This window comes from Chiloscyllium plagiosum, unplaced genomic scaffold, assembly GCF_037043375.1.
Source record: "Chiloscyllium plagiosum isolate Xiang-an unplaced genomic scaffold, Cpla_swu_hap1 HiC_scaffold_1, whole genome shotgun sequence".
NCBI lineage: Eukaryota > Metazoa > Chordata > Chondrichthyes > Orectolobiformes > Hemiscylliidae > Chiloscyllium > Chiloscyllium plagiosum.
This window is the reverse complement of record NW_028270139.1, coordinates 54617394-54761572: the sequence shown is the minus strand read 5'-3', so window position 1 is coordinate 54761572 and position 144179 is coordinate 54617394. Positions and strand designations below refer to the sequence as shown.

Genomic DNA, 144179 nt, shown 5'->3' with positions numbered 1-144179 from the left:
GGGAGGAAACCAGAGCACTCGGAGGAAACCTACGCAGATACAGGGAGAATGTGTAAACTCCACACAGACAGACGCCCGACGCAGGAATTGAACCCAGGTCCCTGGCACTATGAGGCAGCAGTGCTAACCACTGAGCCACAGGGGTTAGTATTACTTTTCCAGGTGTACATTAATGATCCAGATCTTGGTGTGCAGGGAACAATGTCCAAGTTTGCAGATGACAATAAACTGGAAGAATTGTAAATTGTGAAGATAATAATGTAGAATCCAAAAAGATGCTGACAAGTTGGAGGAGTTGGCAGATAGGTGGCAGATGAGATTCAATGCAGAGAAGTGTGAGGTGCTGAACTTTGGTCAGCAGAACACTGAGAGTCAATATAAAAAGGGGATACAATTCTAAAGGGAGTACAGGAGCAGGGAAACTATTTGTATATGTACACAGATCATTAAAGGTGGCAGGGCACTTGGAGAGAGCAGCAAATAAAGAATACAGTGTTCTTGACTTTATTAATAGGGGTTTAGAATACACGAGCAAGGAGGTGATGTTGGACTTGTATAAGACACTTGTTAGACCTCAGCTGGAATAATGTGTACAGATGAGGAGGCACAACATTATAGAAAAGATACAAATGCATTGGAGAGAGTGTAGAAACAGTTGACCAGAATGCTTTCGGGAATGAGAAACATTAGTTGTAAAGATAGATTGAAGAAGTTTGGACTGTTCCATCTGGAGAGAAAGTTGAGAGAAGGTTTGATTGAGATGTTCAAAATCATAGTGGGCTGGACAGAGTAGATATAGGTGAAGTTTTTTCTGCTTGTAAAAAATACAAGAATGAGAAGGCACAGATTTAAAATGATGTGCAAATGAAGCAGGGGCAATATGAGCAAAAACTGTCAGTAAATAATCATTTCTAAGTTATTTACAAATTATTTAGCTACTCTTCCCTACCCTAAAGAAGGATTATTCTGGAACTCTACCAAACCTCGCAATCAGTAGTCAGCCAGCTGGCTTGAAAACAAGTAAAATCAAGAGATCAAGATTGAAAGGAACAATAGATGACTCATCATTAGACCATTAAACTTCCAGTAAATTAATATGCCACATTAAATAAAAGCAAGTTCAAGTGCTTTTATAATTTGTACCTTATGTGTGAAGCTCTGCATAGTTACATCATCTGGAAATATTCACTGTCTTGGTTCATTTGAAGGATAGCAAGTTGGGTGAGTTTCTGAAAAGAAATGGCAAGAATGTAGTGGGGAAAAAAAACTACTTAAACAATAGCTGTGTTGAAGCTGAGTCATTCAAGAGACTAACAATTGATGTTTTTAATGCTCATGAATCATGTGGAAGCTAAATATATTTTATGTTGGCTTAAATTTCTTCAAAGAATTTACACTAGAATCACAGAATCATGACAATACAGTAAAAAGACCATTATACCCATCAAATCCATTCCAGCTCTTTGCATGACCAATTTATCACATCCCACTCTGCAGTCATTTCCTGTATCCCTTAACTCTTCATTATGCTGATTCTTATCCAATTCCCTTTTGAAAGTCTTGAGTAAATCTCCCTGCACTGTTTTCTCACTGCATTCAGATCCTATCTACTTACTAGCTGAAAAACACTTCCATTGTGTCATTTTCTTTCATTTGTCAATCACCTTAAATTTATGTTCTTTGATTCTCAACTGCTCAACATTCTTTTTCTCTCTACCTATTCTGTCCACACCTATCATAATTTTTAACCCTTCCATCATATCTCCCGAATACACTTTAGAAATATTGGAACATATGGCTTAGAAACAGAAATAGGCATAAGAACTTGCTCCCACCATTTAATAAGGTTATGGTTAAGCTAATTGTGGTCTCAATTCCACCCTTCTGAAGAAATGCTACTTCTTTTTTGCTCTAGGGCCCATTTTCCACATTGTTGCCAGAGAGAAGGGCGAGCATATGACTCAGACTCCACTGATCATTGCAACCCACATTTTAGCAAACCCCAGTTTTACTATTTCATACTTGACATTAAAATAAGTTGTCCATTATGATTTTCTCTATAGTCTGTCACCTCTCTAATAAATAAAATGCAACGAATCATATGCCTCATAAATGAGGACAGCACTGAATGAATACAAGCCATCTAAAAATGATAGAATGTCAGAATTCAGTCCTTTCAGAGTGACATTATTGGAAGGTTTGAACTTGGGAGTCTTGTGGTAGCTACAGTACCACACGAGATAGATATATCCAATTAGATATCTACTGGAATTTTTAAAGTGGTTTGTTGAGATAGTGCAAATTAAAAGACATTGTTAATTATTGCCACTTTATCTTCTAATCACAACTGGAGTGATATAGGGGTGGAAGTCAGTGGGCATGAAGACATTGACTGAGAATACAAGGAAACAATTATCCACGGTGCGTAGAAACTTAGAGACAGGTTCAGGACAAGTTTGTCCAACTGTTCCATAGATTATGGTTGATCTATTGTTAAACTCCATTTATCCATCTTTGTTTGACATTACTTGATTCTATCAATTTTACGTCTTAAAACATTTAAAAGGTTCCAGATCCAATTTATCTTCCCTGTGTCCCTCTCACGTTCAGGTTAAATTATGAAACTATTGTTCTTGAAACACAGGAGACAGAGTAGAGATTTGATAGAGGAGTACATGATGATGACAAGTTTACATAAAGGACACAAAGAAAAGCTGGTCTTCTTCAAAAGTACAAGGAATTGAGGATGCAAATTTAAGGGATGTGAGGATGCTTCTTTTACTGTTAGAGAAGGGTAATGACATGGAACTAACTGACTTCAAGAGTGGTTGAAGAAGAAATGATAATTTTAAAATAAAATTGGATGAACACTTATGGAAAATAAACTTCCAGAGCGATGGGGATAGGATGGGAATATGGGACTGACTGAAGTTAGTCAGCATTGACTAGACAGATCCAATTACCTCCTTCTGTGCCATTATAACTATGTGACTCAATGACTCTAGATTATGTTTTGTCTCCCTGGTACCCATGATTATACTGACAGTATGTCATTCAGCAGATCTGGTTGTGGATACCTTCTTGCTTGTCCAACTCATGGTAGTGTAGTTGTGAGTTATTCTGATGAATAGTTAGCAGTAGCCTAACAGAAAGTATTGCATTTAAATCGGAAATGGAGATCATACAAGCTCAGCAACGTTTGTTGCAATTATCGACTGATTTGTGAGGTGATAATCATTTCTTCTGCCAACTCCCATACATGGCCATTACAGAAGCTGCTCCTGGACTAATCCAAACATACCACTAGAAGAGGACATTCCTCTCATGATAATTGTTGATTTTTGGGAGCATAAAAATTTGGTGTCCATTTATCAATTTATAAATCTCACTTTGGTTAATTGAAGAAAACTAAATTGAGCTGAAGTCAGCAATAATGAGAGTCTGGGGTTCAAACTTTTCATACTAATATGGAGGAAATCATGAGAGGTGCTTCTGTCTTGTTTAAGACTTAAATACAAATGGCTTGATTGCAGATGGCACTGATTGTGCAATGTAGTCACTAGAAAACTTCATTGTAAACGCTTGTTGGTCAAATCAAATTATAGCATCTTCTTATAGAACAGACTGCTCAATATAGTCTCTATGTTGAAGACCTGTATTTTCAAACAATCTGTTGGAGGGGTGAGCATGTTTATGACTTCCGATCAGCTGCTCTTTCATTACAATAGTTTATAGTCCATTTTGTTGAAAGCGGTTTGACGAGTATTGATGTAATGTAATTTACTGTAAGGCCAGGATTGTCTTTTCTTGTCCTGAGGCCCAAATGGAGGGGATGCTTACTAGACTGGAATTAGAAGAACAGCGAGAGTGAATTGTCCTGAATAGCTTTAGGAGGACACAGAGATAGAACGGTTCAAAGCTGTGCAGGGATGATGTTGAAATTAGGCATGTTTAAAAATGGGGAATGATTGGAGGTTAATGAGGACAGGGTTGGCAGCAATATTTAGAAATATCCAGGCACAGATTTGACATCGTATAAATGTATTCGGGTAGAATCTGGGAAACTGACAAGAAGAGCTAAAGAAGCTTTTTTGCTTTGAGAGTCTGGATGAATAATTACTTGATCTGGGCGTATATGATACTAAATGTTTATTTCTATATTTAAACGTGAGTATAACTTTAGGCTAGAATTACATTTGGAAAATATTAATGAGACCATAATTATATACTCTGGGTTGTATACCTGCATATATGAATGTCTGATGAAACGGAAATAGGTTAGTTTTTTTAGTCATTCATTGAATTAGGGTTTTGCCCATCACTAATTGCTCGGAGGGCAGTTCAGTGTCAACCATGTTTCTGGAATCACATGTAGGCCAGTCCAGGTAAGGATTCCAGTTTCCTTTGCTAAAGGACATGAATGAACCAGATGGGTTTTTCTGACAAGCAGCATTGGATCTATGGTCATCATTAGACTCTTATTCCATAATTTTTCCAGATTTCCATATTGATAAATACAATTTCTGGAATATTTATTTCAAGATAAATACAGGTGTTATTGATTCCTTCTGTGATCCAAATTGGCTGAATAGCCTCCTTCAACAATTCTATGATTTTGTAATTTAATCCACTTTATGTCAGAGAATAGAAATTTGCAAACTGCTGTGATGTTAATAGACAGACATTTATACTGTAGAATTTACAATAGGTAGAGTAAATGTGTAAGATCATTAGCTTTGTTTTCAATTTAGAGGAATATAGGATGAGACAGAATTGTTGTAAAATGTAGTTCAGATGTTTTTTCAATTCAGTTCAGAAGACACCAGTGTTTAATTTTTGAAGCAGCTCAGAGAAGAAGCTACCTCACTAGAAAGGTTTAGCCTGTAAAACTTGCAAGCTAGCAATGATTGGTAGAAATCTATCAGTAATTAGAACTAAGAAAACGTACACTCTCATGTTTGTGGAAAAGTTCATGTCAGTAGATTTGTCTCCACAATCCAGGCCAGGAAATGTCACTGTCGGTTAAATAGAGTCCTACAGGAGCTGAGATATAAGGGGTGTTTCTCTGGGCTTGAGTCTCTGTAATGGATAGTATTGCCATATAGATTGAAACATTGTTTTTTGGTGTATTTCAGATCATCTTTTTACTGTTGTTTAGGTTTAGATAGTTATTTTCATCTCTCTTGCATAATCAAATTCTGTTTGTTGTTAAAGAAAATCTACAGCCACATATGTCTATGATCAACCACCATGTTGATTAAGTAAACTAAAAATAACTACCAATCTAGATCTCATTCTGGGATCTAACTTGATTACTTCCAAAAAACTTAACGATGCTGGAATTTTATTTTCAAAGAGGTTTACTAATGTTCATATCATTCTGCTTTAGAGTCATGTTGCAATTGGACCAGTGCTGGGCTTTTGTGATGCAAAGATAGTATCCATACCACTAAGCCAGGAGGCCTGGGTTCAAGTCCCACCTGATTCAGAGATGTGTCATAACATTTCTGAACTGCTTGATTAAAATATATCTATGATTGTGCCAGTTTGAGCACAATACATGGGATTTGCACTTTAGGATTATTTCATGCTGGGGACTAGATAACATCAAAAAACTGGATCTCTAAAATTTTTGAGCAGCCTTTCCCACTCACCTGTCCTATAAACCATATGACTATAAAAAAAAGGAACAAATGTAGGCCATTCAGTCTCTCGATACTACTCCAATATTCAATAGGATCATAGCTGCTCCAACATTCTTCAAGTCCACTTTCTGCGTATTCCCCATAACACTTGATTCCTCTACTGATCAAGAATATCCTATCTTATCCATAAAAATACTCAAGGACTGTGCCACAATACAACCCTCAGAGAAATTCCTTCTCATCTTGGTCTTAAATTAGTGCCCTTTTATTCTGAGACTATGCTTTCTGGTCCTAGACTCTCCCACGAGGAGAACCTTCTCTGAACTGCCTCCAATGAAATGAGATTTTTTCCCTTAAATAAGGGACCAAAACTGCTCAGTGCTGCAGATGCAGTCTCACCAGCACCTTGTACAGTTGCAGTAAGACTTTCCTACTTTTATACTCTAACTTCATTGAAACAAGGGATAACACATTTTTTTTTGTTTTATTTCTTCATTTCTCTTTTGAATTAAAGTTCACCTTTTCTTTGTCTGTAGTGGGGGAAGGCAGTTGCAGCAGGGCAGCGAGGTCAGTCTGGGTGTCCATTTCTTGTGGCCATTGTGGCTGAAGCTTTATTGCAAGCTTTATTGTTGGTGGTTCTGGTCTGTTCCTCCTGGTGGTGGTACGGCAATTTCAGTGATTGCCTTCGTGATGGCGACATGGTGGTTCCGTTTCATTCCTTGTGCCTTATGGCAGTAAAGTCACAGCTTCAGGTGATGACTGAAATGGCGACAATTTGAGCTATGGCTTCACTGTCAGCAACTCAATGGGTCTGGTCTGACCCTCCTGGCTATGGTGGCGATGCAATGGCTTCAGTGTTGGCTTCAGTGGTGCCAGCGGTGGTGGGTCTGGACCAGAAATCCTTGCTTTGGTGACTTCAGGGGCAGCTTCAGTGGCGGCATCCTGTAGCCATTTTAGAAACCCAGGTGTCCTGGAGGAACTTTGTCCTAACTTTGCTTCAATTACTTCTCAGTATAATTTCTGTAAATACAATGGTGCCGAATTGTTGCAAGTTACATACATGTGACAGTTAATTGCTATTCTATTCTATTCCAGCATTCCAGAAGCCTTCCTGATTACCTGCTGCCCCTGCAAACTAACTCTCTTCATTTCACGAACAAGTACCCCAAGTTCCTCTGTTGTAACTTTCTGCAGTTTTTCTCCATTTAAATAATATCACTGTTTGTTTTCCTTTCCAAACTGCACAACTTCATGTTTCACACATTATACTTAATTTGCCCATTTACTTAGTAAATCAATATCTCTGTATGTATCCCGCTCACAGTCCCATTCAACCTGCTGCCACCAATTGCATCCCCTCCCTCTCAGTGCTGCTCTCACTTGTTTTCTCTCCTATTTGCTGCCCTTCTTGTCCTTTTTCCTCACTTGCTGATTCTCTCACTTACTGCTTCCTTCTCCAACTCTCTCATTCACAGTCCATCACTCACTTTGGCCATCTCACCACTCCTCGCGGGGGCCCAAGGAAGTGGCAAGGCAGAGAAAGTAGCAAAAGAAAGTGACAAGCATGGGAGGCAGCAATGAGCAGGAATAACGTGGATTGGAAAAGGCAGTAAAAGGGAATTTGAGTGAGTGGGCTGGTTGATGACTGAAGGGATTAGACAACAGAAGAGCTGGTGAACAAGACAGTGTGGAAAGAGAGCGCAAGAAAGCAGTAGAGTTGATCAGCAGGACAGCATAAGAGAGCAAGGTTGGCAAGCAATTCTCTACATTAGTATGACCATTAGGAGAAGCACGGCACCTGTCCTGTCCTTGGACTAGGCATATTTGTCCCAGACTTGTAAGTAATTTTGTCAAGTGTATCATAGAATACCTACTGTGTGGAAATGGGCTATTTGGCCCAACAAGTCCATACCAACCCTTGTATCCCACCCAGACCCATCCCCTTATCCTATTACTCCACATTTTCCCAGACTAATGCACCTAGCCTAAACATCCCTGAACACTATGGGCAATGTACCTAACCTGCACATCTTTGGACTGCGGGAGGAAACCGGAGCACCTGGAAGAAACCCATGCAGATACGGGGAGAATGTGCAAACTCCACACAGAGAGTCGCACAAGGCTGGAATCGAACCCAGGTCCCCAGTGCTGTGTATTAGAGTCATACAGTCATTGAGATGTACAGCATGGAAACAGGGTATATGAATAGGAAGGGTTTGGACGGATATGGGCCGGGTGCTGGCAGGTGAGATTAGATTGGGTTGGGATATCTGGTCAGCATGAATGGGTTGGACTGAAGGGTCTGTTTCCACGCTGTACATCTCTATGACTCTAATATACAAACATTAAGGAGATACATATCAAAGTGGAGGACAGATTTCATCATCTGAAACTATTGAACTCAATGCAGAGCCCAGAATACTGGGAAGTGTCTCATTGCACAACTAAAACAGACATAGAACAGAAATGCAATCGTGAGACCAAGAGGAAAGAGAAAAATGGCAAGCAGCTGGAGGGTCAGGTTTATTCTTGTTAACTGCATATGTTCCACAAAGCCATTATTCAATCTACAGTGTAGTCTTCACAGTGTGGAGGAGACCAGGTTGTGAGCAGTAAATTCAATACATTCATTCAAAGAAATAAATCACACTGCTTTTGTTTTATATTCCCAGCAGCCATGTTTTGTTTTTTTCTATTTCCATATTAAAAGTAACTTGCACATACAATTCTGTAACTAATCAACACTCTAAATAAAATCCTATCTCTGCTGATTTTCAAATTATTGGTGGCTGAGGAATGAATTTATAGAGGTTCATAAAATTATGAGGGGCATGGATAATGTAAATAGACAAAATATTTTCCCCCGGATGGGGGATTCCAAAACTAGAGAGCATGGAGAGGAAAGATTTAAAAGGGGTCTAAGGGGCAACTTTTTCATGTGGAGGATGATGCCTGTATGGAATGAGGAAGTGGTGGATGCAGGTGCAACTGCAACATTTAAAAGGCATCTGGATGAGTATAGGAATCGGAAGGATTTAGAGGGATATGGGCTGGGTGCTGGCAAATGGGACTAGTCTTATTTAGGATATCTGGTTGGCTTGGATAAAGCGCCTGTTTCCGTGCTGTATATCTATATTATTCTATGATTTCACGTTATAACAAAACAAAAAATGATTTCTTTTATGCAGCTTACAATATCAAATATCAAACCAAATTCTGGGCTTTAATTCTTAGCTTATGCAGTTTCATGACGTTTTCACGTATTACTTCCGTTTAAAATGCTGGCTATGTGAGTTATTGTGCAGATACTTAAACTTTTTTAAAAAATCTAACTTTTTGTACCTGCTTTTATTTCTTGCGCGCGATGATACCTGTTTATGATACAATGCTTTGAAACGTCATGTAGCAGATAAATTCCGACCCGGAAACCACGGTCAAATTGAAATTTTATAACGTGACCTACAGCTCGAGGCAATTCCACGCTTTATAAATAAGACCCACTTACGCGCCTCATGGATGGTTCTCGATTGAGAGTAGCAAGTTACTTTGAAATCACATGAAGGCAGATTTAGGTTTTTTCACTCAGAATTTACTCCCAAAGCCACAATGATTATTACGAATATAGAAGCCCCGCGACCCGAGGAAGTCAAAACATTGACACCATCTACTCGAGCTTTAAAAATACTTGCAGTGATTTCAGTCTTAATCTTCATTATTTTAGTGGCTGTGCTGATTGCCGTTGTACTGAGTGAGTATGTTTTTATTTCTCTGGGTGTGGGCTTATGTTTAATCATGTAATAGATTAACATTTAAAAAGGATTTTTAAGACTTGAGTTTTTATAACCGTACGTTTTACCTAGTCTGGAAAAGTAAATTGCGAATGTTTAAAATTCCCCTTTAAAATAGCGATATCATTAGGCTCCAGTATTTTTTTTAAAGCCGGTTTATAGCGTAGGAACTACAAAATGTTGGAAAGTGGAGATTTAGCCTACATTGTAAAGTGGGAGAGATCTATTACCCTCCATCAGAATAGTTCTGGGGAAGAATATAAACATGAAACTTGAGTTCACTTGTCCCTCCGAGTCGTCTTGACTTCTGTAATTCTACAATTTACTAAGAAGCACTACTACTGTTTACAAACTGCTTAATTCCAATTTTTAGTTATGCTGGAAGGGAGATTTTTGGATTATATTTGCGATTTCAAATTAATGATTTTCTTTTATGTTTTGATGTTCTCAAACTGGATTCGCGGAAGATTGTTTTTAAATGTTAAGTACAACTGAAGTTGTGCTATGTATTAATTATCTCTTTGTTTGGGATATGTGTAAGATTGCATTTTTGCTTATCTCGAATTGCTGTGAGAAAGTGATCAGCCTTTTTCTTTGAAAGTCTATAACTGTTGGGTTGATAATTCCGGGATACCCTACAGAAATTTCTTTCATGGAGAATCTATGTTGAAAAGCCAGGATGTTGTGACTTTGAACTTGTGTTCAGAGCTATTCTTGTAGCTGAAGTCCGTCATCGCTGGAACTACTCTCATTAGCTTTTGCTGTTCTCTCTAAAGTACATCCTTCCTGAAGTGTGGCCCCCAAAATTGGATGCAACGTTACAGTTAAAGTCAAATCATTATTTTATACAGGTTTATCTAACTTGTTTTGCAATTCCTGCTCTACTTAAGGTTTAGGATCCCATGCTGATCTAAACTTTCTTTGCAGATAGACTCCAATGTCTTTTCTGCTCTTACAATTGTAAAGCAAGTACTTTTTTTTATATATTGCCTCTTCTCCTTGTATTTGGTCGCATCACCTGCTTCCTGGTATTAAATTGCATTTGCCACTTATCTGCCCACTCCTCCAGCTTGTCTGAATTCTTTAGGTTTATTATGATCCCCTTTCCCTTCTACAGTTCACAATATTGCCAAGTGCTTTTTTTGAAATTATGCCCTGTATACACAAGTCTTGGTCATTAAGATGTAGAAATGTACTGGTCCTAATAGGGACCCCCTGGAAAACCCCCACTTATTTTTGCTTCTCCAGTTCAGAAAAGCATTGATTTCTTGGTGCTCTGCTAATCTTGTACCATGTTGCTATCATCTATTTTATTCTGTGGGCTCTAACTTTGCTGACAAATGTGCTATGTAGAACTTTATCAAACTGCACAACCTCATCCACCCTGTTACCTTGCCAGAAAATACTATTTGCCCTTAATCGATCCATTCTGGCTGTCATTAGTTAACTTATATTAAGTGACAGTTAATGCTAAATTTTTATTCCATTCTTTTTATACTGGATTCAGGACGTTGATGTCTGGTGCACTTCCAGGTTACAACCCTACTTCATGTCAGGGACATCTGACACCATTTTTGACAGGCAGGTCAATTAGTGATTAGTGCACTCCATCTAATCAAAGATGACAGAATCTTTTGAGGAGGGGTGGGGTTGCAGTTAATTAGAGCCTAAGACCTTTTAAAGCCTTAAGATAAGAGGCTGTAGCTGCCACGTTGTCATGACAGACAGCTCTATTACTGTGAATAGGGTAACCAGTGGCTACAGCTGTGGTTTCTCATGGTCACAGGAGGCATGATGATGGGGTTGCTAGATGAGAGACAAAAAAAATTTTTTGAGAATCTTGAGTTTTGTTTCCTCATTACCCATTAGCTAAAGTGACTCCTCACCAGTGACCCTCCTTCAGAGCAGAAGAAGCGGAAGAATGTTCTGGTTGTACTTTCTTTCCAGATTCTGCCAGACCTTTAGTGTTTCTCTAGCAATTTGTTTTTGAATTTTTTTTTGTACACCTGTCAGAGCTCCTGTCAGTCTACCATTTCTCCTCTAGTTTAAAAAGGATTTAAACTTTGTAGCTTTTGCAGAATTTCAGCTGTTCATCTGAATATTCTAACCTGTACCTTGAGAAAATTTTACAAATGAATCAATGTAATATTCTGGCTACAGTAATACTTTACAAAAAGGAAGGAGAAAATAAAACTAGTTTCTCCCATTGGTGGTTGGATTAGATGAATGCAATTGCAAATGTATAATTTGTGTCCTTTGCCCATTGTCCTGAACTCCACCTATAGATTTTATTGAGTTGTTCTCTAAATGGAATCTCTCAGGAATTAATACAACTTGCTAGAGAGCTTGCAAAGAGAATTGTTTAAAACCAATTGTTCAGTTTCTAAAGCTAAATGTCTTATTTTGTTTTGCAGTCCTTTATTTCCAAGTGAGGTGTGTAGATAATGATGCTTGCAAAACATCTGATTATGCAGCCTGTGGTAAGTGGCAACTATATTTCTGCTTTCATATATTGAAAGGAACACTCTCTTGGAATGGTACAATAGAAATTTAACAAACATATAAACTGTGAGATTATAAATCAAAGTAAGGTCCACTTGAGGATTAAATGAAAGTGGTCAAAGGTGAGGAGTGACTTCAGTTAATTGGTAATGAGAACACAAATTCCTTGTTCTCAGAATTTTTTTCAATAGTTTGTATCTTACTGTTGAGTTTGAGTCAGACCTGAAAATCTACAATAAAATTGTTTCAGTTAGAATTTACACAAGTGAGATGGTCTGCCTCTATGCTGTTTTTTCTGGTCTGAATGCCATAATCTAGAATTCTAGCTCTTGCTTTTTGAATAAGTCATGAATAGAACTATATCCACTGTGTAGCATATTCACAGTTGCTGATTTAATAATTCATTCTAGTAATTCTTTTATGGAAGGTTGTGGACGTCAAAAAACAGTAATGGCCAAGATTATAAATGGAAAAGGTACAGTGGATGGCGAGTGGCCTTTTCAAGTAAGTTTGCAGCTGGGTGGAAATCATATTTGTGGTGCAACCCTTGTAGCCTGTCGATGGATTCTGTCTGCTGCACATTGCTTCGAGAACAGGTAAATGATTGATCCACCAACTAAAAGTTCAGGTCTGCTATAGATATAATTTTGAGTTTTCTATTTGTTCCCACATGTGGCTGAAGATCTTATTAAGAATAGTATTATGACCATCAAAGATCTTTGAACAGTTGCTTTTTAATGTTGCCCAGGTAGCTACATTTTTAATAAGTAAGAATACAAGATAAAGCAGACAGAAGTTGTCCTTTTGGCTTACACAAGCAAGATAAACTTTATTGCAAGTTGTTCCTGATTCATGGGATAAAGAAACGTTATTAACAAAAGATTGGATATCAAAATTGAAATAAATACTAATAAAATTCTAAGAAAGCCCCAGTGAGTCTCTGTGCTATATAGATATTCTTTTTATGTTAAATGAAAGGTTAGCACTTAATCAGATCCAGCAGTTTGGTGGCTTCTGAATTTGCATAATTGATGTTTTCTAAATCTCTCGCCCCCTCTCATTTCATGTCTCAGACGTATCCTTTTTAAGACGTTTGCTTCTGTCTCTTTCATGGATGACGTGTAAAGATTCTCACTGACTTGTTTTGTCCAATCATACTAACGATGATGAAGGCTGATGGTCATTTTTTAATTATCTGGCCAGAAATGTTTTAGACCTCATGCTGTCTGATCCAGTTGCTCCTTAAATGATTCTACTGTTTCCACTTTCCCTAGTACTTTTCTAATGACTACCAAATAATGTCCTTAGATAATTGACCAAAAACATTGGCTTTTAAATTGCATACTAATTTATCGAGATAGAAAATGGAATAAAGTTCTCTGTTTTGATTTGAGTACATGAGAGTTTATGCATTTTGTTTGTATTGGATTAAAAATCTGTGGCTATGTTTACTGCCGCAATAAATGCATAATTAATTCACTTTAAGAGTATATCTTCACTGTTCACTGTGGGAAGAAGAATCTTGTTATTTCATAAATGGAAAGAAAACTGGCAAACATCAAACGTCATGTGCTCATGCCATTATTTTTAAAGACTTCCAATCATCTAATTGATCAGTCCCAATCTGAGATATTGACAATGTTAAATTTTCTGAGAACATTTGACATTTCTCCTATATTTTTAAATTTATAGGAATGATCCAGAAAAATGGACTGCTGTTTTTGGTCTACGTTTCCTAAATCAGTTAAACAAACGTGAATTTCAGTATCGAGCAATTAAGAAAATAATTATTCATCCTCGGAAAACATCATCTTCCTTTAATTACGATGTGGCTCTGTTGGAGTTGGAACATCCCGTTGAATATACCGATTTTGTTCAACCAGCTTGTCTACCTACAGCCACAACATCATTCACTTCTGGCCAAAGATGTATAATTATTGGATGGGGGACAACAGAGGAAAATGGTACGTATTTAAAACCTTTAATTAGTTTAGGCATTGACTTCAAGCTTGAATTGCAGCTGCAAATATTTTCATACCTGCTTCTTTTGAAAAGGTCATTAAGACAAAACATATATGTCTGATTTGTGTAGCCCAAGCACTCAGCATTGATAAGTTTAATAAAGTGGAGAGTGAACTAGAAACCTGATTCATAAGGGTTATTTTTAGAATCTAGATAACAATGTTTACACAAAATGGACTTAAATTTGATTTAGTTTTCTTGTGTTCAATAAACATTTAAACATTCCAATGCAGTTCATTCCCCATTTGATTCAAGGTAAGTTAGGGAAGATCAACCAATTCTGGTATTGTTGATGATGCCCACATCTCTCAAAAGAGAACACTTTTTAAAATGAATCTGTAATATGTATACTCAATAATTAACTGAGTATTGTGATATGAAGATATGGTACTACAATGTAGTCACCAAGAGTGGCAATTAATTAATTGTAAGAAACAACTCTTGTAAGAATGTCACCATCTGTCATGGTGGGACTTAAACTTATGTCACTAGAACATTAACCTGTGCTTCTAGATGACTAACCCAATGACACCACCTCCCTGGTGCTTTAATGCTCTGAAGTTTGAGACTCAGCAGGAAGAAAATAGTATTAATTCTGCTAATTTGTAGTGGGGAAAATCAATGGATTTACTAGTCAAACCTGTTATTCAATTTTAAATAATTACTAACTACTTTGGCTTACAAACTTTTTTTTCCATGCCAGGAATATCAACTAGTAATGAACTTTTGCAGACTGAAGTGATGGTTTTCAACAATAGCCAGTGCCAAAGACTTCTACCACAAATAACTCCACAAATGATTTGTGCAGGGTATTTAGAAGGTGGCAGAGATGCATGCCAGGTACAGAATTGCATTTTCTTCCCTAATTTGTGAATTACACTTACACGTATCACTTTTTGTTGAGCACCCTAAGTGTTAACTGTCACATTACATGTATAACTTTCCCCATAATATAAACTTGAAGGAGCTATATAAATGCACTAAAGGCTGAATCAAAGGGACATTTCATTCCTACTTTCAGAAATGTTGAGGGATGGAATATTTGGGGAATGCTTAAAGTTGAGCCTTCAAGTTACAACCCCAAAAGATCACATCCTCTGAGACTGTCCACTCTTGTATAGGTCTTGGTAAAATTGAGATGTTGGCCAATTATTAGAATGTGGGGCAAGCAGCCACTTTCCTCTAGGATGTATTATGTCTTTGTCCTATCAATCTGCTGAAAAGAGACCTGTTGTTAAATTTTGACATGACAAATGCAAGAATGCTAAATTTCAAACCATCTTAATTTTACCCCCTCAAAAAAAATGTAGTGTTAAGGTAATGTTAGAACTAAGTTCCCCAAGAATGCAGCATAATTATTTCTCAAGGATCAATTAATGGGTGTTTCAGGGTGGCATGGGTCAGAAGAAATGGTCAAACCTTAAACTCATTGTGCACAACATTATGATTGTCACAGTAATATAAGGAACAAATGCTCCCTTTGTTTCTCATTCGGATGGGTTAGTGCTGATGAAGCAGCATTTGTTGCTTCACCATTAGAGTAGAATCAAAGTGGAGCTAGAGATGTATGTAGGTGAGATAGGATGGTTCTTTTGTATTATTTCTATATGTTAAAGCTTTTTTTTTGTAACTGCTTTTTGGTGTCTTTTTCTGCTGGCCTAGAAATTACAGGACATGTAATTCTACTTCATAACTTTTGTGTGGCTTTAGTACTGGGCTGGTAAACCATTCAATATCCTAAATATCTCTAACCTTGTTTACCGCCTTGATTTTAGGGAGATTCTGGAGGACCATTGTTGTGTCAAGTTGAAAATTCTCAGGTATGGCTGGTAGCAGGGATTGTTTCCTTTGGAGTAGGTTGCGGAAGACCAAATCAACCTGGGGTCTATGCAAGGACGACAACATTTCAAAAATGGATCAGAGAAATAATAAATGGATAAAGTGATGCTACCAGTTTGAGTTATGGTGGTGATAGAGATTTCATTTGTTACTCCTGTTAATGATATGCACAGGTCTGATAATTGATAATAGCAGTAAGTGGCTTACTGGTGAATTATTTTAATAGTTCCACCCTGATTTATTGAAGTGTGACAAGACATGAAATATTTTGAAACTTTTCTGATACTAGATTACAATTTATTTAAGACAGATCATTTTAAGTTTTTAATTACATTGCAGCATCAGTAACTGTAACACTGCCAGAGATGCACAGGCAGAATAGAATTCAAAGTTGGTGCCTTCTACTTTATTCTTGCATTTGCAATGTATTCTTTAGACAAAATATATACAGTTTATCTGTTAAATGTACTCTTAGGAGTTTTCAGGATTTTGAAAATGGGCAAATTTAATCAATAATTTGCATTAAATGGCTCTGTGGTGCCAAATGAATCGTCCATCGAGAATGGTGGAATTTTGTATATTACTGAATATTTCAGTTCAAAGACAAATTGCATGCTGTAGTTATTGTAATGGAAATGTTATTTTGCAATAAAATGTTTTTAAAATTCCTATTCTGGTTGAGTTTTTCAATGTAAAGCTCTTTCCCAATTAAAAAAGGCACAATGTTTTTACAGAATATGGCTATAAATTACTGATTGTGTACACTAGGTGAGTAAAAACAGAAACCTTTAAGTTTGAATAGGGAAAACTCAACTTCATAAAGCATGAAAGTTTGAAATTAAGTCATCCAAAAATACATGTTGTGAATGATACTGCACTCCATGTCAGCCTACTATATGTCCAAATTTTGGATTGAATTCTGATCTGTAACTTGCAGACTGACAAGTGCTACCACTGAATGAGACTTCCAAGAAGAGAACAAGCTCAGCATCACTGCAATGCTTCGATGTACTAGAGTATTTGGTCTGTCTCTTTTTTTTTTTTAAAACTCTGAACAAAAGGGTCTCTGTTTATTGGAGATGAATAGCTATTGCCCTATGGGCAGAATCAGATTTTTTTTCCCTCTGTGAAGAGGCTATTTGGCCCATTTATGCCTGTACTAGTTCTATTATCTTGTCCCAATCTGCTGATTTTTAACCAAGTAATCATGTGATGCCCTCTTGAATACCTCCACTAAACCTATCTCCTCATTTCCAGACAACACATTCCATATCCAAATTGCTTGCTGTGTTCGTTTTGTTAAACATCACCCTTGCTTAGTTTGCACATTACTGTTAAATCTTTTTGTTTCCCTTTTTGCAAAGAGGAACAGCTTTGTGTATGCTCTATTCAACCTTTTTCATGATTTTAGCAAACCCCTTTCAAATCTCCTCTTGGCCATTTCTCTCTCAACAATCCCAACTTCAATCTATCCTCAAATCATTCCTGGAACTATTCGTGTAAACCACTTCTACACCCTCTCATGCATTCAGCTTACTGTGACACCCACAGCTGTACTCCAGCTGAGGTCTAACAAGTGTCATGTACAATTTCAACAACATATCCTTCCTCTTGTACTGTCCACTTTAATAAAGCTGAATATCATTCTTTATTTCCTGCACAGTCCACTGTGCTGCCACCTGCACTGATCTGTGCAGATATACCCATGTACTCTCCTGTACCCCTTTTACAATTTTATTCCCAATATTATCTTCCAACTATAAGTGCATCACTCACCCACTCAAATAACTTGCTAATGTCCTTTTACTCCATTTCTTTGTCCAGGTGAAACAATTTACTTGTACACTTTTCAATCTGTAAATAGCACAGCAATTGCTGTCCAAGAATAGTGAGTAAGAACTGTTGAACCCAGGTGGCTTAAAAGTCACTAATAAATGCTGTTTCTCAAGGTTACACTGACCTTAATAGAACAAAGAACTAAAGTATAAATCAAGTGGAAGTTGTCACATTTGCAATTTGATTGTCGCAGACACAGTGGAAAAATGTTTTGTGTACTTGGACGGAGGGGCTCAGCAAAATTGTCCAAACTTGTATTTATTCTCCCCAGTGTGGATACTACACTTCATGCTTAGTATTCTAAAGTTTAACTATGGCTATTGCAGGCTTCATATAAATGACCATTTTATTGTCAAAGCCGGATGTTGGCCTTACCCAAATTTTTTTAAAACTTTTTTTTTCCCTTGCATAGATCAGTTGATAATAGAAACCCTGATTTATTCTCTCAACCTGCTTAACCCATAACTTTGCCACTTTAAGGTCAATCCAACAGACAACACTGCTTAGGTGTGTGCTTAGGGGAGTGGCTACTGAATAGTTTCAAAATGATAAACATGTTATGATTTCCAATGCTCTGGGCCATGGGGAAACTTTCAAAAAATGTACTCAAAATTAGAGATGAATTCACTTATATGGTTTTAAATAAACTAATGCAATATAATTGATTTATCAGATAACAGTTCCAAACTCTACATTCTAATGGACTGTTTTCTGTTTAAATTTAATGTAGCATCTTACTGTCTCATCCTTTTAAATACCTCCATAGACCAAAACAATTCCAGTCTGAAACACACCAAGTCAAATGTATCAAAGATTTAACAAAAGACTTGACCTCAATTTCAATATCTACAGAGTTATCAATGTTCATAATTGTATATCTGAATACCTGTTTTAATCCAGGTGAATGCATTGAGTTTTCAAATTTACATCACCAATTGACTTACAGCAACAAAACACATTGTGCTCAAGTTTCACTTGTGTGGAGGGATGTTGCATGAGCTAAAACTCTGTAGCTCAATAATACTTAATTCATCCAGTTAAAGTCTGTGTAGTTGTCAGTGAGGTACTTGCTATTTAACATACTTATTACTGACAGCAGAATCTAACTACACCAATATCCACTTATCGTAGTCTGAAGCAAATGGTGCAAACAGAAGTAGATGTTTGAATTTCAGTGTTTGATTTAGTTAGTTGTAGAAATTAAAGGAAGCCATACAGTTAACTTTCTCAAAAAGAACAATGAGCTTTGAACTTGTCTCCAGTTAACATACTTTCTACCCTTTGAGAATGTTTCACTTAAATTATATATTAGTGGACAAAGACACCTGTCTAATGCATTAGCCATTATCTGCACAGTTAAAAATAGAAAATGCTGGAACTGATCAGGTGAGGCAGTATCTCTGGACACAAATAGATAATTCATCATAATTGAGAAAATGCTTTGTCATTTATATAAATGATTTGGATGTGAACATAGGAGGTATGGTTAGTACATTTGCAAATGACATCAAAATCAGAGGTGTAGTGAACAGCCAAAAAAGTTACCTCAGTACAACAGGACCTTAATCAGATGGACAAAGGAGTGGCAGAGGGAGTTTAATTTAGATAAATGTGAGGTGCTGAATTTTGAAGAGGATAATCAGGACAGGACTTGTAAGGTCCTGGGAAAGTGTTGCTGAACAAAGAGACCTTAGAACATAGAAGAATACAGCGCAGTACAGGCCCTTTGGCCCTCGATGTTGCGCCGATCCAAGCCCACCTAACCTATACTAACCCACTATCCTCCATATACCTATCCAATGCCCGCTTAAATGCCCATAAAGAGGGAGAGTCCACCACTGCTGCTGGCAGGGCATTCCATGAACTTACGACTCGCTGAGTGAAGAACCTACCCCTAACTTCAGTCCTATATCTACCCCCCCTTAATTTAAAGCTATGCCCCCTTGTAATACCCGACTCCATACGCGGGAAAAGGTTCACACTGTCAACCCGATCTAACCCCCTAATCATCTTGTACACCTCAATCAAGTCACCCCTAAACCTTCTTTTCTCTAATGAAAACAGCCCCAAGTGTCTCAGTCTATCCTCATACGATCTTCCTTCCATACCAGGCAACATCCTGGTAAACCTCCTCTGCACCCATTCCAGTGCCTCCACATCCTTCCTATAGTATGGCGACCAAAACTGCACACAATATTCCAGATGCGGCCGCACCAGAGTTTTATACAACTGCATCATGACCTCAGGACTCCGGAACTCAATTCCTCTACCAATAAAAGCCAGTACGCCATATGCCTTCCTCACCGCACTATTTACCTGGGTGGCAACTTTCAGAGATCTGTGTACATGGACACCAAGATCCCTCTGCTCATCCACACTACCAAGTATCCGACCATTAGCCCAGTACCCCATCTTTTTGTTATTCTTCCCAAAGTGAATCACCTCACATTTAGCTACATTGAATTCCATTTGCCACCTTTCTGCCCAGCTCTGCAGCTTCTCTATATCCTGCTGTAACCTGCCACATCCTTCCTCACTGTCAACAACGCCTCCGACTTTCGTATCATCCGCAAACTTGCTCACCCAACCTTCTAACCCCTCTTCCAGGTCATTTATAAAAATGACAAACAGCAATGGTCCCAAAACAGATCCTTGCGGAACACCGCTAGTGACGGCACTCCATGAAGAAACTTTGCCATCAACTACTACCCTCTGTCTTCTTCCATCCAGCCAATTCCTAATCCAAACCTCCAACTCACCCTCAATGCCATATCTCCGTATTTTCTGCAGTAGCCTACCATGGGGAACCTTATCAAACGCCTTACTAAAATCCATATATACCACATCTACCGCTTTCCCCTCATCAACCTCCTTCGTCACCTTTTCAAAGAATTCAATAAGGTTTGTGAGGCACGACCTGCCCTTCACAAAACCATGCTGACTATCCTTGATCACATTATTCCTATCCAGATGTGCATAAATCCTATCCCTTACAATTCTCTCTAAGACTTTGCCCACAACAGAAGTGAGACTCACCGGCCTATAGTTACTAGGGTTATCCCTACTCCCCTTTTTGAACCAGGGAACCACATTTGCTATCCTCCAGTCTTCTGGCACTACTCCTGTAGACAAAGAGGACATAAAAATCAAGGCCAATGGCTCTGCAATCTCCTCCCTTGCTTCCCAGAGAATCCTAGGATAAATGCCATCAGGCCCAGGGGACTTATCTATTTTCACCTTTTCCAGGATTTCCAACACCTCTTCTCTACATACCTCAAAGCCATCCATTCTACTTATTTGTGACTCAGTATTCACATCGCCGACAATGCCCTGTTCCTGAGTAAATACTGAAGAAAAGTATTCATTCAGTGTCTCCCCAATCTCTTCCGCCTCCACACGCAACTTCCCACTACTATCCTTGACTGGACCTATTCCTACCCTAGTCATTCTTTTATTCCTAACATACCTATAGAAAGCCTTAGGGTTTTCCCTAATCCTACCGACTAAGGACCTTTCATATCCCCTCCTTGCTGCTCTTAGCTCTCTCTTCAGGTCCTTCCTGGCTACCCTATAACTCTCAATCGCCCCAATTGAACCTTCACGTCTCATCTTGAGATAGGCCGCCCTCTTCCATTTAACAAGGGATTCCAATTCCTTATTAAACCACGGCTCCCTCGCACGACCCTTTCCTCCCTGCCTGACAGGTACATAATTATCAAGGACACTCAATAGTTGCTCCTTGAACAAGCTCCACATATCATTTACACTCTTGCCTTGGAGTCTACTTTTCCAAGCCACACATCCTAAGTCATGCCTCACCGCATCATAATTTCCCTGACCCCAGCTATAACTCTTGCCCTGTAGTACACACTTATCCCTCTCCATCACGAGAGTAAAAATCACCGAATTATGGTCACTATCCCCAAAGTGCTCACCTACCTCTAATTCTAACACCTGGCCTGGTTCGTTACCCAGAACCAAATCCAGTATGGCCTCACCTCTTGTTGGCCTGTCTACATATTGTGTCAGGAAACTCTCCTGCACACATTGAACAAACACTGACCCATCTAACGAACTTGAGCTATAGCTTTCCCAATCAATATCAGGAAAGTTAAAGTCCCCCATAACCACCACCCTATTACTGTCACTCATCTCCTGAATCACCTTCCCTATCCTTTCTTCTACGTTTCTAGGACTATTGGGAGGCCTGTAAAAGACTCCTAACAGGGTGACCTCACCTTTCCTATTCCGAACCTCAGCCCAAACTACCTCAGATGGCAAGTCCTCATCCATCGTCCTTTCCACCACTGTAATACTATCTTTGACAAGCAATGCCACACCTCCCCCTCTTTTACCCCCACCTCTGACCCTACTAAAACATTTAAATCCAGGAACCTGCAACAGCCAATCCTGTCCCTGTTCTAGCCATGTCTCCGTAATAGCCACAACATCGAAGTCCCAGGTACCAACCCACGCTGCAAGTTCACCTACCTTATTTCGTATACTTCTTGCATTGAAGTATACACACTTCAAGCCACTTTCCTGTTTACAGACACCCTCCTTGGAAATTGATGCCATGTTCCTAACCTCCCTACACTCCAGGCCCTGCACCCTGAAGCTACAATCTGGGTTCCCATGCCCCTGCAGAGTTAGTTTAAACCCCCCCCAAGAGCACTAGCAAACCTCCCCCCAAGGATACTGGTGCCCCTCAGGTTCAGGTGTAGACCATCCTGTTTATAGAGGTCCCACCGTCCCCAGAAAGAACCCCAGTTATCCAAAAACCGGAATCCCTCCCTCCTGCACCATCCCTGTAGCCACGCATTTAAGTGTTCTCTTTCCCTATTCCTCGAATCTCTATCACGTGGCACGGGTAACAAACCAGAGACAACAACTCTGTTCGTTCTAACTCTGAGCTTCCAACCTAGCTCCCTGAAAGTCTGTCTAACATCCTCGGCACTCCTCCTACCTATGTCGTTGGTGCCAATATGGACCACGACTTCGGGCTGCTCCCCCTCCCCCTCCAGGACCCGGAAAACACGATCAGAGACATCACGTACCCTTGCACCTGGGAGGCAACATACCAATCGTGAGTCTCTCTCGTTCCCACAAAACCGCCTATCTGTGCCCCTAACTATCGAGTCCCCAATTACTACTGCTCTGCTCTTCTTCACCCTTCCCTTCTGAGTAACGGGGACAGGCTCCGTGCCAGAGACCTGAGCCCTGTTACTTACCCCTGGTAAGTCATCCCCCCCACAAGTATCCAAAACGGTATACTTGTTCTTGAGGGGAACGGCCGCAGGGGGTCCCTGCACTGGCTGCTTCCTCCCAGTCCCCCTCACTGTCACCCATCTATCTGCCATCCTTGGAGTTACTACTTCCCTATAACTCTGATCTATGACCCCCTCTGCCTCCCGAATGATCCGAAGTTCATCCAACTCCAGCTCCAGTTCCCTAACACGGTCTTGGAGGAGCTGGAGATGGGTGCACTTCCTGCAAGTGTAATCGGCAGGGACGTCGATGGCATCCCTCACCTCATACATGTTGCAGGAGGAACATTGCACTGCCTTCACTGCCATCCCTCTAAAGCTAACTTTTATTTTAAAAAAAAAGTGCAGGTTCACAGTTCCTTGAAAGTGGAGAGGCAGGTAGATAGGATTGTGAAGGAGAGGTTTGGTACGCTTGCCTTCATTGGTCAGCGCATTGTGTATAGGTAGGTTTCCTGATGAAGGCTTTTGCCCAAAACATTTATTTTTCTGCTCCTCAGATGCTGCCTGACCTGCTGTGCATTTCCAGCACCTGCAGTGCTCACTTTTGCCATTGTGTATAGGAGTTGAGGTGTCATGTAGCTGTACAGGACATTGGTTAGGTCACTTTTGGAATATTATATGCAATTTTGGTCTTCCTGCTATAGAATGGATGTTCTGAAACTTGAAAGGCTTCAGAAAAGATTTACCAGGATGTTGTCAGGGTTGGAAGGTTTGAACCGTACGGACATGCTAAACAGACTGGGACAATTTTCCCTGGAGCATCAGAGGCTGAGGGGTGATGTTATAGGGATTTATAAAATCATGAGGGGCATGGATAGGGTGAATAGACAAGATCTTTTCTTTGGGCATTGAGGGAGGTCCTCCAATATCTACAGTGGTGACATCAAGATAGCTGAGACTCCCCAGAGAGTGAGATAAGTGGAGGACTTGAAGACTATTGAACTTTTAATTCATTTTACTTTCTAAATTAAGACAGACTTTAGTGTTAATTATAACTGTATTTCTTTATTTTTCTACATATTCTATGAAGGTAATGGTTAACTTTTTAACTCTCTTCTCTTACTATAAGTTTTTTTGTACCTAAGATGGCACATGTGATGACATTATACACTTTTTACTGTACTCCTGTAGGAGAAAGTGAGGACTGCAGATGCGAGAGATCAATTGAAGATTGTGATGCTGGAAAAGCACAGCCAGTCAAACAGTATCTGAGGAGCAAGATAGTCTATGTTTCGGGTATAAGCCTTCATCAGGAATGCCCCAGATGTGACTTTCCTGCTCATTGGATGCTGCCACACTCTGATTGTACTTCTGTACTTGAGTACATGTGACAATAAAATCTAAAATCTTCACTGACGCACAGTGGCAGTCTGTAAAAGATGTACTGCAGTAACTCATCAAGCCTTCTTCGACAGCACCTTCCTAACCTGTAACCTCTACCTGCTAGAAAAAAACAAGGTCAGTGGGCAGAGAGATCATGACCACCAGGTTCCCCTCCAAACCATACACAATGTCCTGACTTGGAACTCTCACTATTGCTGAGTCAAAATTCTGAAGCACTCTTCCAAACAGCACTGTAACTGTACCTGCACTAGTGGATCAAGGCAACAGCTCACCATGATGTTCTCATGGGGAATAAACACCAGTCTTACCAATGACACCCATAACATTTGAAAGAGAAAAGAAAATATTTGCCATTTGGTGCACAGTGGACTGCTATTAACTAATTGAGATTTTAAAATGTGCTTCAACATTGTTTTAATGCCTTTCAATGAAAGAAATACAGTGATCAGTGCTGTTTACAAAAACATTTTCTCATTCTCTGTATGAAATTAAAAGTTTTTGGTTTGAACATACAAACAAACATCTTAAGAAATTCCCTTTAGGACAGTATTGCCCAGATATTTAATACATTACTGTTGGAAATTTTTAAATTTTTGTATAAAAATACATTAAGACAGTAGTTTACATGTTCCCTGACAAATTGGTTCAAAATTTTCACATAGCAAAAAATGTAAACATTACTTTCAGCATCTAACATTTGATGAATTACACCAAAGCAACTATTTTTGGCAAATAAGATACAATTTCCAATTCATTTATATGTTTCCACAAAAGGAGACATCCAGTGCAACTTAAGCTGTCCCCTTTGATTTTCATCTTATTGCATATTTACAGTGGTATCAAACAGGTAGTTAGAAACCATTCAAATGGCAAATTGGTTTCCTTATACATTCACTACCAAGATGAAAAGAATGGCTTTCTGCAATGAAATGTCTGGGTGAAGGCATTGCTCAGGTGGACTATCCTGCCTTGACTTCCAGAACTACTTCTTTCCACAACCACACGAGGCATCTGGACAAGCTGAATGGGACTTTTCCCATCTTTAAGTGCCTGAGTAAGGTTCAAAATCTGGGTACAAAACAAGGAAAGGCAGAGTATGCTTTTAAATTCAGTTCCTTTCATCTTATGAAATATGATCTATTCAATGAATAGCTGTAACAATTTTTTTAAGCCATTATAAATAATTATTGCTCTTAAGTAAAATGTCACCACTCAAAAAACTTTATCACAGTTCTGCATGAAAATATGAACTGCACATTAGAACCCAAACTTCTGAAAAGCATGTAAATAAATGAGATAGTGACGTTTCAAAAGCAGTTAATTGAGGAGAGGCAAATCTCAACAGGGTGAGAACAGAAAACTAAGAACAATGGGTTGCTTTCAAAGGTAAGATTATTTGGAATGGGAATGTACACTGCCATAAGGAGGAAAAGATTGGATTTGTTTGTTCAAAGCTTCTTAAATGAAAATAATAGACAATAAAGCAAGAAGAGGTGGATAATAAAATTTGAGACCCAGGTTAGTTACCAGTCTCTTCTCAAGAATTCAAAGTCTATGCCTACAAACAGTAAAAGGGTGGTAAAAATGATTAGGAGTGAATCAATTAGGGATCAAAAAGACATTTGTGTGTAAGACAGGAGACACAACTGAAGTGCTAAAAGTGAGATCTTTGCATTCATCTCAAGAAGATACAAAGTTAGTGAAAGAGAATGAAGCTGAGACAAATGTGCAAAAATGTTGATAGAGGTAATAACTAGATTAGTCATTGAAACAAAAAGTCACAATGATCAAATGAGATGCAGCATTGTTGCTAAAAGAAGAGAAAGAGTGGAAATTGTTTACGTTCTAACCATAAGTTTCCAATCCTCCTCAAGTCCTGTGGTAATGCCAGAGGACTGGAGAATTACAAATATGAAAACCTCTTTGTGAACAAGAGTGTAAGGATGAATATGACAATGTAGACCAGTCAATGGAATCTGAGAGGTTGGCAAGGTTTCAGATACAAAAATTCGTTACAAATTAACTAACATTTGGACAAATTATGAAAGCCACCATGTACTTGTTATGTGTGAATGGTGTTTAACGGCTTTGGCTCGTGAGCAGCACGGTGGCACAGTGGTTAGCACTGCTGCCTCACAGCGTCTGAGATCCAGGTTCAATTCCCGCCTCAGGCGACTGACTGTGTGGAGTTTGCACGTTCTCCCCGTGTCTGCGTGGGTTTCCTCCGGGTGCTCCGGTTTCCTCCCACAGTCCAAAGACGTGCAGGTCAGGTGAATTGGCCATGCTAAATTGCCCATAGTGTTAGGTAAGGGGTAAATGTAGGGGCATGGGTGGGTTGCGCTTCGGTGGGTCGGTGTGGACTTGTTGGGCCGAAGGGCCTGTTTCCACGCTGTAATGTAATCTAAAAAAAATAATTTGATGATATAATAGTTGGGATTGATTAGAATGATGCAATTGGTGCCATCTACACCGACTTCCAAAATACAAGCATTAAAGCACCACATGACATGCTCAAAGTTTAAGCTCAAACATGGATATAAAATTGGTTGTTGAGACACTGTAGTGAAGAGTTGTTTTTCACATTGGAGGAAGGTATATAGTTCCCAAGGGTGAGTATTAGGACCCAAACTATTCCTGATACTTATTAAATGACCTTAACTTTGAGGTACAGACTTCCAAAAAGTGAGGATGACAAAACATGGTAAAACTGGACTGTCAGGAAGATAGTGATAGCTTTCAAGACAACACAGACAGACTAGTGGAACAGGTCAAAATCCTGAAATCTCCCCGCCATGCAAATGGACTATCATGGTTCAAAAAGGCAGCTCACCACCACCACCACCTTCAAGGGTAACTAGAGATAGGCAATAAATGCTGGCCAAGAAAATTCACATCCCATTAAATTATAAAAAATATAGATGGACAAGTGGCAGATGCAATTTAACATGAGATCCACACTATCATAAAAACAAGGAGAGAGGGATATAGGAATCTGTATGCAAAGGGCAGGGTGGTTTGAGAAAACAGTTAAGTATACGTGACCATGGGATTTATGAACAGATGCATACAGTATAAAAATAAGGAAGTTTGATACACCTTATAAAATACTTCTTTGATTTCAATGTCTCTTATTCTGGGCACCAAACTTTAGCAAGAATTTGATGACATGAGAAAGGGTGCAGAGAAAATTCACAAGAACGGCATAAGGGATGAGGAACTTCAGTCACGTAGCTGGGTTAGAGAAGTGAGGTTGTTCTTTTTGAAGTGAGGATTAAAAGGAGATCTGATAGAAGAAGTGTCCGGACGTGGCAGATATCAAGAAACTGTTCCCATTAGCAGAATAGAGAACCAAGCAATACTGCTTTTTATTCAACTTATCAAATAGCGTCATGGAGAAAAGCCAAAAAAACAAATCAGAATTTGGAATGCGTTTCCTCTGAGTTGGAGGAAGCTTCAGAAAGAGAAAGAACTGGATAACTGGAAAGAACTGGGCTTTCAAGTGGTTGGTGGTTCAGTGGTTAGCACTGCTGCCTCACAACGCCAGGGACCCAGGTTCGTTTCAAACTTCGGGCAACTGTATGTGGAGTTTGCTCATTCTCCCCATGTCTGTGTGGGTTTCTTTCGGGTGCTCCGGTTTCCTCCCACAATCCAAAGATGTGCAGGTTAGGTGAATTAGCCATGCTAAATTGTCTATAGCGTTCAGGAATGTGTAGGCAAGGTGCATTAGTCAGAGGTAAATGTAGCGGAGTGGGTTACTCTTCAGAAGGTCGGTGGGGACTTGTTGGGCCAAATGGCCTGTTTCCACACTTAGGGATTCTATATTAAAAAATTACTGGGAGAAAAAGTACATTATAGGTATATGGAAAAGATGGTAGAGTAGGTTAGTATAGTGTGTTGCCTTTGTAAAGAGTTAGCATAAAGACAATGAATTATACAGCCCATTCCTATAACCATTTGATGATTTGATGCATATCATATACACACAATCTTAGTTAAAAAAAAAACTCTAGATTAAAGATCATTTAGATAAATTAAACTTTGTTATAGGATTTGCATAACAGAACTTCAATCAGCAGACATAGAGGGGTTAAAAGATAACCAGTGGCCAAACCATTCCTTGTAAAGTTCTTTGTTCATAGCAATTTCATGAAAATTCAGGGTAAAATTCATAAGTTACCTGTCCTCTCATCACTGACATCTGCAATTCAAAGGTGGGTTTGTCAAATCCTCTGTCAGTCTGAAAAATAAAACCATGTACATGAGTACAAGAAAGGTTTCTGCAAGAACGAGGACACAACCTCAACACTTTAAATTGTAGCTTTTAAAAAAATGTTATACCAGTATCACTGTTTAGACAATTTACATTTACGAAAAAATGCTACATTAATGCAGTTTTCTAACTATAATAAAACTCTGCGTAGAATATTTTTACTTTTGTAAGGCAACTTAGCTTATTAGAAAGTGTACAAATTGAGAATGAACATAGAACATTACAGCGCAGTACAGGCCCTTCAGCTTTTGATGTTGCGCCAACCTGTGGAACCAATCTGAAGCCCATCAATCCTACATTATTCCATTTTCATTCCTGTGTCTATCCAATGACCATTTAAATGTCTGTGAGGTTGGCGAGTCTACTACTTTTGCAGGCAGGGCGTCCCATGCCCCTAGTACTGAGTAAAGAAACTACCTCTGACATCTGACCTATATCTATCACTCCTCAATTTAAAGCTGTGTCCCCTTGTGCTAGCCATCACTATCCAAGGAAAAAGGCTCTCGCTGTCCACCCTATCTAACCCTCTGATTATATGTCTCAATTAAGTCACCTCTCAACCTTCTAACAAAAACAGCCTCAAGTCCCTCAGCCTTTCCTCACAGGTCCTTCCCTCCATACTAGGCAACATCCTAGTGGGCGGCACGGTGGCACAGTGGTTAGCACTGCTGCCTCACAGCGCCAGAGACCCGGGTTCAATTCCCGACTCAGGCGACTGACTGTGTGGAGTTTGCACGTTCTCCCCGTGTCTGCGTGGGTTTCCTCCGGGTGCTCCGGTTTCCTCCCACAGTCCAAAGATGTGCAGGTTAGGTGAATTGGCCATGCTAAATTGCCCTTAGTGTTAGGTAATAAGGGGTAAATGTAGGGGTATGGGTGGGTTGCGCTTCGGCGGGTCGGTGTGGACTTGTTGGGCCGAAGGTCCTGTTTCCACACTGTAAGTAATCTAATCTAATCTAATCTAAATCTCCTCTAAATCCTTTCCAAAGGTTCCACATCCTTCCCATAATGCGGGAACCAAAATGGTGTGCAATACTCCAAGTACAGCCACACCAGAGTTTTGTACAGCTGCAGTATGACCTTATAGCTCCGAAACTCAATGCCTCTACCAATAAAACCTAACACACTATGTTTCTTAACAACCCTATTAACCTGGGTGGCAACTTTCAGGGATCTATGTACATGGACACCGAGGTCTCTTTGCTCATCTACTTTACTAAATCTTACTATTAGCCCAATACACTTTATTCCTGTTGCTTCTTCCAAAGTGAATCACCTCACCTTTTCCGTATTAGACTCCATTTGCCACTTCTCAGCACAGCTCTGCAGCTTATCCATGTCCCTCTGTAACCTGCAACATCCTTTAGCAGTATCCACAATTCCACTGACCTTAGTGTCATCCACAAATTTAATAACCCATCCTTCTATGCCCTCAACTAGGTCATTTATAAAAATGACCAAAACAGCAATGGCCCCACTTGCAGTACACCACAGAATGAAGGAAAAACAAACAACAGAACAAGTAGTCAAAAACTTTAATGCTTTGCGTGTCCAAAGTCAACTTTATAAATCATCCAATTGCTTCTCAGTCAAACAAGAAGCCATAGTGAGAATTCAGTGCAGAGTGAAAGTGTTGCTTTGTTTCACTTCTGCAACAGATTTCTTTTTCTCATGTTCCTAAACCAGTTAGTATTAGTCCATTAAATTAGCAACTGAGCAAGAGGCATAAAAATGCATCGTTAATAGGAACTGATTAATCAAAGTAAATGTAGAATCATTAGAAGCAATGCAAGGTTGACTACAATGGAGAACAAGGAAATGTCAGACAAAGAAGTACGAGAGTATATCTCCATGGCATAGCAACATAACAAAATTGTAAGGAATAATGGGATAGCAAGGATCCAACAGAATTAGAAACTTAAACAGTAAGGAACATTACCAGAAAGATTAATGGAGCCAAATGGAAACAAATCTCTGGATCTGAAAACATACATTCTACAGTTTTTGAAAAAGGCAGCTACAGAGATTGCAATACATTGTTCTCATCTTCCAGAATTGCTTAGAATCTAGAACAAGTCCCTATGATTGGAAGGTAGCAAGTATATCCCAACTCATTGAGAAATGGGAGAGAAAATGGCACTACAGACCACTCAGTCTACCATACATAGGTTAAGTGCCAGAATCTTTCTTTCTGGATGACCAAATAGGGATCTAGCAAATCATAGGAATTTAGGAAAGGGAAATAATGTCTGACAAAACTTAACTTGAGGATGTAGCTACTAAAATATATCCGACAGATGTGTGGATATAACATATTTGGATTTGTGAAAGTCATTTAATATGCGTCATACAAGAGATTATTGAACAAAATTTAAATTCATAGGATTGAGAGAGTAGAATAGATTAAGGAGAAGTTAATAGACTGAAAACAGAAGAAATAATGAGTCATTTTCAGGTTGACAGGCTACAACTACCAGGATATCGCAATGACCACTTTTGACCTTTTTTTATAATTTGTTAGCGATTTAGATTAGGGGACTGAGTGCAATGAATGCAGGTTTGCTGACAATACAATGTTCGTTGGGAAAGCAAGCAGTAAGGCACAAAGAGGCTGTTAAAGATATAGAAAGCCTGCTTGAATGGGAAATAATATGGCTGATAAAATACAATGCATGGAAGTGTAAAACATTATTCACAGACACGTCAGGCAGAATTTATGAAGAGAAATAGTCAACGCTTTAGACAGTTGACCTTTCATCAGCATTTTACTGAGTTTTTTTGGAGGGGAAGAGGTGGCAGCTGTCACAGCTGCCAGATGGCTGTGGGTTAGGATGGATGCAGCAAAAGAAATTGAACAATTTTAAACCAAAGGAAAATTACGCTAACTAGAAGCCAGGAAATCAAAATCATTGATGTAATGAATTTCTTGCAAAATGCTATGGAATCTGTACCTTAAATCTTCTAAATATATCAGACCTTAATGCTGAAAATATAACAGATGCCGTTTGTAATGAATAGTTAAAGTTGCAATAGTCTTACCAGATCATAGGGCAGTTCTTTAATGAGAGAGAAGTGGTTTAACCGGAGGGTCACATCTCAGGTGAGAGAAAAAGGTTGAGAAGAAGAATCTCGCATGGTAACTTACGTCGTGTGGGAATTGGCATCATTCTGCATTAAAATTAGCCATCCAGCCTACTGAGCTGGGCGGACTCTTCCTGCCTGGACTATCGATTGCTCGTTTTAAATCTAAAATTGACATTTTAGACAGTCAAAAGGGTGGTTAACTGCCTAGCTAAAATTTTCTCCACTGTGTGTTGGAGATTCATTAGCTGTGACCTCACCAGTGTCAGGAAGTGAGAAAGTCAGTTATTTTGAAAGACCTACAGTTAAATTGTCAGAAAACAACAGGCATACTGTGGTGTGTCAGAAATGTTTTCCTTGTGTGTTATGACTAAGTTTAATGGAGAATTAAAAATAAATGATATTTATGAATTATGAAGATACTACTGTTACGTAACATTGACTGCAACACCTAACATGAGTTAATACAAAACAAAAACCAAAATACATGAGAGAAAACAAAAGTGCCCAGTAAGGATGGCAATAAGGAGGGCATCAAGCTGCTGTAGACCTGTATACTAATGGTTTTCCAAAACGAGGCAGAAGATGTGACATGGGTATGTAGGAAAAGGAATACTGAAGTAGACGGAGTATAGAGAGATCAGGAGGGTTACAAGTAGGGGGATTGGAAGCTTAAATTGGAGATGCTGAGAGAGGAAATAAAGTGGGCTAACTAGATCTTGAATAAAGGTGATCAGGACTGTGCAGAATAAGATGCTTGCACGTGATTGGAAAATCACACCATCAGGAAAAATAAACTTTGTTTTGCACAGCTAAGTCTATAATTCCCAGGTTGAGTACAGCATGAAATACCACATGGACAACACTTTTAGTTACTCCATGTATCATGGCTCTTATTCTAGACTGGGAGATTGCTAATTGTTTTGAATTTTGTCTTCCAATCTGGTCTCTCATCAGAAATTGGATTCAGTACTCATTACTTAGGAAATTCAAAAACTGATCCATTCTCTGTACTCAGAAGAATTCAAAAGTAGAATCAAAAGCCGTGCCATACACCTACAGATTACATAGCATTACACTGTGCAAACGAAAGCTCTTAACACCTTTCCAAACACATTACAACAATTGCATTTCTGTACATTGGGTAGCTTCAAACTAAATTCAAATATAATCCTTAAAATCAAAATAAAATACCTTTGCACAGTCCAAACAGCTTCATATCCACCTAAAGACAAAACTATGAGCCAAGCAGGGAAAATTCAAATAATGTTTCTACCATCCATGTGTAGCAGGTTTGATGGACCAACTATCTTTTCTTGTCAATTTTGCCTGTTCAAATGAATATACGGCAATTTTTTTGAAATGTTATCATTTTAGCAACATAAAACATAACCACCCATCCTCCAGGACAGTCTCAAATTCAGGCTCAAGAAAATTAATTCAACAAGCAATTTTCTTAAAGATAATCTATAAAACAGTAAATTTATCCATTCAATCCACAGACTGGCTTTAAATTTCAGCTTCCCAAGAAATATGCATATTTAGCTACCTGTAACTAAAATTCTTGTGAAGACATTAGTGCAAATAATGCAAACTTATTTTTTATTCACTTGTGGGACATGGCATCACTGGCTGGCCAGCATTTACTGCCCATCTCTACTTGCTGCTTATGTAGTGGTGGTGGTGAGCTGCCACAGTCCATGTGCTGTCAGTAGAACCACAATGCCCTTGGGGAGGGAACTGCATGATTCTGACCCAACAACAGCGAAGCAATGGCAATATATTTCCAAGTCAGGACAGCGAATGGCATGGAGGGGAACTTGCAGATGTATCTGCTATCCTTATCTTTCTGGATGCAAATGGTCATGCATTTGGAAAATGCTAAAGATGTTTAGTGAATTTATGCAGTCATCTTCTAGAAAGTCCATACTGCTGCTGAGCATCTTGGTGGAGGGAGTGGACGCGGTGCCAATTAAGCAAGCTTCTTGTCCTGGATGGCCTCAAGCTTTGAGTCTTGTTGGAGCTGCACCCATCCATTCAGTCAAGTGGGGAATATTCCATCACAGTCCTTGTGGACAGACTTTGGGAGTCAGGAGGTAAATTACTCGCCACAATAGTTCTAGGTTCTGACCTGCTTTTGTAACCACTGCTTTTATAATGAGAGTCTAGCTGAGTTGTTCGTCAATGGTAGTCTCCAGGATGTCCAACGTTTGGGGAAGGGGGTGTGCCGGGATACAATAACGCTAACATCACAATGTCAAGAGTAGGTGGTGAGATTGTCCCTTATTAGAGATGGCCATTGACTGGAATTTGTGTGGTGCAAAGGACTTCAAACAAACCTTAAAGAGTTCATATAGATCCTCACAGAGGTCCTGAACGAAATTCATATCTGAAATTCGGGCAAGAACAAAGTCTCTTGTCTCTTGCGAAAAAGGAATTTTAGCTTGATGAAGCCAGGCCCAGTGAAACGGATCTATTGGAAGACAAAGGAAAAGAAAAACTACCCATAGATAAAACTGTGCATATGTTTAAAAGTAGTTATTATTCACAATTGCACTGAGAATGCCTCTTTACACAAATTTTTACTTGACCCAGTGAAATATGTACATTTAAAATGAATGATGGGGACCATCAAGGTTTAAAGGACAAACAAGAGGTAATACCTTAAAGCTCCAAGTTAAAAAAAATCAAAACAGCATGAAGCACTCAGTAAGAAAGTTAAATGAAAAGGAACAGTGTTGCTTCGGCTCCATTACCAATTTGTCAGGATTTAGAGGCAGCAGCTTGACATCTATCACCTCAAATGTTTTATCTCAGTAACACAGCATTGGAATACATTGCTGATTGTAGCAAATGCATGATAATGCAGAAGAGGCAAGTGTAATCTTGTGGTCAAAGATTATAATCTGTTAATATTTGTTTTAAATGCACGTTTAATAGTGACCATTTGTTGCTGTTGTCATTAATCAGCATTGATTGATTTATGTTGCTGGTGAAATAGGTGACTGTTGTGAATCACTTCAATGACAGACCTTTACTATTGTTATGATGAGAGGATTTGACGGTGAACAAAGACTGAGTTTTAAACTACATATATTATAATAAAAACACTATTAGTCATATATTATAGAATAAGCTGTTTAACAGGCAGCCAAGAAATCTTTTAAGTATTCAAGTAACTCTCAGCCCACAAAATTACGTTTTAAAAATATATTCTTGACTCTAATGTGCAGACTTCCGAAAATGTTGTGGAAGTACATATCCTATAGATGTCCCACATACTCCCTGAACATTTCATCCAGTCTAAACTATAACAGTCTACATTGATCATGTACAGATTTGGTTCGACTCCTACCAACTATTTGCATAATTAAACTAAACCGCAGATTCATGAAAATTCAACAACTAGCCTCATCCCACTTCAGTGATCTACTCCCCCAACTCACCATTCCCCTAATCCTGCTCTGAATCCCAGCTTCTGCCACTACACTTCCCCTACTGCCCCCCCACCAAACGTCTATTAAAGTTATATTCATATTGAAATCATTTTCACCTTCTTTCACAAGCGCTCAAGTTTCAAAAGAGCTCCACTTTTTAAACCTGCATGCTAAACGCGAAGAAAGAAATGAAGTGTCTGCAACAGGATATAGACAAGGTAGCAGTATGCAGTCAAGGTACAAATTGTGTTTAATACAGCAAAGTGCATAATTGACATTATGGCACAATTCAAGATTCTGTAGGAAGTTGGGAGTGACTACAGAGGAACCTTGACTATCCAAGCGACACAGGCGGGAAGTATTTTTGTTCAGATAATCAAATGCCAGATTAACAGTGTAGCCAAGCATCGGGACTTGTCCGAATAATCCTTAATTCAGATAATCAAATGCCGGATAATTGAGGTTCCTCTGTACATTGAAAGTGGCAGGACAGAGAGACAGTGATCACTAAAACCTATGGGATGTGTTCTGGTTATTACGTTAGCCAAGATTAGATTACATTACAATGTGGAAACAGGCCCTTCGGCCCAACAAGTCCACACCGGCCCACCGAAGCGCAACCCACCCATACCCCTTACCTAACACTACGGGCAATTTAGTATGGCCAATTCACCTAACCTGCACATCCTTTGGACTGTGGGAGGAAACCGGAGCACCGGGAGGAAACCCACGCAGACACGGGGAGAACTGCAAACTCCAGTCAGTCGCCTCAGGCGGGAATTGAACCCGGGTCTCTGGCGTTGTGAGGCAACAGTGCTAACCACTGTGCCACCGTGCCGCCCATGAAAGATGATGAAATCCTTGAAAGAATGCAGATGAGATTTACCAATACACTATTAAAGGCCCTCTTTCCCACATTATCCGGAACCAAACTTAAGTTGGTAAAGTTCTCCTTATAGGAAAGGAAGTTGAGGAAATTTGACAAATAAGGAAGAGGAGAAATACATCCTGTTAAGTGACAGTACTAAGGCCGGGGGCGGGGTGGTGTGCAGAGATTTAAGATTTTGGGCAAATGTGAGGATGAAATTTTTTCAAGAAAAATGATGCAAATGGTAATGACCTAGAGCTTATTGTCCACAAGATTTGTGTAAGCAAAAACAATGATTTCGAAAGGAAACAGAATGGATACTTCAAGGGAAAACAATTGCCAGCTTCAGCAATCAAGTGGTCAAAAGAATTTACTGATTTACTCTGAAGAAAGCTGGTATAGTCTCCTTTAGCGCTGTAAATGATGCTGTGGTTTTACTTAAAAATTGCTTTATTCAATTCATGAAATCAGTGTTCCAGATTACAAAATCCTGGTAGATCAACTAAACCCAGGCATGCTGTCATCAAAAAAATGGAATAGAAATTTTAAGGAAAGTGCTTGAACAGAAAATAGTTTCACACAGTTTGGTTTAATATTGATGTCAAAGATGTAATTTAGCAAATTTTATTTGGACCCTGAATATTTTGAATTGACAGAAGGTTTTCAAAATACTTTGACTGGTTATTTAACTTTTGCGGTGATCTTGCTTACTTTAAAATGTTTATAACTTAATTAATTTACATTTCACATCAAGTAGTTTATCAAAATATCACATATGGGAAACACTTAGATAAAGCAACATTCTCAAGTGTTGATTTAATGCAATGGCAATATCATAAAAATGCATTTCACAAACAAAAGAATATTTTCAAGTTAACAAGGTGCAAAGTTAAAACTTCACATACAAAACTTCAGAAAATATTTTAATCTGAACTAACAATCATGCAAATAAACAAACAAGTGTTAGAGCTAAATGCACTTACAGGCTCTCCACTCATCAGGATGTTTAAATGGAAAAGCCAATCCATTGTCAATAGCCGCAATTTTAATGGCTGGCTCTTTGCTATGTGCCCATTCAGAGTCCTATTAAGTAGAGTAGATTTTGTTTAAATAATCCACGTCATTAGTAATTTTGTTAATTCTATTCAAGGTAACAGCTATTAAATAAAAACAAAGTGCCTAGCTATAATATTAGGACCAAATGCACTGCCATCCCAAAAGTGCTCAGCGAATTCACCAGATCTCAGATCTTTGTCATCCTCATATTTAAAGGGAATAATTGCTAATACATTTACCTATATTAGGGAAGCCCGATAAAGAGGTTTTACATGAATCCATGAACTAATATCAGCAAACCTTCAGTGAATGGAGTAAAAGAAAAACATGGAAAGTGAGTAAATCAATTCAGATTTTTTTTTGTTCTAAATTAGCACAGCACAACTTAAATCAAGTTTCTGTAGGGGCTAGAGAAATAAATTTCAAGAATGAGCTGAATACTCTGAATTGTTAATCACGTGATTTTATATCATTTGAGATTTGCAAATTTTAGCTATTAAGTCAAACAGCATGAAAACATGAATGCAAGCTACTGGAATTAGTCACCTGATTATTTGACACATGCAATTCAAGGCTTAATACTGACTTAAAATATATTTGACATACTTCAATTTCTACCTAAACAAAGATAAGCACATGCACTCTTTTACCTGTCAATTTTTGTTTGATAAAACTGCTTGGTACATTAAATTCAAAGTACTTTATTAATACAAGTTTTTGCAATTGAACTTTATTATTCTGTGACATTGATAGTTTGTTCATATTTGACCCAGCAAGCATGATTATGTGTAACCATTACAAAATCAACTGTAAAGAATCCTACCATATGGATGCTTACAAATTGTAAGTTTTAAAATTATTTATAATTGTAGATTGGGAACAGAAATGGTTTTTTTTCTCAGCAAATTTCTATTGAGGACAACTGATTGATGATGATTAAGAATCAACCTACTATACTTTATGGTGGAATCATTTAGATTAACTGAACGGAATGCTACAAAGATGAAAAATGATTTACTGTGCAGATTAGATACAATGATAGTCATCCCCACTCAGCTCGCTAAGCCTCATCTCTCTTTCATGGAACTCCACTGTTCTACCTCTCATTTACCTGTTCTGGAATTAGAATTTCAGAAACTGCTTGCTGGTCAGTGCTGCTCCTGGCTCTTCTGGGACTAAAACGCTGCAGGTTAATCTGATTGGCCAGTAGCTCTGATGCAGACCTTCACTCAAGAAAAGGCAGAAGTCTTGACTTCAACCAACTAATATTTCATAGAGTATTTAGTGACTGTAAAGCTGCTGTGGCAAAAATGCACATCCACTGACTGTTCAAGTAGTCTGACAGGAAGTACCATGACTTATGGAAACTTCTGTCCCATGGAATAAAAAACATTTCACAAGCTTATTTCCTAATGATTTTAGAAAAGAAAATTTTAGAATTAAAATGTAGATTTTTTCCGTTAAAAATTCTGCATTAAAAATATGCTTGCTTTGTCTTATTGACAAATATTACCATCAAGTTGGATTAGATCTGGTAGAGCAATGATACTTTCTTCTACTTAATTAAAATTTTGTACAAATAAAACGTGTGCACTTAGTGATAATTTCCAACACCCACCTTATCAGAAAGCTCTTTTGTGGTTTCTGGCTTATCATATTTCATCAGCCAGTTATCATTTCCTCTATCTGTGGGACAAGGAAAGGAAAGAGCAGACAAAGAAGTCTGGTACTGAATTCTGAAATTCATTGCATCTCTTAAAATATCATATAACTTCTCCATTTTCCTATGTATTTCCTTCAGAATATTTCAGTGCTCCATCTGACTAAAATACCCTGTAGCAATTTGCTTGAATTTTTTGTTGAATTCCATGGGTGCCACATATAAAATGTTGCCATTTCAACACACATTGCAAAATAAAATTTCACATCGGTAATTTTAGGATACCCAATCCATTTAAAATAACCAGTTGAGTGCAGAATAAAATTTTGAGCATCTGTATAATAATTTCTTAAAAGTCTACTAGGTGTCGATAAACTTGGGCAACTAAAGAACGAAAGGGTTGGTAATTCAGCTCTCAATCCAATGTAGGGTTTGTTACAGTTCTTGCACGGTATTTTGTAAATGACATTAGTTTTGCTTGGTGTCTGTATAGGGTTTTTCAAGTTCATTAGCTGCTATTTTAGTGTGTTGGTGGTTTTGTGAACTACCATGATGCCAAGGGGTCTGAGTAGTCTGGCAGTCATTTCCGAGATGTCTTTGATGCCGGGGAGAGTGGCTCAGGTTTCTGGATGTGTTTTATCTGCTTGCTTGGATTTGTTGTTGAGAAATCAGCGGACTGTGGTCATTGGGTACCCATTCGTTTTGAATACACGGTATAGGTGATTATTTCCTCTGCTCTATGCAGTTCCTCTGTGCTGCAGTGTGGTGGCTTGTTGAAATAATATTCTCATGCACCTTCATTTGTGGGTGTTGGGATGATTGCTTCTGTAGTTCAATATTTGGTCTATATGTGTTGTTTTTCTGGAGACGCTGGTTTGAAGTTCCCTCTATTGTGACATCTAGGAATGGCAGTATGTTGTTGTTTTCCTCCTCTTTAGTGAATTTTGTGCCAGTAAGGGTATTATTGATGGTCTTGAAAGTTTCCTCTAACTTGTTTCGTTTAGTAATGACAAAAGTGTCATCCACGTAGCAGACCCAGAGTTTGGGTTGGCTAGTTAGCAGAGCTGATTGCTCAAGTCTGTGCATGACTGCCTCTGCTAAGAACCCTGATATCGGAGATCCCATGAGTGTTCCATTGGTTTGTCTGTAAGTTTTGTTGTTGAAGGTGAAGTGGGTGGTAAGATATAAGTCCACTAGCTTGGCGATATTCTCCTTGTTGATGAAGTTATTTGTGTTTGGTGTATGTGTCTTTGGGTCTTCTAATAGTGTAGTCAGTGTTTCGTTGGCCAGGTTAATGGCCAAGGTAATGAAACGTCTGGAAATGAACCTTTCAGCTCAGCGAGCAAACCTACAAATCTTCTCAAAACTCGTTGTTATTACTTATTCACATTAGTCCAAGATATCCCATCGATATTCCTTCAAAGTATTTGGCCTCAAGGGAGGACAGCAAGGTAAAAGAACTCTGCATTATCGCTTTTTTACACACAGTTCTCTAAAAGTTTACTTCCTAAACATCTTTGAGGAAGGAAAAATTCACCATGGATAAACAGGGTAAGGCAGTATTTATCATGCTGGGACAGCAACCTAAAGGGCTACATTTTAAATATCAAAATTGTAAGCAAATAAATTAAATTCAATAAGTGCACTAAGTTACAGACCAATACCATTAAAACTCGAACCAGAAAACCCATCTAGCTCACTGCTGGCCTTCAAGGACAAGAATGTGTGTCCCTAACATAATTTCTCTTATTCACTCCAGTCCTGTTAAGGATCGTTAATGTTGATTACAGTCAGAAAGTAATCTGGCAAATTGGTTATCAATGGCAATAAGTGGAGCAATTTGAATTGCTGAAAGATGATAGTGTGGCTAAGATGTCTGACATTAGATGCAATTCCACAATTGGACAATGTTTTCTACATAATTGCAGATGTGTAGAATTATACTGAAAATCTACTTAGGATTGTTATTCGGGCTTGCAGAATAGCATCCTTGAGTAGAATAAAAGCTATATATAACACATCTTGTCCACTGCAGAAAAAATAGGCACTGGATGTGCATTCTAACTCAACAAAATACTCAACAGCCATTCTCTGATTCATTTTTCAAGGCAATGTTTTGACCAAAGTCAATCTGCCTGGTTTAGAATTTAAATAAAGCTTTTTGAGTCCGTCAATCATTAATTGCACATTCACATGGCTGGGCCTCTACCAGAAACCACCTGCTAACCAATCAGCACTTTCTGATCGTACCGTAAAAATGTTGTTTTCCATTTATTTTGGCAATTCTAGCAAATTATCCTGATTAACAAAAATGTGAATCTTTTGCAGCAATTCTTAAGCTTCATTTTGTAAATTGTGTGTTAAGTGTCACAATGCTTTCAATATTCATACTGAAGATTCTAGGTGATGTCACTCAGTCTTCCAACTGCTTTTCCTTGTGTCACTAGATTCATTGATATTATTTTCAACTCACTATGTATATAAAGCAGGCTTAGTACATCTGATGCTTTGAGTCAATAGTTAATTAGCATGTTGAGATTGGTGAAAATTGGGTGGAGAGTTTTAAAAATTCTAATTTTTAAGGTTCATCCCAAACAGAGGACAAAACAAATCAGACATTAAAAATTCAATGGCAAAGATGTTTTTTCCAGAACTAGCAGACTTATTTGAGCAAATTTTACAATTCAACTTTAAAAGGAAATTTCATATTTACCTGTATTCCTAATTATGTAATCTAAAATTACCAATCTCTCAAACTGAGACTGAAGTTGCTTGCGAGTGTTTTCTGGTAATGGATCAGCTTCAAATTTCCGAAGCCAATAGTCTGCTTCCTTGTAGTTTTCTACAAACAGTTGAAAGGAGCCAACCTACCAAAATAGGATAGAGGCTGAGGTCGGAATTTTGTTTTTGTTTGAGCTTAAAATGCCAGTCTAAAGTCAAGAGAAAACGGACCACATTGCATAGGTTGTTCAAAATAGGATAACACGATTATTCAGCAGGGGTCAGTGGTACATTAATGAACTTTGCACAATTATTAATGTATAGAGTCAAAAATTAATTTAAAACTTAAATAGCTACTAAAGTCAAATCTGACTAAACAAAAGTACAATAATAAATGTTTTGATGTAATTTTCTAAAGCAATTTACTGTATTTTAAAATTCTTCATTTAAGGGCAGTTATTGTTAACCAAACTTTGATGGGTTAACGTAGTCTACGTGGAGATCTGCTGGCTCTGTTTGCTCCATAGTCAAGGCAGTTTTGTTTTTAGCTATGCAATAGTGATATCAATTCTTGCGTGGTTTTAATTTTAAAAACTCTGGCACACTGTGCACACATGGAAGTATTCTGCCACCTCAGCCATCAAAAATCAGTCATGGTAGCACAAAACCTAAAGCCTAAAATCAATATAATAGGCCACAAGTATTTTACTCTTTCAAAATTTCAAATTACAGTATTGGTAGTTGGGTACATTGAAAGATAAAATGGGAAGAAACTACCAAGAAATAGTAGTTACTTTCAAAGTTTAAGATTTATACCTTTGGAGGCAGTCCAATCCTATGGAACCTCCGACCAACTTTTGGTACTTTTTCAAGAGCATATTTCTTTCCTCTGGATTTTGCACGATCTATTGCACTATAGTTGAATGTTTCACTTGCAAGCCAGACTACCTATACTTGAGAAAATACATAACATGGGATTACTAGAACACATTTTGAGAATCAACTGTGAACTTTATTCTGTTTTCATTTCTTGGGATGAAGAAGTTACTTTAATAGCAGGATTGTGCACATTCCTACACAGCAATCTAAACACTCCAATCCTGGCAACATCCTTGTAAATTTTTTCTGAACCCTTTCAGGTTTCACAACATTCTTCCGGCAGAAAGGAAATCAGAATTGCATGCAATATTTCAAAAGCGGCCGAACCAATGTCCTGTACACCTGAAACATAACCTCCCAACTCCTATACTCATTCTGACCATAAAAGGAAACTGTACGAAACACCTTTTTCACTATCCTACCTACTTGATATTTAACTTTCAAGGAACTATGAACTGATGACTTTAATATAAAGAATTATATTTTACTGATAAACCATGTGTTCAAACATCAGACCAAATTACTCTCTCACAGCAGTATTTAAGTTACATCAGTTTGAAGTATAATGAATTTCTATTACTCTGTGGTATAGATAGAGGTATGCAGTCAACTTTGATGTTTCCAAAACAAACCTTTTATATGCAAATGCAAAAAACGTTGGTAATTGGGGAAGTCAATGTTCCTTAGAACAACAACTCTAAACGGAAACAACTTTTGCAAAATCCTGGAAGGCCAGTATATTTAAGAATTATAGGAGTGAAATAATTAAAAGATCACATCACCAATGCCAATTTCATGCAGCTATAGAAATCACTTTACCAACATTTACTGTTATTTTTTTTTTAGCAGTGTAACATGAAAGGCAACAGAAAGAGGACACTCAAAAGCATGCAATATAGTCTGATTTCAACATTGATTATCAGGAAAATTTCTAAAGAATGCCCAGCTTCTAGAAGATGTAATAAGTTCCTCATTTCAGCAATATCAATAAAACATACAGTAACATGCCTTTGTTTTTGGTACAACTCCCAGGCCTAGTTTTTCATCTACAAGGTAAGCGCCAGCTTCTGACAAGTAACCTTGATTAGGTATGAGACATCCACGACCAAAACAGCAAGGACAGCAGATCTTGTGGAAAAATTTGGTCCATTTTGGATTTAGCTGCCCATAGGGTTCTTCTGTTTTTGGCTTGAAGACTCCAATTATTTTCTGGGAAAAAAAATGAAAATATTGTCATTTCAAAAGATAACTATATGATAAAAAACTGAAATTTTGCTTCCAACGTATAAATCAAATGCAGGGTTAATTACAAATTGCGTAAAAAATAGAAAAGAATAAAGACAGCATGGGTTCTATAAATTGACAGTGCAGCTTTTTAAATCTCATTTCCTAGAAAGGCTAAGTGAAGCAGCATATTATAACATTAAAAATCACAACACCAGGTTATATTCCAACAGGTTTATTTGGAAGCACTAACTTTCGGATCTCCAACATACTACAAATATGGTGTAAACTATGTTCTTAATGTACTGATGCAATGCAGTTTGCACTAATTGTAGAATTGTAGTGACTAGATCAGTGTTAGGCTCTCAATGAAACCACTCCCAGACTCGCAAAGAAACAAGCTTGGCAGCCAACAAATTGAAATAAAACTGAAATCATATTGCAAAGCAGGTGATAAATGGGAGAGCCTGTCTATCCTGAAAACTTGGTTATAAACACCTAAATATCAACAAAAAAAAAACAGACTCGTCATCCCACAAACAGACAACCCGCAACTAGAGACAGATAAATTACAGCATTTTTCCCATGATAAGATTCTATCTATCTCAATTTTCTTTAAATATGTGACTAAAGATATCCATTATGATGCAAGAGATCACTTGCTATGAAATAGAATATTTACCTGCTGCCAAACAGACAATTTTGCTGTATACTTCAATATCTAGGAAATTATGGTCAAATATAGCAAACATTAGTGATTATGTAATTAATTAGATACCAGATTGTTTGCTGCCTGTACAAGCATTAAATGATGAAATAATTATCTTTCTGTCCAAGCTGCCCTGTTCTTGCACAAACTGCACAACATCTATGGTTTTCTATTGTTTGGCATTAGAGATAGACAGACCGAGAGTGCATTGAAGAGTAAGGGAGGGGCTGAGACACCTCTGACAGAAAGGAGAGGGTTGGTTACATCTGCTAGCAGGGGAAGGAGATCTGTGGCTTGGAAGGAAGATTTGGAAGGAAGGTATGGGAGGGTGCATTGATTAGTCCATAGACTAAGTTTCTGCAGGATATTGCAAGACAACAATCAGGATTCAAAAATCAGCTAGTTAAGCCTTGCAATGTAATGATTTAAAGGATATGTTCGAAGCTCCACGGCAGCTGCTACTGAGAGCTCTTGTGGCGCTCAGAGTAGCAGTCAGAGGCAGGGAAGACCTGAGTAAAGTTGGGAAGAAAGTTTCTGAACAGGTCAGTTTAAAAAAAAAATCTGGCAACCAATGCCAAGGTTTTTGTGGCATTATGGTACTGACCCTACCTCTGTGCCAGAGGACCTGAGCTCAACCCCCATCTATTCCATTGATGCATCATAATACCCTGATGGTCTAAACCATAGCTCTCAAAGTTTTGCATATGGATAACCTAGATGAGGCCAAAGTCCCTAGAGACTAGCTATAAATCCATTCTACACATGTTCACTCAGCTTTGCAAAATCAATTTCAGAATTAATAGGAACTTATAGAAAAATAAATATATCACTACTAGTTTGGTATTAAATATAAATGTATTTTATTAGTTTGCTTGTAATAATTTATGTCAAAAAAGTAGATATTTTCATTTAATATTAATACCACATATTTCAAGCACTAGCATTAAATAGTTTCTTAGATTATTGTAATTTTAGGAAACAAAGCCAACAGTAACATAAATCTTGTTTAATAAGATTACACTGTGGTTGGTCCTATGCCAGGAAGCCAGTCTCGTATGATGTCACTGGAGTGGTAGAGATGATGGTTCTGGCCCGTTATTCAATATGGCCTCTGTCATTACATTGCACATCAGTGACAAACTTTGGTCTGGCTAAGCACCACAATGGATCCCATGAATGAAAGGCTGGACATAAAAGGAACATTTGAGGACTCTGGGTCTATAATCGATGGAGTTTAGAAAGATGAAGGGGTATCTAATTGAAACTTATAGAATACCAAACAGCCTGGACATTAGAAAGGTGTTTCCTTTAGGAGAGGCTAGAACAAGAGGGCACAGCCTTAGAGTAAAGAGAAGATTCTTTAGAACAGAGTGGTCAATCTATGGAATTCATTACCAGAGCCGAGAGCGTAGTGCTGGAAAAGCACACAAGCAGCATCCGAGGAGCAGACGAATCGACATTTCGGGCATAAGCCCTTCATCAGGAAAGGGCTTATACCAGAAACATCAACTCTCCTGCTCCTTGGATGCTGCCTGACCTGCTGTGCTTTTCCAGCACTATACTCTCGACTCTGATCTCTAGCATCTGCAGTCCCCTCAATTTCTCCTAAACCATTACCACAGAAGGCTGTGGAGGCAAGGTCATTGAGCATATTCAAGACCGAGATAGGCAGGTGCTGGAGTATCAGAGGGATCAAAGGATATGGGGAGAAAGCAGGAGAATGGGGTTGAGAAACTGGTCAGCCATAGTTGAATGGCCGAGCAGACTAGATGGATCGAATGAACTAATTTCTACTGCTGTATCTTAAGGACCACCATTTAATGTAATCATGGCTGATCCTCTCTCAATGCCTGCCAACTTTTATTACATGGCTCTTAATGCCTTTCATACCTTAAACATGTTTATTGAATATATACAATGATAAATGTCTTACAGCTTTCATAAGCTTCTGTGGTACAGAATTCCACACAATCACTACCCACTGGGTGAAGAGTTTCCTCTCAATCTGAAATGATGTCCCTCATGTCATGGTGTGACCCTGGGTTCTCGACTCCCAAACCAAGAAAATGTCCGCCCGCAAACCTTTAGAACAAGCTCAGTTCAACAGCTGCAAATCACATCCCCTCCTGATTTTGCTTTACGAAGGTAACTGTTACTTCTAGAAACACTTTTACTGCCACCATCTTCTGACTTGAACCATCATCCCCTTTTTACCATTTTAACTGCCATCCATCCAATCTCAAGTTTCTCCTTTGTGTTGTCTCTCCTGAGCCCCATTTTCTACCCTGAATTTCTGAAAACCAGTTGGAGGAACCTCGATTATCTGAAAATCGGATTATCCGAAGGAGATCTCGTGGTCCCAATAGAAACATTTCATCAAAGACGTGTTTCTAACAGTGATTGAGTCTTTTGTTTACAGTGATTAAATAGGCACCGTCTCCAAATGATTAACCTCCTGCCCTCTCTCTCGCCCCACACTTTCACTGGAGTTTCACAGAGGGGTGTACACTAAACCCCCCTTCTCCAGATAATCTCTCTAACATTGCCAAATACAGGGCAGAGGAGAAGCCTGTCAAAACGTTGCAGCAAAAAGTTGAGTGTGTGGCTGTTTGCGCGCGCGTGCTTTTTGGAGACTTACCCTACAAAGGCAGCTGCTGCAGTAGCACCAGCAGTCTTGTTGTTGGTGTACAGTCCGGCTGCCCTGGAGAGGAGGCAGGGAGTGGATGGGGTCTGCAGGGGGGAGAGGGCAGTGTTGGACGAGCTTGGGGGCGGTGTTGGTGGGTGTGGCAGGGGCAGGTGTTGGATTGGGGGGGGGGGTGGGAAGAGAGAGGAGGCTCACGCGCAGTGTGCTGCTGCATTCTCCTGAACGGGGAGCACATTTTAAAAACTCAGAGCACCAGAGAAAAGGCATTTAATCGATTAACCGAATAAGTGATTATCTGAACGAAATAATGCCTGTCCATCTCGTTCAGATAATAGAGGTTCCCCTGTATATCTGACTTTCTGAGAAGATGGTTCTAAATGGCAGAATTTAAATTCAATACTAATCTTTAAGAAATGACTGCCATGAAACAACCATTGTTGAGTGTTGTAAAAACCGATCAGATTCAGTAATGGTCTTCAGGAAAGCCAAGTGCTGTGTTTAACGTGGTCTAACCTACACACGACTCCAGACTCTCAGCAACGTGGCTAGCTTTTAACTGCCTACCAAAATGGCCAAGCAAGGCAGCACAAAAACCACTGCAAAGCAAGCTTCACATCGTCAGGAAGAAGAGATCACATACATTGAAAGACTGCTGGAGTGAGTACTGCATATATTTCAAGAAATTGGAGATAGCATGGGAATTCAGCACAGGGGGAAGAGGTGTGTTTTATTTGCATTTTTGGCTCAGTTTGCATGATTTCATTTAATGGATAAATTAAAGCCAAGTACTGGGGCCCAGCATAAAAGAGTGATAAATAAGTTCATAGTTGGTGTTAGATACTAATTTGACTACTGTACTATAGGTTATTTTCAGGTTGAAGATAAATAGGGTAAATAGTTACAGTTATAAACTAAATGACCGGTACAAATCAAATCAAATTAAGAATTAATTAAAATAGCAATTCTGGGCCATGCAATGTGATGAAACTGCATAGTGTGGGAGCTGATTGAACTTATTATTCAAAGTGACCATATCTATAAAAGTGTTGGGTTTTTTTTGGGGAACTCTGCCTCAGTTTTGAAGAGTTGGAATCTGAACTTCAAACCAGCATCACATCAGGGTGAGGGGGTGGGCTATCTCAACATTGTTGCAGAAGGCAGTCACACCACTTAGATTAACTACCTTAGGGCAGCACGGTGGTACAGTGGTTAGCACTGCTGCCTCACAGCACCAGGATCCCAGGTTCGATTCCAGCCTCGGGTGACGGTCTGTGTGGAGTTTGCACATTCTCCCTGGGTCTGCGTGGGTTTCCTCCGGGTGCTCCGGTTTCCTCCCACAGTCCAAAAGATGTGCAGGTTAGGTGAATTGGTCATGCTAAACTGCCCATAGTCAGGGGTGAATATGGGGAATGGGTCTGGGTGGGTTACTCTTCGGAGGGTCGGTGTGGATTTGTTGGCCCGAAGGGCCTGTTTCCATACTATAGGGAATCTAATCTAATCTAAAACCTCCAATTTGGTCAGTAGTCAGGCACAGGAAAATGCAACTACAAGCAAGAAACATAGAAAGATCCAGGAGGTAGTGCTGAAAGAGCCTCAGTCCTTTAGTTTGGCTAAAAGGTGAAATTCTTGCACTGTGTGTTGATTGGAGTTGAGGCTTTAGGGAGGATGAGAAAACTAATCTTAGCACTGGGGAGCAGTTCTGGGGGGGCGGTGTACTTGCAATTGGGGATAGTATATTCAGGGGAATATAAACTGTTCTCTGTGGGCAGAATCAAAAATCCCAAAGGCAGCATTGCCTACACAGTGCCCAGATTCAGAATATCGTATCTGGACTGCAGAGGAACTTGGAGTGGGATGGGAAGATCCAGTTGTCATGGCCCACATACATACCAAAAATATAGGTAGAAAGTGGAAAGATGTTCTGCTGAGGGAGCATGAGCAGCGAGGGCTAAATTAAAAGGCAGAACCAGAAGGGCAATAATCTCTGAATTACTACTTCACCGACAAGTAGTAATTGGCACAGAGTCAACAAGATTAAAGAGATAAACATGTGACTCAAAAATTGGTGTGGGAGAAATGAGTTTGAATTCATGGAAAATTGCTACTGTAATGGGGGATGAGTTCCACATGAATCATTGGACCAGAGTCATGGGTCCAAAGCCCTGCATAACCAGGGCTGTGGACGAGGTTTTAAAGTAAATAGTGGATAAGGTGATTTTACGTCTGTGTGTTTGAGGGTGGGTGGGTGGGTTGGGTGTTTAGTTGCATGGAAATTATGAAAAACTTTGAAGGTATGGCAGGGGTCCTCAGTAGGAGTAATTAAAATGTTTCCAGAAGTAGTAATAGGATAGAATATAGAAAGGTTCAGGAATATAGCTTCAGGCACAGCACATAATGGAACTAAGAGTGGGGGTCAGTCAACGCAGGACTGAGGGTGTTGTATTTAAATGCGCGCAATATACATAAATGCATGCAAAACAAAGTTAATGAGCTTGTAACTTGGACTAAAATTGTCAGGTAGAATGGTGTGGGGATCAGAGACATCGCTGCAAGAGGATCAGGGCTAAGAACAAAAATATCTAAGGATATACATCCTATCGAAAATACAAGCAGACAGGCAGAGGGGGTAGGGTTACCTTCCCAGTAAGAAAAAAAACTAAATTGATAGCAAGAAGTGATATTCAATCAGAAGACATAGAATCAGCATGGGTAGAGTTGAGGAACCACGAAGGAAAAAAGATCCTGATGGAAGTTGTGTTCAGGCCTCCCTGCAATAGTCAGGATATGAGGAAGAAAATAAATCAGGAAATTGAAAAGGCAAGTAAGAAAGGCATTATTAGAATAACTATGGGGAACTTCAATACACAGGTAGACTGGGAAAAATCAGATTGGCAGATCTCAAAAGAAGTTTGTGGAAAGCCTAAGAGATTTCTTTTGGAGCAGTTTGCAGTATAGCCCTTCTGGGAACAAGCAATTCTGGATTCGGTGGTATATAAAGAAGCAGGCTTTATTAGGGAGTTTAACGCGAAGGAAGCCCCAGGGGCAGTGACCATATTATAGAATTCACCCTGCAGTTTGAGGGGGAAGAAACTGGAATTAGATGTCACAGAATTACAACTGAGTAAAAGATAACTACGTAGACATGAGGGAGGAGCTGGCCAGAGTTGACTGGAAGGGGAGCCTAACAGGGAAGATGCTAGAGCAGTAATAGCAAATGTTTCTGGGGTAACAGCAGAAATTTACCCCAAGGAAGAAACATACAAATGTGGCTGGGGAGGCCACAACCAACAGAGAAGTCAGGGGACAGCATATGAGCAAAGGAAATATGCATACGATGTAGTAAAGATTAGTAGTGAGCCAGATGATTGAAAAACCTCGAAAAGCCAGCAGTAGATAATTAAAAAAGCAATAAGGGGGGAGAAATTGAAATGTGAGAGTAATCTAGTTAGTAAACAAGATTGCAAGAGACCTTTCAGATATTTAAAAGATAAGAGAAAAGCAAGAGCAGACACTGGATCTGCCAGAAAATAAGGCTGGAGCAGTAATAGCAGAGGAACTGAATTAGTTTTCACCGTGGAAGACACTAGTAGCACAGCAGAACTTAAAAAGACTCAAGGGCAGAGTATAGTGGCCATCATGAAGGAGAAGATACAGGAGAAACCGAAAAGTTTGAAGTTGGATAAATCACCTGCACCAGCTGGATTACACCATAGAGAGTCTTGAAGGAGATAGCTGAAGAGATTGTAGAAGCATGGGTGGTAATCTTACAGGAATCACTGGGGTCAGGGAGGGTTCCAAGTGATTGGAAGGTAATTCATGTAATACCTCTGTTTAAGACAAAAGCACAAGACAGGAAATTTGAAGCTGGTTAGATTATTCGGTTCCTGATACAATTTTAGTGTCCAGTATTAACGATGAGATTATGGAGTACTTGGAAGTGCATAGTAAAATAAGGCAGAGTCAGCACAGCTTCATCAAGGGGAGGTCAGGCCTGACAAAATCTGTTAGAATTACTTGGAGAGGCAATGAGCAAATTAGACAAAGGAAAGCCAATGACCGTGATCTATTTGGATTTCCAGAAAGCCTTCGATGTGGTGGCAGCTAAATAGGATAACAGCCCATGGGGTTACTGACAAGATACTAGCATGGACAGGGGTTCGACTGACTGGTAGAAGACAGAGTTGGGATGATAGGGCCTTTTTCACGATGGCAGCCGGTGACTAGCTGAGCTTGCAGGGGACCACTACTATTCTCATTATACATTAATGATCTGGTCAAATGAGCTGGGGCATTGTTGCTACGTTTGCAGATGACAGTTGGAGGGTAGATGCTGTTGAGGAAATGCAGTAGATTTGGACATGTCAGGTGAGTGGGCAGATCGAATGTGATGAAGGGAACTCTTGAGGTAATCCATTTTGGTAGGAAGACATGTAGACTATTTTCTGAATGGGAAAGGCTTCAGAAAACTGAAGCTCAAAGGGACCTGGGAGTCCTCCTTCAGGATTCCCTTAAAGTTAACATGCAGGTTCAGTTGGTAGTTAGGAAGGCAAATGCAGTGTTAGCATTCATTGCAAGAGGGCTAGAATACAAGAACAGATGAACTGGTGAAGCCGTTTAAGGCTCTGGTCAGACTGTAGTTAAAATATTTTGTAGGAGATTTAGGCCCCGCACCTAAGGAAAGGGATGTTAGCACTGGAGAAGGCTGAGAAACGTTACAAGAATGATCCCTGGGATGAAGGGCTCGTCATATGTGGAGCAATCGGGACTCTGGGTCTATGCTTGGAGTTTAGATGGATGAGCTGGTATCCGGTTGCAACTTACAGAAAACTGACAGGCCTGGATAGAGTGGACATAGAGAAGATTTTTCCACAAGTCTGAAAGACTAAGACCAGAGGGCACAGCCTCAGGACGAAGGGACAACCCTTCAGAACTGAGATAAGGAGGAATTTCTTCAGCCACAGGGTGGTCAATATGTGGAACTCAATGACGCAAAGGGGATCAAGGTTTACATAGAGAATGGGATTTAGAGACGTAAGCAATGACGGGCTTAATTCTGCTTTTTAAAATGTATTCATTTTTGTAAGATGTGGGAGTCGCTGAATGGCCCACATTTATTGCCCATCCCTAGTTGTTCTTGAGGTGAAGGTGATGAGCTGCCTTTTTGAACCGCAGCAGTCCACGTGCTGTGGGTTAATCCACAATACTATTAGTGATGGAATTCCACAATTTTGACCCAGTGACAATGAAGGAACAGCAATATATTTCCAACTCAGGACGGCAAGTTGCTTAGAGGGGAACCTGAAGGTAGTATTCCCATATATCTGGTGTCCTTATCCTTCTAGATGGAAATGATCGTGGGTTTGGAATGTGCTGTCTGTGGATCTTTGGTGAATTTCTGCAGTGCATCCTGTATCTAGTACACACTGCTGCTACTGAGCGGATGTAGTGCCAATCAAGCTGGCTGCTTTGTCCTGGATGGTGTCAAGCTTGAGTGTTGTTGGGGCAGACAAGTGCCATCACACTTATGCCTTGTGATCGTGGACAGGCTTTGAAGAGTCAGGAAGTGAGTTACTTGCTGCAGTATTCCTAGCCTCTGACCTGCTCTTGTAGCCACTGTGTTTATGTGGTGAATCCAGTTGAGTTTCTCGTCAACGATAACCCCAAGGATGTTGAGTGTGGGGACTTCAGTGATGTTAACACCATTCAATGTCAAGGGACAGTGATTAGACTATCCTAGCCTGGCATGTGTGTGGCATGAATGTCACTTGCCACATGAGCCAAAGCCTGGATATGATCCATATCTTGTTGCATTTGAACATGGACCACTTCAGTATCTGAGGAGTCGTTAACAGTACCGAATATTATGCAATTTTCAGGGAATATCTCCACTTCTGACCTTACAATGGAGGGAAGGTCACAGATGAGGCAGCTAAAGATAATTTGAAAAATTCCTGCAGAGGGGTATGGAGCTGAAGTGACTGACTGCCAACAATCATGACCATCTTCTGATGTGTCAGTATGTCTTATGGTCTCAAATGAAATCAGATGGACACCTGGCATCAACTAAGGCAGTGAAGTGACAAACACCCAATTGAAGCCCTGTTGAGCCTGCAAAGTACTCCTTAAAAACATTTGGGGATTAGTACCAAAATGAGGAGAGCTGTCAGGCAACACCTTGACATAGTATTACTCATTGAATCTTACCTTAAACACCTCTCAGATACCAGCATTCCTATCATTCTCCTGGTCATGTTCCAATCCTACTGGCAGGGCAAACAGTACAGTGATATACAGTCAAGAGAATCTTGCTTTGTAAATCCTCAATGTTGATTCCTGACACGGTGAGGTCTTATGGCGGAGGCAAACATAGGCAAGGAAATCTTGTCCTGATTAAGACATGCCAGCTCTCCTTGATTGATGAATTAGCATTTTCTCCATATTGGATACCACTTGGAGGAAGTACAGAGGGTGGTAAGGGTGCAGAATTTAGTCTGGGTGAGGGACTTTAATGTCTATCAAAAGTGGCTCTGCAGCACCAATGCCCAAGGAGCTGGTGAATTCCTAAAAGAAAGTGGTAAGTAAACCAAGAGGGAAAAACTTATGGACTGTACTCCATTCTCTCAGTTCCTCTGTCTCCATCGTATCTGTTCCACTGATGTCAACTTCAATAAGGGGACGTCTGAAACATCTACCTTCTTCCTCAACCAAGGAATGGTTGACTGGGCCCCCAGCCATGTCCAATCCATCTCTCACACTTTCACCCTCATCCCTCCCTTCCCTCCCACAATTGTGATAGGGACCCTTTCATCCTCACCTACCATCCCACCACCATCCACATTTTCGCCATTTCCAGCAAGACAGAGTTTTAGAGATATACAACACAGAAACAGACCCTTTGGTTCAACTCATCCATGCCGACCAGATTTCCTAAATTAATCCAGTCCCATTTGCCAGTATTTGGCCCATAGCCTTCTAAACCCTTCCTATTCACATACCTACATGATGCCTTTTAAATGTTTAATTATACCAGCCTCCACCACTTACTCTGGCAGCTCATTCCAAACACGCATGACCCTCTGCATGAAAAAATTGCCCTTTAGGTCCCTTTTAAATCTTTTCCCTCTCTCCTTAAATCTATGCCCTCTAGTTTTGGACTCCCCTACCTTTGGGGCAAGACCTTGGCTATTCACCCTATCCATGCCCTTCATGATTTTATAAGCCTAAGGTCAGCCCTCCATGTCCGACACCTATTCAGCCTTTCGCTATAGCTCAAAGTCTCCAGCCCTTGCAATATCCTTGCAAATCTTTTCTGAATGCTTTGAAGTTTCACAACATCCTTCCTATAACAGGGAGACCAGAATTAAATGCAGTATTCGAAAAGTGGCCTAATCAATGTCCTGTACAGCCACATGAACTCCCAACTCCTATACTCAATGCACTGACCAATAAAAGCAAGTATTCCAAAATTTTCTTCACTATCCTACTAACCTGTGATTCCACTTTCAAAGAACTATGAACCTGCACTCCAAGATCTCTTTGTTTAGCAATATCCCCCAGGGTCTTACCATTAAGTGTAAACATTTGCGAAAATTTGCTTCTGCTCTTTCTTTCTTAGTTTGGAAACTTTCAATCTCAGTACTGTTTTTACTAAGATACTTTCTCTATAGCCAATTTAGATGAATCATTCAATCTTATTTTATGTCTTCTAATTCTTTCAATTCAAGTCCAACCTTACATTCCACCTGGCCAACCACAGCATCTTGCTGCTTATAACTGTTCTCCTCCTCACATCCTGGTAGACTAACCATAATTGCGAGTTTACAGGATATCTTAAGCTCTTCTGTCAAAACCCATCTCCATGGCAAATGAATCACATGGGGCTGGTATCCAGGTGGAAATGCTATCTTAAATTTATCATTCCTCTTAAGTAAAGATCAATCTAAAACAACTGTTTACAACCTGATTCTCACCTGCCTGTCTGCATACTAGCTGTTGCTATTGTCTTCCACTTTGACAACTCTCACATTCTTCCCATCAAAACAACCTTGCTGTCAAGCAACTTCAGAACAAGTTACATATCCCCTTGTATTATCTTAAAGACACTGTCCCAAAATATGAGTTTTAAAACTCAGTTGTACAGTATTATATTGACTCACTTAGCTTTAAACATCTTGCAGAATGTCCAGATTAAAGAGGAGGAAGTGCTGGGTGTCTTGAAATGGTTAAAAGTGGATAAATCCCCAGGACCTGATCAGGTGTACCCGAGAACTCTGTGGGAAGCGAGAGAAGTGACTGCTGGGCCTCTTGCTGAGCTATTTGTATCATCGATAGTCACAGGTGAGGTGCCGGAAGACTGGAGGTTGGCAGACGTGGTGCCACTGTTTAAGAAGGGCGGTAAAGCCAAGCCAGGGTGAGCCTGACCTCAGTGGCGGGCAAGTTGTTGGAGGGAATCCTGAGGGACAGGATATACATGTATTTGGAAGGGCAAGGACTGATTAGGGATAGTCAACATGGCTTTGTGTCTGGGAAATTACGTCTCACAAACTTGATTGAATTTTTTGAAGTATTAACAAAGAAGATTGATGAGGGCAGAGTAGTAGATGTGATCTATATGGACTTCAGTAAGGCGTTCGACAAGGTTCCCCATGGGAGACTGATTAGCAAGGTTAGATCTCATGGAATACAGGGAGAACTAGCCATTTGGATACAGGACTGGCTCAAAGGTAGAAGACAGAAGGTGGTGGTGGAGGGTTGTTTTTCAGACTGGAGGCCTGTGACCAGTGGAGTGCCACAAGGATCGGTGCTGGGCCCTCTACTTTTTGTCACTTACATAAATGATTTGGATGCGAGCATAAGAGGTACAGCTAGTAAGTTTGCAGATGACACTAAAATTGGAGGTGTAGTGGACAGCGAAGAGTGTTACCTCAGATTACAACAGGATCTGGACCAGATGGGACAATGGGCTGAGAAGTGGCAGATGGAGTTTAATTCAGATAAATGCGAGGTGCTGCATTTTGCGAAACTTTAGCAGGACTTATACACTTAATGGTAAGGTCCTAGGGAGTGTTGCTGAACAAAGATCTTGGAGTGCAGGTTCATAGCTCCTTGAAAGTGGAGTTGCAGATAGATAGGATAGTGAAGAAGTCGTTTGGTATGCTTTCCTTTATTGGTCAGAGCATTGAGTACAGGAGTTGGGAGGTCATGTTGTGGCTGTACAGGACATTGGTTATGCCACTGTTGGAATATTGCGTGCAATTCTCGTCTCCTTCCTATTGTAAAGATGTTGTGAAACTTGAAAGGGTTCAGAAAAGATCTAAGCTACAGGGAGAGGCTGAACAGGCTGGGGTTGTTTTCCCTGGAGCGTCGGAGGCTGAGGGGTGACCTTATAAAGGTTTACAAAATTATGAGGGGTATGGATAGGATAAATAGACAAAGTCTTTTCCCTGGGGTCGGGGAGTCTGGAACTAGAGGGCATAGATTTATGGTGAAAGGGAAAAGTTAAAAAAGATTCCTAAGGGGCAACGTTTTCACACAGAGTGTGGTACGTGTATGGAATGAGCTGCCAGAGGATGTGGTGGAGGCTGGTACAATTGCAACATTTAAGAGGTATTTGGATGGGTATATGATTAGGAAGGCTTTGGAGGGATATGGGCCGGGTGATGGCAGGTGGGACTAGATTGGGTAGGGATATCTGGTTGGCATGGACGGGTTGGACCGAAGGGTCTGTTTCCATGCTGTACATCTCTATGAAAAGGTAGTGTCACTACATCCATTTAACATTAGCTATCATGCGACTTTTCACAAACTTCCTATTTAGCGGTGGTGTACAATCTGCACATGACATTCTCTCCAGTCCTTCCACTCTTCAGTCTTAAAAAGACTCCTTTCAGCCCCATCCCCAACCACCTGGCTCCCATTTCCACTCATTCACTGTACTTAGTCTGGTTTGCTCATCAGCTACTTTGCTCCTGGCTGTTCTGAACTCAAATTGCAGTCGAGCCCCATCTAGTGGCAGAAATCGGTTGCTGCCGGTAGCCCTAGGTCTTGATGCTGCCGGTAGCCCTGGGACTTGACGCTACCCAACACTAAAAAAGTGTCTACTGCATATGGAGATTGATCAATCTAAAAACATACTTAAGGTGAGCAATTAAGCATTTTACAGTGTACTGCACTGCATTTTTTTATATTTAGTGATATTTTATTTTGCAAGTTAATTTGGCTGAGAGTACAGAACTGTATTTGCACATTAAAAGACAATATTTCAGCTTGTATATTTGTTCCTCTGGGGTGAAAAATGTTGGAAAGAACCTAACTCTGGCTTTAATAGTGATTTTTATGGGAACCTTGAGGTACTGAAATCTGCTATAAATCTGATTTTCAGAAACCGTCACAACATTAAGTGAGGTCTTGCTATGTTAATATGCACTTCATAAAAATGTGAAAGATATTTGACAATTTCTATGTTGTAAGGGGAAAACTCAAACTGGCAGATGATTTGGCAGATTCAAAATAGAATACCTTTCAATTTCATCCTTTCTATACTGAAATCCCATTTTCCCTTGGTTTCATGTGTGCATCTTCTTTCATTTATACAAAGTTTGATTTAAAAAAATTCTGTAATTTGTGGATGCAAAAAATGGGCTTAAGAAATCTTTTCAAATTAGAATGTGTATAATTTTTCAAAGTAATCCCTTTCTATTAGAGTAAAAGAGTTGTGTAATGTTTGAATTTTAAAGAAAAACACATACTTGGGTAGCGCAAACCATGTTCTAATATGCCATATTGAATTTACTTGAAATACCTTTTAGTTAGGTAGAAAACTGTATAGGTATTTCTTGCCCACATAAAGCAAACATATCCCATAAACATTTTTAAAAGATGCAAGTGTCAGTTACCAGCCCAATTAGTCATGCCATGAAAGGAATACCACATGTTAGGGAACAGAGTTCAGTACTTCCAAATGAAATGTGTCAGAACCTTTTCTGGATCTCCAAATGCTCATTTAGTAATTGAACTTAAAGGTTTAGTCATAATTAGTTCCATCCCCAAAAGAATAACTAATCAAAGATATTTGATTTCCTACTGCTCAAACTGGGCAATGTCGGTGAAAGGACAGGATAAAATCAACTAGGAGAAAGTAAGAAATGCAGATGCTGGGGATCAGAGCTTAAAAATGTGTTGCTGGAAAAGCACCAGGTCAGGCAGCATCAAAAGAGAAGGAGAATCGACATTTCCTGAAGAAGGGCTTATGCCCGAAACGTTGATTCTCCTTCTCCTTTGATGCTGCCTGACCTGCTGCGCTTTTCCAGCAACACATTTTTAAGTAAAGAACAGGATTAGTTGAACATAATTCACATCAATCTATTTTCAGATAACCATAACCAATAATTCAGAATTGACTTGCAGTTAGCTAAAATGTCAGTTCCTACATTTTCTACAAAATTTTGAAGTGTCTAGAAAAAGTCAACCACAAGGAAAACTATAGAAAGAAGCAGTGCACAGACAGACAACCAAATTTGAATCTATATGTGAAATCTTAGAATGATGATCAACATGGAAAAAAATTTGAGAATGTGGCAGCGCAGTTCAAAATTCATCAATATTTATTCATTGTTTTCTTAAATGCAAGAGGTAATATAAAAAAGTTTAGTGGTAATATAGAAAACTTTAGTGGCAACTATCTACAAAAGGGTCAGCAATTTGGCATTCATAACTGAGTTTGTACAATAATATGATGGAATACCAATTACATCATTATCATCCAAAGCAACCTTTGTACTCGTAGCTTGATGACAGAACCAGAACTATTGTATACCCAAGACTAAATGAATTATTTGCAAAAAAAAAAGCAAAAAAACCTCCCATTTCTCACCATTTGGGTTGAAGAACTTTACATTAAGTAAGCAAAATATACACACACTGGAAAATGTGGGAGAGGCAGGAAAGCGAAACGTGATAGTATGTTTCCCCTCTTAAGTTATACAGTAATGGTTTAAACTGCTTCCAGTGTTACGTGGTCAGAAAAACATGCTTGATAAGTGCACCTTTTCAGAATTCCCAATTATAAATCCCTAAGAGTGCACCAACTTGTACTGAAATCTGCTATAAATCTGAGAATCAGAAGTAGATCAAGAACATGATAGCGTTTTTCAAACATGTACATCACGGGTAACACACTACATAGAAAACTAAAGCCATTATATATTATGAATACTCCAGGCTCACAAATCTATTTTTAAACATGAGCCATTTATCAACTCATCACCAAATCTGATCAAAACAAATCATGAGGTCCACAGTGCCCAATTAAACTTCTACTACATACTATTCTACAGTACACCACAAGACATCGGAACACTACATGTTTGTTTGGTTCAAAACAATTTAAAGTTCAATAAGCCTGGCAATGATATTTTTAAATTGATGTAAAAATAATTAATGTACAATCATACACAGACAACTTAAACTTTGGGAATTTGATCAAATTCCTCACTCGTGTGTCAATTTTCTAACAATACTGAGAAAGGTGGACTTGAGAATGTGTAAAGTGTATAAGCAGGCAGGGAAAGAGTTAAGTTCTGAATTTTGTGAAACAAGTGGCTCAGCTGAGCATGACTCATATCTGATAAGATAGCATCCAGGGAACAGGAGAATCGACGTTTCGGGCATAAGCCCTTCTTCAGGAAGAAGGGCTTATGCCCGAAACGTCGATTCTCCTGTTCCCTGGATGCTGCCTGACCTGCTGCGCTTTTCCAGCAACACATTTTCAGCTCTGATCTCCAGCATCTGCAGACCTCACTTTCTCCTCATATCTGATAAGAACTTACAATCAACAATGGGGTGCTGGATGCTGCCTGACCTGCTGTGCTGTTCCAGCAATAAAGTTTCAACTTTGATCTCCAGCATCTGCAGACTCACTTTCTCCTCAATGGGGTGCTGGAGGCAAGGGTAATGGGTTTTTTACGAGTGCGAGCAACAGCGGAGGTAAGACGAACCCGGAAGACTGCAGCTAAGGTATGGCAGTTTTTTTTAAAAGTTACTTACCAGTAGCGGTGTTTTCCCTTTCACAGAAGGAGCGGGAGAAGTGACGAGGACCAGAGGGCCAGGCGGGAAAGAAAGCAGTGACCATATATATCAGCAAGGCGGCTAAACCCAAGGCTCTACAGCTGTAGAATCCCCCACCCGCCCTCCTCCTCTAACCTAGTTAATAAGGTAAGGTTCATTCTCAACTTCCTCTATTGAATATAAGTTTGTTATTGATTTTATAGCAACTTGAACTAAGTTTTGTACTTTAGTATTGAGTGCGTGGCCAGATAAGTCGGGTATAGATGCTAGGGCAGTTGCTTGCTCCTCCTGCAGAATGTGGCAGGTGGAAGACATGGCACACGTCTCTGCTAGCGACATCTGTGGGAAGTACACCCAACTCCAGCTCCTTGAAAACCATGTTAGGGAATTGGAGCTGGATGAACTACAGATCATTGGGGAGGCTGAGGGGGTAATTGAGAGAAGTTACCGGGAGTTGGTCACTCCTAAGCCTCAGGACAAGGATAAATGGGTTACAGTTAGGGGGAGGAAAGGGGAACAGTCAGACAGTGCAGAGATCCCCTGTGGACATTCCCCTCAGCAATAATTATACCATTTTGGATACTGCTGGGGGGGGGAATGACCTACCAGAGGAAAGCGATAGCAGTCAGTTCTCTGGTACTGAGCCTGACACTGTGGCAAAGAAAGGAAGGGCGCAGAATAGAAAAGTACTCGTGGTAGGGGACTCGATAGTTAGGGGAATCGATAGGAGATTTTGTGGTCAGGGTCGGGATTCCCAGAAGGTATGTTGGCTCCCTGGAGCCAGGGTCCGGGACGTCTCCAATCGGGTGTATAAGGTTCTAAAAGGGGAGGGCGAACAGCCAGAAATCTTGTTACATATTGGCACTAATGATATAGCCAGGAAAAGGATTGAAGATATAAAAAGTGATTTCAGGGAGTTAGGATGGAAGCTGCAAAGCAGGACGAACAGAGTAGTGTTCTCTAGTTTACCACCGCTGCCACGAGATAGCGAGGCAAAGAACAGGGAGCGAGCGCAGCTTAATATGTGGCTGCGCAGCTGGTGTAGGAGGGAGGGCTTCAGATATGTAGATAATTGGGATGCCTTCTGGGGAAGGTGGGACCTGTACAAGAAGGACGGGTTGCATCTGAACTGGAAGGGGACCAATGTCCTGGGTGGAAGGTTTGCTCGAGTAGTTCGAGAGGGTTTAAACTAGTATGGCAGGGGGGTGGGAACCTGAGCTGTATACTGGAGGTGAGAGTTGATGCAGATGAGGCAATAGCAAGAGGTAGACCAGCTAGTGGGAAGGATTTTCCTGGCAAGGAACCAAGGTATCAGTTAAAGTGTGTTTGCTTTAACGCAAGCAGTATCACGAATAAAAGTGACGAACTTAAGAGCATGGATCAGTACCTGGTGCTATGATGTTGTGGCCATAACAGAGACATGAGTTTCTCAGGGGCGGGAATGGTTGCTGGATGTCCCAGGGTTTAGAGCATTTAAAAAGAATAGGGAGTGGGAAAAAGAGGAGGGGGTGTAGCACTACTAATCAGAGAGGGTATCACAGCTACAGAAGCTTCCATTGTCGAGGAAGATCTGCATACAGAGTCAGTATCAGTGGAAATTACGAACATCAAGGGAGTAGTCACCTCTTTAGGGGTTTACTACAGGCCCCCCAATAGCAGCAGGGAGATGGAAGAAAGCATAGGTCGGCAGATTTTGGAAAAGTGTGAATGTAGTAGGGTTGTTGTAATGGGTGACTTTAACTTTCCCAATATTGATTGGAACCTCCTTCGAGCAAAAGATTTGAATGGAGCTATTTTTGTAAGGTGTGTTCAGGAGGGTTTCCTAACTCAGTACGTTGACAGGCCAACGAGGGGAGAGGCCATTCTAGACTTAGTGCTCGGAAACGAGCTGGGGCAGGTATCAGATCTTGTGGTGGGAGAGCATTTTGGTGATAGTGACCACAACTGCCTCACATTCTACATAGCTATAGAGAAGGAGAGGATTAGGCAAAATGGGAGGATATTTTATTGGGGAAGAGGAAACTATGATGCGATTAGACACGAGTTAGGAAGCATGGATTGGGAGCAATTGCTCCATAGTAAAGGCACTATAGACATGTGGAGACTGTTTAAGGAACAGTTGTTGCAAGTGATGAATAAATATGTCCCTTTGAGACAGGCAAGTGGTAAGATAAAGGAACCTTGGATGACGAGAGCGGTGGAGCTTCTCGTCAAAAGGAAGGTAGCTTACATAAGGTGGAGGCAGCTAGGGTCAAGCTCAGCTCTACAGGATTACAGGCAGACGAGGAAGGAACTTAAAAATGGTCTGAGAGGCAGGAGGGGACACGAGAAAGGCTTGGCAGAATGGATTAGGGAGAACACAAAGGCATTTTACACTTATGTAAGGAATAAGAGAATGGTCAAAGAAAGAGTAGGGCCGATCAGGGATAGCATAGGGAATTTGTGTGTGGAGTCTGAGGAGGTAGGGGAAGCCCTAAATGAGTTTTTTGCTTCTGTCTTTACGAAAGAAATGAACTTTGTAGTGAATGAAACCTTTGAAGAGCAGGTGTGCATGCTGGAATGGATAGAGATAGAGGAAGCTGATGTGCTGAAAATTTTGTCAAACATTAAGATTGACAAGTCGCCAGGCCCGGACCAGATTTGTCCTTGGCTGCTTTGGAAAACGAGAAATGCAATTGCTTCGCCACTTGCGAAGATCTTTTCATCCTCGCTCTCCACTGGAGTCGTACCTGAGGACTGGAGAGAGGCAAATGTAATTCCTCTCTTCAAGAAAGGAAATAGGGAAATCCCCGGCAATTACAGACCAGTAAGTCTCACGTCTGTCATTTGCAAGGTGTGAGAAAGGATTCTGAGGGATAGGATTTATGACCATCTGGAAGAGCATGGCTTTATTAAAATGCAGTCAACACGGCTTTGTGAGGGGCAGGTCATGCCTCACAAACCTTATCGAGTTCTTTGAGGATGTGACTAGAAAAGTTGATGAGGGTTGAGCTGTGGATGTGGTGTATATGGACTTCAGCAAGGCATTTGATAAGGTTCCCCATGGTAGGCTCATTCAGAAGGTCAGGAGGAATAGGATTCAGGGGAACATAGCTGTCTGGATACAGAATTGGCTGGCCAACAGAAGACAGCGAGTGGTAGTAGGAGGAAAATATTCTGCCTGGAAGTCTGTGGTGAGTGGTGTTCCACAGGGCTCTGTCCTTGGGCCTCTATTGTTTGTAATTTTTATTAATGACTTGGATGAGAGGATTGAAGGATGGGTCAGCAAGTTTGCAGATGACACAAAGGTTGGAGGTGTCGTTGACAGTATAGAGGGCTGTTGTAGGCTGCAGCGGGACATTGACAGGATGCAGAGATGGGCTGAGAGGTGGCAGATGGAGTTCAACCTGGATAAATGCGAAGTGATGCATTTTGGAAGGTGCAATTTGAAAGTTGAGTACAGGATTAAGGATAGGATTCTTGGCAGTGTGGAGGAGCAGAAGGATCTTGGTATGCAGGTACATAGATCCCTTAAAATGGCCACCCAAGTGGATAGGGTTGTTAAGAAAGCATTTGGTGTATTGGCTTTCATTAACAAGGGGATTGAGTTTAAGAGTCGTGAGATCTTGTTGCAGCTCTATAAAACTTTGGTTAGACTGCACTTGGAATACTGCATCCAGTTCTGGTTGCCCTATTATAAGAAAGATGTGGATGCTTTGGAGAGGGTTCAGAGGAGGTTTACCAGGATGCTGCCTGGACTGGAGGACTTATCTTATGAGGAGAGGTTGACTGAGCTCGGACTTTTCTCATTAGAGAAAAGGAGAAGAGGGGACCTAATTGAGGTATACAAGATAATGCGAGGCATAGATAGAGTCGATAGCCAGAGATTATTTCCCAGGGCAGAAATGACTAAAACGAGGGGTCATAGTTTTAAACTGTTTGGAGGAAAGTATAGAGGGGATGTCAGAGGCGGGTTCTTTACACAGAGAGTTGAGAGAGCATGGAATGCGTTGCCAGTAGCAGTTGTGGAGGCAGGGTCATTGGGGACATTTAAGAGACTCCTGGACATGCATATGGTCACAGACATTTGAGGGTGCATACATGAGGATCAGTGGTCAGCACAACATTGTGGGCTGAAGGGCCTGTTCTGTTATATGTTCTATGTTCTAACAAGGTGGAAAAGCATTATGTATATCCATTTAACAAGATGAGATAGCATTTGTGTTTGAGGGGTCAATTTAACAAGGTGAAAAGTATTCATTATGTAACAGCAGATGCTTAATCTTTACTGGTGAGATACTCGTGATTGTAATGGTCACCCAATTAATATTTATGTTGCCTTATCTGGATGATCCTCCACGTAAAATGACTATTTGGTTCATTGAGAAACTGTGGTTCCAGAGAAGATCATGATCTCATGTCTCTTTGCACACGGGCGATCATTCTCTCCCCCTCCAGGATCCAGGTTAAAATTACTTAGTCTGAGCATTTTGCTTTAATTGAGGGGGAAAAACAGGATGACAGACTGGAATTGCAAACTGAGGACACAATGCTTAGTTGCTTTTTCAAAGGTTTTATCACAGCTTTAACTAATGCCAAAACCAAACACCTTTCCATAAGCATGGTTTCCTGTTCTTGAACGTACAAAATAATGTCATGCCAGTTATTCAAAGTGAATAATTCAACTTCTAATTTTTATTAAATGCAATTCTGATGTCTTAGTAGGAATTGAATTCTAGTATATTTAAATTTGTCCAAGCATTTTAATATTTATGCTTCACAAATTTTAAAGCAAGATTATACAGTAAGATGTATCAGGTAGAATTAAAATAGCTAATATTTATTAGTACTGCAAAAAGTGAGACAAACTTCAAAAAAAAGTTTGCTTATTGGGGTATTGCCAAGCAATGACAAGAGTGTTAGAGACTATAAACTCTGATGGATTAAAGGAGTCATTTATGTAGAAGATAAATTGACATGTTCAAGAGTCAAGATGAAATATAGGGTTTTTTAACAGACAATTCTTCATGCCATCCAGCAGAGTCTGGGAGGAAATTGACATCAGTTTATATCATATATTAGGCAAGTGATTCAAATTTGTGACAGAAAACAGTAGCGTTTTGCTTATATTTTGAAATTTTTATTCCACGATGTCATACTCCATCCTGATTTGGAACTATATCTCCATTCCATTGTCGTCAATAGGTTAAAATCCTTGCGCTCCATTCCCAACGTCATTCCAGCTGTCCCTACATCCCAAGGACTGCAAGCAATTAAGGCCAGCAGTTCACCACCACCATCTTCAGGACAATTAGGGATGATCAATAGATGCTGGCCAAGCAAGTGACACCCATGTCCCTTGAATGACTTTTAAAAAAATGTCAAATTTTCATTAAAAATATAGTATGTGTATAAACAGTTCTAGATAAAAATGAAGTGGGTTTCACATGCAAAGGACATTTAAAAAAAAATATTCTAAATGAAAATCAGAATAAGGTAAAAAGTACAATCTACATAGAAACATTGTAGAAATATTTCAAAACCTGAGCCTTACATTATTCCAAATAATAATAATGATGATAATGAAGAACCAAAAAAAATGGTTTTCTTTTCTATTCTCCAAAAGACAAGCAATAACATGAACAATATTGGGAACTGTTGCTCCCAACGGTTTTTCATGAATCCTTACTCAAACAGACCTTTTCCATCACATCCAAAAGGTGGCACCTTCAGTATTCCCTCAATATTGCACTGGACCATTGTCCTGGCAGCAAAGGTTCTGATATGAAACATGTATTACTTCAACTTTTGAACTAAGCATTATTAGTTACTGATGGAGCCTTGCTGACAAAGAATCTACTTTGTTCTAACCATTAGCTTTAATAAGATATTTATATTTTAAACTGTTTCATGTATTTAAATTTAAACAAATTGCTCTGGAATGGAACATAGGGGTGTTGTGAAGTTGAACTAAATAATGTCTGCATGATGGGTTGCCATTGGGTTAGGAGTCATATCAAACCTGACTGAAAAATCAGGTGTCAGCTTTAACACACAAATACAAAGGAGAAGGCAGCTGTTTTTCCCGTTGCAAGCTCTCAGATACCATTTGACAGAGGAGCACATGATATATAAACTTAGAGTATCATATGGATCAATCATCATGGGGAATGTGCAAGAAAATGATAAATACAACTTGAAAATCAGTAACCAAAGCAGTCAGTGGAGCAAGTTTAATTTTGAATGAGGAGTGGCACAATAAAGGTGAAGTTCATTTGGAGGAAACCACTGTTAATGATGAAAGGAAAATACAGGCAGTCCAGGAGAGTTGGAATGGAAAGTTTAAACTTGGACATAGAACTCAAGAAGTAAAGATGTAAGATTTAAAACCAGAAGCAAAGTTAATATGCTGAAAAAGCAGAAATTATGGAATAGTATCAAATAATATGTATAAATAGACACGTTATGGCTGAATACATGCAGATCAATTGGAGTTCGTGCAGAGACAACGAAAAGTATGCAGTCATCAAACTCTTACAACAGGGAAAGCATGGCTAAGGATTTTGGTATTATGATGAAAAGTAGCAAAATTACAGGACAGATAAGAGGCCAAGGTGAAAGTACTTTTATTAATTCATCAATTTAAGACTTAAGGATTTTACTGTAAAAACATTGTGGCCAGTGCTATATAATTCAAGTTGAGGGTGAAGACATTCATCCAATTTACCTATATTGAAGAGATTAAAATTAACCTTCTGCACACTATAGAAATTTTTACCAATTCATTGGTGTTACAGGAATACTATTTCATACATCAGTACTTTGTCACGTCAGGGTGCGACTAAAGCATGTTTCAAATTTATATTTCAGTCGGAACAGAGGGCAGATAGGCAAGTAAAACAATGAAAGGAGGACAAAATTTTATTTTTGCTTGCTGTCTTTTCTTAAAAACAAGAGTCACTTTTGTACTCAAACTTTCTGAATGAACCAAATATTAATGTTGTCAGACACTGAGTAGATTGCATTTACTGAATTCTTCTGAGAACCAAGCCTTCTTCTGTATATTTCCAGGAAGGCAGAATATCTGAACGGAGAGAGATTAGGGATAGGGATGTGAAATGAGACCTGGGTGCCCTTGTCCACAGGTGGAGGGAGATACAGCAGGTGGTGATGCAGGCAACAGGTATGTTAGCTTTCAAAGCAAGAGAATTTTAGTCAGCAGTGGGAATATCTCACTGCAACTGTAAAGGGCCTTGGTGATATCAACGTGGAATATTGTGTAGAATTTATCTGAGGAAGGATGTCTCGCTATGGAGGGAGTGCAATGATTTGTCAAGACATGTTTCTGGGAAGGCAGGAGTGACATATGAAAGGAGACTGAATTGGTCATGACTACATTCACTAGAATTCATAAGAATGAGGGAGCATCTCATGAAACTGATAAAATTTTAACAGGACTAGACAGGGTAAATGCAAGAAGGATGTGTCTGATGACTGGGGAGACCAAAACCAGGGGTCACCGTTTAAGGATATGGAGTAGTCTAATTAGGACCAAAATGAGGAGAAATTTCTCCACAGAGTGCAGCGAGTCTGTGAAATTCTCTGCCACACAAAACAATCATGGTTAAAGCATTGAATGCTTGAAGGGTTAGATGTAGCCCTTAAAGCTAAGGGATTAAAGGTGTGGGGGAGAAAGTGGGAATGGGCTACTGAGTAGGACAAATCAGCCATGATCATTTGAATGGCACAGCAGTCGCGAAAGGCAGAATGACAATGTGTGCTCAGATCTTCAACCTGGATAACAGAGGTGATGGTATCATACATCTGCTAATCAAGATTTCTTTGGTGATACAAGGTAAGGGTTGGACAGAATATGGCGAGGAGATAAACTTTGGACTTGGTAATTGAAAACTACTTCACTGAATAGCATCAATGGAGTTCTTCATAAGTTACTGCATAGTGCCTTTGAGGTAATATACAACACACAACCAGAACAGGTTGAATACCAAGTCCAGTGATGCTGAAGAAACAAAGTGATTGTCCAAGATTGGATCAAGCTTCATGTGTTGAATCAGATTCACTCATCCAAGCAACTGGAAACTATTGCACTGCACTCTGACTTGAATTCTATAATTCTGGTGGGAGGAAAAGGGTACAGCAACAGAGCTGAATTGATTTTTTTGGCAGGTCAAATGTAATCAGTGATTTTAAATATACAATTTAGGATTATATTTCACAAAACATGCAGATGGACATGGGTCAGTTCTGTGAAGGTACTCCTTTTAAAATAGGTCACTGTTCCAAATGACTTTCTAACCTAAGTGTATTACAGTCAAGTGCCTGGGAGAACTCTCGTAATGTGAAGGACAGGATGTCTATAGTGCTGAGTTTACAACAGACCAGAGCCAGTAGTTCAGTTTTGAACTCAGAACAGAAGGAACAGCCGCTTACTGTGCAGAAAGCAGCCATTGTGCTTGTGCTGGTCAAAGATCTGGCTGCACTAATCTCATTTTCCAGCTCTTAGCTGATGGCAACCAATCTGTCAGCTACAAATTTATTGACTGTATTCTGTCTTACATTTAAGTCCAAATCATTAATGTTTACCACAAACAGTCCAGCAGTGAGCCCTGCAAAACCTCACTGGAAACAGCATTCCAGTCACAGAAATACCTCCCTATGTCCCTTGTCTCACAGCCAACTTTGGATCCAGAATTTTTCTTTGCCTTTGATCAAGGTTTTAGTTCAAGTGTAACAGACACCAGAACCAAAGTGTTTTAGGATTGTAAAGTTTTCAATCTAGGAGTTTGGATAGAAACTTTCAAGTTGTTAGAACTCAGTTTAGGCTATTAAAACAATAAAAAGTTTATGCCAGCAGACTCTGAAGGAATCCTAAAATTGCCCCCACAGTTCCAAGGAAAGAAACTAGATAGACTTAGTTAAGCAAACACTTAAAAAGAGTTAAAAGTCAAGAGTGTAGTGCTGATAGAGTTAAGCTAAGATTCAAACTTACTTGGAAAAGTGTATTTATACAATAATGTTGGGAAACAGATTTGAACTTTGTTGTTTGTGTTAAGATCTTTAACTGTCAAAAAGTTTATATTTTTTAAACATCCAATAAACTTACCTTCTGTCTGTAAAGGATCTTGGCAACCTTGTGAGAATATGTTTCAGTGACTCCCAGGAGGACCAGTTCAAAATACGTACAACACAGATGGCCTCCTTCTTCAAGGACCGCAATTTCCCCCCCGACGTGGTCGACGGTGCCCTCCACCGCATCTCCTCCACTTCCCGCTCCTCCGCCCTTGAGCCCCGCCCCTCCAACCGCCACCAGGACAGAACCCCACTGGTCCTCACCTACCACCCCACCAATCTCCATGTACAGCGCATCATCCGCCGTCACTTCCGCCACCTCCAAACAGACCCCAGCACCAAGGATATATTTCCCTCCCCTCCCCTATCAGCTTTCCGTAGAGACCACTCCCTCCGCGACTCCCTTGTCAGATCCACACCCCCCACCGACCCAACCACCACTCCCGGCACCTTCCCTTGCAACCGCAGGAGGTGCAACACTTGCGCCCACACCTCCCCCCTCACTTCTCTCCAAGGCCCCAAGGGAAACTTCCATATCCGCCACAGATTCACCTGCACCTCCACCCACATCATCTACTGCATCCGCTGCAGCCGGTGTGGCCTCCTCTATATTGGGGAGACAGGCCGCCTACTTGCGGAGCGATTCAGGGAGCACCTCTGGGCCACCCGGACGAACCAACCCAACCAACCTGTGGCACAGCATTTCAACTCCCCCTCCCACTCCACCGAGGATATGCAGGTCATTGGACTCATCCACCGCCAAACCACAACAACCCGACGGTCGGAGGAGGAGCGTCTTATCTTCCGACTGGGAACCCTCCAACCGCAGGGGATGAACTTGGACTTCACCAGTTTCTTCATCCCCCCTCCCCCCACCTTGTCTCAGCCGGATCCTTCCAGCCCGGCACCGCCTTCCTGACCTGCAGTCTTCTTCTTGACCTCTCCGCCTCCACCCTACTCCGACCTATCACCCTCACCTTGACCTCTTTCCACCTATCACATTTCCAACTCCCCTCGTCCAAGTCCCTCCTCCCTACCTTTTATCTTCTCCTGCTGAACACTCTCTGCTCATTCCTGAAGAAGGGCCTGTGCCCGAAACGTCGAATCTCCTGTTCCCTGGATGCTGCCTGACCTGCTGTGCTGTTCCAGCAATAAAGTTTCAACTTTGATCTCCAGCATCTGCAGACCTCACTTTCTCCTCAGTGACTAAATACCACAGTAAACTACAACCAAAAATAATGATCAAGCAAGGCTTCCTTCCGACTTGCCCTGAATGGCTTTTGCCCTCAGCGAGGGTTTTCCTGCTCCTCGGGTGCTGTGCTATTCCAGTACCACACTCTCGACTCTAACCTCCGGCATCCGCAGTCCTCACTTTCGCCAATATTGCCACCAGCTGGGATCACAACAACGGTGATTTAGATTAAAAAAACAGATTGAAGTTCTCAAAAACTGCCAGCAATGAGGCTAGAACAGCAGTGCTTCACTGTTTCACGGATTTCGAAGCTTTCCAGGAAAGGAAACGAGAGAAAAAAAAAGACTCCACTACGACCATCAACAGCCTCAAAACACCATGTTATAGCCCATGAAAAACTTAAGTACAGTATAACCCATGCGGTGCAATATCGCAGAGTGCAGTTAGGGACAGTAATTCCAGCCGTTACACCAGTGCAAGCGGTGCTTCTTCACGGATGGAGAACGGGCAAAGTGCTCAGGCACCGAACCAAGGTCAATCTGGGGACGCATTGCGAGTGTCAAAAACTGCAAGGCGTCGGATTAACAGCTGGTTTACTTAAAACCTCGCAAACTTTCGTTAGAAGATCTAACGCCGAGTACCTCAGCGGTCACAGCTCGGCCCCCGACCCAACCGAGACCCACACTCACCCCCTTAGGATCTTTGACGAAGTAGCTGCCGCTCGACCCCTGCGAGATCCTCTGCGGGTAAACGCCGTTCTCGATCGCCTGCTCGGCCCGCAAGACAACGTCGGTGAATTCGGGGTCCTCGGGGAAGTGGTTGAGGTCGGGGCCCTGGCTGCTGGGGCTCTGCGGGTGCTCGGAGCAGCTGTCGCCCGGGCTTAGGCAGCTCAGGAGCGGCTCCTTCTCCGGATACAAGAGCAGCAGCGAGGAGGAAGAACCCAGCTCCGAGTCGTCGTCTCCGTCAGCCCCCTCCCGCTCGGCCCGGGGCACGAAGCGGACGGCTGCCCCCGGTTTACCCCCACGCCTGGCGAAGCGTAGAGGATGAGCGGTGGCAGCGGTATCGAACCCCTGACCGGAGGCCGCGTCCCCGCCGCCTACCGACAGCCGCTCGAGCACCGGCCGTTGGCCCCTCAGCGCGAGCTCGTCCATTCGATTGTGATGTAATAGGGGGGGCAGGGCCACACACCGTCGCCACCCAAGAATCCGTTTGTACCCACCTCCCGCGCGAGCGCGCCCGAGACCATTTCCTCTCGGCGGAATGAGAACCGCGCATGCGCGAGCTTTGTGCGGGACGCGATAGACCAGCTGGGAATCTTAGGGTGTCGACATTGCAATGGTAACGTTTTGAAAAAGGGCCTTACTGGAAATGCTACCTCTAACCAAAAACAAAGACATCAATTACTGGAGAACTTCAGCAGCTCTGGCAGCATCAGGAAGGTAGCTCACGAGAAGAGTATCTAGAGACAGGCAATAAATGGTGGCCAGCCAGCTGCAGCCCACATTCCCACCAATGAATTTAAAAAAATTATAGAGAGAAAGCAGACTCAACGTTTCGGGCCCAGTGACCCTTCGTCAGAACGTCACCACTAGAAGAAATGTTTGATGCTTGTGATAAGGGATTACAAACAAATGTAACTCGACACACTAACTCTGCTTTCTCTGCATAGATATGCCAGACCTGCTGAGTTTTGTTTTTGTTGCTGTTGTTTATTAAGTGGAATAATCAGCTTTGCAGTTTAAGACTGGTTAAGGAGTTCATAGAATGTTTTTGAGGTAGTTAAAATCATATAGTCCCAACAGTATGGAAAGACCCCATTCGGCCCTCAAGTCTTCACTGACCCTCTGAAGAGCATCCCACCCAGACCCAGCCCCAGCCCCCACCCTCACCCCCACCCTCACCCTATCCCATAACCCCACACTTAGTTTGGCCAATCCATCTAATCTGTAAATCTTTGGACTCTGGAAACTGGAGTAGATGCAGAAAAAATGTGCAAAGTCCACACTGACATTTGCCGAAAGCAGGAATCAAACCGTCCCTGGAACTGTGAAGCAATAGTACTGACCAAAGTGCCACTGTGTTGCCCTAAATTTCTAAGACTGGCATATGACTGACCAGAGAGCATATTTAGATTACTTACAGTGTGGAAACAGGCCCTTTGGCCCAAAAAGTCCACACTGACCCACCGAAGCACAATCCACCCAGACCCATTCCCCTGCATTTACCCCTTCACCTCACACTATGGGCAATTTAGCATGGCCAATTCACCTAACCTGCATATTTTTGGACTGTGGGAGGAAACTAGAGCACCTGGAGAAAACCCACACAGACATGGGGAGAATGTGCAAAGTCCACACAAGTCAGTCGCCTGAGGTAGGAATTGAACCCAGGTCTCTGGTGCTATGAGGCAGCAGTGCTAACCACTGTACCAATGTTATAATAGACTTGGTATTATGTCATGTGAAGGGTTAATGATTGACCTCGGAATTAAGGTACTTCAAGTTAGCAACGAACATAATATGATTGCAACCAAAAGAGAAAATGCTAGAAAATCTCAACAGGTCTGGCAGCATCTGTAAGGAGAGAAAAGAGCTGACGTTTCGAGTCTAACTGACCCTTTGTCAAAGCTTGATTGAATTTTGTATCAAGCTTGAAAAGGAAGAGGATTGGGAGTTGCCCTAGAAATGAACTGCGATCAGAGAAGTGAGCTGTCATGCCTCACACTTCAAAACAATCAGCAACATTCTGGATGTTCCCAAGGCACAGAGTCAGAGACTTACCTAAAGCGTGATGTGACATACTACAAGGTGAAACAGTAATGATGAGTGATGAATCTAGCTCATCTCCATAGAAACCAAAAATGTACATCTTCTAGGTGGAATAGGAAAATGAATTTCTGATCACAGTTGTAAAAGATTTGTTTGCCTTGTATGTCACCACAGTATGTTGATAAGTAAAAAAGGGAATTTGAAATTATACCATGGAGCAATGCAATTAAATTCAAGGATTGATTTTCTTTGAACAGAGTATTTTGGATGTAGAAAACTGACAAGTTGCAGACCATTTTCAATAGTTTTTTTTCTAAATGAGCAGCAAAAGTTAAGGCCTGAAGCATCATTTCGTATTTGCCATTTTATGACAAACATTCACAAATGACAAAGCCAATAAAGAAACATGACTGTTGCCTCTGATTCTATTCAAAGGCTTCAAAAACAAATAATAAATAATTAGATTACTTACAGTGTGGAAACAGGCCCTTCGGCCCAACAAGCCCACAATGACCTGCCGAAGCGCAACTCACCCAGACACATTCCCCTACATTTCACCCCTTCACCTACCGCTATGGGCAATTTAGCATAGACAATTCACCTAACCTGCACATTTTTGGACTGTGGGAGGAAACCGGAGCACCCAGAGGAAACCCACGCAGAGAATGTGTAACCTCCACACAGTCAGTCACCTGAGGGGGGAATTGAACCGGGTCTCTGGTGCTGTGAGGCAACAGTGCTAACCACTGTGCCACCGTGCCACCCATAATATTGCAATACAGAGCACCAATCACTTACTACTTCCACAGTAACAGGATGAATGGAATCTTTATTTGAGGATGTATTTTACGAACTACAGCAGGGCATTGAGAACTGAAAATACATCTCATTGTAGTTTGATGACTCCATCAACATGATGGTCACAGCACAGCTGAATCGTTTTTGTGCACATAGTTTTCAAGGATATAATAACTAAAGAAGATCCTCTCAAACCTTTGACTTTAAAAAGAGAACAAGTGGTGAGAATATCGAAAACCAATTCAAAAGGTACATGCTTGCGAAAAGCGATCCATCAAAAAACTGGTTTCCATCACAACTGATGGAATATTTGACATAAATGCGGACTTTGTTGCATTTTGCAGAAATTATCCTGATTTCTCTTTTTCTGTCAATTAGCAGCAAGCATTTGTGAGTAAAGTTATGACCTTTTCTTATATAATGAAAAAAGATTGAAAACTTGACTCGAGTAAAAACCCTTCAGCATTGCATATTTAAGTTTTTACTTGACAAATTTGATGTCTGTAGTGAAATTATCCTCCATAATGAGGTGAAATGGTTAATTTGAGGGCAGGTGCTGCAAAGGTTTTCCTTAGAACAAGGACTGAAGGGTGGCATGGTGGCTCAGTGGTAAGCACTGCTGCCTCACAGTACCAGGGACCTGGGTAAGCAGTGGTAAGCACTGCTGCCTCACAGTACCTGGGACTCTGTGTGGAGTTTGCACATTCTCCTCATGTTTGCGTGGGTTTCCTCCAAGTGCTCCAGTTTCCTCCCACAATCCAAACTAATCTAATCTTAAAAAAAAGTGTGCAGTGAGCTGTCAGACAAGGTGTAGTTGCTTGACATTGGAGTCCTTACAGACATGATGCCAAAACTGAATGAGCTAAACTGTGAACTGCAGGGAAAAGACTGGAGACTTAGCACATATGATCAGTGCTGTCAATGCATTTAAATTGAAACTGAGTCTGTGTACCCCCAATTAAACAAAAATGCTGCAACATCTGCCAAAACTGGAGAAAATTCTCGAAAAAAGAGTCAAAGTAAAAGAAAAATGGTTCCACCCAGAAAACCTCTTGTGCACGTTGGGAAGTTCCACAGGTATTTTCAGAAATTAGATGTGATGGAACAAATTGACATGCTTGTCTGAAATCCATTCCTTTAGGTAGACATTTCTGGGTCGACTAACAAATTCCATCAAGTGTTTGATTTATGAACCAGTGATGTTGGTATGGTTAGAATTTAGAAAGACACTAAAAGGACAAAACTAGGTGCTCTGTATCTGAATGCATGTATCACTTGAAATAAAAGAGACAAATTCAGATTGCATCGATATGAATGACTATGATCTGGCAGCACTGATCATATGTGCTAAGTCTCTATCTTTTCCCTGCAGTTCAAAGTTCATCTCATTCAGTTTTGACATTATGTCTGTAAGGAACCCAAAGTCGAGGAACCACACATTGTCTGACAGGTCATTGCACACTTCATTCCTTGTTCGAAGAAAATTCTTTTCAGGACCTTCCCTCAAATTAATCACTTCACCTCAGCATGGAAGATAAGTTCACCATAGACAGCATTGAATTTGTCAAGTAAAGATTTAAACAAGCAATGCTGAAGGGTATTTGCTTGAATGATCTGGTAAGCATTGCAGAGACAAGGCTGTAGGATGGCATAGTTTGGGGTTTGAATCTTGAAAGGTATAAAACATTTAGAAATACCAGGAAAGTAGGAAGAGGTGGAAATGGCTCTGTTGGTTAATAATGATATAGCACCACAGACAGGAATGACCAGGAAACCAAAGTATGGAAATAGTTTGGATGGAAATCGGAAATGATAAAGGCAAGAAATTGCTTATTCAAGAGGTGTATACGCCCCTTAATAGTAATCACACAGTAGGGTAGGGTATAAAGAAAGAAAGGAGAAAGTGATGACTGCAGATACTGGAGATCAGAGTCGAAAAGTGTGGCGCTGAAAAAGCACAACAGGTCAGGCAGCATCCAAGCAGCAGGAGAATTGACATTTTGGCCATAAGCCCTTCATCAGAAATGAGGATGCTGCCTGACTTATTGTGCTTTACCAGTGCCACACTTTTTGACTATAACGAAAGAAATAATGGGTGCTTTTCTGAAAAGCATGGTGATAGACAGGAGATTTTAATCTATATATGAACTGAGAAAGTCATTTTGATTAAAGTAGCCTATATTGAAAGTTTTTAGTGTAGTTTCTTGGTATAGCATGTTTTGGAGCCAATCAGAGAGCAGACTAAACTAGACTGGTATTATGCAACAATTACCCAATGAATTGACACTGAATTTCCCAATGTGAACAAGAGGCTTTCTGGGTGGAACCATTTTCTTTGACCTTGTTTTTTTCCTAGAATAGTCTCCAGCCTTGGCAAGTCTTGCAGCATTTTTTTAAAAATTCATGGTCTCATAACAAACATATCCCCAGATAACAGGACCAGAATATGATTGAATTTTAAGTTCAGTTTAAGGGAGAGGAGTATGTTCAGGACTACATTTTTAAAAAAGGCAATAATGAGGGTGCGAAAGCAGAGCTGACTAAAATGAATTGGCAAATTAGGTTAGAGAACAGGTCAAGAGAGATGCAGCACCAGACATTTTAAGGGGCCATTTCAGAATGTACAAAATAAATACATTCCAATGGACGGACCCATCATCTGTGATTGACTAGAAATATTAAAGTTAAAAATCACATAACACCAAGTTATAGTACAACAGGTTTATTTGGAAGCAATAGCTTTTGGAGCACTGCTCCTTCCTCAGGTGGTTGATAAACAAGAAACTACAAACCAGTTGGCTTAACATCTGCCGTAGGGAAAATGTTCAAAGCTGTTGTTAAAACACTTATAATAGGACACATATAAGCTCAAAGCACTAAGGACAGTGAATATGGTTTTGTGAAAAGAAAATCATGTTTGACTAATCTATTGGAGTTATTTGAGAAGGTAGCATTTGCTGTAGATGAAGGGTTTCTAGAACGGCATTTGATAAGGTGCCATATCAAAGGTTATTGCTGGGAAATAAAAACTCATAGTGTAGGGTACAGCACATTGGCATAAATAGATAATTGGCTGGCCAACAGGAAACTCAGAGTGTGTCTCAAGACTATAATGTTCATAAGGATGTTTCCTTTTCTAGGACAATTTATAACTAAGGTTTCCTGTTGAAATCGCAGGGAGTCATCCATTTAAAATTGAGATCAAATAATTTTTTTTCCCTCAGAAGTTACTAAGTCTTTGGAGCTTTCTACCTGAAAAGCTGAATACAGTGGGTCATTCAATATTTTTAAGGCAGAGTTAGATTCTTGATGGGCAAGGGAAATTAAAGTTTATTGGGGGTAGGTAGGAATATGGAATTCGAAACATAGATTGAAAGGAAAGCATACCAATTGCCTTCTTCAGTATCCTGTGACTCTAATTTCAAAGAGCTATGAACCTGCACTCCAAGGTCTCTGTTCAGCAACACTCACTAGGACCCTACCATTAAGTGTATAAGTCCTGCTAAGATTTGATTTCCCAAAATGCAGCCATCTCACATTTATCTAAATTAAACTACATCTGCCTCTCCTCAGCCCATTGGCCCATCTGATCAAGATCCCATTGTAATCCAAGGTAAACTTCTTCGCTGTCCAATACACCTCCAATTTTGATGTCATCTGCAAACTTACTAACTATACCTCTTATGCTCATATATAAATGATGAAAAGTAGAGGACCCAGCACTGATCCTTGTGACACTCCACCGGTTATAGGTCTCCAGTCTGAAAAACAACCCTCCACCACCACCCTCTGTCTTCTACCTTTGAGCCAGTTCTGTATCCAAATGGCTAGTTCTCCCTGTATTCCATGGGGAACCTTGTCGAACGCCTTACTAAAGTCCATATAGATCACATCTACCACACTGCCCTCATCAATCCTCTTTTTACTTCTTCAATAAACTCAACCAAGTTTGTGAGACATGATTTCCCACACACAAAGCCATGTTGACTATCCTTAATCAGTCCTTGCCTTTCCAAATACATGTACATCCTGTCCCTCAGGATTCCCTCCAATGACTTGCCCACCACCGAGGTCAGGCTCACCGGTCTATAGTTCCCTGGCTTGTCCTTACCACCTTTCTTAAATAGTGGCACCACGTTAGTGAATCTTTAGTCTTCCGGCACCTCACCTGTGACTATTAATGATACAAATATCTCAGCAAGGGGCCTAGCAATCACTTCTCTAACTTCCCACAGAATTATCGGGTACATACACTTAATGGTAAGGTCCTAGCAAGTGTTGTTGAACAAAGAGACCTTGGAGTGCAGGTTCATAACTCCCTGAAAGTAGAGTCGCAGGTAGATAGGATAATGAAGAAGGCATTTGGTATGCTTTATTGGTCAGAGTGGATAAAATGTAGAGAATCACCAGGAGACGTAGGGAGTTCTTCAAGGAGTAGGTCTTTTATTTGCAAACAAAAAACCATGACACTCAGAAAGCAAATTCTTGAAATGTTCCCGAACATCAGGGTCCGTTGTTCTTTATACCTTTTTTTATCATGTTTTTATTAGCTTATCAGCATGTCCAACTGTGTTAATCAAGCTATACAATACACCAACGATGTTAATTCCCATTTTCTCTCTCTTTCTGCCACTATGTTTTTCCTACATTCTATCTAATATTATTCTAATGTCATGATTAGATATTTTACTGTCAAGGGTCTCAAGCAGGTTGACTCTACTAGCAATTAATTAAACAAATATTTAATGTCAAGTCCTAAATATTTATTGTCACAACCTGCCATGATGCTATTTAGCAGGCGAGGCTGACTTTACTAACTGTGTATCTCGTCCCGCCATAGTGACCTTTAAGCCTCAACCTTACTCTGCTAATTGGTGTAGGAGCATTCCACTATTCTTATCCCATCCTGCCACAGTGACCTTTTGACTAGTGTAGCATTCCACAGACCCCTTTCAGACCCCAGATCGCCAGTGGTCTTCATGCTTTAACCCTTCCCATGCTCTTTATTTTCCATAAGTATTGAGTTTAGGATTTGGGAGGTCATGTTGTGGCTGTACAGGAAATTGGTTAGTCCATTTTTGGAAAACTGTGTGCAATTCTGGTCTCCCTGTTATAGGAGGGATGTTGTGAAACTTGAAAGGCTTCAGAAAAGACTTACAAGGATATTGCCAGGGTTGGAAGATTTGAGCTTTATGGAGAGGTTGAATAGGCTAGGACTGTTTTCCCTGGAGCATTGGAGGCTGAGGGGTGACCTTATAGAGGTTTATAAAGGGGCATGGATAGGGTAAATTGACAAGGTCTTTTCCCTGAGGGAGGGAGGGAGTCCAGAACTAGAGTGCATGGGTTTAGGGTGAGAGGGGAAAGATATAAAAGAGACCTAAGGGGCAACTTTTTCACACAGAAGATGGGACATGTGTGGAATGGACTGCCAGAGGAAGTAGTGGAGGATAGTACAAGTGCAACATTTAAAAGGCATCTGGATGGGTGTTTGAATAGGAAGGGTTTGGAGGGATATGGGCCGGGTGCTGGCAGGATTGGGTTGGGATATCTAGTCGGCATGGATGAGTTGGACCGAAGGGACTGTTTCCATGCTGTACATCTCTATGACTATGGTCTTACTGACTGGTGGAAGACATTCCAGGGACTAAATGGTCTACATTTGCTTCTGTTTAATCTGTTTGAATGAAGAAAAAGTCTTATTATAAAATCATTTGAATAATAATGACAACAGATAGATTCAGCTTTATTCAAGGATTCTTCCTTTAGAATTTGGAAATCAAGAGCATTGAGTATAGGAGTTGGGAGATCTTGTTGCAGCTATACAGGACATTGGTTTGGTCACTTTTGGAATACAGCATGCAATTCTGGTCTCCTTCATGTTGGAAGGATGTTGTGAAACTTGATCAGATGTTGCCAGAGTTGGAGGATTTGAGCTATACGGAGAGACTAAATAGGCTGGGGCTGTTTTCCCTGGAGCCTCGGAGGATGGGGAGTGATCTTATAGGGGTTTATAAAATAATGAGGGGCATGGATAGGATAAATAGACAACGTCTTTTCCCTGGGATGGGGAATCCAGAACTAGAGGGCATAGGTTTAGGGTGAGAGGGAAAATATTTAAAAGGGACCCAACAGAGGGTGGTACCTGTATGAAATAAGCTGCCAGAGGAAGTGATGGAGGCTGGTAGAATGACACCACTTAAAAGGCATCTGGCAAATGGAACTAGATTAGGTTAGGATATTTGTTCGGTATGGACGAGTTGGACCAAAGGGTTTGTTCCCGTGCTCTACAGCTTTACAACTCTGATCAGTTTTCTACTCACACCTAATTCAATATATGCATTGAGGTGATTCCTTGAAGTCTTTGGAGATAGCAGACAGTTCGTATCACCTTCACATAGTGAAGTAAATCAAGTGTCAGCATCTTACCCGCGTCAGATTTGGGTTGCTCAATGTTGCCCTGATGTTCATTGCAGTGTGTTGGAGGTTGTTCGAGCAGTGGGAGTTGAGTACAGGAGCTCTCTCCGATCTGAAGCCCTAGGCGCTGCTGAGACAGACATTTCCGGAGTGGAAGCGGCTGTGCAACCAACCGAGAGGCTGCCTGCAGCGGCAGAGAACAAGGTTCAGTGACTGCGGGTGAAATTTGTACATTGGTCCCGACATAGCCAGATTTCGGACAGTGTATAGGGTAGGAGTTGAAATGTCTCAGGAAGTGAATTGTCGTGTATTTTGGGATGGAAATATCCCTTAATCGAGAAAGGCCGTGAGGTTCATTCTCCCGACAGGGTTTGTGTGTGAACGCGCCCAGAACGGGTTAAGAGATTACTCTATCACCGAGGTTTCAGTCTGGGCCTGTAAACTGGATGGATGATTGGCTGCAGTGTGCTCAACATGGGATCACTGCAAACTGCGGGCTTACTGACAGCCTGGTGGAGCTCAGAGTGGACAGTGTGAGCTAATTTCTCAGTTCCAGCGTTACAGAAAATCGTTTGCAACTCTTACAACTTCTTTCCATGAGAAATAAGTGAACGAAGTTTCCGTCCCGAACACCGAAGTAGCCCGAAATGACAACAATTTACATTTAAATGGTGCTTTGAACATCAGAAAACAACAATAATAAGAACTTTAAAATTGAGGTGTTGCTTCAATTATGTGATTAACGAGAGCATGAATGATAAATGAATTAGATTTTGTGTTAGGTTGGACACAGACGAGTTTTAGATGACCTCAGGTAGAATATGAGTGACTGAGCTGAAATGTGTTGGAATAGTAAAACGTAGATGTAATAAAACCATGTCAAGTGTTTTGGTGACAGAGGAGCTGACATTGGGCAAAATCAGCAAGTTTTATAGAGATGGCAACAGATGGTTTTGGTGATGACACAGTTATATGATTGGAAACACATTTTGTCTGAAATAGGACACCAAGTTGCAAACAATCCAGTCCCAGCCTTCGTCAGTTGTCAACAAGAATAGTGGAGTCAGTATGTAAGGATCGGAGTTTTTGGTGAATTCCCAAGGTAATAACTCTTGCCTTTCTAATATTGGAGCAAATTCTGCTCTTTCAGTGCTGGTGTTGCTTAAATAATCTTGTAAGTTAGCAAAAGTGGAGGAGGCAAGAGGAGATGGTGAGGTATGGTGTGGTGGTCAGCCCACATCTGAAAACTAATGCTGTTTATTTGGATTTCGTTGCCAACAGGGAGCATTTAGATTAGAAATTAGTAGGATGGATCATTTGGGGGTGGAGGTGAATCATAACAGAGCTAACAGTGAAGAAGCAGCAAGGAATTCCCTTCTAACTGATACACTTACTTAGCAAGATGAGAATTTATCTAGATGACTTCGGTCTCAACTAGCTGTATTAAAGTGCAGATAGAGAAGGGAATATCGATGACCAACCGGTCAAAGACTGCAGACGGGTCAAAGGGATGAGCAGTGATAGTTTACCTTTGTCACAGTCACATAGGATCGATTTCTAATGATGTACTAACTTCAGACTACAAAATATAGCACTGTTCCTTGGCGTTGTTGGGTTAAAGTCCTGGAATTCCTTCCCAAATGGCATTGCGGGTCAATTTATTGCCCGTGGAGTCATACCAGGCACACCATAAGATGATTGTGGTGCTGGAGGTCAGTTATCTCAGATCCAGGGCATCACTGCCAGAGTTCCTAAGGGTAGTGTCCTAAGCCCAACCATCTTCAGCTGCTTCATAAATAACTTTCCCTCCAACATAGAGTCAGAAATGGAGATAGTTGCGGATGATTGCATGACATTCAGCACCAATCTGATCTCATCCCTTCTTTTGGCTCTGTTTTTCTAACATCCAGTCTTGAACAATCTGTATTTTTCTCCATTTGAACAATTGCAAAGACTGACGCTATTGTCTTCGGCTTCTGAAGCAGTCACTGCATCTTTGCCATTGACTTGATTGTTCACTGTAACCACCTGATCAGATTGAATCTAACTGTTTGGATCCACTGTTACTATTTGATCCTAAAAGGGATTTTCAACCCTATGTATGTTCATGTTTTGTAACATAGCTCATTTTGTCTTTGAAACCCCAATTTACACTTGATCACCTTTCAGATTCGCAAATATTCCACTGACGTTGCAGCTGACCTCATATTATACACCCTTCATAAACTTCATTTAAGTATGCCTCAACTCCCATCATCCCTGTGTTTAGTCTTAAAATATCAGAAAACCTAACTTTGGCCCACACCAGCTCCCTTGAAATAGAATCCTAATGATTGGAATTCTTCTTACCAAGGCAGGTTCCCTGAGTTGGAAAATGTCTAAATTCGAGTTACAAATAGCCAAAGTCCAGTCCTTAACATCTGTCAGTAGAATGTGAAACAAAGCCAGAAATAATCTGTATCAACAAAAGAGTTAGATAATAATGAGCAAAATAAGTTGAAGTCAGTATTTGATGAGTGAGCAGACTTTGCAAGCAATGTCTTAATGCATCTAGAATCATTTTGAAATTGTTTAAAACATGTATTTGGAAAGGCAAGGATTGATTAGGGATAGTCAACATGGCTTTGTGCGTGGGAAATCATGTCTCACAAACTTGATTGAGTTTTTTGAAGAAGTAACAAAGAGGATTGATGAGGGCAGGGCAGTAGATGTGATCTATATATGGACTTCAGTAAGGCGTTCGACAAGGTTCCCCATGGGAGACTGATTAGCAAGGTTAGATCTCATGGAATACAGGGAGAACTAGCCATTTGGATACAGAACTGGCTCAAAGGTGGAAGACAGAGGGTGGTGGTGGAGGGTTGTTTTTCAGACTGGAGGCCTGTAACCAGTGGGGTGCCACAAGGATCAGTGCTGGGCTCTCTACTTTTTGTCATTTACATAAATGATTTGGATGCGAGCATAAGAGGTACAGCTAGTAAGTTTGCAGATGACACCAAAATTGAAGGTGTAGTGGACAGCGAAGAGGGTTACCTCAGATTACAACAGGATCTGGACCAGATCGGCCAATGGGCTGAGAAGTGGCAGATGGAGTTTAATTCAGATAAATGTGAGGTGCTGCATTTTGGGAAAGCAAATCTTAGCAGGATTTATACACTTAATGGTAAGGTCCTAGGGAGTGTTGCTGAACAAAGAGACCTTGGAGTGCAGGTTCATAGCTCCTTGAAATTGGAGTCGCAGGTTGGTAGGATAGTGAAGAAGGCGTTTGATATGCTTTCCTTTATTGGTCAGAGTATTGAGTACAGGAGTTGGGAGGTCATGTTGCGGCTGTATAGGACATTGGTTAGGCCACTGTTGGAATATTGCGTGCAATTCTCGTCTCCTTCCTATTGTAAAGATGTTGTGAAACTTGAAAGGATTCAGAAAAGATTTACAAGGCTGTTGCCAGGTTGGAGGATCTGAGGTACAAGGAGAGGCTGAACAGGCTGGGGCTGTTTTCCCTGGAGCGTCGGAGGCTGAGGGCTGACCTTATAGAGGTTTACAAAATTATGAGGGGCATAGATAGGATAAATAGACAAAGTCTTTTCCCTGGGGTCAGGGAGTCTGGAACTGGAGGGCATAGGTTTAGGGTGAGAGGGAAAAGATATAAAAGAGACCTATGGGGCAACGTTTTCACGCAGAGGGTGATACATGTTTGGAATGAGCTGCCAGAGAATGTGGTGGAGGCTGGTACAATTGCAACATTTAAGAGGCATTTGGATGGGTATATGAATAGGAAGGGTTTGGAGGGATATGGGCCGGTTACTGGCAGGTGGGACTAGATTGGATTGGGATATCTGATCGGCATGGACGGGTTGGATCGAAGGGTCTGTTTCCATGCTGTAGATCTCTATGACTCTATTGCTTTATAATTAGAAATGCAGAAAGTGAATTAATTTTTATTAAGTGTTCATAAAGTCACCATAATTAATGGGGAGTGAAATCAGCTCCAGGGAGAAATAAAATTATGTTGTAGAGGAACATTGTTAGTATTGGGGCAGAAATTTGCAGTTATTATCAAAGCTCATGGGAAACTGGACCTCTGCACTTGGGTGTCTCCCAAACTGCAAGTCTAACCATGTATGACTTTACCTCGAGTTTTTGTCCTTTCACTCAGATTGAGTTTGTAGTACATTTTGTGAACTGTGATGGAATTCATGAAGAGTTTATTGAAATGAACCAGTTAGAAGATCAGTGCTCTAATGCAGCAACCCTGCTTCCAACATTTAAAGGCCCTTTAAACATTCTGCATCATCTTCCCCACACATCAAATTCTATTCCAAGACCCTCACCTACATGTGCACACCTCTCGTTACGCCATACACCTTCAGGTCTCCTTTGCTGCTATATGATCCCTCAGATTTCCCATGTTATTTATTTTCCTCCTTTGCCACTCACCCAGTATGCACCAGCTATAGTCCTCAGGAGCCATATTGTAGCGATGTAAATTATTTAAAAATCATTAGAAAAAATTAATCTCCAACATTTAATAAACCCATGAATTCAAACACGCCATCTTGATATTGTGGTGGTCTGTGAGTAGAGGGAGGCAACTCATCAAGACTGATACATGCATTAAGCACTGTTTTCACAGTAACATCATGAAGATGAATATTAAATGAAAATTAAGCATATTTGAACAAAAGATCTGAAAAATCACACAAATAGTGTTTGTGAGTCACTGATTACAATATGTAATGTTTTGATGATTAATTCTCTATGTGCAACTACAGGTTGATGTATAATGTGAAATCTGCAAGTTTCAGTTGTAGCATTGTCACACGAAATTTTGACTCATCTTTGTCTCACCAACAGTTGCAATGAATCCTGAAAACTTCTCTTTAAGTGAACAGATTGTCTCTCCTTCCTACATTCGGCAAGGTTCACAGGCTCGTCGCACACATGAGCACTTAATTCGGCTTCTAATAGAAAAGGTAATGAAAACAAATTAGAGTAACAATTAGCAAAACTATTCACTGTGTAATTTATTTTATAGAAACATGTGAATCAAATTTTATTTTTAAGTAAGAACAAAAATGTTTGTTCCTAAAAGCTACACTCTGACTTTATCAATTCCTCTATTATCTTCTTTCTCCCACTCTCTGTCTCTAACCATTGGCTTTGTTGCTTAGACTTTTCTTGATCAATAATTCTTCAGTTAACTAGTTAATCCCTACAAAAGGCTTTTGAAGAGAATGCTCACCAAAAAATTGTGCTTATTGCATGTGTCGTTGTCAATAACTTAAGAAACGTGCAACATTTAATTTTCATCTCCTTTCCTTAGAATATTTCACAGCTCTATACAGGCAAGGACATCCCAAGATTAGGGATGAAAAGACTGGCAGCTTATTTAGCACCTTTCACAATTATTGAACAACTCAAGCTGATTCATAATGCTTGAAGTACTTAAATGCAGTTCCTATTGCAATGTAGGGAGGAATTGTGGCAGCCAGTTCCTGCACAGCAAGTTTGCACAAATAGTTATGTGTTAATGACCAGATAATCTTTGATTGAGATAAATATTGGCCAGGACACTGAGGATAACTCCCCAGTTCTCCTTCAAAATAGTTTCATGGAACTTGTTGCATTATCAAGCAGGTAACCAGGCATCAGTTTCATAGCTCATTTGAAAGATTACACATCCATCAGTGCAGCACTCTCTTGGTTGGTGTCTTGGACTGCAGCCATGGAAAAAGGCAGCTCACCACCACCTTCTCCGTGGTGATTCAGAATGGGTAATAAATGCTTGTCCTACCAGTGACATCCACATCTCTGAAATAATTTTTTGTTAAAGTATTACAGGGCAGTATCATCCTTGATTTCTGTGTTTGGTAGAACAAATATTTGACATGAACCTGAAACCTTGCCTGACTCAGGCAAGAGTGCTACTGTCTGATCTGTGGCTGACGCTGTAGCTGTTATTTGATTGTTTGGAATGTTGTTGAACACTTAGTTGGCACTATATTTGCCTGGTTTCAAAGCTACCTTTACTGTTGATCAGATATGATCTCCAGAGGGGTTATAATAGGAAAGTGAGGAAGTTAAGCCTTGATTTGTTATTAGTTTACCAGAGCCTTGGTCAAATCTATCTAACATACCTGTATTCACTTTTGAGCACCACACCTCTGGAAACATATTTAGCTATGGTAGTGCGTATTCACCAACCAGGATAATAATACCAGGTCAAAAGGATTAAATCTTGAGGACTGGTTTTATAAACTTGCCATTTTTACCCATGAATATTCTAAAGTTGAAGGATTTTAATTTTGTTTCCTGGGACGTGAGTTTGGCTGGCTTGGAAGCATTTATAGGAGAAAGTGAGGACTGCAGATGCTGGAGATCAGAGCTGAAAATATGTTGCTGGAAAAGCGCAACAGGTCAGGCAGCATCCAACGAGCAGGAGAATCGACGTTTCGGGCATGAGCCCTTCTTCAGGAAGCATTTATAGTCAATCCTTATTGCCTTTGAACTGAATGGCTGGATAGGCCATTTCAGAAGGCAGTTAAGAGTTGATCACATTGCCATAGGTCTGGAATCACATTGCAAAACCAGGAAAAGACAGCAGATTACTTTCCCTAAAGGGCACTAAATTAAAGAGAATTATGTAAACAAGCTTTAAAGTATTGATTTGATGAGGTAATGCAGGGAAACTGTTGCCTATGCTGAGAAATCAGAAATAACAGGGAATAATCTTAGCCTTAGTACCAGGTAACATCAGTACAAAAACTAAATTCAGATAGTAAACTGGAATAGTGCTTAGTGTGAAAGTATACATCCTGTTATTTCTGTTATATCTCACTATTCTATCATTTTCTTAGGGTAAATGCCCAGAAGATGGATGGGATGACAGTACTATTGAGCTTTTCCTACATGAACTGGCTATTATGGACAGCAATAACTTCATTGGTAATTGTGGAGTTGGCGAGAGGGAAGGAAGAGTGGCCTCAAACCTAGTTGCTAGAAGACACTATAGGTATAGTTTACGGTTTTCTTTTAGTTTTGTTGAGTACATTATTTTATCAACTCAGTTTTCCAAAGTAAAAGTGATGAAATATAGCCTTGCAGGTCACTGAGTTTATGACGTTATATTTGCACAAATACTGTCATGTTAAGGCAGTTGAGAGCCAGATGATCACATCCAAATGCACATTGACTCTGCAAACCCCACACTCATGCTCCATTCAGTTCTGCTAAAATAAATAATTAACTTAATCAGAAGGTTACTCTTTAATAATTACCCTGTAATTGGTCACGTTATTTACAGGGTATCTGGAGCTTGAGAGCCTGAAGATATGATGTTTTGGTATCTAGCCTACCTGTGCTATATCGAGCAGGCCAATCTCTGACAGCCTTGCGCTCCTTAGGGATACAATTACTTACGTGCAAGACAGGATTGTAGACCCCTGCCTCATTACCCTGGATCAGGAAAGGCCTTTAACAGTAAATCGCAGACCTGTATTAGATTAGATTAGATTCCTTACAGTGTAGAAACAGGCCCTTCAGCTCAACAAGTCCACATCAACCCTTTGAAGAGTAACCCACCCAGACCCATTCCCCTACCCTATATTTACCCATGACTAATGCACCTAACACTATGGGCAATTCACCTGACCTGCACATCTTTGGAGTTTGGGAGGAAATCTGAGCACCTGGAGGAAACCCACCCAGACTCAGGAAGAATGTGCAAACTCCACACAGACAGTTGCCCAAGGCGGAATTGAACCCAAATCCCTGGCGTTATGAGGCAGCAGTGCTAACCACTGAGCTACCGTGCCGTGCCATCCTAGATGTGCTCTCCAATATGGTCTTTGGGGAGGGAATCTGCAATTGGATCCAACTGCTGTATGCCAACATCAGTAGTGTAGTCTCAATCAATTAGTGGGAATCAGAAAGCTTCTCGATCAGATTGGAGTCAGGCAGGGCTGTGCAATATTTCCTGCATTGTTAGTGTATTATAGAATCTTATGCAGCCTCCATCAGGAAGGATGGGACCCTGTGAGGGGTGACTATTCCAGACAACCAGAGACCTGCAAGCCACCCTGTACATGGATGACATTCCATTTTCTATTCAGATCCGTTGTCAGTGCACAGACATGAGCATCTATGACCAGTTTGAACTGGCCTTGGGAACTGCTCTTTGGGGACTGCTCTGACCCGCCCTTCATCCCCTTCACCATCAGGGCAGATTATCTGAAGGTGCTGGAAATATAGTTCGGAGGGCCCAGAGTGTGCAAAAACTTGGGAAGACCGCATCGCCAAGGTGAGACAGAAACTAGGCTTTTGGGAGCACCGCACCCTCTCCATTGCGGGTTCAAACCTGGTCACCAGGTGTGAGGTACTCTCTGTTGTAAATGGTGCCAGTCTGACCCATTCCCAGAACTTATGTCGTTGCAGTCACCCAAGCCATCTTCCACTTCATCTGGAGGTTAAGATGGACCTTATTGGCAGGGACAACGTGTACAAAACTCTGGATAAGGGGAGGAAGAATGTATCCTACACTGCCCTCATCCTGATGGCCACTTTTGTATGTGGCCATACCAAGCTGTGTGCAGACCCTCAGTACCCAAACACCAGTGTCACTACATACTGAAGTTCTACCCATCTCCGATGTTGTAATGGATGGACTTGGCTTCATTGCTGCAGAATGCTCCAAGTAGTTGGACTGTGTTATATCACCTGTCCTTTGTAAAGAAATTTGGAAAGAAAACTAAGCCCATTAGGAAGGGGTCAGCACATAGCATCCTCAAGACCCTGTCATGTGGTTCCCTGAACAGACTGTCACAGTTATTTGGCAGAATGCCTCATCAACAGAACTTTCAAACAAGCACCAAGACATTGCTTGGTTGGTGGTGGGAAGGACCCTACCTGTGAGATTCTTCATGTATGCCTGGACTCTGCACCACCGCACACTGTCCTCGAAACAGCTGCAGTGGGGATAGAGTCTGTCACATATCTACTAGGATGTGCCTTTGCAAAGGAAGTCTAGAGAAAGATGCAGTGGTTTTTCTCGAGGCTTGACCCAAACAGCTTTGTGCTCTGTGCTTGTACTGTCTGCTCTTCAGGATGTACACGGAGACAAACATTGACTGTGCCTGGAGGGCAGTCAACTCATTGAAGGATGCTCTGTGGTCTGCCTGAAACCTGTTGGTCTTCCAGAAAAAGGAGTTGACCCCAATCGACTGTTGCAGATGGCAAGTTTCAAGGTCCAGGACTATGTGCTGAGGAAAGCACTAAAGCTTGCAGCAGCTACCACCAATGTGCAGTGGGGAAAGACCACTGTCTGAGGTCCTTCTTCTGAAGTTAAATGTGACTCCATTCAGTTATCAGACCCTCCTGGTACATCAAATATATGTAAATATAGGCTTGTACAATTAAGAAATGCCTTGTGTTTGTTTTGTTGGATAGAGTCAAACTCCAATATACTCCTGTGCAGAACTGAACTGCTTTAGTGACTATGTATATAAAGCTATTTTTATGAGTAAAGCATATTTTGAAATAAAAAATAGTTTTGTTATCCAGCCTAGCATTTCCCTGTATCCTAAGTGCTTACCACATCCTAAGTGATGTCTGTCAACTGTTTTTAGAAGGGTTGACAAGATCTAGTTCAAATGAGTAGGTCTTTACTCAGGGCTTGTTCATGTTAGATGTTACACAACCTTTTTACAGGCAGTCTCCATAACTTGCAATGAGGCATTCTATACCAAGTATATCAAATAAATTTTGAAATATAGTTGGATAGACTTGAGTGGATAATTTAAAATTAAGCAAGTTAATTTGTTTTTATTTTAAGCTTGAGAGATCAAGCACTAACTTCCGGAAACCCTGTCAACTCTTTTCAGGGGACTGGGAACAAATCTGTTTTCTTTGAATTGGGATCAATTAAAGAAATTCTGCAAGAGGAGATAGCATAGAACTTAAAGAAAAAAAATTCAGTTTATTATTCATTAATGCGAAAACCTGTGACCCAGGTCTTCCAGTCTCCATATCTGGACTTGAATTACATGATGTGTGTTAGGACTGTGCAGATGTCCAGATGAGCCCTGGCACTGTCTAAGATATTTAAACTTCCAGTTGGCTGTTTTTGCTGCCCAAATAATCTGCAAATATCTGATAATGAATGCAGTAAATAGCTAAATAATAGCCCAACTCCTGATCAACTATTCAATAGACATTATACTTAGCTAACTGCTCCCTAACTATACCTCAGAGCATTTAGAATGCTCGGACCCTGACTGACACCCCTGGAAACTGACCCCCTGCTGATTCATAGAAGCAAAGAAGATAGGAGCAGGAGTAGGCCATTCGACCTCTCAAGCCTGCTCCGCCGTTCGATATGACAATGGCTGATCATCAAACTCACTGTGCTAATCCCACCCTCCCCTATATATCCCTCGATCCCTTTAGCCACTAGAACAATAACTACTTCTTCCTGAAAGCACATAATATACTGGCCACATCCACTTCTGTGGCAGTGAATTCTATAAGCTCACCATTCTCTGGGTGAAGAAATCTCTCCTCAACTCAGTCCTAAAAGGTTTACCTTTTATCCTTAAACTATGTCTTTTTTTCTTGGGTGGCACGGTGGCTCAGTGGTAAGCACTGCTGCCTCATAGCACCAGGGACCCAGGTTCAATTCCCACCTCAGGCAACTGTCTGTGTGGAGTTTGCGCATTCTCCCCGTCTCGTGGGTTTCCTCCAGGTACTCTGGTTTCCTCCCACAGTCACAAAGATGTGCAGGTCAGGTGAATTGGCCATGCTAAATTGTCCGTAGTGTTAGTCCGTAGTGTTTGTTGCAGGGGTAAATGTAGGGGAATGGGTCTGGTGGGTTGCTCTTTGGAGGGTCGGTGGGGACTTCTTGGGCCGAAGAGCCTGTTTCCACTCTGTAGGTAATCTAATCTAATCATGACCGTTTCTTCTGGATTCACTCATCTTTGGGAACATCCTTCCTGCATCTAACCTGTCTAGTCTTGTTAAAATTTTAGGGTTTCTGTGAGATAGCCCTCAAGCTTCTAAACGCCAGTGAATACAATGCTAATCAACTCAATCTCTGTTTGTACATCCATCCCAGGAATTAATTTGTAAACTTTCACTGCACTCCCTCTATAGTAAGAACATTCTTCCTCAGATAAGGAGACCAAAACTGCACACATTATTCCAGGTGTCACCTCACCAATACCCTGTATGATTGCAGCAAGACATCCTTGTTCTGGAACATGAATCTTCCTGCTATGAAGGTCAACATACAGTTTACCTTTACTGTTATACCTGCAGGAGAAAGTGAGGTCTGCAGATGCTGGAGATCAGAGCTGAAAATGTGTTGCTGGAAAAGCGCAGCAGGTCAGGCAGCATCCAGGGAACAGGAGAATCGACGTTTCGGACATAAGCCCTTCCTGAAGAAGGGCTTATGCCCGAAACGTCGATTCTCCTGTTCCCTGGATGCTGCCTGACCTGCTGCGCTTTTCCAGCAACACATTTTCAGCTGTTATACCTGCACGCTTACTTTCAGTGACTGGTGAGTGAGGACACCAGGTCTCGTCAAACATTCCCCTCTCCATTTACAGCCATTCAAATAATAATCTATCTTTCTATTTTTACTACCAAAGTGGATAACTTCACATTATCTGTTGTGATCCAGTTGGATTACAGACATTACAGATTATCGCAAAGTCAATGCAGCAGCAAAGGCAGATTCATATTCAGTTCCACAATTGGGGGCTGAATTAAGAGGATCAGACAAACCAGATTCATTGCAAAAATTGGCTTATTAAAGGAATATTGGCAAGTTTCAATGACTGATACAGCCACAGAAATATCAGCTTTTATAACCCCAGATGGAGTTTGTTGATGTGAGATCATGCTGTTCAGAATAAAGTATGTGCCAGCATTGTTTCAAAGATAATCAAACAAGGTCATTGATGGATTATGAAATTTGTATTGTATATTCTGGTCATTGGTTATTTTCAGCCAAACCTGGGAGGAGTATTAGAAACACTTGGACAAATTGTTTATCAGTTACGAAGAACCAGTTTTGTCATAGACTTGGCAGAAAGTGTATTTGCCAGAGCAAAAGTAACCTCTGTCAGCTATACTGTGGGGGAGGCCAAGTAGCCACCAGGGAAGCAAAAATAGGGGCTGTGCTGGATTTTGCAGTGCCTAAGCCAGAATTAGTGATATTTTGGGATAAAAATATGAACGGAATATCTCAGAAGTTTGTTGTGAATTTCAACACTGTATTGGTTCCCTTGACAAATTGTTTAAAAAAGACAAATTTGAACAAACAGTGGAATGTCAGATTGTGGACAGTCATGTTAAAAGCTTTTTAACTTTTAGTAATATCTGACATTTATTTTAATCTTTGAATTTTTTTTTTTCCAGGTTGATGCATGGAATTGGAAGATCAGGTGACATTGCAGCTATTCAGCCCAAAGCAGCCGGATCCAGTCTCCTGAACAAAATTACAAACTCTGTAATACTGGACATTCTTCGAGCTGCAGGTCTGACAAAATTAGTTTTAGAATCATAGAATCCTTAGGTTGCAGCTTCTGTTTTATTCATTAGGAACAAGATCTGGAATATTCCCAAAGCTTTTAGACAGAGGGATGGGGACTTAATTGATAGGAGAAGTTGTTTTCCGATAGTGGGTTAAAGTTTTGGTGCTAAGTGCATTGAACTTTTCAGACCTGTAAGCCTTCTCTTTTTCATTCATCAAAGTGCCATGGATACTCATTAGGCAAAAATGGAAGCATGTCTGTTCACAAACCCAATTATTTATATCAGGCATATACTTAGCAGGCTGGATTTCTTCCTCAAGATTCTTAATAATACAGCCTTTTCTTTATGCAAATGCTTACAAAGTAAGGATGAACAGGTCAATAAACCTGTCTGTGTAAGACAGCTGTACTGACCACTTCAAAGCTGACTGGGGTCATCAAGCAGGGCATAGCTCAAAAGTCTTAGGTAAGTGTATGTTAGATAGAAAGGCATGATGGAGACTGAAACTTAAAGGATACTGATAGGATCCTGGGGAATGGAGGGGGAATATGGCAAATTCTTAGTGACAAGTGCAAGGGGGACAAAGAAGGTTGAGAACTGTCGGTTTAGGGTGGGAAGACAATGGGGTAATGAATGTGTGGTGAAGGGAGAAAAAGGTAGCTAAACTGAAGAAAGATTGGTGTGAGGCTAAGGCTGAGCATGGAAATAGGACCAAATGAAATGAATGTCAAGGAAGGTAGTGAAAAGGCTGACAATTACAGGGGGAGCTTGAAGGAGAGAGGAGACCGGAGGAAACAAGAAAGCCCAACTACAGTGATATAGGGAAAATCAAATGAACAATTGACACACACTGTCTCGCTCCTAAATTGGCTTGTAAAAGAGGGTTGTGCAGTGATGAGCAGTACAAATTGTTGGGGCCTGAGATGTGTTTGTACGTGGTCTTGCACAGTGTAAACGCATCTAAGTGAGGGAGTCAGAACAGAAAATGAAAAATGCTATTGTACAAGTACTCAGCAAATGCCTCAGTACAGAAGGGAGGCACTCACTGTAACCTAAACATTGATTAAGCTCCATCAGCCCATGACATCAACATCATAACCATGTGCCATGATTCATTCACTCTGAAAAGATGGGCACCTAAGACTCAGCAACAGTAGTGATGAGTTGTGAGGGGTGTTTCCCTATCTTGTGTGCAGCAGCATTCAGAGGCCCAGATATGTGAATGTTACGGAGCTGGGGATGAAACTCTTTGGCAAGTTTTCAATTCCAAGGTTGTTAGGTTGTATTGTAGGGGACAATGAAGGCTACACAATCACTTAACCTAATTATATTGAAAACAATGTAAAGACTATGACTTTTGGTTGTGCATAAAGCAGAATGAGGATGAGGAAAATTAGGCAATGGTGATGGAGGACGTGACTGGGGAGATGAGAGCCTAGTCGCTAGAGTGTTAATCCAAAGATCCTGGCAATATTCTGGGAACCAGGTTCAAATCCCACCAGATGGTGGAATTTGAATTCAGTAGCAAATCTTGAATTAAGGGTCTAGTGATGACTGTGAAACCGTTGTCTGTTGTCGGAGAATGCGCATGCAATAATTCGAGATAAATTTAATCACGCATAGAAATTTAATCTGCTCTTGATTAGAAGTATCCTCTGCTTTCTTGGCCTACCCCTGTGCTTAGTTTAAGAAATAACAAGATATTGCCCAAGTTTTATCTGTAATCTTGACAGTTCTATATAAAGAAATTAGTAATTTGTGTTCTTCTTAAATTTTAAAAGACTACCTACCTGCAGTTTATCTGGCTTTTAAGAATTGGATTTTGTACCTTTTTACATTGTTTTAATATATAGGTTAAGCCAGGGAAGCATTGGCTACAAACCCTGAGGTGTTATGATGGGATTTAGCCAGGGACTTGCTGATATTCTGCCTCAAGCTTTCCCTTCATAAGACTGTTGTGCTGTAGCTGGCCATCAGATTTCCTAATACGGCCTGTCTGTCAGATTGTAGGGAAATCAGTTGACTGCGATGTTGAGCTAGGTTTTGGGTTGGCTTGGGAGAACTGAAGAACCTCAGCTGACAGCAACTTAGAGTGTTATCACAAACTAAAACCATAAATTTAAAAAGCAATGTAATTTACATTTTACATTACCTTCTACTTCTGGTATTCATTGTGACATTTAGTAAGTGGTAAAGTCCAATTAGAGTCATAGAGTCATATACTTGTACAGCATGGAAATAGACCTTTTGGTCCAACTTATCCATGCTGACCATATATCCTAAATTAATCTAGTCCCACTTGCCAACATTTGGCCCACGTCCCTCTAAACCGTCATATACATACACGCATCCAGATGACTTTTAAATGTTGTAATTCTGCCAGCCTTCATCACTTCCTCTGGTAGCTGATTCCATATGTGCACCACCCTCTGTTTGAAAACGTTGTCTCTTAGGGCAACGTTTAAATCTTTCCCCCTCACCTTAAAGCTATGCCTCTAGTTTTGGACTCCTCCAATCTGGAGAAGAGACCTTGTCTATTCACCTTATCCAAACCCCTTATGATTTTATAAACCTCTGTAAGGTCACTCCTCAACCTCCAATGTTCCAGGGAAATTAGCCCCAGCCTATTCAACCTCTCCCTGTAGCTCAAACCCTCCAACCCTGGCAACATACTTGTAAATCTTTTCTGAATCCTTTCAAGTTTCATAATATCCTTCCTATAGCAGGGAGATCAGAATTGCATGCAGTTTTCAAAAGGTGGCCTAACGAATGTCTTGTACAGCCACAACATGATGTCACACCTCCTATACGCAATGCCGTGACCAATAAAGGCAAGCATACCATACACCTTCACTATCCTGTCGACCTGGGACTCCACTTGCAACTCCATCTGCCACTCCTTGGCCCATTGACCCATCTGATCAAGACCCTGTTGTACTCTGAGGTAACCTTCTTGGCTGTCCACTACATCTCTAATTTTGATGTCATCTGCAAACTTATCAACCATACCTCCTATGTTCACATCCAAATCATTTACAATAATGACAAAAGTGGTGGACCCAGCACTCATCTTTGTGGCACCCCTCTGGTAACAGGCCTCCAGTCCGAAAAGCATCCCTCCACCACCACCCTCTGTCTACCTTTGAGCCAGTTCTGTATCCAAATAGCTAGTTCTCTCTCTATTCCCTGTCATCTGACCTTACTAACCAGTCTACTGTGGAGAAACTGCTTTGCTGAAATCCATGTAGATCATGTTCACAGCTCTGTCCTCATCAATCCTCTTCGTTACTTCTTCAAAAAACTTAATCAAATTAATGAGACACAATTTCCTGCGCACAAAGCCATGTTGACTATCCCTAATCAGTCTTTGCCTTTCCAAATACTTGTAAATCCTGTCCCTCAGGATTCCCTCCACCATCAATGTCAGGTTCACCAGTCTATATTTGCTTGGCTTTTCCTTAACCACCTTTCTTACATAGTGGCATCATGTTAGCCAAGTGCAAAATACTTGTTTAGTAGGAGCAATTCATGACGTTTCCTAGCAATTGTTAGGCTTTAGTTGGGGTATGCTGAATAGCATGTTAAAGTGGAAGATTACAAAATATATCAAGCCCTACTGAAATAATTAAAGATCTTCATTCAAAGCACTGAAGGTCGAGATTTGAATTTTCCATTTAGAGACGAAAGAATAGTTCAAATGTATAAGGGTTCCTGTAAAACCCACACCTCCCAGATTACCTGCCAAATTACAAAGCCTCCCTTGCAGTTTCAGAATTAGAACTTTGAATTCTAAGTATTTTGTATTTCCTACTGTACCTGTAAATGTTTTGATTATTAAAATCTTACACTTATTTTAATATGCTGTAAATGTACCAAGAATTATGGTAGATGCGTAAGACAATTTTGGAATTTAGAATATGAACATTGGGAGACATAACACCAATGAGGGCAGCAAGGACAAATCACTTCTTTGTTCTCCCTCTCCCTGTAGTTGCAGATATGCTACTGCAATGCGTAAATAAATAAAATGATGCATGATTGCTAATTATCCTACTAACAGATTTAAAATATTGTGCTGTTCTTAAGCTTTGTGTACCTGTGATGTCTCAATGTTTTAGACTTGTCAAGTCACCTATTGATGGTAAGACTTGCTGATTTCTGCAGAAGCTTGAACCTTTCGCAAATAGTAGTCCGTTTCAATGATTAATTTTAATGTATTTATAGAAACAACTTGTTTCCCTGCCACTAACTCCCATAGTGTGAAAGAAAATGGGTCTTGCATGTTTCAGTGGGTCGCCTGAACTCAAATTAATTGTCCAATTGTGCATTAATGTTATTGTAAACATATTGTAAATTGTATTTGTCAGCAATGTAATCTATGTTTAAAAATAGAATTTTTTGGATGATTCATAGAGGTCCACAACACAGATAAGGGCCCTTTAGCCCATTGAGTCTACATCAGTCAAAACAAGTACTTAGTTATTCTAATCTCATTTACTCGCCCTTTGCCCATAGCCTTCTATGCCTTGGCATCGCAAATGCACATCTAAATACCTCAAGTGTTATGAGGGTTTTTGCATCTCCCATCTTTACAAGCAATCAGTTCCAGATTCCCACCATCCTCAGGGTGAATTCTTTTTTCCCCTCATGTCACCTCTAAATTGCCTGTCCCTTCCCTTAAATCTATATCACTGGTCATTGATCCCTCCATCAATGGGAAGTGTTCTTTCATGTCTACCATATCTATGCCCCTCATAATTTTATACAGCTCAGTCATGTTCCTCATCAGTCTCTGTTACTCCAAAGAAAATAACCCCAGTCTTCCAATCTTTACTCATAATTAAAACTCTGCAGTCCAGGCTGGTAAATCTATTCTGCATCTTCTCCAGTACGATCACATCCCTCCAACGATGTGGATACTAGAACTGCACATAATACTTTAACTGTTGACTTACTAACTTTTTATACAGTTCCAGTATCATCTCCTTGCTCTTAAACTATATGCTTCAGCTATGAAGGCAACTTCCATATGCCTTCGTAACCACTTTATCTACCCATCCTGCTCCCTTAAGGGATTGATGTATGTGCACGCCAAGGTCATTCAGATCATTGTTGCTTCCCAGGGTCCTACTGCTCATCATGTATTCCCTTACCTTATTTGTCATGTCCGAGTGCATAACCTCACACGTATCCAAATTGAATTCCATTTGTCACTGATCAGCCCATCTATATCTTTCTCACTGTTTATCACCCCACCAATTTTCATGTCATCTGCAAATGTATTGATCGACCTTCCTAAATTCAGATCTAAATTGTGTATAATTACACCACAAACAGCAAGGAGCCCCAACACTGATCCCTGCAGAACCCCACATTGAGCACAGACTTCCATTCACAAAACCATCCGTCACTCTCTGCTTCCTGCTACTCAGCAAATCCTGGATCCAGTTTGACAAATTTCCTTGGATCCCATGGACTCTTCCCTTCAGACTCCAAAAAAAGTCTTGCTAAAGTCCAAATAGATTACTCAAATACATTGCCCTCGTCTACGTACCTGTTCACTTCTTGAAAAAATTCAATCAAGTTGGTCAGACACAACCTCTCCTTAACAAAACCATGCTGACTATTCCTGATTAATTCCTGCTCTACAAGTGCAGATTAATTCTGAATTGTTCTACTCTTCAATATGAGGGTGAAAATAATAGATTGAGTACTAGTGACATTCAAAGTTTCTTATAAATGTGTTCTACTAACATCTGCACATATTGAGAGATTGTGAGCACACAATATGGAAAATTTTGAATAGCCTATATTTGTTAACATTGGCCTTCACTTTTTGTTACTCAGAGACTTGGCTATCCCAGAGTTCTTGTGTGTAGACTCCATCTTTCATGTTTCCTAATTGAGTTGATCCATAATTCTTCCTACTAATACCCAAACTCTCACCAAGTCTTACTCACTAATTATCCCTGTGGTTGCCGACCTACATTGACGCACTTTGCTGAAATGTGATAGGATATGAATTTGCCTCCTGCTGCTGTTTTTTATGCAGTAAATTTCTGAGCTCTGTCTTGATTATTTGGAGAAGACGTTTGTATAAGTGGTATTAATCACATACACTTCTCCAATGGGTTTTGGCAGGGGTCTCTACTTATACTGCATTTATTAATTGTACTCACTGTGGTCGTATGAGGATTTGCATAGCAAGCAATAAAATGACTCAAAGAATGGAAGGAATAATAAATCAGCATTATTGTTCTGTTCAAATTCAGTTTCCATCAGTTTTTATGTAATGACGTAGGAAGGTTAGATAATCACTAACTGCTAGTTTCCTTTGTGACTAGTTCCGTAATGTTACCTGAAACAATTTCAAACCTAGTCTCAGAAGAGGAAGTATGCATTCAGGATGTTATGCACATTAGTGTTGTCTGAAACATGATCCAGTCGTCATTGTAAGAAAACCAGTTTTTACATGTCAATGTGCTTCTCATGTTTCTAAATCAAAATCCACTCTGGTTAGAACAAAGTAAAATATTTCTGTGTTCCGTCATTCTTTTGTTTTATTAGCTCCAGGAATTTGAGAAACACTGCCCTCTATTTGTTACCCCTTTCTGTTCATCGTCCCTCTCAATTCATTGCTGAACATGCTGTGATGATTTGGTCGTGGACCTTCAGTTTAAGGTCCTTGTGAAGGCCCTCCCACTGTGATGTTGGCTCGAGGATTACAGGATACTTAGCTACTGACTATGAACCATCAAATAGATGGTGTTCCCATTAAATTGCTGGTCTTTTCAGTTGTGGTTAGGGAGGTACTGTTAAATGTACTCTGCTGACTTGCTGACCATCTTGTAAATAGAACTTGTTCCAGTCACATTTGTGGTGCATAACTGGATGGGGAAAGATGGATATGGAATCATGTAGCAGCAATCAATCAAGTTTGAAACATGCAGCAGGAAGAGTTATTTTTACAACTATGAAAATCTGAGATTGTAATCTGTTGAAGCCAATAGCTTTTCTGCTTTGCTAGTTTTCTGTGTGTTTAATAGTTAACTCTTAAAAATATTTATATGTAAGAAAAATGAATGTATATAAACAGATTATGACTTTTTTTCACAATAATTAGTGAATCTCACTGAACAATTTGGAATTTGGAAGACCTGAAAATCTTACTAAATTACTGCAAGAACACAGCACTCAATAACTAATAGAGTGATGATGTTTCTAATTTAGCTTCTATCTCAGTGATTTATCTTAGTATCTGAAAGAGTGCAAGAACACTAAAAACTTGGAAAAAAAATAATTTGATCTGTTATTTCTATGCTTGCTGTATGCCATGTAAAACCTGTTTTTTGGAATCTAGCACAATTATTTAATCATCTAAAGCAAAGTCATCCAAGGTTTCTCCTTTCTTCCCAAAGATATTTTATTCTGCACAAGCATGCAAGGCCAGGTGCACTCCTTTTGTGCTGTGTCATTCCCTGATTCTAAGATTAGAATTTGTGTTTGCACTAAAGCTGCAGGGACACAGCAGTGCAGAAAGGGAAATGTTCCTACCCAGGCTATGAGCAAGTTTGCACCTTTAAATTATTGCACCTGCATGGTTGCACTAAGTATATCAAGACTCTGTGCCAATGACAACAATGAGATGGTACATTGTTTAAAACTCTCTCATACTAACTTTATTGTTCTCAAATAAGGCTATTTTCACTAACTGTGTCAATACTGACACTTTGAAAGAGCTGCTTTAAAGTCCTATTTCCCCTGTCCTTTCCCCATAACATTTTCAATTCTTCATTTTCAGATCATAATCCACCTCACATTTAAAGGCCATTATATATTCCACTCCCACCCAAGGTCTGACAGGACATTCATTTTATTGTCTTAACAATTCTGCTTGTGTTAAAACAAATGTAAGAATTTCAAAATCTTTAGTTTGTTGTCTTGATTATGATCTCAACTTTATATCTTCTCACTACTCACTGACCAGAGGAAATAATATTTTCCTACTTCTTTATGCTTCAGAATTCTGAAGACCTCAATCTCAGTTTGGATGAAGAGTCTCAATTTCTGCAGGCCCTCTCACTACAAAAGCTTTCATCCTTGTCTTTGGCTTTGGTATTCTTCGTAAAGTGCCCAAAACTGCATACAGTCTGCTAATGATAGCCTAACCAATCATTCACGTAGATTTTGAATTATCTCTTTATTCTTGTACTCTCTGCTACTATTCACTGAGAATCATATATGCTGTTTTTAGAGCTTTACTAATTTACTTGTCCAATTTTGAAGATTTGCTTATTTGAACTCCTAAGCCTTTCTGCTGCTCCAGATCCTTTAACAGTTTATTATTCTGTCACATTTTCCTTACCAAAATATTTCACTTCAGCCAAATTTCAAATGTTATTTATGACTGCACTAAAAAAACTCATGAAGCTAAATGGTTACATGCCTTAGCAGGGTCCCCTATTTATGTGATGAGCAGCACTTAAAGATTGCCTCTACTACAGTAAATTGACCTGCACCCTTTAAAAGCAATAATGATTCAACAGAGGAGACAGCATACTCCAGGTCTCTCTCTCAGTTTCTAAACATATAAATGAGGAGCAGAAATTGGTCATTCAGCCTCTGAACCCTGCTTGCATCCAGAATTCTACATTATTATTTGTCCCAAATAACCTTTGATTTCACTACCTAGCTCAAATCTGTCTACCTCTGCCATAATATTATTTAGTGATTCCATCTCCACCTTCTGAGCTAGAGAGTTCCAAAGTTGCAGAATGCTGTGAGAGAAGAAGAAAATCTCCCTATCTCTGTCCTAAAATGATGATCACTTGTTTTAAAACAGTGTTTACTGGTTCTGTATGCACGCACAAAAGAAAACATCATTTTCACAAGACCGCTCAGGATCTTATTGTTACACTTGGTCCACTGAAGAGGGTCTGCAGTTTCTTCTTTATTCAACTGTACCCTCGTTTGGTCACAACAAGGTTAATTTTTCAAAAAAAAAATATTATCTCATGGGTACCTTTACCCAGCCCAGTAATATTTATATTAAAGAGAGCCAATTTGACAAGGCTTTTTTGAGTTAGTGAGTGAGTTTATTAGCTCGAGAAAAGATAGTAAAAGACAAGACACATACACACAGATTGGAAATGAGAGGTGATTGCAAATAAGAAAGTGAAATTAAAGATGCATGAATCAGTCTTTGTCTTGTCTTTGACAAATAGATTGTGAAATTTTGTGGCTGTTAAAGTGGATGATTTGGGAGAGTGACTTTGGCAGTTAAGTGATTGTTTAAAAATGGTAAAGATGCTCCTGAACAAAATATAAAAGGAGCATTAATAGCAGTAAGGGAGGGTTTGCATCCTCACTTATCATTTGCTTGTATGTCTTACTTTTATAAAAACGCATGTCACTTGGAAGTTCAAATATCTGTATTTAATTCAGGTTTATGACCTATTTTCATATTATCTATTTCAATCAAAACACCTCTCACTTTTTAAAATCCAGTAAAACAAGCCTATCTTTTGAACCATTCCTCATAAGACTACTTGCTTATTCCAGATATTAGTCTCGTCAACCCTTCCTTAATTAAAACTGCACACAAAGATGTGGTCTCACCAATGCTCTGTATAACTGAAGCATAACATTCTTACTTCAATTCTTGACATAATAAAGCATAATGTCCCATTAGCCATCCTGATTAGTTTAGTGGGTGCCTCATGATCGAAACAACTTGCTCTACACTTACTGCCACACTTCCTTCCTTCCTTGCAGGGCAAAATGATGCATGATGAGTGCTATGACTAGGTGAGGAAAGTGAATCATCTCTGTTCTTTTTAACTCCCTCATGGTCAATCAACAGTTTTTTTTGTATTTACATGTGGCTATCACATTTCAATTATAATGAGATTAACTGCAGCGCATGAGGGTGCCCATGGCTAGCCCTTTTGTCTGGAGGACGTGGGAGGATTCAAAGGAGAAATTGTTGAGGGTGAGGACCAGTTCAGCCAAACGAATAAGAGTGTCAGTGGAAGGGTACTGGTGGGGATATCGGGAGAGGAAGAAATGGGGTGCTTGGAGGCCCTGGTCATGGCTGATGGAGGTGCTCCCATGAGGAAGTTGAACAGTTCATCAACTTCACCACATTCCACCCCGACCTTAAATTCACCTGGACCATCTCTGACACCACCCTCCCCTTCCTAGACCTCTCCATCTCCATCAACGATGACAGACTCAAAACTGACATTTTTTACAACCCCACTGACTCACATAGCTACCTGGATTACATCTCCTCCCACCCTACCTCCTGCAAAAATGCTATTCCGTATTCCCAGTTCCTCTGCCTCCGCTGCATCTGTTCCCAGGAGGATCAGTTCCACCATAGAACACACCAGATGGCCTCCTTCTTTAAAGACCAAAATTTCCCCTCCCATGTGGTTGACGATGACCTCCAACGCATCTCATCCACCTCCCGCACCTCTGACCTCGAACCGCAACAAGGACAGAACCCCCGTGGTTCACACTTTCCACCCCACCAACGTCCGTATAAACCGCATCTTCCCCCGACATTTTTGCCACCTACAAATGGACCCCACCACCAGGGATATATTTCCCTACCCACCCCTATCCGCTTTCCGCAAAGACCGTTTCCTCCACGACTGGTCAGGTCCACATTCCCTAATGACCCACCTTCCCCTCCTGGCACCTTCCCTTGCCACCGCAGAAATTGCAAAATCTGCACCCACACCTCGTGTCCCCCCCCCCCCCCCCCCACCTCTATTCAAGGCCCTAAAGGAGCCTTCCACATCCATCAAAGTTTCACCTGCACTTTCACATATGTCATTTATTTTATCCTTTGCTCCCGATGCAGTCTCCTCTACATTGGGGAAACTGGATGCCTTCTCGCAGAGCGCTTTAGGGAACATCTCAAGGACACCCGCACCAACCAACTCCACTGCCCCATGGCTGAACATTTCAACTCCCCCTCCCACTCTGCCGAGGACATGCAGATCCTGGGCCTCTTCCATTGCCACTCTCTCACCACCCAATGCCTGGAGGAAAAACGCCTCATCTTCTGCCTCGGTACCCTTCAATCCCAGGGCCTCAATGTGGACTTCACCAGTTTCCTCATTTCCCCTCTCCCCACCTTACCCCAGTTCCAACCTTCTAGTTCAGCATCATCCCCATGACCTGTCCCACCTGTCAATCTTCCTTCCCACCCATCCGCTCCACCCTCCCCTCCGACCTAGCACTTTACCCCCACTTCCATCCACCTATTGCACTCTCAGCTACTTTCTCTCCAGCTTCGCCCCCCCTCCCATTTATCTCTCCATCTCTGAGGCTCCCATTTCATTCCTGATGAAAGGCTCCTGCCCGGAACGTCAATTCTCCTGCTCCTCAGATGCTGCATGACCTGTTGTGCTTTTCCAGCACCACACAGTCTCGACTCTGATCTCCAACAGCTGCAGTCCTCACTTTCTCCTCGTCTTTTATACACCCTTCTGTACAGGGATAAATGTAACATTTTGAGAGGAAATTGCAGTGCAAGTACATGACGTTAATAAACCCCATTCTTCATGGCCATCACGATGTGGATATTGTTTGATAATGTACACTCTGGAAGATGCTGACAGTGATCCTCTTTTATTACTAGGTGTTCGAACTGTTTCTAGCTGTTTTGTCGTTCCAATGGCAACAGGAATGAGCTTGACTCTCTGCTTCCTTGCACTGCGCCACAGGAGACCCAAAGCAAAGTTTATCATATGGCCAAGGATTGATCAAAAATCATGCTTCAAATCCATGATCACTGCAGGTACAAGATTATAATTTATAATATCAAATAATAACAGAATATGCACTTTCCTATGGTCACTGTTTTCCTGTTTTGACTGTCTGTTCTCTAGCTCTACTATTATTTATATTCTCATACTATTCTGCTTCACCTCAGTACGTTTGTTGAGATTGCACACCTTCCCGTTGTAGCACACGTCATATTTAATATCCTCCCTGATGTTTCTTCTTTCTTTCTCCTAACCTGGGAAAGCATTCCTGTTTGTTGGAGAATATTCAGAGGATGTCATCATGATGTTGTTAAACATTCAGTAACAGTGACTCAAAGTCGTTAGTGGAGTCTCTTCTTCCTTTGTTATACTCACCACATTTAAATAGGGATCCTGAGTCTCCTTCTTTGCACTGCAAATGAATTCAGGGTTGTGATGCTTCAACATGGTAAATTTAAATGAAACATCATATTCCATATGTACGCTGATAACATCCAACTGGATCTCACCACCGCATTTCTTGACCTCCATTTATCACAATGTTTGCCAATCTTCAGAACTGAATAGACGGTAATCTCTTACAACTAAATATTGGGGAACGTCAAAGCCATGGCCTTTGGACTCCTTCACAAACTCCAGTCCCTAATCACTGATTAAATCTCTGTCCTTGAATCTGAGGCTGATTGAGAGGGAAAGCAGCTCACCTTCAATTTGGCACTTGGCAGCCATCTGCATTTAACATTGGTTTCAACTATTCTAGATCATAACATTTGCTTATATTTTGTGTTTTATTTTGCTGGTTAAGTTTTTTTCTTGTTCTTTTCTTTATTTGTGGAAAGTAAAGCAATAGAAGTGGGAGTAGGCCAAACAGCTCCTGGAACCATGGCACTAGGTGTCATTCAGCTAGATCATGCCTGATCTACCTCAACAACATTTTCCTGCACTATTCCTATACCCCTTGGATTCTTTATTACCTGGAAATCTACTGATTTCTGTCTTGAATATACTCAATGACTAGCTCTCTGGAGTGAACAGTACCTAAGTCAACATAAATCAGAAATCAAACTCAGACTTTCTGTTTTGTATAACTGATTATAGATGAATGCATCACTGGGTGTGATACTAAGAGATTGAGGAAACATCCAGCTAGTACCTTTGTTGGATCAGTTACAGAATGGAGCCTGGAGCCCAGATGGTAGATTAGAGAATTGAGCACAAATGTCATTTGGCCTAATTCTAGATGCTTCCAGTCTTATCCAGAAAACTGAGACAGCTTCAAATTAGCTGGACTGATGTCTGTGCCTCATTCTGCAATCCCTCGTGAAATAATAAACCTATTCTGTGACACAGCATTAAAATGAGGAAGTATGATTGATCATTTCCCCAAGGCTGCTGTTTCAGTTTATAATGCAGTCCGAATGTCTTTTTTTTTATTTTGTGACATTGTGATAAAATGATTTCGTGTACTTTTTTTAAAAATTAGCTCATAGACATTTGTTCATTTGCAATATATTGTTAACTGAGAAGCTGAAGTTTTGTAAGATCATGAGTCAACTTGGGATGTAAAATGTACCTTTGTGCCTTATATTTGAACTGATTCATTTCCACACTTGCATTTATTTTTGGATCAGGTTTTGAACCTGTGGTGATTGAGAATCTGCTTGAGGGCGATGAATTGCGCACAGATCTGCAGTCTGTTGAGAGCAAAATCCAACAGCTTGGAGCAAAAAATATCCTTTGTGTTCATTCCACTACCTCCTGTTTTGCCCCAAGGGCTCCTGACAGGTAAGTATTCTCTCTGCTTGTTTCTGATTTGTTAGTTATACTATGCTTTTTATATAAAAAAAATCAATTTATGCCATGCTGCTCGATGAAGCAAGCAAGACCTTATTAAGGTCTGGTGGTCCTTTAATTTTAAAAAAATTGCTGTTATATGCAAGCTGCATACATACGCCGATAAAACATTGTGTTTGTGATGTGAAAGAGGGATGTTGAGTGACATTGCTTTAGCTGTCTTTACTTTCTCCTTTCTCTCCACTCTGGGGAGGTTCCATGTGTTTCAGTCCAGTAGTGATCAGTCTGCAAACTTGCTTCAAGTAGGAGAAAGTGAGGACTGCAGATGCTGGAGAGCCAGAGTTGGTAAAGCGTGGCGCTGGAAAAAGCACAGCAGGTCAGGCAGCATCCGAGGAACAAGAGAGTCAATGTTTTGGGCAGGACTCTTCTCCAATCTTGCTTCAAGAACTTGCGCAGTTGGAGGCTATTTAATACATGGGAAAAGTAATTGAGGCAGATCCTGTCTTCACATATAGTTCGTGTAGCTGAAGGTAGTGAGTAGTGAAAAGAAAAATGTCTGGACCAATGCTAAGTACTCTACATGGCCTTTATGAATCTGTCGAAAGCTATTGATTCCATAAATTGCCAAGCCGATTGGAAAGTCCTCCAGAGATTTGGATATCCACCAATATTTGTTACTGCCCTGCATCACCTTCACAATAGCGTGGCAGCAAGTGTCTTTTGTAATAGAATAGAAACTGAGCCCTTTTGTAACCAAACGGATATCAAGCAAGGTTGTGTGAGTGCACCAACTCTCTTCACTATCTAGCTCAGGCTGATCAATGAACTCATTTATGAACAGTTTCCACAAGAGGTCATGATGAGTTTCATCTGAATATTGAACTCAATATGCTGAAAGACAGAAAATGGCTGACTGGTAGTGTCACTGGACTGACAATCCATAGACATAGATAGTGTTCTCGGGTCCTGGGTTCAAATCCTACCACAGAAGGTGGTGGCATTTTAAAATATCGGGAATTAATTATCTAATAAGAAGTGTGAAATTGCAGTTGTATGGTTTAAATTGCTATGTCCAGAGCCAATCTGGTTCATTAATTGCTTTGGGGAAGGAAAACTGCAGTCTTTACCTGGTTTGGCCTACATGTGACTCAGACCTACAGCAATGTGGTTGACTGTTACCTGTCCTCTGAAATGTTCCAGCAAGCATTCCAGTTGCATCAAACTGCTAAAAAGTCTGCAAAAAAGGAGTGAAATGATCCAGACTGACTAGCATTGATCTGGCGCCAGAAACAAAAATGGCACGCTGAGCCATGTCAACTTTACAAAGTCCTCCTTACTGGGCTAGTACCAAAACTGAGTGAGCTGTTTCAGACTCATCAAGCAACAGCCTGACATAGTCACACTCACAGAATCACACCTTACAGGAAATGTGCCAAACGTCACCATTACCATCTCTGGTTATGTCCTGTCCGACCAGCAGGACAGACCTAGCAGAAGTGGCAGCACTGTGGTATACGGTCAGGAGACAGTTGCAATGTGAGCCCTCAACATTGACTCTGAAATGAACCCATGAATTTGTACAACATCAGGTCAAATGTGGTCAAGGAAATCTCCAGCAGTTTAACATGTAGCATCTTGGCTAAAGAATCCGTTCTCCTCAAATGTTGAACACCACTTGGAGAAACCACTGATGGTGGCAAGGGCACAGAATGTATACCAGCTGTGGGACTTCAATGTTCACCACCAAGTTTGGATCTGCAGCAGCACTATCAACAGAGCTGAGTGAATCCTAAAGGATACAGCTGTCAGTGTGGGTCTGCAGCAGGTGGTGAGGGACCAACAAGAAGAAAAATATCATTGACTCCAGCCTTACAACCTGCCTACTGCAGATGCATCTATGTTAGTTTCACTAACGGTTACCACTGCTCAGTCTTTGAATCTTGGTAAATGAGGTGCTATCTAAGGAGCCTTGGTGATTTCTTTACAGTACTGCATCTTGTACAAGGTATACAACTGCAACTATATGTTGATAGTGGAAGGACTGAATGTATGTAATTATGGTGCCAAGCAAGTGAGCTGCTATATTCTGGATGGCGTCAAGCTTCTTCAGCGTTGTGGGAGTGCACTCATCCAGGCAAATGGGGAGTATTCCATCAAACCCCTCACTTTTGCCTTGTAGTTGGTGGACAGGCTTTGGGGAATCGGGAGATGAGTTACTGTCTGCAGGATTCCCAGCCTTTGACCTGCTTTTGTGGCCATTATATTTATGTTGCTAGTTCAGTTCCATTCTGGTCAGTCATAACTCCCAGGTTGTTGTTCAGTCATACTAATACCATTTAATATGAAGGGGTGACGGTTGAATTCTGTTGTTGGAGATGGACATTGTCTGGCACTTTTGTGGCACAAATGCTCGTTGCCATTTGTCAGCCCAATCCTGGATGTTGTCCAGGTCTTTCTGCGTAATTTGGTCATGGACTGTTTTAGTATCTGAGGAGTCATGAAAGGTGCTGAATGTTGTGCAGTCAAGAGCAGACATCTCCACTTGACAAACGTGACTACATCAACAAAATTTGTGTTGTGTTCTGCTTTATATCTGTATCATCTGCACCACACATAACCACACTGACACTGTCATGGTTAAGTTGAAGAGGTGCCTGTTGGACCTGCATAAGGGTGGTATCCTTCCTGTTGATATATAGGATTTGACATGGTGGGGGGGGGAGTGGGGAGGCGAGCGAGCGATGGCTGATGGGTATTATTGCTGGACTGTTAATCCAGAGACTCAGATAATGTTCTAGGGACCTGGGTTCGAATCCCACCATGGTAGATAGTGGAATTTGTATTCAGTAAATATCTGGAATTAAGAATCCATTGCCAATTGTCAGACCCATCTGGTTCACTAATGTCCTTTAGAAAAGGAAACTGCCATCCTTATCTGGTCTGGTTGACATGTGCCTCCAGACCCACAGTTATTTGGTTGCCCTATAGGAAATTAGGGATGGACAATAAATGCTGCATGGCCAGCGACGCCCTCATCCCATGAATGAATAAAAGTAAAGTTTCATCCTTAAGCTTCATTGTATCCACACATAAATGGGAGAAAGTGAGGTCTGCAGATGCTGGAGATCAGAGCTGAAAATGTGTTGCTGGAAAAGCGCAGCAGGTCAGGCAGCATCCAGGGAACAGGAGAATCGACGTTTCGGGCATAAGCCCTTCTTCAGGAATGAGGAAAGTTTGTCCAGCAGGCTAAGATAAAAGGTAGGGAGGAGGGACTTGGGGGATGGGGGGGCCGGAAATGCGATAGGTGGAAAGAGGTCAAGGTGAGGGTGATAGGTCAGACTGGGGTGGGGGTGGAGAGGTCAGGAAGAAGATTGCAGGTTAGAAAGGCGGTGCTGAGTTCGATGGATTTGACTGAGACAAGGTGGGGGGGAGGGGAAATGAGGAAACTGGTGAAATCCGAGTTCATCCCTTGTGGTTGGAGGGTTACTAGGCGGAAGATGAGGCGCTCTTCCTCCAACCGTCGTGTTGTTGTGGTCTGGCGATGGAGGAGTCCAAAGACCTGCATATCCTTGGTGGAGTGGGAGGGGGAGTTGAAGTGTTGAGCCACAGGGTGGTAGGGTTGGTTGGTCCGGGTGTCCCAGAGGTGTTCTCTGAAACGCTCCGCAAGTAGGCGGCCTGTCTCCCCAATATAGAGGAGGCCACATCGGGTGCAGAGGATGCAATAGATGATATGTGTGGAGGTGCAGGTGAATCTGTGGCGGATATGGAAGTTTCCTTTGGGGCCTTGGAGGGAGGTGAGGGGGGAGGTGTGGGCGCAAGTCTTGCACCTCCTGCGGTTGCAGGGGAAGGTGCCGGGAGTGGAGGTTGGGTTGGTGGGGAGTGTGGATCTGACGAGGGAGTCACGGAGGGAGTGGTCTTTACGGAATGCTGATAGGGGAGGGGAGGGAAATATATCCTTGGTGGTGCGGTCCATTTGGAGGTGGCGGAAATGACGGCGGATGATGTGCTGTACATGGAGATTGGTGGGGTGGTAGGTGAGGACCCAGTGGGGTTCTGTCCTGGTGGCAGTTGGAGGGGCGGGGCTCAAGGGCGAAGGAGCGGGAAGTGGAAGAGATGCGGTGGAGGGCATCGTCGACCACGTCGGGGGGGAAATTGCGGTCCTTGAAGAAGGAGATCATCTGGGTTGTACGGTATTGGAACTGGTCCTCCTGGGAGCAGATGCGGCGGAGACGAAGGAATTGGGAGAATGGGATGGCGTTTTTACAGGGGGCAGGGTGGGAGGAGGTGTAGTCCAGGTAGCTTTGGGAGTCGGTCGGTTTGTAGTAGATGTTTGTGTTGATTCGGTCGCCTGAGATAGAAATAGAAAGGTCGAGGAAGGGGAGGACGGTTGGAGGAAGAGCGCCTCATCTTCCGCCTAGGAACCCTCCAACCACAAGGGATGAACTCGGATTTCACCAGTTTCCTCATTTCCCCTCCCCCCACCTTGTCTCAGTCAAATCCATCGAACTCAGCACCGCCTTCCTAACCTGCAATCTTCTTCCTGACCTCTCCGCCCCCACCCCAGTCTGACCTATCACCCTCACCTTGACCTCTTTCCACCTATCGCATTTCCGACGCCCCTCCCCCAAGTCCCTCCTCCTTACCTTTTATCTTAGCCTGCTGGACAAACTTTCCTCATTCCTGAAGAAGGGCTTATGCCCGAAACGTCGATTCTCCTGTTCCCTGGATGCTGCCTGACCTGCTGCGCTTTTCCAGCAACACATTTTCAGCTCCACACATAAATGGGCTTCCCAAAACACAGAGTGGTGTCCTTTTATGCCCTAATTTATCTACAACTGGCTTTGCACACATGCAATGGACAAATGTTGAGTGAACTGATGCAACCAGTTTTAAACTATTTTCCACGTAATATGAGGATTCCATCATTTTCAGGTAGACAATAAATATTGAGAGGGATCGCGTATCTGTGTGCTGTTTCAAAATTGTTAATTAATTACCAGAATACCACTGAAGGATGCCATTGACATTTACACTATGTGACTAGTTCATAGTAATCTAGGTATGCAAAGCAAGCACCCAACAATATAAGATATTCACCAAGAAATAATCAGGGAAATCAGAAGAAACTTATTTATCCAGTGACTAATGAGAATGTGAAACTCACAAACACAAGAAAGTTGATCAGGCAAAATGGTTAGTTTAAATGAGGCTAGATAGGTATATGAGAGTTATGCTGATGGAGTTAAATATAGAAAGAGATTGAGTGGGGCTGATTGTTTGGGTTGATTGACCTGTTTGTGTTGATTATTCTTGTGAAACTGGTATTATGCTGTTTTTTGTTGGCTTCAGTCCAGTGGTGTGATTGTATTTTTTTGCAGACTGGAAGAACTGGCTCAGATTTGTGCAAAATATGATATCCCTCACATAGTCAATAATGCTTATGGAGTACAGTTGTCCAAGTGTATGCACCTTATTCAACAGGTATGAAGCAAGATCATTGTTGGAAAACTATTAAGAAATGAGGAAATACAATGTTATTAACTTGGTCCATATATTTAAAATATTTTGGACTGTTTTCTGCTGTTTATTGATGCGAGTGTAAAAACCGCCACAATTCTAACATGCATTTCCCTTCTTTATAGTTGTCAATGCTAACAACAAAGCAATTATAAGTAGAAAATACTTGCTGTTTATTATAAATTTTACACCGAAGAACTTTCTTCCCAGAAGGGGTATTACATTTTTACCATGTGTTGCGTAATTCTTTCAATTGTATTAAAATGACAGTTGTTATTCTATGGGTGTTTGGGTTGACCTAGTTTGCAAGCTCTGAAGCTCAGCTGGAGAATTGATCATGTCACCAAACAGTTTTAAGTGAACTTAGTAACTTTTCTGAACTTAGTAATTGTTGCATGTGTAGCAGACCAATGATTTCTATAATCTGTATTTCTTGCTTCAGCATAACTACCATGGGCCCATTTGTTCTGAACAACACCCTCATGAAATTATTAAACAGTCAAAATGTTGGACATGAGCTTGTAACCATAATAAGCTGAAAATCTCAAAAATCAAGAATAACCAGCAAAATCTCGGACCTTCTCCTCAACCACTGATGTCCCACAACAAGTTAGAGACAGTGAAGTAGTTTTAAAATGTGGTGTCATGTGGGAAACACACAGCTAATTTACAGCATTGTAATGATAACCACATGATCTGCTTCTATGACATTGAGTGAGTAGTAACTATTGGCCAGGATATAGAGATAACTCCCTTGATCGTTTTCAAAATAGTTGTCTGGAATTTTTGCATGCACCTGAGAGTACAGACAGGGCTTTGCTTTAATGTCTCATCAGTAAGATGGCAGCTCTGACTAATCAGCACTCCCTCAGAACTTAGATGTATATCCAGGCTTTAAAAAAAATGTTGCTTTAGTTGTCCAGTTATTTCCTTTGAAGTATTACAACAAAATATAAAGTACTTGGGGGAATTTGGTGGCACAGTAGGCAAATACATTTTTCAGTGAGTTGTGTTAAAATATATGCCAATTCCATGAGAATGAAGCAATTGCTTGTAAGGGGAGGCAGTCTTAATCCTCAGCAATGAATTTGTCCACTATTTGCCTGAAATGAGCAAGAATGCTGATCAAAAGCACATGAACAACTGGTGCAGAAAAACAAACGCTCATTTAATGAGTGGGCTCATCCAAAGAGGGGTTCCAATGTGTATTCGTAAATGCACAGTCAACTTAAACTAGCCACATAAAGAAAATATCAGCCTAGATTTTGTGTTCAAGTTCTGAAGTGGAATTTGTACCTTTTAACTCAGTATCAGTTGAACCATAGCTGACATCCTAAGGAAGTCCTAATCCAGACCATTCTTAGTCACTTCCTAACACTTCCTAACAAGAAATTAATTCAAAAATTGGGAATAACCTTGCCAAGTTTCTTACATTGCAAAAGTGACTGCACTTCAGAAGTTCTTTATTTGCTGAGGGTTTTTTTTCCCTGATTCTTTCTGTGAATTGTTTCTTTAGATGGCACAACAGGCTTTGGAGGACATAACTGAGCACAAAACTATGGGCACTGAATTAACATTCCTTAAATAAAACCATGGTTCTTAGTTTAACTGTCTCAAATATATGGGGTCAGTACTTGGTCTTTACTATTCTCTTGGCTGGTGCTTTTGACGTCGATGCAAGTTGAAACATGTCTGACACAAAAACTATTAAAAATCATTCTTTGTGTAGTCTTTGATAAGCAGGGGTGTCTCAGAGTATTGATAGATACACTTAACTTTGAAATAGCATGATTTTCAGATGAGTATTTGTTTTGTATATAGTTTTATTTTTGCCTTGACTGTTTTCATATTTTAATTAGGGGGCACGAATTGGCCGCATTGATGCTTTTGTGCAGAGCTTGGACAAAAATTTCATGGTTCCAGTTGGTGGTGCTATAGTAGCAGGTTTTGATGATGTCTTCATAAATGAAATCAGCAAAATGTACCCAGGTAATTCATTATCAGATACTCTGAGTTAATAAAGTGCGTTTCAGATATAATAATCAGATTTGCTTTGAATTTAGGTTTCATTTTTGTTTAGTCTCTTGGAAAATCTTGGTACAAAATTCTGAATTGGACTTCATTGCCTGTGTTAGATGCAGGGTTCATCTTAGTCTAAGCTCAGAAGGAATAGCATTTACTCCGGAATAAAATTAAGTTATTTTGCATTAGTGAAAGAGTCATTTCACTAATAAACCTTTCTGTTTATTCTTTCATGGATGTGGGTGTCACTGCTGGGCCAGCATTTATTGACCATCCATAATTGCAGTTAAGAAGATGATGATGAACCACAGCAGTCCTTGAGGTATAGAAACTCTAGTGCTGTTTGGAAGGAAGTTTAGGAGTTTGACGCAGCAACAGAAGAGGAACAGCAATATATTTCCAAGTCAGGATAGTGTGGCTTGGAGAGAAACAAACAGGTGGTGGTGATGGTCCCATGGATCTGCTGCCCATTTCTTTCTTGCTGGTAGAGGTTCCAGGTATGAAGTTGCTGTGAGTCTTTGCAGTGCATTTTGCTGATGATATGCACTGCTGTTATTGTAGGTCAATGGCTACGGGAGTGAATTGGAGGTATTAGGTAATGTGCTAGTCAACTCCAAGGGTGTTTGTCTGGGATGGTGATGAATGGAGATAAATGGAGAGTATTCCATTTCGCTTGACCTTTGCACTTAGATAGTGAATTAGAATTAGAATTCCTGCAGTGTGGCCTTTCAGCTCAGCAAGTCCACACAGACTCTCCGGAGAGTATCTCACCCAGACCCATTCCCCTACCCTATTACTCTACATTTCCCCAGACTAGCACACCTATCCTACACATCCCTGAACACTAAGGGCAATTTAGCATGACCAATTCACCTAATCTGCATATTTTTGGACTGTGGGAGGAAACCCACACAGATGTGGAGAGAATGTACAAACTCCATACAGACAGTCACCCGAGGCTGGAATCGAACCCGAGTCCCTGGTGCTGTGCTAACCACTGAACCACCGTGCCGCCCAAAGTGAATATGCTTTGGGGAATCAAGAGATGAGTTACTCAAAACAAATTTCACAGCCTCTGACCTGCTCTTGTTCTATCTAGTCCAGTTCAACTTCTGATCAGTGAAAACCCCAAAATGTTGCTAGTGCAGCATTCAACAATAGTGATGCCATTGAATGGCAAGAGTAGATGGTTAGACTCTCTCTTGTTAGAGATGGTCATTGCCTGACATCGTGTGAATAAACAAAAAAGTACAAGAAATATCTGTTTAAGTTAAAATACTGTTTAATTTTTGTAGTATTTTCTAAGAAATCAGAGAGCATAGTTTGTCACATTTGCAGCTGCCTTTCTTGAAATCTAACCTTCATGCTGAGCAGGCTCAATCCACACTGTTTTATTTAGAGAGCACCAAATATGCAACAGCTCTGGTTTGTTGGTTAGTTTTCACCCTCGCTGTTTCCTCGAATTTATATCTTGAATACAATGCTTTGAAAAGTGCTTGTCTGACCAACATACTACTTAAATTTTCCCTCCTATATTCTGTTCTGAAGGTAAAGTAACGAATGAGCAAGATTGAGTAGCCTGGTAACCCTGCTGTCACTACCAACACTACCTCCCCCCTACCCACCTCCTTTCTGTTCCCTATGTCATGCAAGGCCAGTGTGTGTGAGTGGATGAGGTTGGTTGACTGTGAGCATATTGTGGTCAAGTTCCATCTTGTCACTATTTAGAAGTATCCATTGCACAATGACCATAACTGGCAGTTCTTTAATCTCCAGCAGAGGGATGTTATAACCATTTATAGCATAATTGTTGACTTGGGTTAGTTAACACTTCCCAATACAAGAATTGAAAATGGAATCTTTCTGATATATGTGGCTAATAGTCATGACTGAAACATTGACAGACCTGTACTTTCACTCATAGCATTTAAAAATAGTTAAGAATTGAAATTGTTTCCCATTTATATTTTTAGGCCGAGCCTCGGCATCGCCCTCAACAGATGTTCTTATCACGTTGCTATCGCTTGGTCTGAATGGCTATAAGCGTCTCTTAAAAGAAAGGAAGGTGAGTTTGTTGCTCTAGCCTGAAGCCTGTACCTACTCTGCACTCCTGTATATTTTTCATGTTTACATTTCAATGATCTGCAAATAGCTGTCATGTTATAAATTCAATTGTGTTGCATTTTTTGAATGAAACAGATAATGCTTCAATCTTGGATAAGTTGTACCTTGAGGATTTCCTCTCCATTCATATTCTTTCTGCTTTTGACATGCTCTTGCTCAGTTTTAAATGATTTACCATACCCTGAGATTGAGTGGCTGTTTTCTAGACTCCCAGCTCAGGGGAATCAATCCCTCAACATCTCTCTGTCAAGCCTTATCTGCTTCTCAAAAACTGTCTCCACCTTTAATAAGCTCCTTAAAATATACCTGTTTATCACACTTTTGTCATACTTCTTAATATCACATTCTTTAGCTTTGGTGTCCAGTTTTGTCTGATTGTACCTTAGAGCCCCTTGCAAAGTCTTCTTTAGGGTGACATATTTCAACATTAAATAGTGGCGCATGTTCAAAGTTCTTGATTGGATGTAAAATGCTTTGGAATGCCTTGAGGTTGTGAAAGGTGCTTTATGAATTCCAGCCTTTCTTCCCTTCCTTCCGTTTATAATTAAAAGCTGTTGCTGCACCATTTGAATTGCTCCACCATTCAAGATTCCTAAGGGTTAGTTAGCCCCATCTTCACTTGGAGTCCCAGTCCTTCTCCAGAGTTTCTTTGGGTGACTTCAGTTGAAGATTCAATTGGATGTTGAACGAGTGAAATTATGAAATGGTTAAACTGTTAACACAGTAATGTGGAAGCAGCATCTACTTCAGTTGCAAGTCAAGTGAGGGAACCCAGTTTATAAAGCAAGTTCGAAACCGTATGTAATGGCTTTGAGTCTCTTTACTGGTCGATATTCAGAATTCTTTTTCACAAACAACAGTGGGTGCCACATCAGTTCTTAATTTTAAATCTGAAATGGATATATTTTTGTTAAGTAAGGGTATTAGGGATATGGGTTAAAGACAGGTATGTAGAGTTAGGCCATAGATCAACCATGATATCATTGAATGGCAGAACAGGCCCAAGGGGCTGAATGGCCTACTCCCATGTTCCTACGTTCACCAAGCACAGCCAAAAGAAATTTCTAGGCTTTTGTCTTCTTCAAAGTGATTGTATTTCTTTAGGAATATGAGCATCTTGTGTTAACACATTACACGGATTTTGTAACAATTGGAGATGTTCAAAGAGGAGATGGTTCGGCTACAGAGTCAATATATTGCTGTGAGGGGAAAGTAGGACAACCGAAGCTACAGTTAATTGAAACACAACATATAGAGTTTAAAATGGGAGAGGAAATGAGGCTTATGACAAATGTAGGATTCATACTAGAGTGGAGAACCAACTCAATGTAGAAAATACAGAGGAAATCTAAGAAGGAAAGAAAAGAGTAAAGAGAAATTTTGAGAATAGTTTGCCTTGTTTATCCTGAAGATGACCATGTTCAGCATTTGGGGGGTTGGGTAGGCTTCTGGTGGATGACTGTTATAGTTCATAGTATTCAGAAGGTTTTGCTGCAAAGAAGGTAGGATACTGCAGATAATGTTTCAATCTTGGATAAGTTGTACCTTGAGGATTTCCTCTCCATTCATATTCTTTCTGCTTTTGACATGTTCTTGCTTTTGAACAACAATTACTTCCATTTTGGTTGCATCAGACATAGTGATTCTGGGTGAGCTTTTCCCAAGACTCAAAGTAAACATCAAAACTATCAAGTGAAATCTCCAGAATGCATTGTGTTTTGTTTACACCATCGTGAGAGCTCAAGCCAGACTTAAATACTCAAGATTTCTTTGGTATTCTGATTATATGACCTGCACAACTCAAGTTTAACTATTTCAACATGGTTATAAATGCTTGGTATACCAGCTTGGGTAAGCATGTCACTGTCTGATCGTTTGTCCTGCCATGTGACATCCTGGCTAATGGCAAAGTTCCTGTGCAATCTCAGTTGACAGTGGAGGTGATGGCCGAGTCATATTATCACTGGACTGTTAATCCGGAGACCCAGGTAGTGTTCTGGGGACTCAGGTTTGAATCTCGCCACAGCAGTTAGTAGAATTTGAATTCAATAAAAATCTGGGATTAAGAGTCTCATGACGGCCATGAAACCATTGTTGATTGTCAGAAAAAAAAGCATCCTTGCGGGAAGGAAATGTGCCATTGTTACCTGGTCTGGCTGTGACTACATGTGACTCCAGACCCACAGCAATGTGGTTGACTCCTAACTACCCTCTGGGCAATTAGAATGGGCAATAAATGTTGGCCAAGCTGTGCATGAACTTTTAAAACAAGCTGGAGGTCACTACCTGGTCAAGAGGCTCTCAGTCTGTGTGGGAGCAAAAGAAAGATGCCAAAATTATCCATCTGTACAAGGAAATTAACGTTTCAGGATTGTGACAATTATAAGGAATTTCATTCCTTTACAGTGCTGCAAAGTTTCCTCCAGAGAACTTCAGAATTGCTTAGAGGAACATTTTAACTAGGATTTGCTGTCAGAGAGTCTGTAAATATTTAGAAAAGGTTAAGAAATCACTGATGGAGTATCTGCTGTTAAATAGCGCCACAGGAAGTGCCAAGAACAGAATATGGACCTCAACACCATATTTGTTGACCTGGCCATGGCCTTTGACACAGTCCACTGAGAGGTGATGATGAAATTCTACTGCCCTGAGTGAATTATCCTCATGGTCAGCAGTCCCCTTGGTGGTCTGCTCACGCGTGCTCTGGAGTCTTCTGACTCAGTCCCAGTCACTTATAGAGTAGGGCAGGATTATGTGCTAGCACCAGTGTTTCTCAGCATTTTGTTCTCTGTGGAGATATTCTTATGAAAGAAGGAAACATGGCTGTGATACTTGCTGAGTACTTTGCATCTATCTTCACTAAAGAAGAGGATGCTACCATTTGAAAGCAGAATCAAATTGCAATTTTGGATAAGGTAAAAATAGATCAAGAAAAACTACTTATTAGGTTAGCAGTTCTCAAAGCCAGAAAGTTACCAGTTGGGTGGCATGTATCTAAAGATAATGAAGGAAGTAAACCTGGTGATCATAGAGCCTCTGGTGTGATTGTCTAATCCTCCATATATAAGAGTTTGGTCCAGAGCATTTTAAGTGTTACTCTGGGTTGTAAGTTTTGAACAACTATTTTAATAAAGGGCTTGGAATCAACCAAGTAAGGCCAGTCAGTCTAAAGACCATGCTGGGGAAACTTTGAGACAATGATTGGGAATAAAATTAATTGACGTTTGAAAAAGTATGGGCTATCACATGACAACTAGCACAGATGTGTTTTGACTAAGTAGATTGAGTATTTTGACCAAGTAATGGAGAGGCTTGATGAGATGAGTAGTGTTGGTTTGATGTGTTGTGTGAGGAAGAGCCACCTAATGAACCTTTCAGCAATATTCAAGTCCTTGGGTTTAAGGGGACAGTGGCAGCAGTAACAGAAAATTAACTTTGGGCCAAAAAGCAGAGAAATAGTGGTGAACATTTTTTTTTTCAGATTGGTGGAAGGTATAACTAGTTGCATTTGCCAATGGTCAATATTAGGGCTTCTTTTTTGAATATATATATTAGTGTTTACAGGACATAATGCCAAAATGTGCAGATGACACAGGACTCAAAAATGTAATGAACAATGCAGCAGTAACAGACATCAGGAGAATATGGTGAAATAGGCAAATTCATGGTCTGAAATTCAATGCAGAGAAGAGTTTAAGGGATACATTTTGTAGGAAGAATGAAGCAAGGCAGTTGAAATTAATTTCTAATGGTGGTATTTTGAAACCGAGAGACCTGGAGTATATGTACAAAAATATTTTAAGGTGTCAGAATAAGTTGAGAAGACTGTTAAAGCATAAGTGATCCTTGGCTTTATAAGTCGAAATATGGGGTACAAAAGCAAGGAAGTCTGGCTAAAAATTTGTTAAACCTGTAGTAGAAAAGAGTATTGTGTTTAATTCTGGGAATGATGTCCAAGCTTTTCAGCGAGGAAGTGATTTATTTCAGCTGTAGTCCAGACAAAGGACATGGCTATATGGAAAGACTGTTGAAGCTGAAGTTATTTTCCCTAGAGTAGAGAAAGTTATAAGGAGATTTGAAAGATGCACTCAAATTCTTGAATGGTTTTGATAGAGTGAATAGTAAAAATTGTCTCCGGTGGCACGATGGTCAGTACCCATATAATACAGATTTAAAGTGATTGGCAGAAGAAGCAGAGGCAACATGAGGAAATATGTTTTCATACAGCGTGGTGTTGTGATTCAGAACACATTGCCTGAAAGGGCATGAAGCAGATTCAGACAGTAGCATTGAGAAGAGAAGTGGACAGATAGACAAAGGAGGAAAAAACAGGACAATTGGGAAGAGTTGAGATTAGTTGGATAGCTAAATGGCCATTTTTGCGATTATTAGATTAGATTCTCTACAGTATGGAAACAGGCCCTTCCACCCAACAAGCCCACACCGCCCCTCCCAGACCCATTCCCCTACCCTTTATTTACCCCTGACTAATGCACCTAACACTATGGGCAATTTAGCATGCCAGTTTACCTGACCTGCACATCTTTGGATTGTGGGAGAAAACCAGAGCACCCGCAGGAAACCCATGCAGACACAGGAGAACATGCAAACTCCACACAGTCAATCGCCCGAAGCTGGAATCGAACCCGGGTGCTTGGAGCTGTGAGGCAGCAGTGCTAACCATTGAGCTACCGTATCTTTCAATAATTTTGCAAACTCCAGTCATATATATTTCCTGATATTGTGATAATGGTGTTTCAGTATTTAAATAGTTGTTGCGCAGAATTAATTTCAATTTATTCAAGCTGTTGTATTTATTTTGTCCATTTAGAACTGTGGAACATGACTAGGTCAGTTTCTGGTCACTGATAACTGGTCATATTCTTTAAATCTTGAAGATGAACAGTTTCACAGATTCGGAGAAAGTGCAGATGCTGGAGATCAGAGTTGAAGGTGTTTTGCTGGAAAAGCATAGCAGGTCAGGCAGCACCCGAGGAGCAGGAAAATCAATGTTTCAGGACGGAGCCCTTCATCAGGGCTCCGCCCCGAAACGCGATTCTCCTACTCCTTGGATTCAGCCTGACCTGCTGTGCTTTTCCAGCAACATTGTTTCACAGATTAACCCATAAGATAACAGTCTGAGTTGAGACTCGCTTGTGCAGGTTCCATATGTGCCATGATCTTGAGACCCCAATACACCATGGCTATGATCTGTTGGTCGGTTCACATGTAGGTGTTAAATATGAAGTATGAGCAACTGAAAAATATTCCAATGTGAACAATTGTGATGTTAAGACAGGTATTCAAGAAACAAAAATTGTCATGGACATCCCATTATTTATTTGTTTTCCAGTTGTAAATTCAGAGAATCTACATGCCAAGCAATAGGTGACCATGAATAGCTTAAACTACTTTAATGCAATTTGTCAGAAAAATTTAAAATTATTAAACAACTACAACAAAGATGAGATGTTATGGACAAGATAATTATCAATCTTAATTTCACTAATTGGTAGTGTTTCAAATATATTTAGCTGCTTCGATGTAAAAGCTTGTAGAAATTAATTTGTCATGTTTATTCTTATTCCCTCTTAGGACCATAATCTTTTATTTAAAATATGTAACTTTTATTTCTATAACAATATGGCACATCATATTCAGATTCAGCAGGCAAATTTACTGCAAGTGCAGGGGCTTTACTTCATTGAAATGCTGGCTTAGATTGGTTATCACATAAATCCTTTTAAATGTTGCAGTAGTATTTATGAAATGTTGCAGGATAAATATGAACAAGAATATTCCATTGTATTCAGAAATTATTTTGATATATTAATCTCGACAGGTGCCTAGAGAAACACGGTGGCTCTGTCATATCAGTGTTTTTTATTAGGGAAAGAAATTGTCCTTGACAGCTGTTTCAGATTAATAGGCTGAACTAAATGCTCAAGTGATGAGCTGTTGCACGCTGTTCTATTGAGAACTAAATGGTACCTTCCTCTTCTGAGCTACACAGAAGAGGAAGGTCCTTAGTTCTGTCCTATCGGTTGATCTTTGGCAAGGTACAGCTGGGATGCTACATCTGGTATCACTGTTCCTGGGTTAAGGAGGAAAACAACATTTTACAGCTTCTTGTGCCTGATAATTCTCCACTAGGCTCTGACGATGTGTGTGTCATGTTGGATAAGACCAAGCTTAGTTGCAGTGCTTCTCTATGTTACCTTTGTGACAAGCACTGTCCAAGATCAACATACGGAACAGCCATTTAGTTGTGCTACTGAAAATGCCAGGGACTTATTGAACCAAAATATTCCTAGAAATAAGGAGTTAATGCTGTCATGAGAGGAGTGAGAAGGAAGGAAATAACATTGGCTGAAGGGTGAGCTTAAATTTTCGAGGCTATTGCAATTTCAGTCAGACTCTATTGAGGTGAAATTATGATGGGACAGATTAATATATTCAGTGTATTCGTAGGATTGCCATCCAAAATCTAACCAACTTGTAACAATTTCCCTATCTTCCCTGAATTTGCTTACACAATCTACAAAGCATCTTGGACTTGTTTTCTATCATAAAAATGGCCACTGATAGAGCACTGATTGAGTCAATGAAACTGTACGCCTAAACCCATGTTTTGAAGGTAGTGATATTTTGACAATATTCTGAAATAGAAAATATGGCTTTGGGGCAACATTGTAGCATACAATTGATGTCATGAAGGAAGGTGTAAACTGTCCAGCATTCCTGCTCTTGACTATAGGAAATCTGTGATAGATGGATTGCAGTGGCAGTTGTCACCTTGCCTACTTCACAGTTAGATGGCTTTTGTCACTTAGTAACCAAGTTCACTTGAAGAATGGGCACTTGGATTAGAATCTTATTTGTAGCATAATCTATTGTATTCAGGAGTCAATTCAAAGGAAAATGAGAAAGCAAATTAGATTGTTCTGATCCCAGCTGATGTAATTACTGAATAATTCAGATGCTAGACTGAAATCTGTCTTGAATAATCATGTTTTGTTGTGTTTTGGTTTTAGTGGCTTGGTCTCTCACTGAAACATAAGTACCAATGTTGCAGATTTGTTGTAACAATAAAACAGAAGTTTATTAAGCAAAAGGAATGAAGATAAAATGGAATAAAGAAGATTATTTACTTAAAACACAAGCATGTGGTGAGATAATCTCATTAATCTCAGAAGCAATACTTCGCAGATCCCAAAACTCCCCCAGCAGAAAATCACTTTTAATAACATCTCAGTGACTTGAAATTGACTTGAAACCCTAATGTGGAGAGTCTGAGAGCTTTATAACCCATTTTAAATATTCTCAGCTTCAAATAACCTCTTCAGGTTTTGTTCAATCACTTCTGATTTAGGACTACCACTAACTCCTTACTTAAGGCAATCTAGTGTGAACAAATCTAATTATCTTCTTCCTTTCTCAGAACTAACTTTACATAGAAAAACTTCTGTATAACTGCCCAAAACTGCAAGTGTCTCTCTAATTTATGGGTGCCTCCCCTGCGCTAATAAAATAGTTTAGAAATGTCTACAGAAACCTTGAGGCACAATCATTTATCTTGCTAGGTTGTAAATGCTCCTCAAGTTAATAAAAAGCTTTTAGGTCTGAAAACTAGCCCTTACAAACTGTTTTATCAAAAAAAAATCACCATGTTTGGAGAAACATTCACAAGTCATAGACCAAAGATCCCACAGTGCAGAAGAGGCCATTTGGCCCATCGAGTCTGCACTGACCCTCTAAGGAGCATCCCATCCAGACCCAGACCCCACCCTATCCCTGTAACTCCATACATATCATGGCTAATCCATAAACCTGCATATCCATAGGACATTACAGCACAGTAGAGACCCTTCAGCCCTCGATGTTGTGCCAACCTGTGAAACCAATTTGAAGCCCATCTAACCTACACTATTCCATTATCATCCATATGTTTATCCAATGACCATTTAAATGCCCCTGAAGTTGGCAAATTTGCTACTGTTGCAGGCAGAGCATTTCATGCCCTTTCTACTCTGAGTAAAGAACCTACCTCTGACATCTGTCCTATGCCTATCATCCCTCAACTTAAAGCTATGTTCCCTCCTGCTTGCCATCACCATCTGAGGAAAAAGGCTCTTGCTGTCCACCCTGTCTAATCTTCTGATCATCTTGTATGTCTCTATTAAGTCACCTTGTAACCTCCTTTTCTCTAATGAAAACAGCCTCAAATCCCTCAACCTTTCCTCATAAGACCTTCCCTCATTATTAGGCAACATCCTGATAAATCTCCTCTGCACTCTTTCCAATGCTTCCATATTCTTCCTATAATGCGGCGACCAGAATGTCCACAATACTTCAAGTGCAGCACCAGAGTTTTGTACAGCTGCAACATGATCTCATGGCTCAGAAAATCAATCCCTCTACCAATAAAACCTAACACAGCGTACCCCTTCTTGACTACCCTATCAACCTGGGTAGCAACTTTTAGGGATCTATGCACATGGACACCAAGATCTCTCTGTTCATCCACACTACCAAGAATCTTACCATTAGCCCTCTGTATTGCTGTTAGTCCTTCCAAAGTGAATCACCTCACCCTTTTCCACATTAAACTCTATTTGACACCTCACAGCCCAACTCTGTAGCTTATCTATGACCCTCTGAAACTTGCAATATCATTCTGTGCTGTCCACAACTCCACCGAATTTAGTGTCATCCGCAAATTTACTAACCCATCCTTCTATGCCCTCATCCAGGTCATTTATAAAAATGATAAACAGTAGTAGCCCCAAAACAGATCCCTGTGGTACACCACTAGTAGCTGAATTCCAGGCTGAACATTTCTCATCAACCACCACCCTCTGTCTTCTTATAGCTAGCTAATTTCTGATCCAAACTGCTAAATCACCCTCAATCCCATGCATCTGTATTTTCTGCAATAGCCTACCATGGGGAACCTTATCAAATGCTTTCCTGAAATCCATATACACCGCATAACCACTTTACCCTCATCCACCTATTTGGTCACCTTCTTGAAGAACTCAATAAGGTTTGTGAGGCACGACCTACCCTTCACAAAACTGTGTTGACTATCCCTAATCAAATGATTCCTTTCCAGATGATTTTAAATCCTACCTCTTATAATCCTTTCCAACATTTTACCCACGACTGAAGTAAGGCTCACCAGTCTATAATTACCAGGGTTATCTCTATTCCCCTTCTTGAGCAAGGGGACAACATTTGCTATCCAGCAGTCTTCTGGCACTTTTCCTGTAGACAATGACAATGTAAAGATCAAAGCCAAAGGCTCTGCAATCTCCCCCCTTGCTTCGCAGAGAATCCTAGGATAAATCTCATCCAGCCCAGGGAACTTAGCTATTTTCATGCATTCCAGAATTCTTGGACACAATGGAGCAATTTAGCATAGCCAATCCACCTAACCTGCAGATCTTTGGGCTGTGGGAGGAAACTGGATCACCCAATGGAAACCCACGCAGACACAGGGAGAATGTGTAAACTCCATACATACAGTCACCCAAGACTAGAATCACACCTATAACCCTGGTGCTGGGAGGCAGCAGTGCTAACCACTAAACTACAGTGCTGGCCCACAAGTTGATTATTAATTCCTTCAGACACACAGAAAAAAAACGCATGTCACTACTTCAAAAGCCAAAAATCCAAACTAAATACCAATCATACTACAAATATCTATAAATTCTACAGCCTACATCACCAAATGAACATCTTAAGCTTTAAGAGAAGAACTGTCAGGATGAGCATAAGGAGATTTTAATAGTCTTTATTTATAGTAAACTGTTTAAATGATTCTTCTTAAAAAGAAAAGTATAATTGTATGCATGCTGCGAATAAGCTTCAATTCTACTTGATAGAAAATGACTGTCACAACTGGAAAGATTAATGCACTGCAAAGTTTGCTGATTTATGGCAGCTGTCACAGCACTTTACTGCATTCACAGCATTCTGAGCTGTGTACTGATGCCTGACTAGTTGCAGGTCAAAATGCTGAAAACAGCACAAAGGAAATACTGCACAGGTGCAAGCAAGACCAGGTTGTCTGTCAGAGATAAAGAAAGCTTCGAATAATATCCCAGTAGCCTGTGACAATGTAAGGCAAGAAGCCAGTTAATTAACTTCACGTAAGGGTAATCTATATCTTTCCATACTGGACAATTGTATGCATCTGTGTGATCATGCACCTGAGCTCATTCAAGCAATGAATTTACCCATTAATGATAAATGAGGAGAATAGGATTTCATTATTTGCATGGAATCTTTTGGTGGAGATGGAGGTCTCAGCCAGTGGCTGTGTTGTGCCTTGAGAACTCAGTGCTGCCTGTTGGAGGAAACCTACTGACTGCCAAACAAGCACTTGATATGACAGTGATGCAGCTTCTTGGAATCAAGGACCTTGGGAGCAAATATCCCTCCTAAAAACTCCCAGCCAGTCGAGACCTTTAGTTCTGTTAAACGTTAGAACCATTGGGAGGCAGTGGCAGTTGCCAGTACGGCACCCACTAGGAGCATTGCTGGAACCCTGTTGAAGGGTGAATACTGTTGGGGGGGAATCGTGGGGGATGTGTGCAGAGAGGCTTCAGCAGAAGGAAAAGGGACTGGTTGTCAGTGTAAGTATTAACACCCCCACCCGCTTCCTTCCTGATGCCAGAATTCCTCAATCAGTCAGTAAGTATCGTGAACAAGATATCCCCACTGGAGCCTATAAGCAAATTTGCAAGAGTCTGCTTGTTGTGCCTCCTGTTAACCACTTAAGGCCTTAACTGGAGGTAGAGATAAGCTCACCAAACACATTAAATGCACTTCTGTCATTAACTTTGCCACAGAAAGGGCACAAGATTCTGCCCTTCATTTATATATGTGAGTTCCAATTGAATGATGATAATATTTTTTTATTAGGCTACTGCTGTTTCATACACAGCATCATATTTTCAAAGCTTAACATAGTGAAAAGAATTCTTGCTGCTTTGATCCATAAACCTACCTGGATGTTAATTCCTGTTGCTTCTCATTTGTGGCGACATCTGCTGTCTGGCTGCCTTTATTCATGGGTGTTCAAGGGTAGACTTAGTATGGGGCTGCATACACTCAGCTACCACCATGTTTCCAAGTATCATTCTACATACCATTTCAGGATTTTGTGGTCATTAAATAAAATACCCTGCTCATGAATGGTGAAACTGGAATATGTAAAACATTTCACAGTGTCAATTTTTTTAATAAGATGTATATTGAATGAAATATAATTGGCTGTTTGAATTGGATTTTGAATTAACATCTTGAAATGAGTTAGAAAATTTACCTCAGTGTTGTATCTCTGGAACTGTGCCAATGCTCCATAAATTAGGTACATTGTGGAACATGGTGAAAATCAAATTGCCATTGTGATTATTGCAGTGGGGTAGATGCACTGCAAACACATCCATTTATCTTATGTCATTCCATTAAATTATATATGGAGAACAGATGTCCTGATGTACAGAATAGTCATTACCATACTCCTGTGCTGAAGTGAGACCTGGATTGTGTATCAGAGATACTGAATACTAAAAACATTCCACAGTAATGCTCCACCACATTTTCTGGATTTACTGGGAAGACCATCAAATATATATACTAGTGTCCTTGTTGAAGTCATGTCTACAAGCATTCAAACAAAGTTCCTGCAAAGCCAACTAGATTAGACTGGACACTGTGTCTGGATGCCATCTCTTGCATTAGGTCTTGTTTTCATTCAATTCTCAAATGTATCTAGAAGGCGTTAAAGAAAATGCTACAAAGACCCTCAGTAGCTCTCCTTGAAATGTGACAGCGTTCTATTAACGGCTGTGAGGCGCTTGCTACACATTGTTCAAAATGGCAACAGCTTTGTTCATTAAGCTGCAGAAAGTGAAATAAGAGAAAGGAAATTCTGCACTCTGTGATGCATTAACTCATTTTATATCCTGCCCCAAGTGCCCAAATATCTTCAGGTTGAGAATCTGCTTGTTTAGTAATATGATTCACAACAGAAACACATGACCCTGAGTAAGCATCAACTGTGGATTAGGGAACAGTTGACAAGTTAAGGGAGCCACTTCAGTAAATTCAGTAAGTATGGCATATAGAAATGAAACAGTTATTTGTGTAGTAAGGTAAGTACTATATCATTTCTTATATTGGTCCCAATGAATAAAGAACATGTTTTATTTTCCCAGATTTCTTAGTGATTTACCACTTCCTTTTTTCCCCCAAAGCCTTGAGACACAGAACGTTGGCTCATGCTTTTGTGATGGGAAAGCTTCTAGAGAATTATTCAGGGTAGAGTTAATAGTCACATGGAAAAAGGTGGTTCGATTAGTCAGCACAAATTTCTACATTGGAAGTCACGTTTAGCTAACGTGCTGGAGTTTTTTTTTGAAGAGGTAATAGAAAGGTTTGATGTGCTGTAGGTAAACCTTCAGAAAATGTTTGATACAGTGCCAAACGTAGACTTGTGAGGAATATTATAGGTGATGGAGTAAAAAGGTCAGTAGTAACATGAATACAAAATAAACTGAGTGATAGGAAACAGAGTAATGGTCAGTGGATAATTTTCAGGCTGGATGATGGTTTGCAGTGGAGGTCCACAGGGGTTGGTAATGGAACAATTTCAAAGTTTGCTGATGACAAAAACTTGGAAGAATTGTAAACTGTGAGGAGGACAGTGTAAAACTCCAGAAGGATATAGACAAGTTGGTGGAGTGGGCAGATAAATGGCAGATGAGGTTCAATGTAGAGAAGTGTGAGGTGATGCAACTTGGTCAGAAGAACATTGACAGACAACATGAAATAGGTCGTACAGTTCTAAGTGGGTGCAGAAGCAGAGGGACCTGACTTTCAATGTACACAGATCATTAAAAGTGGCAAGACAGGTAGAGAGAGCAGTAGTAACGCATGAAGTTTTCTAGGCTTTATTAATAAGGGTTTGGAGAACAAGAGCAAGGAGGTGATGTTGAACTTGTATAAGACACTTGTTAGACCTCTGCTGGAGTACTGCATACAGTTCTGAGCAAAACATTATAAAAATGATATGAACACATTGGAGAGAGTGCAAAAGCAATTCAAAAGCAACAGTTCCAGCAATGAGGAACTTCAATTATGGGGATGGATTGAAGATGTTGGAACTGTTCTCCTTTTGACTGACAGATGAGATAGCAAGAAACTATTCCCACTCGTAAAAGGAACAAGAACAAGAGGGCATAAATTTAAAGTAATCAGTAAAATAAACAAGTGTGAAATGAGGGCAAACCCTTCCACTCAATGAGTACTTAGGGATGGAGTGCACTGTCTGAATGTGGTGGAGGCAACTTCATTTGAGGCATTCAAGAGGATATTGGATGATTATTTGGATAAAGATAATACACAAGGAAGGGAGAATAAGCAAGATTTTGGCACTAGGTAATAGTGCTCATTTGAAGAGCAGGTGCAAGCATGGTGCACTGAATGGCCTCCCTCTGTGCTGTAACACACATGATTCTGTGATAAGCAAACTTGTAAGGAGCTAGAACTGCTGCAAGCTTGAAAATACCAAACATTATAAATGGCCTTTCAGCAATAAATACGGCAGAAATTACATTTAGGTGGGCTTATGACTTAAATAGAAGGAATATTTCATTAGGTTTTAACCAAACTTATACCAAATAATCCCATTGCATCAGAAACTGCTGGGTAAGATTTCCACTGGCTTTTGTTATGCTATTAATCCATTCATTATATGCATACTTACAGTTTCTTTTCTGAGCACAGAGAAATCTTTCCCCATAAATCCTTTAAAAATTTAACTTTGAAAACCTTTTGTTTTGCATGAAATACTGGAGTTGGCAGTTCTGAATGGCAATTACCTTGCAGCATAGAACTCACATTCTAAAATACAACAAAACTGTACATTATAGCAGAGATATTTTTGTAAGATAAATCCAATAATGTTTGCACATCTCTTTTCTTATTTACTTTCTCCATTCTTATTGAACAGTGGGAGACTATTTTTGTTAATTTTGCACTTTTTATTAATTTGTATTCAGAAAAGTCTGTGTCCATAATAAACAATTTCCTTTGTTCTATTTAAACTAGATCAATTCAGTTTGGCTTGTGGAGGGATCGTATTAAGATAAAATGGCACAATTAGATTAATTTTCTAAGTCCCATTAAATGTTCATTAACGACGTCATTTACGCAGATGTCCTGTAGTCAGACAGTCACTATTCTTTATTTAGAATTCATGGAGATTTAATAGTGTGGAAGCAATAAACAGTTGCAATGAAATGCATATTTATTAAAAATAAATTAGCAGTTACAGAGTTAACAGTAAGGAATGTGCACGGCTGGGAATATTGTGCAGAAGATTTATGAATCTAAAAAGTGATTGATTAGGATTTTTTTAATATGGCTTATGAGGAAATCTATTCATCCCCAAAGAAATAATCCACTAAGAGAGAAAAAACATTCAATGGTATCTTAGTTGAGAATTTTACATTCTGTGAATTTGGGAATGTGACATGATCAGTGTCATGACTAATTTGATATAAAAATTGTCAGAATGATGTAGATATGCATTTTTATCGTGCATGTAAGACAGTCAGTAAAAGCAGAGTTAAAAATCACACAACACCAGGTTATAGTCCAACAGGTTTAATTGAAACACACTAGCTTCCGGAGTGCTGCTCCTTCATCAGGTGGTTGAAGGAGTAGTGCTCCGAAAGCTAGTGCTTCCAATTAAACCCTGTTGGACTATAACCTGGTTTTGTATGATTTTTAACTTTGTACACCCCAGTCCAACTCCAGCATCGCCAAATCAGTAAAAGCAGAATTTGTCTAGATTTGAACAAGAAAGCCAGTTTAGTTTGGTCACTTTGTGGAAATTGCTGAACTAGTAATGTGACCAAATGAAATATACCCATAATCCGGGCAAACAATTAAATAAAAGTACGCTGTACATACAAAGTATTTGCAAACTTGCGCAATTGAGTGCTATTTCAGTAATAATACAAGATTAAATCACAAATCTAAATTGTGCCCCCAAACCCAGTATCTCTGCTTTACAGTGGCAGGATTCAAGGCAGCCTGTTAGTCACTCATGCACTGTTTTCGGAGGCAGCTATCCATTTAATGACTGGCTACCTTCACTGAAATCGAATTTTGGGATCCCTCTTGCCTGGAGAGTAAGGATTAGACTAGGGAAGAGCAGGTCTGTTTTCTGTGCATTTCCTTTGAGTAGTCAGGAAAAACCCTCTGGAGATTTCAGAGGTCCGCATAGTTATAATTCGAGGATACCTTGGGGCTGGGGTCATAGATCATTTGGGTTGCGTCAGTCGTCCTTTGGGGATGGGAGTCGGGGATCATTTGGAAAGAAGTCAGTTCCCCTTTGGGACAGTTAACTATGGAGAAGATTATATGTAAAAGGTACATAAACCCCTTGGAACTATCCAGCTTGCAAAGATCCATCAAGAAGTACCTAAAAGCATCCAAGTGTAAAGAACTGTCACCAGTGTCAACCTGTCAAAGAATGTCAGAATGCACTTTTATAATGGGAGTGCTTTTCTCAATAAAATGTAGTTTGCAACATAGAAATTTTAAGTAATAAAATTATATTTTTTTCTTCGCTGTGCCTGAGTTCTTGAGGCTATTCAAAGAGTTGGCATAATAGGTGAAGGGGCAAAGTGGTGTTGGTAAAAGAAGGCACTAAGTTGGTATTGGGGCAATGGGGGATGGTTAGAGGGTTGTATGGTACTATAGGACATATGAGAGATTATGGAGATAACTAGAGGACTTGTTTAGATTTCTAACGTTTGGAGATGAAAGGTGCTCAGTTGGATCTGGACCTTTCGGACCGTAAAACGTGGGAGCAGAAGAGGCCTTTTGGCCGATCGAATCTGCTCTATAATTCTGTGCGATCATGACTGATCTGATTATTGTCAATTTGACTTTCCTGCTTTATCCACATATCTCTTCATTCCCTTAATGATCAGAAATCGGCTTTTCTCGGCCTGGAATCTACTTCTGTGGTAAAGAAGTCCACAGATTCGCCACCCCCTGAGTGAAAAAGTTCTCCTCATCTGTATCTTTAATAGACACTTCTGGTTGAACTAAGGAAATCTTTGTGACTATGAACCATAGCACCACAAAAATGATACTGCACAAAAAGTGGCCAATTGGCCCATCTGTCCATGCTGACTCAAAGACACCCTAATGCCCTTTCTAATTCTATATTCTAGCACACAACCCACAGCCCTGCAGCTTACGGTACTTAAGGTGTAGATCCAGGTACCTTTTAGAAGAGTTTAAGATCTCTTTCTCCATCACCAACTCAGGCATGAACTGCAGAGACCTCCCACCCTCTGTGTAAAAAGGTTTTTCATCATGTGCCCTCTAATCCTTCTGCCATTTAACTTGAATATATGATGCCTGGTTTTTGAACTCTCTGCCAAGAGAAACAGATTCTTCTTCTCTGGTCTATCTCTACCTCTCTCGATTTTGTATACCTCAACCATGTCACCCATTAGCCTTGTCTGTTCCAAAGAAAACAGACCCAGCCTCTCCAATTTCTCCTCGTAACTACAATTTTGCAGCTCTAAAAAAGCTTGCTTGCATGTAAAAAGTCCATACAATAAGTCCAAACTTACAAGAACTTGTCAAATGTTGTTAATTAAAACAAAATATGGTAGTGAAAATAAATGGTGCAAGGTATTTCGGAGTGCCTGTTCACATATATCCATATAGGATTTGTGCTGCATTACTGATTTCTCAAACTGTTGAATGGAAACATTTTGCTGACATAAAGGATGAAGCACAAATAAAATGAAATACTTAAGGGACTAGATGAAGCAATTTCAGTGAATTGGATTTTTTCGTATCAGTCTGTTTTTCTAATAGTGCCAACATCAATAGACATATGGCCGGGACCTTGGGTTCATGTCACATTACAGGTGATCACCATTGCACTACACACACACACACAGATATTCCTACACATACACACTCTCACATACACACGGATACAGGTACACACAGACGTGCACACAGACATCCACACACACCCTTATAGACACATACACTCCCACACTCACACATGCACCCCCTCACAGACTTAAGACACTCTGCACTCACTACACACACACACACACTTTCTCACACACTCAATCCCCACCCCAGACAGACACACACACACAGACAGACAAAGACCCACATGCACACATATATTTTGTGGGGTGAATTTGTACTTGCAGAGTTACATTGTACTTTGCTCAAAAACTGCATGCATTCATGTAGAACTCTGAGCTCAAAAACTGCATAAATTTATGTAAAACTCTGTTATCTCACTTTTTAGATTGGAATCAATCTAAACATCAGGTCATAGACAGAGAACACAGGGGGCTAACACCTTCAATGGTGATATTGTCTAGCTATCACCATTGTTAACAGCTAACCCGAGAATGCAACTTTAAAAAAAGGGTTTTGAGATTTACACATGAAAGAAGTGAAACTATCACTGTATTCTAACAGATGAAAGGCTTAACAGACAATCAATTTTTCAATGTATAATTTCAGTTACATCACACTGTAAATTTTTGCTATAAATTCTGTGTTACGATCGAGCCCTCCACTATCACCTGATGAAGGAGCGTCGCTCCGAAAGCTAGTGTGCTTCCAATTAAACCTGTTGGACTATAACCTGGTGTTGTGTGATTTTTAACTTAGAAAAAGAATGAATGCTATAGTGTCTGACTAGGCTGTATGCCATGTTTTCTTTTAACTTCTGCATATTTGTATGGCATTGTTAAAAGCAATATAATATGATTTGTAAATGTGGTGTGCTGCTTTGTCCAGCAGTTAAAGGATGCAGTAAATTATGAGAACACACAGTAATTGATTATTGCTTTCAATCCTTTTGCAATTGAGTTTTTAGGCAACTCTTTTAAGTTTTCATTTGTATTGCAATAAATGTCAATGTGTACAAATTAGGAAGATCAATAAGGATATATGTTTTTCTACTCAATTTATTTTGGCTTCTTCAGCTTGAAGTTAAGCTTGTTAATATAGTTGTTATGGATGCCATCTAGTATGCAAAATGTTAGCAAAATGGCTAACTTATGTTTTATTTGGACCAGTTGATCATAAATTTGTCCATAAATTTCCATACTTAATGATATTTGGAAAGTTCAACATACTGTTGCCTAATTTTAACAGTGATGTTTTGAGTAAGCCTCAACAATATAAGAAATCTAAATTTCTATTTGCTCTCCAATTTAATATGTTATATCATTGGGAATAAAGCTATAGTGTGTGTGTTGGTGATGATATAATTTACCCTTATGTCCTCGGAATTGATGAATGTTGAGTGCTTTGACCAATAAAAAATGAAACCACTCAAATAACATTTCAAGGAAGAGAGAACTTGGAACTGTACATCGGTTGGGGTGTCCCAAATTGCATAACAATGAAAATGTTATTTTTGAGTTGTAGGGTCATATTTTCAAGTTGCGTGTGGGAATTTTCTTGCTTTGGAGACCCACCTCAGTATAAAATATCTCAATATGTGCAATTTTCATTCCGGCCAAGTTGAGTTCATTGCCACGAGAAACAGATTGGATGTGACATCAGAAATGCTGAGTGCCAGTTTGGTCTGGCTTAAAGGTCCACTCTGGTGTCCATTCCAGTTGTTTGGTTACATCATAGATTTTCTAGCCCTCAGTCCTTATACTTTATTATCCCCTACCCACTCACCCTGCCAACACAAAAACAATTTGTGTTCCTTTGACACTGTACAAAACTCAACAAAACATACCACTAAAACAATAACAGAAGCTTTAAGAAGTTGACACCTTGTTAACCTTGTGCAAAAAGTCTTTGAGACATTAAGAAAGAGATTAAACATAAAATAACTTCTTATAACCTTATAGAAATGTCGGTCAAATGAAAACAATACTTCTTGGCATCAGTGTAAATTTTTTGATTTGATTTAATTTATTATTGTCACATGTACTGAGATACAGTGAAAACTATTGTTTTATGTGCTAACTAGACACATCATACCTTAAATAAGTACATCAGGGTAATAGAACAAAGTGCAGAATATAGCATTATAGCTACAGAGAAGGTGCAGAGAAAGATCAGTTCTAATACATGAGAGTCTGTTCTTAAATCTGATAACAGCAGGGGAGGAGCTGTTTTTAAATCTTTTGGCATATGTTTTCAAACTTTTGTATCTTCTGCCCGATGGAAGAGCGAGGAAGAGAGTATAACCAGACTGGGAGGGACCTTTGATTACTTTGGTTGCTTTCCCAAGGCAGCAGGAAGTATAAACTGAGTCAATGGAAGGAAGGCTGGTTTTCGTGATGGACTGGGCTATGGACTGGGCTGTGTTACAATTCTCTGTAATTTCTTACGATCTTGGGCAGAGCAGTTGCTATTTCACTCTCATAATCCTGTTAGACAAAATTAGACTCTGCTCCAAGACTCTGTGTCATAGAGAAGTTGGCCAATAACATAAAAATTGCAGGAGCTAAGAGACGACAACCTTCACAGTGGAGATACCCAGATTGGGAATGGAGGGTGTGTAGGCTCACTATCCATACCTCTATCCTCACCAACAAAAATTTGAGGACTGAGAATAAGGCCAAGGATGCCACAGTTTGATGCTGCCCACCATATTCAAAATGCACTGGTGTAATTCGATGTATAAACGAGGCTATTGTCACTGTTGCATACATGGAAATGTGGCACCAATTTATACAGCCATAGTCAGCAAAAGGTTAAGTGACATTTTTGAACTGTTGGCTGAACGATACATTTTGGCCAGCACACCAGGAAAAAATCCTTGCTCTTCAAAATGGTGCTGTGCATTTTTTGACATTCATTTTGGGGCTCGCAACAAGTAGACATTGTCAAGATTGAACAACAAAAAAACTCTTAAAAATGCTGCAGACAGTACGGGTGGTTGAATGGAAGTTAACATAGAAGAGAAATATTCAACAGTCATGATTGTAAATCATTTTATTTACTCCTTGATTTAATTTGTATTATTGCAGGAAATGTTCACTTACCTTTCAACTGAATTAAAGAAGTTGTCTGAAGCTCACAATGAAAGGCTTCTGGGGACTCCAAACAACGCTATTTCTTTAGGTAAAGCTGATTTTTCTTTCTCTTTAAAATAACGGTAATCATTTTTGTGTACATTTCACTGAATTAATTCAAAATACTTTGAAACAGTTTTTAAAAATAAAGTTATTCTACAATTTAATCAAAATAAATTTGCAGTTCGGGAAGCCTTATTTTGCATAATGTTAATTAAAGGTAACAAATAATTTCAAGTCAGTTTCTTATGTTCTAGCTCGGAAGAGTGCAAAATGAAAAGCTTCAACTTCTAGTCTCCTTTTATCAATGTTGAAGTTCAGTACCACTAAGCATTTACTGCAATCATTTAAATTAAGAAGCTTTAGTTTAAGAGGGATCAAGCATTTGCAATGCCAGCCTAGACATACAAACATTTCAAGTAGCCGAACTTGGTGCAAAACATGAAATGTTGAGTTACTGTTGGTGTAACTTACGAGTGATTTTGTTGGAGGGCTGTCAGTAGTTAGTTAAGCAGCGTATCCATTATTATTGAGAAAGAGATTGACAGAATTTTAAGAAAAGCTTTTAGCGGAACAAAACGCAAATAGGATGACTCTGGAAATATGAAATAAAAGCAGAGCATGCTGGTGAACATGCAGCTGATCAGGCAACCATCTGTAGGGATGAACAGAGATAATGTTTCAGGTCGATAATGTTTCAGCAGAACCAGTGTGATTGGAACATTGTTTGGTATTTACTATTTTTTGTAGCACTAGAGGTCACTATAACACAACATTGAGCATTTTCACAGTTTAGTTGGAACCTTGATTATAAAAAGCAAGACTTGTATTTGTATAACATTGCCTTAGATTGCCCAGTGGGCTAGAAATCTAGTCCCAAAAGTGTGATTCAGAACATGTCTTACTTTATCATTAACCTTCATTTGTTTATTCATCACAATTCTTACAAAGCATTAACAAGCTCGTAATCCATTTGAAGGACTTAAGTAGAATCATAGAATCCCTACAGTGTACATAGAGGCCATTCGGCCCATCACGTCTAAGTGGACCCTCCAAACAGCATCCCACCCTATCCCTGTAATCCTGCATTTACCATGGCTAATCTACCCAGCCTGTACATCATGGGACAATTTTGCATTGCCAGTTCAACTCACCTGCACATCCTTGACTGTGGTGGGAAACTGGAGGAAACCCACACAGGCACAGGGAGAACATGTAAATTCCACATGGACAGTCATTCAAGGCTGAAATTGAACTGAAGACCTGGTTCTGTGAGGCAGCAGCACTAACTGTTGGTATTAGTTATTAGGTAATAGTTACAAATGTTGCCTCAGCTCTAAGCTTGCATCTGTACCCCAAATTAATTAAGTATTGACAGTGATAAATATAAGATTAGCAAATATGTTTTTGAACTTAGGTGTGAATAATATTATGATACAGCCCAGTTAGTCAAGATAAAGACTTAAATTCTTGAATCTTGTTTTCTGACTGTTAAAGTAATGCTAATGTAAAGCAGAAAAATGCTATTATAAATCAAAACAGCAAGTGATGGAGCAATTCAACAGATCTGGGGACATCTATGGAGAGAGGAACAGAATGAGTCTTTTAAGTCTAATTTAACTCTTTTTTTGGAACATGCAATGTTAACTCTTTTTTTGTCTTCATAGATGCAGCCAGAACTGCTGAGTTTCTCCAGGACATTCTGTTTTTATTTTAAATCTCCAGCATATACAGTATTTTGATCTTATATTGTGAAAATGTTATTACTAAATCATGTGACAGGATCTGCGGGTGTTTTTTAATATTATATTGGACTGTAAGCCCATTTCCTCCTTTGTGATTTCAGTAAAAAAGTGAGAGCAACATTACAGCGAGTAGGATTTGTACCTGTCTCTTCTCATTCATGGGATATGGGCATCACTGGTCAAACCAATATTTGTCATCCACCCCTATTTGTGCTTTAACTGAGTGGCTTGCTGTGCCATTTCATGGTCAGTTAAGAGTCATAGGACAGAAGAGGCTATTCAGCCCATCATGTCTGTACCACCAAAAATATACTGCAACCTACGCAAGTCCTACTTTCCTGCACTAGGCCCATTGCCTTGAATGTTATGACACGTCAGCACTTTTTTATACTTTTTATCCAAGTACTTGTTGAGAGGTTTCCTGCCTTAGTCACCCTCCCAGGCAGATTTTCACCACCCTCTGGGTGAAAATGTTGTTTCTCAAATCCCCTATAAATCTCCTGTCTTTCACTTTAAAATTATGCCCCCTTGTTAGTGACTCCTTTGTTCACCCTGTCCATGTCCCCTCACACATTTTGTGCATCTTTAAACCTTCTCTGCTCCAAGGAAAAAACCCGAGCTTATCCAGTCTCTCTTCCCAGCTAAAATGCAACATCTTAGGCAACAACCTGATGAATCTCCTCTTCCAGTGCAATCACATCCTTCTGATGGTGTGGTGATCAGAGCTGCTTACAATACACCAGCTGTGGCCTGTCCTGAGTTCTGTACAACTCCAACATGACCCCTTTGCTCTTATAATCAGTGCCACACTGATAAAGGCAGGTGAGATGCATGCCTTCTTAACTATCTGTTACCTGTCCTGCCCTGCCACCTTTAGGGATCTGTGGACAAGCAACCCAAGATCCCTCTGTTCCTCTGAGCTTCCTACTGTACTATCTTTTGTTGAGTAGTCCCTTGTCTTATTACGTCTTCCAAAATAATCAGGGTAAAATTCCATCTACCAATGATCTGCCCATCTGATCAATCCGTTTAACACCTTCCACTTCACTGTCAACCACCTGGACAATTTTTGTGTCATCTACAAACTTCCTTGTCATTCCCCCACATTCTCATTTACGTCATTTATAAATAACACAAATAATAAGGGACCCAGCACTGATCCAAGGTACACCACTGCACACTGGGCACCAGTCACACAAACTGACTTTACCACCACCCTCTGAGTCCTATCACTAAGCCAATTTTGAATCCAACTTGCAAAGTTACTCTGGATCCCATGAGCTTGTATCTTCTTTATCATTTCCATGTGGGACCTTGTCAAAAGCTTCACCTCTGAAATGCATATAAACTATATCAACTGTCCTCATCCAATCACTTGGTTACCTCCTTGAAAATTGCACTGGATTTGTTAGGGATGATGTCCTCTAACAAAGTCATGTTGACTAAATCTCATCAAACCATGCCTCTCTAAATGGAAATTAATTTAATATTTAACACTCTATCTTGACAGTGTGAACCTTTTCCCGCGTATGGAGTCGGGTATTACAAGGGGGCATAGCTTTAAATTAAGGGGGGGTAGATATAGGACTGAAGTTAGGGGTAGGTTCTTCACTCAGCGAGTCGTAAGTTCATGGAATGCCCTGCCAGCAGCAGTGGTGGACTCTCCCTCTTTATGGGCATTTAAGCGGGCATTGGATAGGTATATGGAGGATAGTGGGTTAGTATAGGTTAGGTGGGCTTGGATCGGCGCAACATCGAGGGCCAAAGGGCCTGTACTGCGCTGTATTCTTCTATGTTCTATGTTCTATGTTCAATGTCCTTCTGCTGCACACCCAGCTAGCCCTGTCCTTCACTATTTTCTCCAATAGGTTCCTTACCAGTGATGTTACACTCACTGGTTTATAGTTTCCTAGTCTATCTCTAGCAACTTTCTTGTAAAGAGGAATCACATTAGCTGTCCTGTAGTCCTCTGGCATCTCTCCTATGGCCAGGGACAGTTTGAAAATTTGGGTCAGGGCCCCAGTAATTTCCTTACTCTTCTCCCACAACAGACTGGAATACAACTCATCTGGTCCTGGGGATATGCCCGACTGTTATTCTCTTTTCCTTGATGTACTTGTAGAATATCTTGGAATTCTCCTTAATCCTGTCCATCAGCTTTTTTTTATTTTCTTTGCTCTTCTAATTGCTTTCTTGGGATCCCCCCTGTACTTTCTATACTCCTCTAGGGCCTCCATTGTTCTGCTCCTTTTATACGTGTTATACATCTCCCTTTTTTTTATACAATCCTGAAGTCAATACATTGCTGAGGGTCTAGAGTCACATATAGGTTAGGATGGACTTTCATGATCCAGATACATTTTTAGAAAAAGTTGATGCTAGTGTCATTACTGGAAGTATCTCTATATGACAAATATATTAATTGAATTTCATTAGCTGCCAGTGTAGGATTTAAATCCAGGTTTCCAAAGCATTAGTCTGGGCCTTTGGCCTACACCAGTCACATTACCACTATCCAAGACCTCCCCTTCTTGTCCTATTTTTTAAAGAAAGAAGTTCAGATTTCTCACCTCACCAAATTAATTACTAAACTTGTTGCAACATTTTGAACAGCTATGACGCCACTTTCTCAGTGTAAACCTTTGTCGAAGTTTGGTGAAGATGTCGCCGATATGGAGCTGCAAGTGGAAAATATTTTCCAGCTTTGAACATAATCTAAAATGTGCTATGATTAGAATTAACATGAAAAACAATGTGAATTTGACCTATTCTGCATTCATAATGCTGACTCCAGCTCACATTTTTCAGTTTTAGTATGCAATTATCAACCCATCATTCCTTGGAAAATGTCCTTGCTTTTCAATCTGCTAGCAGGAATCTTATTGATGAAATGGGTGATGTTGGTCTAATTTTCCTCCCTCTGCTACTGACACAATATTTTGCAGCTGCTAGTCCTTCTGATTCAAGTGCTCATATCTGGAAAGTGATTCAATTTATTTTTTCCAAACACAGCAGTAATAGAGTAAAAGCTCAATCTATGCTATTTTTGCCTTAGATTGTGTAAATGTTATTCCAAAGTAATTATAATTTTATGACATCAAAATACTAGTTTAATTGCCATATAAACATTCATTGTAGCATGATATTATAGTACATAACTTTAGTATTTATAACTTAAACATGATTAGTTTTCTCAATTTGGTTTAATGACTAATTTGATTAACCCTCTTGAAAACTGAGTGGCATTTATTATTGTAACTGGTGCACTTGTAGATTGGAAAAATTATCAGACACATGCTGACAACGTTAGGGCTGATATGTAATGACATACTGGAGATGTGTTCGGTGGTGATGTGGGGTAGGGAGAGGGAGCAGTTTAGCCAGGCTGGAGGGTAATTGATCGGGATCCCTTCAATTCCCCATTGTCTGTCTCTGTAGATCAGGCTGGGAAAGCTTGTGGACAACCTTCTCTCTTTGCTGCCAATTTGAGACCCTTAAGTGGGAAATTAATTCCATCTTCTAGGGTGTCATCTCACCACCGTTGGTGTTCATCCAGCATCAGGCTTTATGATTTACCACATGGGAACCCCAAAAAGCAAGTCCTGTTGAGGTTCTTCCAGGGGGGTCCATGATGGGAGGGTCTCTCAATATCAGGCATTTCATGGCTGATTGGAAGACCCAGCACAGGGAAGGCAGGGAGTCCTGCTGAGAGCTGCCCTCCCACACACTCTTCTGACTATTTTCCTCTTTCACACAGAACCCATTCATTGACAGCATCCTGCCAATTAATGCAGTGGGCCTTCTGAAATGTAGGCAATGTTTCAGACTCTCTAAAAAGCAGCTGAAACCCTGATCACTTCTATTAATTTTCTGCCATCAGTTACAGGGTACATGACTATCTACAAACCATGCCCTAATACGGGAAGGGTTGAGTTCTACATGTACATGACAAATTTAATGTTTCTAAAGAGACAACTCAAGAGGGGCTTGCTTATAAAGCAACACTTTGTTATTGAATCATAAAGTAATTTATCTCACTGAAAATGCTTGGCACCACATTGATTGACTTGTGCTTTGTTTTCCTTTTCATATGAGAAGCATGAAAAGCTCTGTTGGAAATACACTCATATCATTAGAAATACTCTCCTCACCTTGTATATATGTAGAAGGATATTTTAAAAAGATTTACACCATTTCTTTTGTATTTTGTTTCCACATTATTCAAATTTTCAATGTTTTCTGTAATGTAATATTTCTCAGTCACATAAACTTGTATGTGAAGAATGGTGAACACATGTCACTCTAAAGGGGCTTTAAGTAAATAGTCAATAAAAGAAAGATTTCACACTACTTAAAATTATCCATGGCTGATGTGAGTTCTGAGATAGGGTTGTGTCCTGAATTGTTAACTCCATTTCTCTCCCCAACTTGCTGTGTATTGCCACTATTTTTTATGTTTATTTTGTGTGTTACTCTACTTTTCCTGGCACAACACACAAAGAAGGATCTTGGTCTGTTCTTTAAGCAGAATCCAGCAGTCCCTTTTATTGACTGTTGTTTAGGCATCCCAGTCCAGGTCACGGAGAGGTGCTGCATGCTCTACTCATTTGTAGCTAACAATTACAATTAGGCTAATAGATTGCCATGTATGCAATTTACATATTTAACCAATCTCCTATCTGTTTCAAGTCTAAAACTGCTCACCTTTTTATATGTTTTAATCAACCTGTTCAGAGGTGTTAGTACACAATTCTGGATCGGGTAGGACTTGAACCCAGATCTCCCTGGATCAGTCGTAGGGACAAGACCCATTAATTGATTCACTTGAAAATTGCTTCAGGTTATGCTTGAGCATCAAGAAGTAACCAAAGTGCTTCTTCCACCTCATATTCAATCACTTTATTCAAGTGAGTAATGGACAACCAGTCGGTAAAAATCTTGGTGCTTATTGTCAGAAAAAATTCAACTTTTAAAAATAATTATTAAATATTCCCTGATGTTGTTACCAAGCAAATTCTTTAGGAGCCTAGATACTGTTTCTTGTTGCAATGTGATGAAGTGGGCGTGCCCTTTCAATGACGGTGTTTCTCATTTGTTATTTGTCAATTGTCTCGAGAAAATTTAGTTACTTTTATTCAGTCCCTGCCAGAGCCTGTGATTGACAGTTCGTGTACAGGAAATTGATTCTATTTAAGCCCACTGTCTGTTCTTTTGTTACCATCTCCTGCATTGCAGCAGTGTTTTTTTTTTAACTGATACGTTCAGTATTGAAACACACATTATTTGGTTTATGTGAAGCATCACACTGTATGGCCACCTCATTGTTCCTTGCTTTTCTACTTCTTTCAGCAATGTCCTTGAAAAGATTCCATAAACACAATGATAAGGCTGTCACACAGCTTGGATCTATGCTTTTCACTAGACTAGTATCTGGAGCCAGGTGAGTTGATGAGTAATTCACACTCTTAATGCACTTATTGATTGACTAATGCTTTGTTTTCCTTTTCATATGAGGAGCATGAAAAGCTCTATTGGAAATGTGAGCTGCATACACTCATATTTATCATTCGAAATACTCTCCTCACCTTGTATATAAGTGGAAGGATTTTTAAAAAAATTTATTTTGTACTTTGTTGCCACATTATTCAAATTTTACATTTTGTCTGTAGTGCAATATTTCTTGTTCACATAGAACATGTATGTAAATATTGCTTGGGCTAGTACCACATTGTTTCTTTCTCTTGTCTCAGAGTTGTTCCTGTTGGCTCAGAACAAACTATAAACGGATATACTTTCCAAGGATTTATGTCACACACTAATCGCTATCCATGCCCTTATCTGAATGCTGCATCAGCAGTTGGAATAAAAAGACAAGATGTGGATCTTTTTATTAAGAAACTGGACAAGTGTCTCAAGATCCTCCTGAAAGAGAAAGGCATTTCAGGAGCTGAAATGGATCTTGAAAAAGAAATGTCAGCAAATATTGAAGATGATGATACAGCAGAATTGATGGAAAATGTTCAAATTGGTCTAAAAATCCCGACTGATATGGTAAATCATCCTATTTGATACCCCTTTAATTAACCAAGTACTTCCAGCTCAATCCAGAGGTGAACTTGCAGAAGTGTATGACTGAAAAATATAATAAAAAATGTCATTATACTTCATCTTTGGTATGAATAATTGTTGATCAGCTTAAGAGGGAATTATGTTATGATTTGGAGTACTATCTGAGGAATTAATGGTAAGATAACTGTTTTCTGAGTGATGAAAACAATAAAATGACCAGGGTTTGTTTGTTAAGAATCCATTGCAAATGGGGTATGTTAACCAACAATATGTACGTCTTCTGGAGATAAAGTTAAATTGATTTTATTGGGAAACTGAAGAAAATAATTTAAAATATTTTGAATTTGCTCTGACACTGTGAGATTATCTCAAGCATTTT

General features: G+C 40.2%; 3 protein-coding genes across 11 annotated transcripts; 2 read left to right on the top strand and 1 right to left on the bottom strand.

The window, feature by feature from the left end:
* The first annotated feature begins 9079 nt into the window (after nucleotides 1-9079).
* LOC122551581 (serine protease 27-like) lies at nucleotides 9080-16464 on the top strand. Its single transcript, XM_043693695.2, has 6 exons — nucleotides 9080-9393; nucleotides 11848-11913; nucleotides 12363-12531; nucleotides 13628-13899; nucleotides 14661-14797; nucleotides 15733-16464. The coding sequence occupies exons 1-6, from the start codon at nucleotides 9252-9254 to the stop codon at nucleotides 15895-15897; spliced, it is 951 nt and encodes a 316-aa protein (XP_043549630.2). The 5' UTR covers nucleotides 9080-9251; the 3' UTR covers nucleotides 15898-16464.
* An 8176-nt stretch (nucleotides 16465-24640) lies between these two features.
* pi4k2b (phosphatidylinositol 4-kinase type 2 beta) lies at nucleotides 24641-71339 on the bottom strand. 3 transcript variants are annotated; one of them, XR_015757144.1, is made up of 10 exons: nucleotides 70805-71339; nucleotides 43217-43421; nucleotides 42150-42277; nucleotides 41326-41479; nucleotides 38571-38638; nucleotides 36880-36979; nucleotides 33931-34064; nucleotides 32868-32920; nucleotides 28421-28480; nucleotides 25293-25311 (listed from the first exon to the last, which is right to left on the bottom strand). XR_015757144.1 is itself a non-coding variant. In XM_087986880.1 (9 exons), exons 1-9 carry the CDS (start codon nucleotides 71264-71266, stop codon nucleotides 25138-25140), a joined length of 1485 nt encoding a protein of 494 aa, XP_087843006.1. In that variant the 5' UTR covers nucleotides 71267-71328; the 3' UTR covers nucleotides 24641-25137. The 3 variants fall into 3 exon arrangements, 1 of the variants encoding a protein (XP_087843006.1); XM_087986880.1 differs by lacking the exon at nucleotides 32868-32920 and having other exon boundaries at nucleotides 24641-25311; nucleotides 70805-71328; XR_015757143.1 differs by lacking the exon at nucleotides 25293-25311 and having other exon boundaries at nucleotides 32786-32920.
* An 8596-nt stretch (nucleotides 71340-79935) lies between these two features.
* Nucleotides 79936-143898, top strand: sepsecs (Sep (O-phosphoserine) tRNA:Sec (selenocysteine) tRNA synthase). Of its 7 annotated transcripts, none has more exons than XM_043693756.2 (12): nucleotides 79936-80366; nucleotides 84950-85068; nucleotides 86953-87107; nucleotides 92510-92628; nucleotides 104280-104438; nucleotides 106038-106191; nucleotides 111579-111681; nucleotides 113577-113706; nucleotides 115713-115804; nucleotides 135942-136035; nucleotides 143081-143171; nucleotides 143482-143898. In XM_043693756.2, the coding sequence occupies exons 2-12, from the start codon at nucleotides 84955-84957 to the stop codon at nucleotides 143798-143800; spliced, it is 1530 nt and encodes a 509-aa protein (XP_043549691.1). In that variant the 5' UTR covers nucleotides 79936-80366; nucleotides 84950-84954; the 3' UTR covers nucleotides 143801-143898. The 7 variants fall into 7 exon arrangements, with proteins under 7 accessions (XP_043549691.1, XP_043549681.1, XP_043549730.1 ...); XM_043693746.2 differs by having other exon boundaries at nucleotides 79937-80299; XM_043693795.2 differs by lacking the exon at nucleotides 79936-80366 and adding an exon at nucleotides 80418-80628.
* The last annotated feature ends 281 nt before the right edge of the window (nucleotides 143899-144179 follow it).

What these genes read in the sequence shown, in the direction of transcription:
- LOC122551581 (XM_043693695.2), top strand. Translation starts at nt 9,252, where the DNA reads ATGATTATTACGAATATAGAAGCCCCGCGACCCGAGGAAGTCAAAACA. An exon ending in GGGGACAACAGAGGAAAATG is followed by an intron (nt 13,900 to 14,660) that starts GTACGTATTTAA and finishes TTTCCATGCCAG; the next exon opens with GAATATCAACTAGTAATGAA. An exon ending in GTGGCAGAGATGCATGCCAG is followed by an intron (nt 14,798 to 15,732) that starts GTACAGAATTGC and finishes CCTTGATTTTAG; the next exon opens with GGAGATTCTGGAGGACCATT.
- pi4k2b (XM_087986880.1), bottom strand. Translation starts at nt 71,266, where the DNA reads ATGGACGAGCTCGCGCTGAGGGGCCAACGGCCGGTGCTCGAGCGGCTG. An exon ending in GGATTGGACTGCCTCCAAAG is followed by an intron (nt 41,480 to 42,149) that starts GTATAAATCTTA and finishes CTATTTTGGTAG; the next exon opens with GTTGGCTCCTTTCAACTGTT. An exon ending in TGTCAGTGATGAGAGGACAG is followed by an intron (nt 25,312 to 28,420) that starts GTAACTTATGAA and finishes TTTTGTACCCAG; the next exon opens with ATTTTGAACCTTACTCAGGC.
- sepsecs (XM_043693756.2), top strand. Translation starts at nt 84,955, where the DNA reads ATGAATCCTGAAAACTTCTCTTTAAGTGAACAGATTGTCTCTCCTTCC. An exon ending in GCCCCAAGGGCTCCTGACAG is followed by an intron (nt 106,192 to 111,578) that starts GTAAGTATTCTC and finishes ATTTTTTTGCAG; the next exon opens with ACTGGAAGAACTGGCTCAGA. An exon ending in AATCAGCAAAATGTACCCAG is followed by an intron (nt 113,707 to 115,712) that starts GTAATTCATTAT and finishes TTATATTTTTAG; the next exon opens with GCCGAGCCTCGGCATCGCCC.